This window comes from Pantherophis guttatus, chromosome 12 (genome assembly GCF_059756535.1).
Source record: "Pantherophis guttatus breed Tessera chromosome 12, ASM5975653v1, whole genome shotgun sequence".
Taxonomy (NCBI): Eukaryota; Metazoa; Chordata; class Lepidosauria; order Squamata; family Colubridae; genus Pantherophis; species Pantherophis guttatus.
Window position 1 is genome coordinate 3,379,861 of NC_142074.1, and position 136,640 is coordinate 3,516,500.

At 46.0% G+C, this 136,640-nt stretch overlaps 1 protein-coding gene across 1 annotated transcript; it reads right to left on the bottom strand.

Annotated features, from left to right (window-relative positions):
- Positions 1-30,845: 30,845 nt before the first annotated feature.
- Positions 30,846-116,481, bottom strand: EFNB1 (ephrin B1). Its single transcript, XM_034435128.3, has 5 exons — positions 116,141-116,481; positions 76,013-76,290; positions 53,447-53,539; positions 42,658-42,789; positions 30,846-34,231 (listed from the first exon to the last, which is right to left on the bottom strand). Exons 1-5 carry the CDS (start codon positions 116,272-116,274, stop codon positions 33,843-33,845), a joined length of 1,026 nt encoding a protein of 341 aa, XP_034291019.1. The 5' UTR covers positions 116,275-116,481; the 3' UTR covers positions 30,846-33,842.
- Positions 116,482-136,640: the final 20,159 nt, after the last annotated feature.

The window sequence follows — 136,640 nt, forward strand, 5'->3', positions numbered from 1 at the left end:
AAAAACCTCCAGTGAGAAGCACCCACAATTCCAGGGGGCAAGCTGTTCCATGGATTAATTGTTCTCATTATCAGAAAATTTCTCTTTACTTCTAGGTGGGGTCTCTTGTTAAACAAGGACAGTCCAATTGAAAAAAATAAGGTCTGAGCATCAGGGATTAAAAAAAAATCCTCACTGCCTTTCCATTCCTCTGGATAATTTGTACAGAAATGTGGGGTGCTGATTATTTCTTCTATCCGTATCCATGCCTGCTTGCATACACACAGACCAATGACAATGTATATACTCTGAAATAGTCACTCTTCATTTCCTAACACACCTCTTGAACTCAAAAATAGGCACCACAATATCTGTTGCAGTCAGGATTGATTGACGCGCCTTTTTCAAACAAAGCCTATTTCAGTGATATTAAAGCTAAGATCTGTTGCAAAGCGTGCCAAAATTTGAAAAATGTACTGTGGATCAGTATATTTTGTAAGGCATCTCCTGAGACCCTTTCCTATATTGACCTCCCATATTTCCCCGTCTCACCAACAGATTTGCACATGGGGGGAAAAAACAACCTTCTGAAAAAAAAGAATGTATTCCCTGCTTGAAAGTTTATTTTGAATTGAAAACGCTGGCATTTAAGTTTAATGCACGAATGTCATTTTTTAAATTATGCCTTTTGATTTGGTGGAGACGAATAGAATTCCCTCACCCATATAACAATGGGCTCCGGTTCACGAGAGAAAGGTCAAGAGGAGGAAATAGGCACGGTGTTACTGAATCTGATGAAAACTCTTGCTTTAAAGGCCCAGCTGGATACTAAAGAGGGGTGTAATTGCGAAGGTCAGGGCACACCAGAAGCCCTTTGTGCCTTGTGCAGGAGGAGGGAATGTGGGGAGGTTGACTTCAAGAAGCCTGAGAGAGCCTGCAGTACAGTGGACTAAAGCACTGTTATTAACATCTGTTGCTTGCAATTACTGCACGTTCAAATCTCACCAGGCTCAAGGTTGACTCAGCCTTCCATCCTTTCAAAGGTAGGTGAAATGAGGACCCGGATTGTGGGGGCAATAAGCTGACTTTGTATAAATATACAAAAGTATGAAGGCTATTGCTTAACGCATTGTAAGCCACCCTGAGTCTCCGGAGAAGGGCAGCATATAAATTAAAGCAAAAGAAAAAAGAAAAGAAAAGAAAAAAGAAGCCAGAAAGGCCTTTGTGTGGCTCTTCTGTGTGTGTGTGTGTGTGTGTGTGTGTGTGTGTGTGTGTGTGTTGTGTGTCTATACACGTAGAGATGAGTTGGGAGGAGAGGGAACCCTGAAGAAAAGGCCTCTGAGGGGCCACAGAAAGGCTTGGCTGTGAATCATGGTTGGCTGTCAACAATTGTTTCTAGAGCACGAATCAATTCCTTTAAAGGAGAACCTCTGTAGCCCAAGGTTGACATGAGGGGCCCTTGGTGCTCTCTGAGCTTGCTTGTTTTCTTGCAGAGGTTTCATTACCCAAACTAATTAACATAACACTCAGGTTTCATATAAGCTGAAGCATTACCTGTAAAGACATATCCAGCCTTTTACAACTTAGAACAGGGATCTCCAACCTTGGCAACTGGTTGGGGAATTCTGAGAGTTGAAGTCCGCCAGGCTTAAAATTGCCAAGGTTGGAGACCCCTGGCTTAGAACATGTGGCCAAGGCAGCATCTTCCCATTTGTGTACCTGCCCAGTTATTAACATCTAGTGGGACAGTCTTTTGAAGATGCTACCTTTGCTACATGAGCAACCTGGGACACATTTTCTCAATACACGGGCCGGGCAATGGAAATCTTCAGCAGGAACGCTGGCCCTGGATTGTTGCTTGTTGAGGTCTCTGGTTAATTTTAGATGCTGCCTGTCAGTTATTACTGTTCTGCTTGTGTTTATGGTTTTTAAGATGCAGGAATCCTTTTAGAGGAGTTGTATCATAAAGTTACCATTATTTTTACTATCATTAATTGTTTCCAGCTGCTGCTGCATTTCTGCTTTGGAATTGCTTCTTCAATGGAAACACAGAAGTTTTAGAAATAAATAAAAGAAGTGGTTGTCAGTTTGGGAACCCATATTTTTATATCTCAGGACGTGCATAGTTCTGAGCTGGACTTAAACGTAGGCTTATGCCATGTGGCCACATCCAGATCATGCAGAGGTGAGCAAAACCTGGTCCTGCTTAGCATCCCCAGAGAGTCAGTGGTCATTTCCGTGGAGCAGAGACCCTGCCTTGGAGGGCTGGTGGAGTTAGCTGGTAAGGACACCCAGCCCTCATAACAGTTAAATCCTGAGGTGCTAAAAATATCTCCCATTTCTCTCCTATTGGCTTAACTGACCAGACCTGAACATCACAGCCAGAGTGAACAAATGTTTCCACATCCTACTTCAAACAGGAAGATTCATTAGTTGTGAAAATATATTCTCCACCAGAACAGGACCACTCACCATGGCTAACTAGGCACAGCCGATTCATGGCCAATTCATGGTGGGACAACTCGCCATCGCCAGCTCACCATGGGACAACTCGCTGCAGGACAATTCAACAATTCAAGTATTTAAAATAATTTTAAAATTATTTTATTTTTTATTTTTTTAAAATTTGATTTATATGCCGCCCTTCTCCGGAGACTCAGGGCGGCTTACAATGCATTAAGCAATAGCCTTCATACTTTTGTATATTTGTACAAAGTCAGCTTATTGCCCCCACAAACTGGGTCCTCATTTAACCTACCTTAGAAAGGATGGAAGGCTGAGTCAACCTTGAGCCTGGTGAGATTCGAACCAGCAGAAATTGCAGGCAGCTGTGTTAATAACAGGATGCACTAAACCACTGTACTATCAAGGCTCTGTCATTCACATTTCATTTTACCCCTCATTTTGCATCCTTTCTTTAATGATTGTATCCCACCATTTCTTTGACATTAGTGTCACTCTTTGTCCTGTGACAAGTTGTCGCACAGCAAGTTGGCCACGGTGAGTTCTCCTAGACCCCTCCCCACTCCTTTTATTTTACTGAAGGCAGCCAAATTTCAGGTATTTTGCAATAAATCAACTGAGTGGCCTTGGGTCACTCTAATCCACCTTGCAAAGTGGTGATGGGAAAAATAGGAGGAGGAAGGGGTATTGGGTATATTTAGCACCTTAAATTATTTATAAAAATAAAAAAAGATAGAAAAAATGGATGGATGGATGGATGGATGGATGGATGGATGGATGGATGGATGCTTCTTCAGGAAGCAGAGAGGAAAATGGCAAGGACTCTGAGTATCCAAAATGTCTTCCCAAAGATGCCAGCCACGGAACAGGAGAGCAGTCAAGAAAGCTCCTTGGCATGAGATCACATTGCTAAGGTGGCTCAGGGCACCAGCATCCAGCACCCTCAGCCAGCCACCAATGCGCAGCTTCTCTCTTTCTACAGACCGCAGGCTGATTATTGTTGTAAGGGACTTCTCTAGTCAAAACTCCAGAACTCTCCACAGGCTTTCTGATTAACAGCACCTGATAGTGAAGTTGGGTCCCTGTGGCAGAGCTCAGAAGAGTTTGAGTTGCTTGCAGGAAGAATAACAAACCCAGCATCTCCAGGCCTCATTCCCTCGTTGCTCCTCATCCCACCCTTGCTCCAACTGTGGTATGGACATCTTTCAACATTTGGCCTTTCATTTAAATTTCACTGCACATGTGAAAAGGATCTGGATGTCTGATGGAAACCAACGGAACATGAGCCAAGAGTCGGATGAACCCAAAAGTCAGATGAGCCTTGGTTATGGTTCCGATCCTGCCACGTCCTTTTAGGAAGGACACTGACAAACTGGAAGAGGCCAACCAAGATGATGAAGTGACTGGAAGGAAAAAGATGGAAGAAATGAATGGAGGTGGGAGGTGTTGTGTGGGAATAAGGAAGGTTCTGTGGAGGTATGCTAGTCCAACCCCCTGTTCAATCAGGAGACCCTATACCAGGGGTGTCAAACTGGCAGCCCGTGGGCCAGATGCATCATCTGCAGGCCATGCCTACCCTAGCTCCATGAAGGGGGAAAGGATCATGAAACATCATGTGACGGCAATGTGACATAGCGAGTCTGAGACCCGTGCCCTATACCATTCCAGACAAGTGGCTGTACAATCTCTTCTTGAAAACTCCAGTGATGAAGCACCTACAACTTCTGAAGACAAGCTGTTCCACTGGTTAACTGAGCAACTAAGGGAAACATGATCACATACCGGGCACCTATTACCACATGGTGGACATGTAGAAAAGCAAAAGAATATTGGCAAAGGATCCAAATGTGACTAGAAGAAATGACAGGACAGAAAGTGGAATTCAAACCAGAACTATTTCTATTATGAATTATAAAAGAAGGTTTAAGTAAAGGGTTAATATATTTAACACTGCATATCATAACAGCAGCCAGAATAGTTTATGCCCGACAATGGAAGAGTGAAAACATACTGAAAGAATGGGAAATAATAAAGTAAGTATTTGAATGTGCAGAATGTGATAGACCAGTGTTTCTCAACCTTGGAAGCTTGAAGGTGGGTGGACTTCAACTCCCAGAATCCCCCAGCCAGCAGTGCTGGCTGGGGGATTCTGGGAGTTGAAGTCCACCCATCTTCAAGCTACCAAGGTTGAGAAATACTGTGATAGACTGACGTTAGAACCAGGGTGGATAAAAATCAATGATTTTTTTTAAAAAATCAAAAAAATCAGATTTTTTTTATTTAAATCGGATTTTTTTAATTTAAATCGGATTTATTTTAATAAAAAACTTTTGGGGTAAAAATCTATCGTAAGATAGTTTTCTATTTAAGATACATAAATAATTTAGTTTATTCAGCATGAAATGGAGCTTAGTTATGTAGCATGAGGCTGTATATTCTGCAACACTGGGACTATCGGTGAGTCAACAGTGGGTCAAAGGAGTAGCAGAGATGACAGTTGCTCTTTAAAAATTATGATTTAAATCGAGTTGATTTAAATCAAGCCTTTTTACTAGTGATTTAAATCATGATTTAAATTGTGATTTAAATCAACTCGATTTAAATCAAATCCACCCTGGTTAGAAGTGAAAAATAAAAGAGAGGCAGAATACTATGAGATTTGGAATAAGTTTTACCAATGGTTAGATTTAAGGAATGGAAGTCGGAACAGACAAGAACAAGGAGGTATAGATCGAAACAAGATGCAATATATGTAATATAGTATGTATCTGTAAATATGTAAAAGAAGTTAAGTATGTGTATAGAATTAGTAAGTAGTAATGCATATTGAAGAGATAAGAAACGTAAGCGATATTTTGTATATGTTTATATTTTGTATGGCGGAGATGCCGCCAAGATGTTTATACCATCTCCAACTTGGTAGGACAAGAGCCTTGGTAGTACAGTGGTCTAAAGCACCCTGTTATTAACACCAGCTGTCTGCAATTACTGCAGGTTCGAATCTCACTAGGCTCAATGTTGACTCAGTCTTCCATCCTTTCTAAGGTAGGTAAAATGAGAACCGGATTGTGGGGGCAATAAGATGACTTTGTATAAATATACAAAAGTATGAAGGCTATTGCTTAACGCATTGTAAACCGCCCTGAGTCTCTGGAGAAGGGCGGCATATAAATCAAATTTAAAAAAAAAACTTTTGTTTTAACAATAAAAGTTTAAAAAATTATTTTTTAAAAAAAGAGCAACTCAGGGCCTGGAAACTAAAACATATGAAGAATAATTGCACAAATTGCATATGCCTAGTCTAGACAAAAGAAGGACTAGGGTCACATGATAACAATTTTCCAATATTTGAGGGGGTCAAAGCTATTTTCCAAAGCACCAGAGGACAAAACAAGAAGCAACGGATGGAAACTAATCAAGGAGAGAAGCAACCCAGAACTAAGAAAAACTTCCTGACAGTGAGGATAATTAACCAGTGGAACAGCTTGACTCCAGAAGTTGTGGGTGCTTCATCACTGGAGGTTTTTAAGAAGAGACTGGACAGCCACCTGACTGAAATAGAATAAGGTCTTCTGCTTAAGCAGGGAGTTGGACTAGGAGACCTCCAAGGTCCCTTCCATTACTGTAGGATCAGCAATCGGGAGAGAAGGAAGGAGGCCCTTTGTAACTCAGAATCAGCTGTTGGTCAGAACTGTATCAAACGGGATCTAGATAGGGCAGACATATGCATGGCCACCCTGGTTTCCTCTTGCCAGCAAATGCAAAAAGAGAAATACAGATTTAAACCCTTCTTCCCAGCACTTTGCTTCAAAAATCTCTTGGGACGTGTTTCCATCCAGAGAGGTGGGGGTGTAGCTGTTGGGCCTTCCCTGCCCACTCTGACCAGGCAGCCCATTTCATAAGGAGCCAGTCTGAACAGATGGCTGGACCACAGGCAAAGGCTGATAGCAGAGCTCAGGAGCTGCTTTTCATCTGCTCCTTCTGGCACTTGGGACTGGGACATAGTTAGGAGAACCGTCCCTGGTGAAAAGACAAGGCTCAAGAACCTTCCAAACTCTGGGATGATCTGGAACACCTGAGACACGATTTCATTTGGCTTCTGTTTTTCTCAAGGACAGTTTAACTGCCTCTTAGATTTGTGGGCTTTAAAAAAAGTATTAAAGAGCAGCAATAAAAATATACCCCCTTGTAATTATAGCTTGGCATCTGTTCCACATCTGCAGTTTTTATGATATGGCCAGGATGCAGCAAGAAAACAGCTTTATTTTCCCTCTCTCTTCTTCCTTCCTTCCCTCAATGTTCACCCTCCCTTTGAAATCAGGGTGATAAATCTTTCAGGGACACAAGGATGGGCATCTTGCACTACCTTGATTTATATGACCATCCTCCTCCTTTTAGAATCACAGGGATGAAAGATCCCGGAGATCTTCTAGTCCACCCCTCTGCTCAACCAGGGACCCTCCCTATCCCATCTGGGAGAAATGGCTGTCCAATCTTCTCTTAAAAACCTCCAACAATGGAGCACCCACAACTCCAGAAGGCAAACCATTCTGTTGCTTATTGCTCTCACTGTCAGGAAATTCCTCCTTATTTCCAGACTGAATTTCCCTCTGATGAGCGTCCACCCATTGCTTCTTGCCCTGCCTACAACGCCTTTGGAGAATAAATTGATACCCTCTTCCCTGTGACAGCCTTCAAGTATTGGAAGACAGGTATCTGTTGTGGTCCGCCAGCAGCGGAGTCGGTCAGTGAGGAGTCTGGGGAGGACCATGGGCCAGTCCTGGAGTCTGGGGAAGGCCGAGATGAGGGCTCTGCATCAGAGGCAGAGATGGGGCCAGGGCCATCTGGGAGTGATGCGCGGAGCCTCCAGACACGGACAGCAGAGAGGCAGAGGAACAGGAGGAGCCTGTTCCTAGTGCATGCATGCGAAGAGCTGCCAGAAGGCAAGAGCAGCTGAAGCAAAAAAGGACGACTCAGGAGTAAGGCCAGAAGATTATTGGCCATTCCCATAAGGCTTAAAAGAGCAGCAACGAGCCGTTGGGTTCTTTGTAGAAAAGCAACGTCGATTCCAGTGCTTCCTGTCAGCGTCTCTTGAACTTTGTGGGGATTTTGCCAAGAAAAGCCTTTGGCAGGTTTCCAAAGACATCAAAGGTTGGTGATAAGGCCGTAGGACTGATTAGGAAGAATTTGTTTTGGACTAAGCTGAGAATGAATTAATTCTCAGCTGTTTTAATAAAATAAGTTTGTTCAGGACTGAGTTGTGTTTGGTAATCACTACGTGGGCCTCGGTCACAACAGTATCGCCCCTTAATACTTCTTTTTGTTAAGCTACACATACCTAGTTCCTTAGCTGTCCATTGTATAATTTAGCCATATACAGTTTGAGAGAGAAGAGGGAGGGGGTGGATCTATTGACTGGGGGGTTCGGATCTCCTAAGTCCCCAATATGGGCCGGTTCCAGCTCCTGAGCTAGCAAACTAGAAATGTCCAGTTAAAAAATAAAAGCAGCCTAAAGTAATGCCAACAGTTGACAACCAGAAATTGTTTTAGGCCCAAGTAATAACAGGGACAAGTTTTTTCCTTAGGCAGATTCAAGTCATCATGAAGACAAAAACCTCCAAATATGTGCTGGGTGGCATGTACGTATTTGTTTAGAAATGCTGGATTTTCCCTGTAGCATCCATTGAAAAGATAAAATGGGGAGCAAGTTTAAGAAGAGCGCCTGCAATCAGAGAAATATCTAACAACTATTAAACGTGCACGAGCATGCTTTTGGCCTGAGTGCAAAATGGCAATTACGTTTTTGTAGGTTTACAATGTGGTAGAGGCCGAATGAAAATGGCAAGCTGAAACATCCTGCTCATTTTTTCTTGAGGAGATAGAATTATCTTTTTCTAATTTATATAAAAAATGAAGCGGCAGAGAAAGTTCTTGGGCATATGAATGTTTAGGAAATTTCCTATAAAAAGAAGGGGGGAAAGGGAGAGGGAAGGGAGGGGGAGAGGGAAAGGGAGACAGAGATGAGAGAGAGAGGGAGGAAATAGAAGAAATAGAAGAGAGAGGGAGGGGGAGAGAGGGAAAGAAAGAAAGAAAGAAAGAAAGAAAGAAAGAAAGAAAGAAAGAAAGAAAGAAAGAAAGAAAGAAAGAAAGAAAGAGGAGGGAGGGAGGGAGGGAGGGAGGAAAGGCTTTTTCTGTAGAAGTAAGGGATACCTAGCTCTGCTCACACCTGTATTATTCTTTATTCTGAGACCTGGAGGAGAAACCATCCAAGGACAGAGTCTGCACCACATCTGGTAAATCAAAGATGGCCCACCCAAGAGACAGAATGCTGAGCTGGATGAGGATCCTTGTAGGGCGGATGGATGCACTGAGGTGGGACTGGCCATGGCTCCTCTATGACCTCATGATGTTTAAGGCAGCTGTTGGGACTCAATAACTGCTTCAGAAGAAAGGAGATAGATCTGCGGTGGCTCCTTCCCAGTGGGACACCTGTCTCTTGGGATGAAACTCAGGTGGCCATATCTGAGTCAGGCATATCTCCCTTTCCTTGCACACCGGTTTCATTAATACCTGCCAGATCCACCTTTTCATCCACAATTAAATGGTAGATCAATGGGTTTGTTACAGGTAGAACCTGGCATTTAAAAACACCGGCTCCAAATTCTCCAACAATCTGTAATCCAGCCTGCAGATTGGGGAACAGGAGCTGGCAGGAAGGAATTCCATACCATTTTAATAGTGCTGATGTCATAGAAATGTTATTTCTGTTTAATTTGGACTGTTATTTTATGTTATTTATTGAATTTTAGGTAATGTAAAGCAAATGCAGGATTTAGGTGTGATTTTTACTGTTGTTGTTTTTTTTTGTTTTGTTTTATGGATAATTGCAGTTTTTCTTATTTTATTACTGGGTTATCTATTTTACTGTTGCAAGCCAGCATGAGGCATATGCTTGGTGGTAAGAATAAATAAAGCATTTTTGTTAAATGAAATACCTTGTATTTTGCTCTGGGAAGTCTGGGGGGGGAGGGGGATGAGGGGAGGGAAAGGGTGGGGGGAACATGGGGGGAAGAAAATTCTTGTTGTTGTTGTTTTTTGTAAAACTTTTCAATAAAAAAAAAGAATAAATAAAGCATTTTGAACAGGTTCTATATATCCCAATTCCCAATAGAATAACAGAGTTGGAAGGGACCTTGATCACCTGGAGATTCCATATCATAAAAGGCACATACAAAAAGAGGAGAAGGTCGAAGAACAGAGGCAGACCCAGAAGATGCAGAGACAACATCAAAGATATACTACAACAACATCAATTAACAATGGTCAATGCCACCAGAAGAGCAAAAACACAAAACTTTGCATCTCCCTTGACACCCAAAGCAGCAGTGGGGGAGGGGAGGAGGAGGAGGAGGAGGAAAGAAGAGGAGACTAGAAAATATAAGAATAATATAACAACCATAGTAACATATTTGTTTTACAGATCCATCACAAAAATATTTTCTTCTGGTTGTGTTTTTATTGATGATTTCAACCATGTCTTCTGTTGACGAGGCCTGGACCTAAGGACGGGGCTCTCTGCCTTTCGGTCCTTCTGCAGGAGATGGGACAGCAGGCCAGAACTCCTCAAGTGCTCTGCTCAAATGCACAAAACAAATCAACAAATCTGGAACTGAACAATCCCCAATTAAAGGAAAGAGAAAAGCCACCCAACTTTCTGCAAAATCTGCCTTCCAGCTGCTTCTGCCAGGATTTGTATATTCATGTTTTGGATGATACATAAATGTACAGGATTCAATATAGGTCAGTCACTGGGGCCTGAGGTTTAGTCTTCTGGGCCAGGGGCTCCAGCACAAGTCCAAAAGCTCAAAGGACTTCATCTCTGGTCCCAGTGACCGACCCAGATTAGAATCTGCAGCATTATCCTAGGACATGTATATTCGCCTTCATTCGTGCCATAAATGTGCTCTTAGTGCAAACACATGTATAATTAGTGAACATCATTCAATGAACTGAGGTTAGGATAAAATCCAGCCAAGAATGTAGGTCTGCAGGGCTGGGTTTGGCCTCAGCGGTGGTGAGCTCCCTTGAATCTTAGCGCTGGCCGGGAGCTGAAGGTAAAGGAGCCGGAAGAGAGCTGACTGGCTCCCCATACCTGGAAGAGAAGGCTCCCCAAATAGAAAAAGGCTATCCATGGGAAAGTCTCCTTTGCATAAGACTCTTAAAATAAAAAGTAATTAACTCCCAACTGGGGGCTTGAAGCTGCAGTGAGAAAACCACGGAGGAGGGCCCCTCCTGAATGTGGTGGACAAAGGCCGGGAAGCTTCGGGGAGTTCATTAGGATAATTGTCCGCCATCTGCTGTCAACTGCAAGGCTGGCCTCTTCCAAAGAAAGACCCCCAATTAAAGGCCAAAAGAAAGCCTCCGCGGTGGAGGATCCAGACAACAGACCACCGGGCTGAGAGCTCGTTGAGAAAGCAGCCGCCAGAATGAACAGATTGAGCGCTTCCGTTCCTCCTCCAAGCAGGCGGTGCAGAGTGGCCAGGGCGAAAGTGGCTGGATGCTTTCTGCCTCGCATTGCCTTCTCTACATGTTCCCATCTCGTTTTTTTTACACCGTAGTAGATCTTTTTCATCTGCTCCATCCTGTTTTTCTCTATATGCATCTTGGATTTATGTGAATGTGGTTTCCTGGTGTTGCTTATTCATCATAGTTCAATGAAAACAGTATAATAAACTATCAAGCAATTCCAACAAGAGTAAACTTACTCATGTTGATTACTAATAAGTTTACTCGTAAACGTTTTCTATTGCTTAATCTTCCGGCTGGTGGCAGAATCTGGTCCAAAATTTGCCTGCATTTCAGTGAGGAGAGGATCTGGCCAGGAATGCTCAGGAAGAGAAGCTTGGAGTCCAGGAAGAGAGCAGATGGCTTCAAGAACACACAAACTCGGATTCCATAGTTGGAAGGATTAAGAACTGAAAATCAAAAACTACCAGATTTTCAGCATTCTGAAAAATAATATTGTAAAAGCTGCAAAAAGATGAGCATCCAAAATGACGCCAGGCTGGACGGCTACATACATCCCAGGCAGTTTAGCAGAGAGCAGCGAGTGATAAGGGAAGACCCAGGAGAAGTACAGGAAATCTTGCAAGAGGCAGGAAATGCGATCACAGAAAAGCTTCTTCAGTGTTAGAATTTGGGATTCCTCATTAAAGTTAAACTCTGGCCGATTTGGGCTTGATAAAAGGAAGGATCTCCTTGATAAAGTGCACAGTTAAACTGTGGAATTTACTGCTTTCAGATGTGGCAAAATGCATTAAAATGGCAAGTGAGAAAGAGCTGAATTAGAAGAAGGGAAGCCCAAATTGCTTCCTTCTGGGTCTGGCAGCTTACAGTCACCAGAGTTAAAACTCTATCCCGGAGAGAAGAAGCCATAAAATCTCCTCTCCCTTTTGAAGAAATGGCTTTCTTTCTATCTCCATTGTGTGTTTCAGCCGTCAGAGGCCTGGAGTCTCTCAAAGAGCTGCAGGATGGATCGTTCCTCCCTTGGTATCCTGCAAGAGCCTGATGTCAATCACAATTTTAGTTATGAAAAGGATGGCGTTTTTTTCAAAACCTGCCCAATCTTACTCCTAACAGTAACAGAGTTGGAAGGGACCTTGGAGGTCATCTAGTCCAACCCCCTGCTCACGCAGGAGGCCTGTACTAGGGATTCGAACCGCTGAACTGCAGACCTTTCTGATCAATGAGCTCATTGTCCTAGCCACTGAGCCACCTAGTCAGCCACTTCCCTGAGAGAGTGGGAGTCCCCAAGTGCAGCTAAGTTTTAAATAAAGAACATTATTCTTAATCAGGGCAGGGGGGTTTTGTGTGTGTGTGTGTGTATATGTGTGGTTGCGTTTGGCTTTGTGATGCAATCGTCAGCTGTCCTAGGCTCTCAGCACTAAACAGACTTTGGAGAGGATGTTGCAAATCTCACAAGAATGTCCAAACCTCATTTCAGGATTCATTAAACTTTTAAAACCATATGGTTTCCTTTCAAAGTTATGTTTGCTACACAAATGCTGCAGTTAAGAAGAGCTCTGAAGATGTTCAATTATCTGCCAAAAAGCAAAAACATGTAACTGCATATTTATGTCTCCTGTGAATACTTCATAGTGGTTTTCTCAAGAGAAATCAGACTTTCGTGTATTCCTCACAGATTGTCCCCTTGCACAGTGGTAAAGGAAGACAAGAGGGAGGGCAATCTCCATGCAAAATCAGCAAATATTCTCTGAGAACCATTGCTCACAAGAAAACTGCCATTCCTCTTCTGTTGATACAATGTCATTCCTCTCTTTCAGCCTTCATCTTCTTCAACTCTCCTCTGGGTGGCTGCAAACTCCTCTTCCTCATCCTCATCCTCATTATCATCATCATCATCATCATCATCATTCCCCCTCCCAGACTTTTGTTTCCACCAGCTCCTTCTCAGATCTTAGCAAACTTGAACACTGCCCTATCTAACGAAATTGCATGGTAAGTAATATTTTACACTTAGACAAGAATAAGCATATAAACAGGTACTGATTAGTGATTGAAAGATGGCTCAATAGCAGTAACTGTGAGAGGGATCTTGAAGTCCTAGTAGGCAAACCCTTAAATATGAGCCAGCAGTGTGTGCCAGCAGCCAAAAAAGCCAACACAATCCTAGGTTACATTAACAAAGGGATAGAATCAAGATCACATGAACTATTAGTACTGCTATATAAAGCCTTAGTAAGACCGCACTTAGAATATTACATCCAGTTTTGGTCACTATATTATAAAAAAGATGTTGAGACTCTAGAAAGAGTGCAAGAAAAGAGCAACATAGATGATTAGTTGGCTGGAGGCTAAAACATGAAGAAAGGTTGCAGGAATTGGGTCTGTCTAGTGAAAAGAAGGACTAGGGGAGACATGATGGCAGTGTTCCAATATTTGAAGGACTGCCACAAAGGAGAAGGGGTCAACCTATTTTCCAAAATATATGAGGGCAGAAAAAGAAGCAATGGATGGAAACTAATCAAGGAGAACAGCAGCCTAGAACTAATGAGAAATTTCCAATCAGTGAGAGCCAGTGAAATGGCTTGCCTCCAAAAGTTGCCTCCATCACAGGAGATTTTTAAGAAGAGACTGGACAGTCATTTGTCTAAAATGGTATAGGATCTTTATTGGAGCAGGGAATTGGATTAGAACACCTCCAAGGTCCCTCCCAGGTTTATTTTCTATTCTAAAGTTGGGAAGATCTGGATTTTCTCCAGAGCCAGCAAGTTAGTGAAGCCCAGGATGTCTGTTCCTCTGGTAAGTTAATTATGTAGTGTCTTAGTGGTTGTATTGCAACTGCTTTTAATTATATTTTTTTAATTTCTTTGTCCGAGTTTTATAATATTGTTTTTCTCTTTGGGGTATTGGCTGCTATGCTTTTAAGATGGGTAGCCATGTAAATGTTTTAAATAAAAAAAAAAATTCTAAATAAATGTATGTCCAGAATCCATGGCTTGCAAATGCATCTCTTCAATACCACAAACTCGTCTCTATTATATCTGAAACATGTTAAATGATTTGTAATTAAATTTGGCAGGTGAATCCCTTGGGAGAGATCAGATTGATTTCCTAAGTGAAATGAATTTGAAGCAGGGATTTCCTCTTTCTTGTGCATATTAATTACTCTACAAGATAATGAAATGCTTGCTGGTGAGGAGAAAAGAGGCTGTGAGAGGGGAACACAAGCCAAATGCATGGGGTAGAGCATTGCTGGAGGACCAAAGCCAGGTTTTCTCTTCCTGTAACCTGGTTAGGTCAAGACAAAGACAATGAGCCCTTGTCCTTGTTTTTTTACAGCATAGAAATTGCTAGAGCGGCAAATGTCAGGTTACATGGAAATGATCTTCTGGTTGATTGGCCATGTACTTTGGAATTTTCAGGTTAATAATTCAGAAATCCCAAGCTTTGGACACCCAAGGGGCTAATATGAAAGCCACCCTTATCAGATTAAGGGCCTGGTCCTGTCAACCTCTTTTGTTCTCACCTTAATTCGAAACACCGAAAAGCCAACTGTGAGTCAGTCATTCATTCAAAGGCTTCACCGCTTCCATGCAGAAGTTATCCTTTCACTTTTCCCACTCACAGTATTGATAGTAATAGTTAGGAAACTTATCAGGTTCTCTACAGTATGTCTTCCGTAGGATGCAGGGCCCAGAACTGGATGCAATATTCTTGGAGTATAGCCATAGATGTCTATACTGCTTCATAGTGCTTTATAGCACTCTTTCTAAGCATTTAGAGAGTCAGCATATTGCCCTCAACAATCTGGGTCTTCTAACAGAATAATAGAGTTGGAAGGGACCATGGAAGTCTTCTAGTCCACTGATCAGTTGTTCTCACTATCAGGATTTTTCTCCTTAATCCTAGGTTGGATCTCTTCTTGATAAATTTCCAACTGTTACTTCTAGTCCTGTCCTCAGATTGGTCTGACCAATCACACCAAGACATCTTATTTTACACTATGCTTCTGTTGGACAGCCTAGGACTGGATTTCCTTATTTTGAAGCTGTACCAGAGAATTGGTTGATGTTCAGCTTGTGATCCACCAAGACCCCAGATCCTTACAGTACCTATTATAGTTGTCCATATCCTACAATTAATTGTCCATATCCTACAAAGGTATACCCTTGGTTTTTTCCTACCAAAGTGTAGAACTTTGGATATCTCTGGTATGTTAAGCTCAGCTATGTTAAAAGAGAGACTTTCAGGCAGGAAAGATACCATGCAAACCCATCAGAACTCCAGCTGTCCATTTTTGACTGCTTCATCAAGCCACAAAAGACAGTGCAAATGAGCCAGGCCCCACTTTTGGTATTCCATATTTAGCACATAAGAAATACACCTAAGAGATCACGTGATCCACAAAATATTTCAGGAACAACCTTCTCTTCAAACAGAATACTCTTGTGATTAAATCTGGCTGATTATTTGGCTGCTGATTCCCAAAAAAAAATAGGTGCTGTCATATTTCTAGCCAAGTTGGATTGTGTGTCATTGTAATGAAAAATGAATTCTCTTTTTGAAACCCTCCACTGATGGGGCACCCACAACTCCGAGAGGGAAGCTATTCTATTGATTAATTGTTCTCACTGAAATTTCTCCTTAATTCTAGGTTCTCCTTCTTAGTTTCCATTTGTTACTTGTCCTATCCTCAGGTACTGTGGAAAATAGGTCAACTTCCTCTTCTCTATGACAGCTGCTCAAATATTGGAAGACTGCTATCATGTCACCCCTAGATTTTCTCTTCATTAGACATTCCCAGCTCGCACATCGTATGTTTTAGCCTCCAGCCCCTTAATCATCTTTGTTGCTCTTCTCTGCACTCTTTCTAGAGTCCCAACATCTTTTTTGTATTGTGTTGACCAGAACTGGATGGACTATTCTAAGTGTGGTCTCACCAATGCAATATAAAATGATATTTATAGGAGATGACCAGGCAGAGCCTGAAGGTAGGGTCAAATGCGTTATCAATTTGGAATAGTATGAAATAGTAAACATATTTCTCTGCTCTCTTTCTCCTTCGTGTAATAAACATATTTCTCCCCTCCTTTCCTTTTATTTTCTGGAAAACTAGGGAGAAGGCTCCCTTCTGAAGCCTTTGCTACAAGCCAGTTCTCTAGTCTGCTGCCGTCTTCCAAGGCCATTCTCACATAGCACCACACAACCCAGAGACAGCAGGGATTCCTTCCCAAAGAGCAGGAACTCTGTTGTCTTTGCCAGCAGCAGCTCATCCTGCCAAGGTTCCTAAATGAGATGGCCGGACAAAGAAGTTTGTCTCTTTTGGGAAAATGGAGCTGCTCAGCAGAACGATCTCCAGAAAGTCCCCTGAAGCTTGCCTCTCCATACCTCCTCCATGTGTTTGTGGGCACAGCAGTCTTTGGCCCTCCCTCCAAGTGCCAGCAACAGGGGAAGTTTCTCGCCTCTGAAGCCCACCCGCCGCCCCAGGCCCAAGTCTCTCAAAGGCACATATGTTGGCTCTGACTCAACAGCTGGGTCCCATCTGTTTGGGTGAAGAGGACGGGGGGGGAGGGCCAGGAAGAGACACCATGGCAACCAGCACCTTACCTAGTCCTTTTCCGAAAACAGGTTTCACTTGAACCAGGAAACTTACGGAGGGGGGTGGGGAATGTCTGTAAATGCGCACAAGGTTTCAGAAAGCTGACTGCCCCTCCCCCCCATTGTTGCAGCTGTTGTTAGTTTCCATCTGATCCCGAGGCTGCTGGCCCACCCCTCTGATGAATGCCCTCCCCGCTTTCTGCCCCACGTGCTCAGAAGATGCCAAAGTGGGCTTCACCAGGGAGTTCCTCTTGATCTGGGGGAAGGGGCGTCTGCGAGTGCCTCCGTTTCTTTGTCCTTCTCTGCAGCCCCCTGACATCCCCCACCTCCCTTCCTTTCGCAGAAGTGATGACAACCACAGTGATTTTTTCCCCACATGCACAGTTGTCTCTTGTTTTCGCCCAGGCTCATGACAGCCCCCGGGTCTTCAGTTACATCCTCTTTCATCCTGGTCCGATTCAGGTTAGTCAGCAGATGGACTTCCAAAATAAATTTCATTCATTCAATCAGCAAAAGCAAAAGCAAAAGGACGCTTGTGCACAGAGAAGTTAATATTGTAACTTCAAACTTATTAACCATAATAATAATTAAAAGAGGGGGAGAGGGTGGCAAATCCAGCAACAAATATCCTGATCCTTTCACTTTATTTTCAGAGAGCACCTTTAGATAAATTTAAATACATGCTCTTGAAAACCTTGACTAATTGGCATCATCCAAACTATCTATGGATTTCGAGTGTATGGAGAATAATTGTACTGATAGAGTGAACAGGAAAATTCAATATAATAAATACATAATAACGTATTCTTTAAAAAAAAAGAGTTCTTCAAATACGTCGATGGCAAGACTAAAGAAGGGAGATGACAGGTCCAGTTCAGACAGAGAAATCTTGAAGGGTGATTTCAAAGAGCAGAGGAACTCAGCTGCTACAGGCAGCCGTCGACTTTCGACCATCTATTTAACGACTGAAGTTACAACGGTGTTGAAAAAAAGTGACTTATGACCAGTTCTCACACTTATGATTGTCACACCATCCCCATGGTCATGTGATCAAAATTTGGATGCTTGGCACCAGCATGCATTGATAGTGGTTTCAGCCCCCCGTGAATCACATGATTGCCATTCGGGACCTTCCAGGCGACAAGCAAAATCAATGAGGGAAGCTGGATTTCCTTAACGACAACGAGATTCATTTAACAACCATAGTCATTTGTTTAACACCGCACAAAATAAGACATAAAATCAAGCATGACTCACTTAACAGCTGCCTTGCTCAGCAAGGGAAGTTTTGGTGTCAATTGTGGTCATGAATCAAGGATAATCTGACTTCCACCTGTGTCCTTTCATCCAATGGAGGGAATCAAGTCATCAGCACAGGCGAGAAATGAGCACAACAGAGGGGGGGAGGGGGGGCAGGCCAGCAAGGATATGGTAAAAGAAAGGGGATCCCCATGAATTATATCGACCAGGAAGCCCAACATTGGTAATCTCAGAAAGATGTCAGAGCAGTTAAGAAAGCAAGTTATTTATTAGCATTGTGAAGGCAGCATTGGGATTGTTGAGAGCCAACACAGATTTCTCAAGAAAGTGAAAAGAAGAGCAACAAAGAGGATAAGGAGTCTGGAGGCTAAACCACAGGATGAATGGTTGCTGGAACTAGATATGTCTAATCCAAGGGTGTCAAACTCAAGGCCCGTGGCCGGATCCAGCCCACAGGATGCTTAGATCTGGCTCACAGGGCCACCCTGGAAACAGCGAAGGATCGGCCCACGGCGCCACTGCTGGTGAAAATGGAGCTCGGAGGGCTCCGTTTTTGCTGGCAGAGGGCTAGCAAAACAAACTAAAAGCAAAACAAAACAAAAGGAGAAATGTTTCCCCTTTTGCATTTGAGCATCTAAGAAGGAACAGGAAAGGAGAAAGGGAAAGACAAAGAAAAGGAATGAAAGATGGGAGGAAAAATAAGGAAAAGGGGGAAGGAAGAAGAAAGGAAAATGGAGAGGGAAGGAAAAAGAAGAAAAGGAAGGAAGGAAGGAAGGAAGGAAGGAAGGAAGGAAGGAAGGAAGGAAGGAAGGAAGGAAGGAAGGAAGGAAGGAAGGAAAGTCCTGCCTTAGCACTTGGCCACCAACAGACAGCAAGGCACTTCTGGAAGACAAGGGTTTGGCCCTCTCCCTGGTCTTGCCTTCAATGGATCCCCCCAGCTCCACCCGGGCCACCACAGGTGCCCCCAACACGAGTGATGTCAATCTGGCCACGCCCACCCTGGCCATGCCCCACCCCCACCCCCGAGGTCGAACACAACCCTGATGCGGCCCTCAGTGAAATTGAGTTTGACACCCCTGGTCTAATCTAAGAAAGAGAAGGCGTAGCGGTGACAGGATAGCAGTCTTCTCTAGTATTTGAGCGACTGTCACAGAAAAGAGGGGGTCAATTTATTCTCCGAAGCACCTGAGGTTTTACTTTTCCTTTGTTGAAGAAAAAGACCCTAATTCAAACATATTTTCAACAGAATAGCATCTTGATTGCCAACTTGCCCTGAAATAATCTGGAATGCATCCTTCAATTAGACATAAACTTGATAGTTTTATTTATTAGAAATAACTTGCTCCTTTTTATTTTCAAAATTTTGCAAGTATGTTAGGAAGGGACTCAACAGGTTTCATTAAACCAGAAAATGGGAAACCTTTAAACTTGGGGTTCTTGACCCAAAAAGGCCCATGAATAGATTTTTAGGGGGATCATGCACTTGATTGGGGGGAAATGTAACTATATTTTCACTAATCTGTAAGTGAAATTTCACTTTTCATTCTCTGGTGTATGTCGGCAACAAAATATTGTATGTCTCTAGACTCCAAAAATGTTTGTTGACTTGAATAACTATCGCTATCTAAAACTATTAGATGAAAAACAGGCATGGCCCATGAATTAATAAAAAGCATATGTATCCTATATTATAGAACGCCTGTAAAATTGCCACATGTTAATATTGTGGCAAAAAGCAGGGATTAGTAAGCAAACATGAAATAATTGTATTTACTGCATTTACTTTAATAACATTTAAAGCAAAGCAAATTTAATTTTTGCCTTGATCTTGTCGGTATCTTTTTTCTGGTCCTCATCATTTTAGGGATTGCTAACTCAGTTGTTCTCCTGTCCAGCTGCTCACCTCCTCCTATTCCACCAAAATCTTCCTGCCTCTAACATAAACTCATGATTCCCCGTGGTGTGTTTTGAAAGGAGAGAGAAAAGAGCTTGACTTTCTTCTGTGTTGTGTCCTTTGAGGTATTTGAAGAATGCTCTTTTCCCCAGATGCATCACTCCAGACTAACCAAACCCAGCCCTGATCCTTGCTGACCTCCCTAGACCTGCTCCGAGTTCTCCGAATTCTTCTTAATATGGAATACCCGGAATGGGAGATAGCTAAATGTCTACAGAGACTCTCAGTCATCCAGGTCCTGGTTGTCCCAGAGGTGCCGTTTTTCAAGAGGCAACTGGACTGCCTGGTTTTTCTTGGAAGATGTTTTGCTTCTCATCCCAGAAGCTTCTTCCGCTCCCTTCTGTTCCCCACCATCCAGTCAAAGCTGAAGAAGCTTCTGGGGTGAGAAGCGAAACGACTTCCAAGAAAAACCAGGCAGTCCAGTTGCCTCTTGGAAAAAAAGCACCTCTGGGACTGGAATGGGACAGTTTTCAAACAGGAGCTGACCAAAACAGAGTCAGCTAGAATATCATCAGTGGTGGAATTCAGCCGGTTCGGACCAGTTCAGGCAAACCGGTACGGCAAACCAGTGGTAAAATTATGTGAAATCCACCTCTCAAATATCATGATCTGTTGATACCACGTCAAATTGCATTTGCCTTTTTTGCAGTCATGTCACGCTGTTGATTCTTCTTCAGTTTGTAAGCAAGTAGCATTCTAAGACCGTTTTCACTAAAAAGCATAACAGGTAGTCCTCGACTTGTGACCACAATCGAGCCCCAAATTTATGTTGCTAAGTGAGACACCTGTTAAAGGAGCCTTGGTAGTACAGTGGTTTAATGCACCCTGTTATTAACACAGCTGCCTGCAATTTCTGCAGGTTCGAATCTCGCCAGGCTCAAGGTCGACTCAGCCTTCCATCCTTTCTAAGGTAGGTAAAATGAGGACCCAGTTTGTGGGGGCAATAAGCTGACTTTGTATAAATATACAAAAGAATGAAGGCTATTGCTTAACGCATTGTAAGCCGCCCTGAGTCTCCGGAGAAGGGCGGCATATAAATCAATTTTTTTTTTAAAAAAAGTGAATTTTGCCCCATTTTACGACCTTTCTGGCCACTGTTGCTGAGTGAATCATTGCAGTTAAGTTAGTTACACGCTTGTTAAATGAATCTGGCCGCCTCATTGACTTGGCTTCTCAGACGGTCGCAAAAGGTGACCGCGTGCCCTGGGACACTGTGACCGTCATAAATATGAGCCAGTTGCCAAACATCTGAATGTTGATCACATGACCATGGGGATACTGGAACAGTCGTAAGTATGAAAAATGGTCACTTTTTTCAGGGATGTTGTAAATTTGAATCATCACTAAATGAACTGTTGTAAGCCGAAGACTACCTGTACTAAGCTGGGTATCTCGTTCATTTGATTTTTGTTTGTTTTCAAAATGAAGAAGTTTGCATTTGTCGCTATTACATTTTAAAGAAGCTCATCTTGACTATAATTCAAGAATCTTGAGTACACCCACACAACAAGCTTGCCCTATTTAATGGCTGTTAAACTCCCTAATTTGGGGACGGCTACTACGGAGCAGGCACAGAGCAATCCCCACTACAGCTAAAGCCCAGAGGATGACAGAAATGCTTGGTATGTCTGTGTGCAGCAAACGATCATTGATCCATACCAAGAATGCTCTCTCCTAGTAGTGAGGGGCTTCTCTATCTCGGGATAATGCTTACGAGCAAACACTTACCCGGTGCCTAAATGAAGCAATCCCCCTCCTCAAAAAGAATGGAGTCTCTCCCGCTGTCCCACCCACTCTGAGGGCAGCTTGTGAGGAGCCCCCTGTCTTGGGCACCGCACTCTAGCAATAGCAATAGCACTTAGACTTATATACCGCTTCACAGTGCTTTACAGATCTCTCTAAGCGGTTTACAGAGTCAGAGTATTGCCTCCAACAATCTGGGTCCTCATTTTATCCACCTCGGAAGGATGGGAGGCTGAGTCAACCTTGAGCCTGGTGAGATTTGAACTGCCAAATTGCAGGCAGCCAGCAATCAGCAGAAGTAGTCTGCAGTACTGCACTCTAACCACTGTGCCACCGTAGCTCATAGCGGCTCTCATCCGGACCTTTGGCCACCAGTTGCTTTGGAGGACGTTGAGTGCTGTTCACAGGAGTCCTTGGAGAGGCTGCGTGGCTCAGCCTTTAGCCTCCCCCATTCCCCAGATGGCAATATCCTCCCATGAACAGAGCTGCTCTGGGCCAGTGAGGCCGGGGTCTCGACCTGCCTTATGCCTCCCAAAATTAGCCTAGAGGATTGGAGAGAACGGGGTGTCACTTCATCTCTCACCAGGCCAGGAATGAGGCAGTCATAAGCTATCTGTAGGTGGAAGCAACCACATCTCCCTCCCTCCCATCAAACCCCCAATCCCCCCCCCCCGCCCCACAGCCATGATATGCAGGGGCAGCTCCAGGCCACCTGAAGCCACTTGGCCTTAGATAAGGCCATTGGGAGCAGAGGCAGAGAGGCAGGAGAGGCCCCACATCTGGGCTGGTGGAGAGGACTTCTGTGGGGGCCTGGAGCACCAAGAAGAGGGAAAAGGAAGGGGGCAGGAAGGCAGGGCCCTCCTTGGCTCTAAGAGAAAACCCAGAAAAATGGGTGTGGGCCCCAAAGAGTTGTGGAAGTTTCAATGATTGCAAATGCAGGTGGAATACAAATATTTGCTACGATTAAGTACACATGCATAATCTGTAAAATAGAACTTGAGTCCACAAAGTAGATAAATTGCACAATAAATCAACATGTACAGAAAAAAAGTAGATGGGAGGGAACGGCCTTCCTTGGGTGGTGCTTTTCCTTCCTGTGTGAACCTGAGTGAAATGCCGGCTTCACTCCATAGCAGGACCCAGAAAGCTCTTCCAGCAGCCTTTTACCTGGAGGAGGCTGGTCCCTGCCCCACCCCCACCCCTGGCCCAGGTGGGGCTCCGGAAGACGGAGAGGAGCTTGCAGAGAAGCTGCTGCTCAAGGAAAGGCCACGGCTGCTTAGCAGCTGAGAAGCTGTGAAATCTTCCTGGGAAGAAAATGCTCCTGAGCTTATCTGGGGCAAAATCTTGCCCTGTGGGATGTCAGGACCAAAATCAATTTGTATCAGAACAAAACTGGGACTCGGATAGCTAAATTTGGGGAGCTGGCAATGAATCCCCTCTCCAAGGCAGCATCCCCATGGTCTTGTAATCTCTGAGGGCAGAGCCTGAGGCAGCCTGGGGGTTCATCGCCATCACGTCAGCTGTGGGACCGTCCCAGTCAGGATAGCTCAATGTGCCTGGTCTGGTTTTCCTGTCAGCACTAGCCCTTAGGCTTATATACTGCTTCACAGCCCTTTAGAAGGCCGTGAAGACTTGACTGTGTCACCAGGCACGGGTGGGAGATGAATGGCAGAGCCTTGGGATGGCTGGGCTGAAAGTTGTGATGGATTATTATCTCGGTTGTGTTGATGTTAACAGATTAACAGAGTTGGAAGGGACCTTGTAGGTCATCTAGTCCAACCCACCGCCCAAGCAGGAGACCGTACACCATTTCTGACAGGGTCTTATTTTAAGAACACTGACATCTGGATTGTGTCCAGAAAAAAGGAACCCAGACAATTAAGGAAGAAAAAACATATAAGGAATAAGTTGTTATATGTGTTCTATCTGGAGAAGATTGTGGGGAACACATGAAAAATTGTCTTCAAGCATCTGATGAGCCGACATGTAGAAGTATAGACAGAATTGTTCAAAATTGAATCAGAAGGCAAAAAAAAAAGCCCAATGAATTTATATTTCAAAAGCATGTTTTCACTTGGACCCCAGGAAAAGAAATCCTAATGGTAAGAACTGCCTCAGAAAATCTGTTCTGCCTTTGCTGGGGATGTTGAAACTGAGGCTGGACGGAGATCTTTGTTGAATGTTGTTGTGATGTTGTGTGGTTTTGGTTCCAACTTCTGCTGTAGAGTCCATTAGTTTTCCCATGTTCTCATACCGAGTGCTGAATGCAGAATATTTCCCACCATCTTGGCCAACAGCCAAACCAATCTGTGCTTAGCCAGGTCCTCTCCCCCCCCACCTCCTTCTTGAATACAGAAACGTTCCCCCTTCTACAGTCCACGGGGGAGGGGGGATATAGAACCATAAAGCTGGAAGAGACCACAGAGGTCCTCTAGTCGAATCCCCTGCTCAAAGCAGAAGACCCTCTATCATCCCAGTCAAATGGTTGTCCAGTTTATTTTTGAAAACCTCCAGCAATGGAGCACAACTTCTGAAGGCAAGCCCTTCCACTGGTTGATTGTTCTCACAATTAGGAAGTTTCTGCTTAGTTCTAGGTTGGATCTCTCTTTGATGATCTTCCACCCATAACTTTTTATCCTGCCCTCTGGTGCTTTGGAAAATAGGTTGATCTCCCTCTGTGACTAAAGTCACAGTGCTAAAGGACAGTTATCAAGGACACCCCCACAATCCTTTTCTTTGATAGGCTAGACACACAGTCCCTAGCTCCCTCAACCGTTCAGACCCTTTATCATCTTTGTTACTCTTCTCTGTGCACTATTCAGGGTCTCAACATTTTTATATCTTGTCTGTCTGTCTGTCTGCCTGTCTGACTTTCTGTCTGTCTATCTCATAGTTTCTCAAAGGCAGCAGAAATGGGATCTGAGGTGATGCCCATCTTGGATGTCCCTAATCTGGCCCTGCTTCCTCTTTCATGAGTAACAATGAACATACAAGAGTAGAGTTGGAAGAGATCTTGGAAGTCTTCTAGTCAACCGCTTGCTCATGCAGAAGACTCTATATCATTCTGGACATATGGCTATCCAATCTCTTCTTACAAACCTCCAGGGATGAAGCACCCACAACTTCTGAAGGCAAGCTGTTCCACTGACTAATTGATTCCACTGATTGTTCTCTCTCTTAGGAAATTCCTCCTTAGTTCTAGGTTGAATCTCCCTTTAATGATTAATCCATCCATTACTTCTGGTCTCCACATCTTTTTTGTATCATGGTGGCCAGAATTGGATGCCGTTTTCCAAATGTGGTCTTACCAGTGCAGTATAAAATGGTACTATCACTTCACGTGATCTTGAAACTGTTCCTCTGTTGGTGCAACCTAGGGCTGCATTGGCTTTTTTGGCAGCTGCGGCACACTGCTAGTTCGTATTTAAGTGGTTGTCCACTAGGACTCCTAGATCCCTCTCAGTGTTACTGTTTTTGAGCCAAGTACCACACACTCCATATCTGTGCATTTGGTTTTACTTGTTATATGTAAGACCTAAGTTTTCTCACCGCTAAATGGCCCATTATTGGATAAGGCCCAGAGTTCAAGTCTGTCAAGATCCTTCTGATCTTGAGCCCATCTTCTGGGGTGTTGGCTGTTCCTGCCAATTTAGTGTTGTCCGCAAATTTGTGAGTTCTCCTTCTATTCCTTCTTCTAAATCATTTATGAAGATATTGAAGAGTACTGCACCTAAGATAGAACCTCGGGGTACCCCATAGCTTACTTCTCTCCATGTAGATGTAGTTCCATTAAGGACTACATGTTTTAGTGCAATTTGTCAACAAGTTACAAATCCATCTGGTGGTAGTGCTGTCAATGTCCAAAAATGTCCCACATTTTTCTAGCTTACCAAGTAGGCTGTGGTCTACTTCATCAAATGTCTTTACTGAAGTCTAAGTATACTATGTCTACAGCATTTCCCTTATCCACTAATTTAGTCACTTTATAAAAGAAGGCAGTAAGGTTTGCTTGGCGTGATCTGTTTTTGACAAACGCCTGCTGGCTTCTGTTAACTGTCTTGTTCTTTTCTAGGTGCTCACAAATGGGCTCCTAAGGCCTCCTCTATGGTCCCTGCCATCTTTTGCCAGCCTTTCTGCAGCGTCTGATAGGAACAAGTCCCTTGTTATTCAGTTGCAGAGACAGAAATAAGCAATTCTGACATCAGCCACAGCTTAACAAAGCAGTGAAACACTTTCGTTTTTGCAACTTCAGCAACGCCAACTGCTCTTTGCAATCTTCACAATTGCTTTGCAATCTTCAGCGTGGCCGTATTGTTCCCTTATCTAATCAAGCATGGGGTACAAAGCAGGTTGTGTTTACTCACATTTTTCTGTACAGACCAGCTTTTGTTTTTAGAAGCACTCTAGCAGAGCATGTTCTGAGCTTGCACAATCACGTTCCTAGCATTTAAGACACCCCTCTGCGCTAGTAATTGCTAGGACTATACCCATTCACCTATTTCACCAAACCCGTCATTCCTCAAGTAACAGGAGAAATGATGATATGGTGTACTGCTGCACTTATTATTATTATTTTTAATAATAAATAATGAGGGGAACATAATGAGGGGGGAAAAACTAGGCAGTTTAAGGAAAGAAAAATAGTAATGTTTCTACCAACTTTTGAACCAGCAACATTCTGCCTGCAAAGCCAATAGTACAATGTCTCAGTTGCTGAAATAGCCCGAAGACCTCCTGGATAAAATGCTTCAAGTGAGCTGAGGGGGAAATGGCACTTATAAACTTCAGCAGGACAACACACCCGGAGATTGGATTTGCAAGAAGAGGAAGATGCTTGGTGGTGACAGGGAACAGACTAAGGAGAGCAGTTCTGAGCACGTGGCTCTCCTGATCGGCTAAAGCCAAAGGGAGAGGAAGCAGCTCGATCTGGGTTCAAGAGACCTTCAAGGAGTCTCTAGGACAGGGGTCTCCAACCTTGACAACTTTAAGACTTGTGGACTTCAACTCTCAGAGTTCTTCAGCCAGCTTTGCTGGCTGAGGAACTGTGGGAGTTGAAGTCCACAAGTCTTAAAGTTGCCAAGGTTGGAGACCCATGCTCTAGGAGCTCTGGAATGGCTCAGACTATGACTTCCTCCTCATCAGATCAGGGCAGACATGAAAAACCCTGCTGTCCTGCCACGTGATAAGAGGGCTCCCACAAGGGCAATGTTTCTGGAAGCATCAATCCTGAACCCTCTGAGTGGCTTTTACCCCAAGGAGCCCCTGCAATTGGTCGACCTCAGGAAGACAGGAAGCAGGCAAGGGGGGACGACAGAGTCAATCTCTGAGGGGAGGGGACACTGCACCTCTGCAGTCCTGCCTGTGGACATAACAACTGTCTTGCTTAGCAAACGGGAAATTTTGGGATCAACTGTGGTCGTAAGTTGAGGACTGTGTTCTTGGCAAGACGTGAATCAAAATGGCATTTTAAAGTTTTCTCTTTGTAAAGAAGGAAAGACCATGCTCCTGTTCCAAACAATCCGGCTGAATTTTTCTATAAGGTTTTGCCAGGACTGAAGGGAATTCAATGGTTCCAGTGCAAGAATAGTTAATTGTATATCCCAAATCCCAACAGCAGTCACTGTTTCTTGTTTTTCTTACTTAGGAGTAATGTTGTGGAAAGATCATACTTCACCAGTATGTTAAATAAAGAGAGAACTATTTTAGTACATGGTGTTGCGTAATGCAATATTTGACCAAAATAAATGGGGACAAATGCAAAGCACTGCATGCTCCATGTGATCTAAACGAAAAAAAATCCGTTTTCCATGCTCAGATGAGTTTGTTCGTCTGCTGATGTGCTCAGACTAAACATCTTGACCCTTATTCGACTATTTATTTGACAGCATTTTTACATTACCCCAATCTTAAAGATTACTTCCAACCTTTGCATTTTGTGAAACTATGACCCTTAATATTTTTCCCATGAAATCCAGGTTGCACCAAGTGAAGCAGAACAATCAAGTGTCTTTACTGAAGTCTTACTAGGTATACTATGCCTACAGCATTTAATCACTTTATCAAAGGAGGACATAAGGTTTGCCTGGCATGATCTGTTTTAAACAAACCCATGTTGATAGTAATCACCTTGTTCATTTCTAGGCGCTCAAAAATCCACGGCTTTTGATTATTTTTTGCAGGATTTTCCCAGGTACTTATGTCAAGGTGATTGGGCTATAATTTCCTGGATCCAATTTTTTCCCCTTTTTGAAGACTGGAAACGCATCAGATCTTCTCCAGTCCTCTGGGAGTCCCCGTGTCCCAGGAGCCTTAAAAAAATGTCATTCAGTGGCTCTGAAATCACATCTGCCAGCTCCTCCGGAATCCTGGCCCAGGTTATTTGTACTCAGCCAAGGTGGATAAGTGTTCTCTTATTATTATTATGGCATAGGACCCGGGTACCTTCGAGACCGACATCTGCCACCAGTAGCCTCCCACTGGCCAGTTCGCTCCCACAGAGAGGGTCTCCTCAGGGTGCCATCGGCCAAGTTATGCCGGCTGGCGACACCCAGGGGGAGCCCCAGCCCTGTGGAATGAACTGCCCCTGGAAATGCGTAAGATCTCCGACCTCCCGGTGTTTCGCTGTGCACTCAAGACCCTGTTGTTCCGCCAGGCCGGGCTATCAACATAATAATTTTAAATTGGGTGTTTTAAATTTCTGGGGTTTTAAATTGAGCCGAATTATTTAATAATTTTAAATAATTTTAACTGATGTTTGTCTTGTGCTTTTAATAGGCTGTACACCGCTCTGAGTCCTTCGGGAGAAGGGCGGTATAGAAATAAAATTATTCTTATTCTTATTCTTCTTATTACTTCCTTGCCTTTTACTGAACAGTTGTTTTTTTTAACTGATAGTTCGGTTAAAAGGAGGAATCCCGACTCCCACCAGATGGTACCTCTTCACCATCTCTTATTGACAACACACAACAGAATCCCGTTGCAGGGAAGCAGCCACTGTGGGGTTTCCAAAGCTTTTCTTGGGGCTCAGGACTGCTTCTGCCCTTTGAGCAGCAACTGGGAACTCCTGGTGAGCAGAGACAAGGAATATCCTCCCCACGCAGGTCTACGACAACTCGCCACAGTCCCAACACACCACAGCCCATTCTCCAGGGGTGGGACACCTTCGCCATGGTCAGCTCACCCCGAGGCAAGAGTTACACTAATATCAAAGAAATGGTGGAATAGAATCATTCAAGAAAGGATGCCAAAGAAGGGACAAAATGAAACGTGAATGACAGAAATTAAAATATATTTTTAAATTAATTTAAATGATTAAATTGAATTGTCCCACAGCAATTTGCCTCGACGCGAGTTGGCTGTGGTGAGTTAACTGTGGTGAGTTGGCTGTGACGAGATGGCTATGGCAAGTTGTCTCATTCCATCTGGTGCTGCTCTATGGGTGGGAATAAACCCACAGCAGCTTCTGAAAGGTTGCTGGGGGGAGGCCCAAGCAGCCCCCCCCTTCACCATTTCAACTGTCCAGATCAGGGGACTCCAACCTTGGCAACTTTAAGACTTGTGGACTTCAACTCTCAGAGTTCAAGGTTGGAGACCCCTGGTCCAGATGGCAGTAAGCAAAGCAGCAGGAGCTCCCCCCACTTTTGAGATTTGAGAAGGAGATTTTTCTGGAGGCAGTTTTAATCCTGCACGCTTCTTTCGTTTTTCTAGGAAGAACATTCAGGGCCAGGTACCTTCTCCACAAAAGAACCCCAAAATGCAAGACAACTCAATTCCATAGGAAAAAAATACTTTATTTAACAATATACCACGTTCCATCATGGCTCCAGGGAATTCATTTCCCATTATTACTGAAGACAATGATGTGGCAACTGGGTGAAAGCAGTGAATAAAGGGTAAAGGAATTTCTAAAATGTGACAGAATCAATAGTTCTTTTAAAAAAAAAAAAAAAAAACACCTCCACACCATTGTTCTGGTAAATTCGGAGTTGTCCACTGGCGACCTCAACCCCTGGAGCACCAGGCAGGATGGGGAACAGCCTCACCTTGAACAGGAAAGGCCCAGCATTGCCCACCTGCTGCCAGATGGCCCCTTTTCTGAGCTTCTGGGGGGGGGAGGTAGTATCTGAATCCTCTGAGGCCAAGCCAGATGCCCACCAGAGTCAGAAACACTGGCAAGTGGGAGACCAGATGTGAAAATGCCTCTGGTCTGATAGGGGCCACAGGCCACTCTTGGGGAAGGGAAACATGCCTTCTCCCGGGTGCCCCCCCCAATTGCTCCCAGGGACTGCTTGCTCTCAGCCCCCCCCCGCCCCCTGAGTAAGCCAGAGCTCCTCAAACCTGCCAGGCACCCAGAAAACATGAACCCAATTGCCTCAGCCTGCAGGATGGATGGCTTAGGACCGTGATGGCGAACCTATGGCACGCGTGCCACAGGTGGCACACGGAGCCATATCAGTGGGCACGCGAGCTCAGCTCCGGCATGCATCCAGTTGATTTTCGGGCCTTTTGGGCCTACCGGAAGTCAGGAAAAAGGCTGTTTCTGGCCTCCGGAGGGCCTCTGGAGGAATGGGAAAGGCCATTTTTGCCCTCCCCAGGCTCCTAGGAAGGCTCTGGAGCCTGGGGAGAGCGAAAAACAGACCTACCTTGCCATCGCATGCCAAAAGTGGGGGGAGCCCAGGGGTTGCACACACATGCGCGCTGGGGGGGTGGGGCGCATAGAATTATCGGTGTGGGCACGTGTGCGAGCGACCCCTCCCGCACTCCCCCCACTTTTGGCATGCGATGGCAAAAAGGTTAGCCATCGCTGGCTTAGGACCAGCATCAATTCAGAGGCAACTCCAAGGGCTACAGAAAGGGGGGGGGGTATTTGGCCCCTCAAGCACCAGCAGAGTCTTCTAGGGTATGAAAAGGCAGGGATCCCAGCCCGAGGGGATTCAGGACTGCAAGCCCCCTGAACTGATGGGACTCTCCGCCTCGGTTCTCTGCCTGGGGATGGGTATCAGGAGCCCCTCTGGTGGCCCCCAGAAGTTTTAGGAGGAGGGGGCATGGGGCGGCCTTTCAGGAGGTGAGTGTGCTGGTTACACACCCCAGGTGTGTCGTCCTGTGATGGATGAACTGCATGTAGAGAGACACTAAAGTATGACAAATGTTTTAACACCCGTTCTTGTGGTTGGTTTTTTTCCCATATTTTTAATTCATTTTGTTTTCTTTTTCTAAGAAAAGCAACCAGAAAATAATCCAAAGTTTATACAAAACTTCTTTACATTATACCCTCCAAAAAAGACTGGTTATTTACACAAAATAAAACCTCATTTTTTTTTAAAAAAAAAAAAAAACCCTTTTGATGGGAGAAAGATGAAGCAAAAGGACATTTCAGGATTCAGCAGAGAGAGGTGCTTAAAAAAAAACCCCAAGACCCCAAAGGCAGATTGACACCCCATACACTCATTTTACAAATTTATTTGGCTGCCCACACCCCAATTACTTGTTTATTTTAAGGGGGAGGGTGCAAGTCAAGCACCCTCTAGAGCAGTGTTTCTCAACCTTGGAAGCTTGAAGATGGGTGGACTTCAACTCCCAGAATCCCCCAGCCAGCAGTGCTGGCTGGGGGATTCTGGGAGTTGAAGTCCACCCATCTTCAAGCTTCCAAAGTTGAGAAACACTGCTCGAGCCCAACTTGAGCTTTTGAAGGTTCTTGCCATCCCAGTTGCTTCTGCTCCCCCCTCGCCCCCAAAAATTGTGTGTGTGTGTGTGTGTGTGTGTGTGTAGGAAAAGAGAAGTCACACTGGAGAGGACTTCACACAAGGCAAAATTCCCGACACAAAATGAATTGCCTGCATCGAACTCCTCATGTGTCTCTTATTTTGTTGTTCCGCACGGAGCACGAAGGGAACCTCAGCCAGGTTTCCATTTCTGCACACAAAGGAAAATAAGCCGTGATTGTAAATTAGTTTTCTTGAGTGCCTACATGAAGGACCGCAATTGGCATCTTCTCTCTCTCCCTATTTTTTGCTGCACCCTGTGTAAAACCTACGTGTTTATGGTTGGAACCACACAATCCCTCCTCTCCTCTCCTCCCTCAATCTCTCTCAGCTGGATTGTGTGGGGTCCCTCTTCCCTTCCCCAGGGGGCTCCGGAGCCTGTGAGGGTCAGTGGTTCTAAGAGAGGCCTCTGACCTGCCACTTCCACCATTCGGCAGACGGCTGCCAAGTCTGGGAATCAGAACAAAATGCTAAAAGCCTCCCACTGCAGGGGCAGCCCCCTCCTCCGGGCCAGAGAGGGGCTTCCCTACCACTGGGTGTAAGATAGTAAGGGGCCATGGGAAGAGTCTTTACATTTTAAAAAGAACACTACTGCCACTACTACTACTACTACTACTACTACCACTACTAAAAATTACCTGTCGGTTATCTGTGGAGCCCTGAGAAACTTGAATTCTTGGCTGATCTCCACTGAACACGCCTCAAAGTGCACAATTAACCTAAGCCCTTACACAGACGGACGGACAAACGGACGGATGGACACACCCACTTCATATCCTGCATAGAAATGCTGATGGGGAGGAGCCGGAGGGGCCCTGGGTGGGCCTGTCTCTGAGGATGGGCAACTGGTCAGCCGGGCCTCTACCCCCCACCCACCCTGACCGGACCAGTTTATTGCAAAAGTCGGTCTCCAAAAGGCAGGCAGGCCGATGAGGGCTGCACAGTGCCAACCCCACAATCTTCTCGGGAGCGGCCGAGGCAGACTCCAACCGCCAGCCGCCAGCTGCCAGGCAGAAGGCCGGCCTTGGGGCCTTGCTGTGGGGCCGGACGGCCTGGGGGACAGACAGTGAGCTGCAACCGGGTTTGATGGAGGCGTGGAGGGCGAGACACGGAAGCGCAGAGCAAGAAGCGCAGCAGCGTCTCCGAGCAAAGTAAGGCTTCTGGCATGACAGGTGCAAGGTGGCCGTGAAAGGGCCCGGAGCCCAGGATGCTGCAGCCAAGCAGGCGTGAGGAGGAATGGGGGGCCGGCTTCCTTCTGCCCACCCAGGGAGGGGGAGACTCGCCCCCTACAGGGCAGGAGATGGGTGGGGAGGGGAGGGGCAGAGGCTTTGATTGACACTTGCACCCACTGGGAAAGCTGAGCCCAGAGGGCTTCTTTCTCTCCCGTGAAGAGGCCCGGGGCCAATCAAGGGCCCTTGCAGGCCACAGAAGTCACAATTAGAATTAATATGACTGGCAGGAGCAAACCAATGAAGAGCTCTGGGATGGGTGGCTGGATCAAAGAAATTGGGGGGGGCGATGATTGCCACATTCTGCAATTGGGCATAAAAGAGACCGAATCCAAGCAAGGGGAGAAGGGTCTGTGTTGCTCCTCCTCCTGGACCCCCGAAGAGCCAAAAGCTGAGCTCCCTTCCACGGGCTTTCTGGAAGGGTCCTGGGACCATGGATGCTTTCCCTTCATTCCCCTCTTCTGGGTCACGGAATCGGGAATTCAGGGAGACTCCTATCCTGGCCATCACAACACCCTCGCGCATCTGCACCCTGGCCCAGGAGGGGGGCTGCTCCGGTGGGCACGAACAGCAGCCCACCTCTGGACAGCCATTCCGGTTGGTTTTCAGAACTAGATTCTCTCCTGGACTGACCATTGCAAACTTTTTTTTGTTTGTTTGTTTCATAAATTAGCAAAAAGAACCAAAAGAACGAAAGATCCACTTTTCTCGCAGCAGACATAGAGCATGAGGAGAGGACTGTCCAGTGGGATGAGTGGATGAGGCCCGAGATAGGGCGGGGGGCAGGGGGGAGGGGAAGGACTGCAGATGAGCTTGTGCTGAGAAACCGCAGGAGGCAGCTCACAAGTCCAATCTTTCACAATTTTTTAAAAAGTTACAAAAAATACTTTAGAATTATTTTATATATAGGCAGACTCCTTTCTCAGCATGGTCCAAAGCTCTGCCCCGCAGGGACTGGCATGCCCCCCCACCCTTGGAGAGCCAGGCTTGGTGTGGCTTCCCTCCCAACAATGCCCCTCCCCCTGAAAAAAACGACACTGAGGAGCCGGAAAATCTACCCCCAAAGCGAGGCGGCGGCCATCTTGGGGTTTCCCGGGTGGGTTCAAGAGCGAGAAAGGCACAGAGCCCAAGTGAGGGCCACAAAGCGGGCTGGGAGCAGAGGGGGGCAAGAGGACACCCCCCCACCCTCAAATCCTGGGTCTGAAAAGCTCCAAACTACAAGGCTAAATGCTAATCAAGGGCGGGGAGTGCTCGAGGGGGCAAGCAGACCCTCCTCCTCCTCCTCTCCCCTGGCACCCGGAGGGCTTTTGCGGTGGGCAGCAAGGTTTGTCCTCAAACCTTGTAATAAATGTTAGCCGGGCTCTGGGGGGGCATCTCCTGGACAATGTAGACCGGGTGCCCATAGTCTCCGCTGACTTTCTCGTAATGAGGGCAGTAGTTGTTCTCTGTAGTCCGCAAGGGGATGATGATGTCGCTGGGTTCGGAGCCGGCGTTGCCGCTGCTCTTGGGGCTGGCCAGGGTGCTGAGCGACAGGGCCGCCGCCCGCTGCTGCGTGTGCTTCCGGTGTCGTTTTCGGATCTTGATGAGAAGGACGATGAGGAAGATGAGGATGAGGATGAAAATGACGCAGCCAGCCCCGATCGCAGCAAACACGGCCACCTTGGAGCTGAAGAATCCATCGGTCGGTCTTTGGGTATCCTGGCCATCTTGGTTAACAGGGTCTGGCATGTGTGGAAGGAAAAGAGAAGTTAAGGAAGGTCGAGGATGGGGGGCCAGGCAAGCGGTCGGCTCTCTGTACGTCAGAAAGGGCCCTTCGTGAGGACGGGAATCATGGTGCCCAAACCCAACTACCTGCACTTTATGAAATAAAGTAGCTTAGAACAAGTAGACCACGATCTTTTCAAGATCCAAAGAAGCATCTCTGTGGAAAAGGGGTCCCACCGCAAAATGATCTCTCTCCCCAAGGATGACCAATGCTCCTCCCTTAAGGAGGCTAAGCAAAAAAGGGATTCCTTGGGATTTTAAGGCCCAGCCGTCAGAGTTGAGGATCCGAAAGGAAAACGCCAGAGTATGAACTGGGCTTGGAGGTAAATCGGCAGCCAGGGAAAGGCTGTCCTGGAATCGCATCTGACTCAAATAGGAAGGAAGGAAACGGCATTTTTAAAAGCTTTGGAGTCATTTCTGTGGAGAGTGCAGGTACTGCCTATTACAGTAATCCATGCAGGGCATTACCTGTCGTGGGTCTCCCCTGCAAGACACCCCTATCCAGAAAGGAGCAAATAAGGGAAGTGCCCACTGGTTTTGAAGGACACAGTTGGATTATGGACGTCAAGGACAAGAGCCCAGATATACTGGGCCGCATATAAATGGAATAACAGCCACTGTCACCACACTGTTCTTTATGAACTGTCCATTTCCCAAAAAAGAAAAGCAACACCCTTGGTCTTGTGAAGATTCAGTTCAATTTACTGGACTCCACACACGCCATGACCATAAGCCAAGCAGAGGTTCAAACCTGCACAACCTCATCTCACCCAAAGACAGAGAGAGAGAGAGGGAGAGAGCAGATGCCCTTCGGAGCTCCCGCTGCAGCTTCAAATGCACATTAAAGAACACAGCAGATAAGATGAAACGTCCCACCAGACCTGCTCTATGAACTGGAGCATAATACCATTCCCACTGCATGGAACACATTTTTCTGATAGGAGTGAAACGGCTACGCTGGGCTACCTCCACCCAATCAAGCTGCGGAGAGAAGAGCTTGAGAAGAATCAGGAATGCGCCCAACTTCTTTCTCTTGCAACAACAGAGCTGACTTTGGTGCCAGAATGCAGATCGAAATACAGCCTTTCCAAGAGTCCCAAGACCGACATCACGATTATTCTTCTCCTAACTCCAAGACTCTTCACCAGAGCTGGTGGCGTTTTAGCCGAGCATCAGTATCGCTTCCAAAATCCCCCAGACAAGGTCAGTCAATCTCCGTGTTGCTAGGAAGTTATTCTGTAGCCCATCTAGGAGGCACCACTTTGGATTACAAAATGATATGAAAGCAAATCACCAAGGAGTCCTGGTGGTGCAGTGGTCAGAATGCAGTATTGCAGGCCAATTCTGCCCACAGCCAGGAGTTCGATCCTCACTGGCTCAAGGTTGACTCAGTCTGAGGTCGGTAAAATGAAGACCCAGATTGTTGGGGGCAATCGGCTGACTCTGTAAACTATTTAAGAGAGGGCTGTAAAGCGGTATATAAGTCTAAGTGTTATTGCTATCCTTCCAGAAGAGTGCCACTTACTTTTCATCAATAGATTAGGATTAGTTAACAGAACCATTCATCAGTGGAACAGCTTGCCACCGGAAGCTGTGAGTGCTCCATCACTAGAGGTTTTCAAGAAGAGATTTGACAACCTTTTCTCTGAAATAGTATAAGTCTCCTGCTTGAGCAAGAGGTTGGACTAGAAGACCTCCAAGGTCCCTTCCTACTCTGTTGTTCTATGACTTCTACCAATGGCTTCCCAGGGCTGCTCTTACAGTTATCTCCTTTTGCTCGTATTTTGTCTGATTTTTCTGCCAGAAGGATCAGGAAACCGCATCCACCAGAGGTTTGTCAAAGCCTGTGGCTGAGCAGCCTTCCCAGCAAGAGGGGAGGGCAGGAGACTCACTGAGGGCAAAGGAGCCTCCAGAGCCAGCAGGAGAACAAGCACAGCTGGTAAAGGTGTGGAAAAGCAGCACATCGATTTAAGGAGAAAATTTATGAACATCAGCGTGCACAAAACTGAAGCTTAATACGTATCTGGCCAGCACTGGTGCACCTTAAATAGATTTGCATTAAACTATAATGGGTAAAAGGAATCTAACGATAACAGGTCAACTTCAAGTGGTTTTTTTAAAAAATTCCTTTGTTCTTTCAGATTAATCTGCAGCTGTAAGGGGCATTTGGGCTACTTCCCACCCTCAATCCACCCAGGAACCCACAGGAAAGCATCGGCCAACGTCCTATTGGAATCAGCCCTTCTGTCAAGTGAAACCTTCCTTCCCTTTTGGAAGAGGGCTCTTAAAAGGTCTCCACCCCAAAGACCGTAGAAAGGTCCAGCTTCACAGAATTCAGCTTCAGTGTCTTGGATAATCCTCTTCCTTCTTCCTGTCTAGCAGGGAGGGGCAAGCGGTCAGCAGGAGAAGCCAGGCATCTCCTAGGAGGAGGGGGCTACTGAGCTGCCTCCCACAGAGACGCTGGGGGCTCCCTCCTCCCTCCCCTTTAAAAGGGAATGGATTTGGGAATATCTTAGGACAGCTGGCTGGGGAATTCTGGGAGTTGAAGTCCTCCAGGCTTAAAGCGGCCAAGGTTGGAGACCAGTGGTGAAATCCATTTTTTCTACAATGTCTTTGGCCGAAGAGGTTGTAAAAAAATGTTTTTAAAAGCCTCTGACGATCCCAGCTGAGTTGCCTGATCAGCAGAGGCTTTTTTTTCTTTTAAAAACATTTTTTTCTACAACCTCTTTGGCTGAAGAAGTTGTAAAAAGAAATGCTTTTAAAAGCCTCCGACGATCCCAGCTGAGCCACGCAATCATCAGAGGCTTTTTTTTTTTTTACTTTTAAGAGGATTTTTTCGGCCAAAGAGGTTGTAGAAAAAATGCTTTTAAAAGCCTCTGATGATCCTAGCTGAGCCGCGCAATGCCGCCCTTCTCCGGAGACTCAGGGCAGCTTACAATGCGTTAAGCAATAGCCTTCCTACTTTTGTATATTTTATACAAAGTCAGCTTATTGCCCCCACAAACTGGGTCCTCATTTCACCTACCTTAGAAAGGATGGAAGGCTGAGTCAACCTTGAGCCTTGGAGAGATTCGAACCAGCAGAAATTGCAGGCTGCTGTGTTAATGACAGGGTGCACTAAACCACTGTACTATCAATGCTTTTAAAAAGAAAAACAAAAGCCTCTGATGATCGCGCAGCTCAGCTGGGCATGGGGGGGGGGGCAGGGATTTTTGCTACCGGTTCTCCGAACCACCCGCCGCCATCGCTACTGGATCAGGCGATCCGGTCCGAACTGGGAGCATTTCACCCGTTGGAGACCCCTGTCCTAGGAGGAGGGGGCTACTGAGCTGCCTCCTGCAGAGACGCTGGGGGCTCCCTCCTTCCCCCCCTTTAAAAGGGAATGAAAGGCTTTGGGGATGGATTTTTGAACAGCCATTTGAAGGCAGCAAAGGGAAAGTTCTCGCTCTCTGTGGCTTCGGCTGCTTTTGAAGGGATGCTCCTTCCCGGCAGGCTGTCCTGGGGTTCATCCCACCCGGTCTCCAAACTCTGAAATCAAGGAAACCTTCCTGTCCTAAGAGATCAGGTTATTTCTTGTTTATTCCCATTTTAAACACTGTTGAATACATAAAAGCCACGTGAACGTGACGCGGTGATGTCCTTTCTGATTTTTCATTGACTGCTTTAATATTTTTCCACCTGTTTACACATTACTTTGTGCAGGGTGTGTGTGTGTGTGTGTGTGTGTGTGTGTGTGTGTGTGTGTGTGTGTCTTTCAGTCAATGTCAACTCACTGCCTAGAGAAATCCCTGCAGTTTTTTTCGGCTGCATTTTTGAAAGTGGTTTAGCTCTATCAAACTTGCTGTACAGGTAGTCCTCGACTTAGAACAATTCATTTAGTTCAAAGTGACAATGGCAATGAAAAAAGTGACTTATGACCGTTTTTCACACTTACGACCATTGCAATATCCCCATGGTCACGTGATCAAAATTCAGACACTTGGCAACTGATTCGTATTTATGACGGTTGTAGGGTCCCCAGCAGTGGTGAAATGTAAAATTTGTTACTACCGGTTCTGTGGGCGTGGCTTGGTGTGGGGGTTGGGTAATATGACTGAGTGGGCATGGACAACTTTCTTTTTTCTTTTTCTTACTTTTAAAACCATTTTTTCTACAACCTCATCGGCTGAAAAGCTTGTAAAAAAATGCTTTTAAAAGCCTCTGACAATCCCAGCTGACTTGCCTGATCGGCAGAGGCTTTGTTTTTACTTTTAAAAGCATTTTTTTTGACCGAAGTGGTTGTATTTTAAAAATAAAATAAAAAGCTTCTGATGATCGTGCGGCTCAGCTTGGCATGGGGGTGGGGAGGGATTTTCGCTACTGATTCTCCGAACTACCCGCCACCATCGCTACCGGATCAGGCGATCCAGTCCGAACCGGGAGCATTTCACCCCTGGTCCCCAAGTCATGTGACACCCCCCCTTTTTGCGGCCTTCTGACGAGCGAAGTCCATGGGGAAGCCAGATTCACTTAACAACCATGTCACTAACTTAAATAACTGCAGTGATTCACTTAGCAACTGTGGCAAGAAAGGTAATAAAATGGGGCAAAATTCACTTAACAAGTGTCTCGCTTAGCAGCATAAATTTTGGGCTTGATTGTGGTCGTACGTCGAGGACTACCTGTACTTGAACATACCAGATTTTCATCAGACCAGGTGAGTGTAACCCACCACGATGTCGGCATTCCGTGGTCCAAATAATTCTAGCCTTGGTTGCAGAACCCTCCCTCTCCCATTGGCCCAGGGTTGACAGTCATGCATTCTCCTTCAACTCTGGTTTCTTCCATATATTCTGTAAGAAACAAGGGGAGCCACCCCAAAATTCCCAAGAATTTACATTTCTTTCCAAGTTCTTCCACCTCTGTGATAAGACAGTTGCAGCTTTTTTTTAACTGCAGGATAATTTGCCCCCACATGTACTAGCAGGTAGGGATAATTGTTGTTGGACACGGAAAATGCTGGAAGCTGCACGTCCCCATCCCTAATCTTTGCTCCTAGTGCACTGGGGTGTGGCAAGTACCTACTTATTTTGCCTCCTCGTAGCAGTGAGTCACCAGCCATCACAACGCTTCTCCTGTCTCCTTTGCAAGATTCAGTTGCACCCCGCCTTCCCTTTAGGGACCCACCATCTTGCTGGCTGCAACGCAGAGTCTCCTAGTCTTCTTCTAAAACAGAGGTCTTCAAACTTGGCAGCTCTAAGACTTGTGGACTTCAACTCCCAGAATTCTCCAGCCAGCTGGCTAGAGAATTCTGGGAGTTGAAGTCCACAAGTCTTAAAGCTGCCAAGTTTGAAGACCTCTGTTCTAAAAGCTTAAGAGTCGGTTTATTCTTGTGCGTCCGAAAACCCAATAAACCTTCATCCTCCTTCATCACCTGTCTTTTGCAATGACCCATTTCCCTAAATCTTTCAGGGAGGTAACAAAGATGGAGCTCTTCGAGGCAACACGGGAAGACGGACTTTGTCAGTATTGTTATTTTGCTATTAGACCTGTCGGTTTATGTTAATGTTCAGTCATTTCCTGTAGCAATCCATGGGCGTTTGGTTTGGTTATCTATAACAACTGACTGTTGCCAAGCCCAAAAGCAAGCATGGCACGTGGAGATTCTTCCAAGCTGAATTCTTTATTGTTTCACACCTACAGACGAAATATTGCCAGATTTGAGGGCTCTGCTAGCTCCACCTGTCACACGCTCTGGGAACTCTTAGGGAGGGGCTGTCCTCGCCCACTTTCTCCCACACGTAACATCAGGGCTAAGTTGCCTCTTTCTCCTCTGGATCGGCCCCCTTGCCTCCTAGGGATCCGGCTCCCTTAGTGCATTCTATCACATCGGCTGGTGTTTTCGCTACTGGTATTAGATCAGTATCTTTGCCAAATTTTCAGTGGCATAAAAATGAAAGAAATAGTGCGCAGAGATGGACAAACTAACAAAAGAACTCAAGGGGAAAGAGGATACAGAATGTTATAAAGTGTGGTGTAGATGGCATGAATGGTTGGAGAATAGGAAAAAATGAGAAAGAGGAATAAAGGAGGGAGAGAAAAAAATGTTAAAGATCAAGGTAAAATGTAGACGAAATAAGGGAAGATAGATATCAATGTAGAGTAAGATAAAGTTAAAATATGTGTAAATAGTAAGAAAGGACCACTTTGAAAGAGCTGCTTAAAAAAAAAAGTGTATGTATATAAATGTTGTATGTTTGTTCTGGGAGTTGAAGTCCATTCTGCCTGCCAACATAATGTGACAATGGACTCTCCAAGCGGGTCGTCTCCTTCCCTGTCGTTGCTTTCAGTCGTTCAGAGTTTTGCCAAATTATTCTCTATGCCAGTGTTTCTCAACCTTGGCAACTTGAAGATGAATGGACTTCAACTCCCAGAATTCTCCAGCTGGCTGGGGAATTCTGGGAGTTGAAGTCCATTCATCTTCAAGTTGCCAAGGTTGAGAAACACTGCTCTACGCTTAAAAACCATCAAAGTTAGCTCCTGCTAACTTTGTGTAGGGGAACACTGTTCCAAAGGGGTGGGGGGCAGAGGCCACCCCAACAAGATTGAACAATTCACACAGCTGCCCCATAAACGTTTTGGACCCTGCTTTATTTGCAGCCTTGCACCTTTCCATACTTCCACGAAATTTATTACTTTCTTCCTTAGGCACCTTTCCAGAATTTATTTCAGATTCACTATTCGATTAATCTTGTTAATTCCCATGCAAACCTCTGAAATGCTCCATGCAACAGTTCCTCACTTGTGTTTCTTTCCAAATCATTTCATCCCTTTCATTTATTCTGTGGATGGATTCCCGTGTCACCCTCTTCACTCACTCCCAAAACTTTTTAAAATACAAAAAATACCACTCCTTTATACACCTACACACTTTCTCACACTGGTGTCTTTCCATCAGAATGCCATTGCATCATCCCATTCACACGGGAGCTGTCTGGAATTTGGGAAACTATCAGTTGCTGTTCGTTCCTTAAAGTTGCTATTATGGATCCCCTTCCAGATGCTACCAAAGCTGAAATCAGCCCGAGGAAAACTTTCTCACTTTGTGATCTGGTTTAAGTGAGACTGATGTAGCCCATCTTTCCTATAAATTCATTCTCACAAACCTTGGAAACCGACCTACTATTGCCACAGCTCATCAACTAGAAGCTGCTTTTGTAAGGTTGTTTAGACACTTGAGTACATGTACAAAAGCATGAAGAGTATTATTAAAACATATTTTCCTTCAATATTCCTTTTTTTTTAAAAAAAAACATACACATTCCTAATTAAAAATCACAAAAATTACAGAAACAGGAAGGGGCAATTGAGGTTATCTACTGCTGTGCTTTTAAGACCCTGCTCTTCCGACAGGCAGGGCTAGCTTCATAATTGAGTTTTAAATTCGGAGTTCTTAAATTTTTTGGGTTTTTTAGCTAATTTTGGCCTTAAAGGTAATACTTTTAAGAATTTTTAAATTTAAATTGTGATATTTGTATTGTGTTTTACCTGACTGTACACCGCCCCGAGTCCCTCGGGAGAGGGGTGGTATAGAAATAAAATTATCCTTATCCTTATCTACTCCAACTTTGGTCAGATAACATTCCTCAAAACCCCATTGCCTACCAACACTGATGATGTTACCAAGTCTGGGTAATGAGACATCTGCAAGAAAACAACCAGGCACCAGGGACCCCTTGCTCCAAACATATTTGACAGATGACCATTCAGCCTCCTTTTGTAGATTTCCACTATTGGAGAACTGACCACTTCTACTGGCAAACTGTTCCACTGGGTGACAGCTCACACAGAGCCAGGAACCTCCACCTGAGATACAGCCTGAACCTCCCACGGGGCAGTGTTCACCCCTTGATTCTGGTCCTAGCCCCTAGGAAAACTGAGAAGAAGTCTGTTTCCCCCACCCCACCCCCTTTGGGTATTTGAAGACTGCTGTCCTATCTCCTTTCAGTCTTCTCTTCTACAGGCTAAGCAAACCCAGATCTTCTGACTGTTCCTCACAGTGTTTGGTTCTTGGCAGCCGCAGCAGTCATAAAATACCAACAGTGAATTATTACAGTTAAAATTAAATTAAAACCACACCTCCCACCCTGACGACATCACAATTCACCCTAAAGCCCTGGGATTACTCAGCCTGAGCTACTCTTGAGCCCATCTCAGAGTAGGGAGCTTGCAGAGAATGCCAGTGGAAGCGAACTGATGCAAACTGCCAGCAGCCAGAGCCCAAGCGGAACACCAAAAGTCCCCATTCACCAGAAGCAACCCAATGGGTAAAAAATGCAGAGCCGTGTTATAAACCATCCTTGCGTGAGCTGTTTCTCCAGTGCCAGGTGGTGGGTGGTCTTACCTGGCTTCCCTGGGACCTCCACCACAGAAGGGAACCTGTGATGGGGGCTTTGCGTGGCGATGTCCCCCGCACTGCCTGAATCCTTGCTGGGACGGCTTGTGGTCAGCTGCTCTGGCATCACCGCATTGGGATCTAAGAACAGAGAGGGAAAAGTCAGGGTGAAAAACAGAGGCCCGCCTCAGGGGAAGGGGGCCCGGGGGCTCAGGTGGGGCACTGGACTGTATTAGGCCATAATCAATTCGGCAGCAGCCAAGAAAAGTGTTGGCTTTTTGCCAGGAGCAGGGAGCTGATGCAAGAGACCATTTGCAGGAAATATGTCAGACGGACAGGGGTGCTGAAGGAAATAATGGAAATGCCATTAACAACCCCTTCAGTTCAGACTTTCCCCCCAACTGCTACAAAGTCCCATAAAAGCTGTCCTCTTAAGATTCCTCCCTCCCACCCTTCCTCATCTATCTCCTTCCTTTCTTCTTTTTCCCTTCCTTTCCTTTCCTTCCTCCCCCACTCCCTCCCTCCCAGATCACCCTTCCCTACTCAACACCAGCCTCTGTCCCATAGGACCAATCACAGCACGCTCTTCAGTGGCTAAACCCTGCCTTTGGACAAAAGAAACAGCTTCAAATGAGGACCAAGAAAAAGTTGAAAGTCTGCTTTCTGTTCAGCTAGGAAGCTGCTCACAAATATTTCCAGTTCTGCAATCAAATTGCGGAAAAAAATGCAACGCTGTAGGTCACACGCTGCTCCATTTCAGTGGTTCTTCTCTGGGAAGGATGGAGATATTGGCAGATTTTGGAAGCTCCCGAGATCATGGAGAACTTGCCTGTGGCCACCAGAGTCAGCTGTTTTGCCCTCTTTCCTATCAGGAACTGACAGACTGCTGCATCCAAAGCTAGAATTAAGCTTTCAGGATGGTTGTTTACTCCCATTCATTCAGTGGAGGCTCAGCTCACAATTATGACTGGTCCCTTCAGTGCAATGGGGAGACATAGATTTTTAAGAAAAACCCTCTTTCTATTGGCCTGCACTGTCCAAGTGTTCGCCTTAATGTGTTGTTAGAATGAAGGTGTTTTGTCCTCCTGCAAGTCATTAGGAACTGGCCAGGAAGAGAGAATTCCTAGGTGGCATCTCTCTTTTCCTGGGATCACACAGTTACATTCTCAAGTATTCTCTGGAAATCGAGTCACAATTCCATAGCTCCACAATGGGAGTCGTCACTTTACAGACTGTTGGCCAAGATGAAAGTTTTCCAAACTGCCAAGTTTTGGTACTGAAACTTACAGTTGATTATCCACCTGTATTTTCTAATGCATATAAACAGCTGATGGGATGCACATAATGATATGTTTCCTAGAGAGCCATGCTTGCATAGAAAATGACTGCAATAAAGCTGGGCTGTGGTTGCACTAATCCCCAAAGCATGTCACACCCAACTCCTGTGCCCTTACTTAACAAGGAATGTGGCATGCAGCTCAAGGCAACCCTGTTTCCCTATTAAAGAGCATCAAGTGACATCCTTGACTGACCAAGGCCATGGCAGGTGGCAGAGGTTTGTATGCAGAGGTCTACCTACTCATCATAACTCCCGCAAGTAGAAGATTGCAACTTGGAATACAAGAGGAGTACATGAATTAACAAGTGAAATGAAAGGAGAAAATATATTCTCGTGATCAATCTCGATGCTGTCCCTCTGTTGATGCAGCCTAGGACTACATTGGCTGTTTTGGCAGCTGCAGGACACTTCTGGCTCATACTTAAGTAGTGGTCAACTAGTTGAGGTGTCTCCAACTTTGGCAACTTTAAGACTTGTGGACTTCAACTCTCAGAGTTCCTCAGCCAGCAAAGCCAGCAAAGCTGGCTGAGGAATTCTGGGAGTTGAAGTCCACAAGTCTTAAAGTTGCCAAAGTTGGAGACCCCTCAACTAGAACATCTAGAGATGTCTTTCACAGTTACTGCTTTGAGCCAGGTACCCCCCCCCCATATGTATAGATTTGGTTTTTCTTGTCTAAGTGTAGGACCTTACTTACCACTGATTAATGGCGATTAGAATTACTATTAAATGAATAATCTGAGTTTCTGTTTAGAAGTCTGTTTCAAGGAAAGGGTTGAACTGAAAAGTCTGTTCTTAAGTCCAGGCAGTGAAGGAATGAATAGAAACCCAAATGCAGGGCTCGCAATGAAAGCCTGCGTGGGCAAGGGAAGCCGACCAATGAAAGGTTCTGAATCTGGGACAAAACACCGTTTGGTGATGTCATGGGCAGAAAAGGCTTAGGAAGGAAAAGGAAAGAAGTGAAAGGAACTGCAGTAAACAGGGTGAACTAATAATATTCACTACTTGACGATGAAAAGTGGCCGTGATGAAAAGGGACGTCTAAGTTGCCCAGAGCAGACAGAAAAGAATCCGGTGATAGCAAAGAAATGGGAAAAAGAAGCTCAATGAAGCGATGAAATGAAAAATGCTGTGGAGGAGAGAAAGTTATAAGAAGTGAAGACAGTTGAAAAGAATATAGTCAAGGAGAGGAAAGAATTAGGATTAAAGGTGTAACAGAAAATGCAGAGCAATTTTGAAGGAAATTGTAAATTGTCTGTAGAGTAAATAAAGGTATGGTAGTAAAAAAAGAGACTATCTCTGGCAACACAGGGAGATCCTTCAAAGCCTGTTGTGGCCAAAATCTGCCTCATTAAAAGCAACCAAATCATTTTGAAGGCACAACATAATGCAGCCAATAAGCCATATAGGTGGTCCTTGATTTACCATCGTTATTGAGCCTGGAATTACAACCATAAATCATGCCAGTCATTAACTGGATCCTCACGTGACTGACCCAATTTTAGGACATTTCTTTGCATCGGTCTTTAAGCAAATCACCATAGTATTAAGCAAATCCACAGTCCTTAAGCAAACCCATTGTCCGCAATGTGCCTTTTTGCTGGAAAACTGAAGTACATGCTGATTTCCAGCAAAAAATGTCATAAGCTGTGGCCATGCAGACCCTAGATGCGGCAAACGGTCTTAAATGCAGACTCCAAGCACCAAAATACGATCACATGACCCGAGAAGGATGTCAGAACCAAAACTGACGTGCCTTTGACCTACAACACTGAAAAGGCAAGAAAAAAGGGCAGCAGATGCAGTCAAACGTAATAGAAAATGAGCAAACTTCCATGGCCAGATTTCAAATCCAAGTAGTAAAATCCATCCATGGCTGCTTTGCCAAGGGAACAGCCGGCTCGTGGGTCCAAAGCTGGCATGACAAGACAAGTCCCCACGTTTGTTCTGATAGAAGAAATGCAGGGCTGAGCGCACTGGCTGCCTGGCACAAAACCCGAAGGATCCTGGAGCAAAAGAGGGAAGAACATCGCAGGAGGACAAGGGAGGGGCTGAGAGGCCAACACTTGCTTCTGGGCCTGGAGTGAGACTGCTTTCTAGTGCAATTACAAGGTTAGGGACAAAAGAAACACCTCTTGCTACTCCTTGAAAGATGCCAAGAGACAGGATAAATCCCAGTTTAACCGGATGCCCATTTGGAGGCTGTCTGAAGAGATGCAACCATTCAAGGAATCCAAATATTATCCTAGCTTAACATGCAACTTGTGCAGGTAATGGTGCTTAAAGACAATCCTGACGTGTTCGTAACAGGGTAAATCAGGATCCTGTGTAGCCAAACAACTAGGAAAGCGGTCAACCATGCCACAAAATCTCCTTCAGAAAAGCTCATAATGATTGAAGCGGTGCTGTTAGACAAACCGGAAGACATCCCTACATTTAAGAGCAATTCAGAGTTTGTGTTCCTCCTTCACACCAGTGAGACTTTTAGTCCATTTTAGTAAAAGATCCATTTTAATAAAAAATGCTAGGTTCCTGATATCATTCCAGATGATCACCAAACAGCGGGAGAAGGTAAGTGATCACTAACTCTTTAAAAATCGGAAAGCACAAACTGCTCTTGGATAAACCATTTTATTCGCAAAAGCGTTGGGGCTGCAGTTGAATGCCTATAAACTTTCAGTGAATTGTCACCAGTTCCTTTAAACCAAAGATGGGGAACTATGGCCACTTTATGACTTGGTGGACTTCAACTCCCAGAATTCCTGAGCCAGCATGGGAAATTAAGTCCACAAGTCACAAAAGGGCCATAGTTCGTTACTCCCACTTGAAACAAACTAAGTCATATAAATCAAGGTGCTTCCCGCATTTATCAGTGATTCCAGCGCCTGCAGTCAAAGTTAGCATGATGAGAAGGACAAAGACATGTTTCGTCCTCTCCAAATCCATCAGCCACATCAGAATACTCGGCAGGTGAAGCAGGTGAAGCTTTCTGTTGATCGGTGGCTAGAGGAACAAAGAGTCCTTAAACTCTGCAGACAATGTTTTGGGCAAATACGGGCATTACTAGCAATGGTTCTATTACGTAGGCAATTTGCGAATTAAAAATTGGAAGCCAATCCGCCCCCAGCGCAATGGGAACAGGCAGAGAAGAAGTCAAGTAGAATCGTAAAATTTGCTAATGGGTGATTGTGGGGATCAGGCAATAAAATAATCAGACGCTAAAGCTCAAAAATGCATGTCTGAAGTAGACAAAGAATAACAAGCGCAGCCAAATGCCAGGGCTCTAAGAGCCACTTAATCGTCTCGGAAGGGAGGCCTTTTACTGAGAAAGCAAGTTTCTTGCTTGAAAAAGGACCAATACTGGTAGTCCTCTACTTATGACCACAACTGAGCCTAACATTTACGTTGTTAAGTGAGACATTGGTTAAGTCAGTTTTTTTCCTCATTTTACGACCTTTCTTGCCTCAGTTGTTAAGTGAATCAATCCCTGCAGTTGATAAGTTAGTTACCCGGTTGTTAAGTGAACCTGGCTTCCTCCATTGACTCTGCTTGTCAGAAGGTCACAAAAGGGAATGACCCCGGGGCACTGCAACCATCATAAATATGAACCAGTTGCCCAGCACCTGAATTTTGATCACATGATCATGGGAACGCTGCAAAGGTCGTAACTGTGAAAAACGGTCATAAGTTACATTTCTCAATGCTGTTGTAACTTTGAACAGTCACTAAATGAACTGTTCTAAGACAAGGACTACCTGTACTTCCACCAGAGTGACACTTCAGCTCAGGGGTGAAATCCATCAGGTTCTGACAGGTTCTGGAGAACCGGTAGCAGAAATTTTGAACAGTTCGAAGAACTGGCAAATATCACCTCTGGCTTGCCCCAGAGTGGTGTAGGAATGGAGGTTTTGCAATATCCTTCCCCTGCCATGCCTGCCATGCCCACCAACCCACACCCACAGAACCAGTAGTGAAAAAAAATTGGATTTCACCACTGGATCAGCTCCTCTGAAATGTCTACTGTGCCCGTCAAACTAGCTAATCTTGCAATTCCTCAGATAAACCTCCTTTAAATAGGTCAATTAAAGCCAATTAATTCCAGCCTGCACCTCTAGAACTAAAATTTAAATTTAGCTAACTATACACCTGCACTCTGTTTTTAATCTTAGCACAATCAGCAAATTTAACAACTAGCATTTCCCTGCTGGCAAGGCCATCAAAAACAGATTGTGGCTTAAGCACAAAATTGACCTAATAATCCAGAAGGAGGTCACTATTATCTATAATTGAAATTGTGCATTTGGCATTTCGAAAAATTCTTCCCCGTGTATAAATTCCATCTAAGAATAACCTCTCTGGGAAACTTACTTGGTCTCGTATATCTCACACTGGATGATAAAAGCTTTAAACCTCTCTGATATCCTATCAAATTTATAAGGCGAGCATCCAGGAGACCGAGTAGCACAGCTATAAACAATGGGAGAACCGGAAGCACGGAGGCAAGTGGGAGGATGGCTGACCTGGCTTTAACCTGAGTTAAAGGTTATCTGGAAATCCCACTGGTTCTGGGGCGGCCCTCCTGAGTCTTACGCTGGAGTAAAGAGGTGGCAACTGTTCCTAGTCAGTTACCAGGTCACAGAATCACGAGCCTTGAAGGTCTTCTTGTCTCCAATGTATACCTGGAGATTGTTTTAACAAATGGTTAGAAGCAGTCCTCGCTTAACGACCATGTGAAGCTATAAGAGGGCTGAATGAATGGCACCTATGCCTGATTCTTGAACTTCCAAGTATTGCACAGCCCCAGTGGCCATGGGATCAGAATAGCAATAGCACTTAGGCCAGTGTTTCTCAACCTTGGAAGCTTGAAGATGGGTGGACTTCAACTCCCAGAATCCCCCAGCCAGCGCTGCTGGCTGGGGGATTCTGGGAGTTGAAGTCCACCCATCTTCAAGCTTCCAAGGTTGAGAAACACTGACTTAGGTTGAACTACCGCTTCACAGAGCTTCACAGCCCTCTCTGAGCGGTTTACAGAGTCAGCCTCTTGCCCCCAACAATCCGGGTCCTCGTTTTACCGACCTCGAAAAAGATGAAAGGCTGAATCAACCTTGAGCTGGTCAGGATCGAACTCCTGGCTGTAGGCAGACTTAGCCTACAATACTGCATTCTAACCACTGTGCCACCAGGGCTCTTGGAATTCTGTCCCTTGACAGCCAGCCTCATTTATGACTGCAGGGGGCACTTCAGCTGCCCCCAGCCCAACCTTTGGGCTGCCCTGCACTCTGGCCACCCCAGACTCGGCTTCCTACACACACACACACACACACACACACACACACACATACACTGCTGGGCACCACTGTGGCCTTGACCTTCCACATCCTTTCTATTCCTCCTTCAGGCTCTGCTATTTCTCCAGTTTCTCATACTCCTTTTCTCCCTGATGTTGCTGTCACTTGGCACTACTCCGCCCATCACCTCCACTGTCTTCTGGTCCTTGTCTACTACCACAATGTCTGGTTGATTGGCCAGTGCCTGCCTGACTGCCTGGATCTGGAAGTCCCACAGGATCTTAGCTTTCGTATTCTCCATGATCTCCTGTGGGTTCTCCCATTTAAACTCAGGAGGGTCTAGCCCAGTGTTTCTCAACCTTGGAAGGTTGAAGTCCACCCATCTTCAAGCTTCCAAGGTTGAGAAACACTGGGCTAGCCAATATTCTATACAGATGTTCCTGTACCCAATGCCAGCTACTTGGTTGGGTAAGTAGAGTGTATGCACCTTGGACTGTCTCTGAGGCCTCTGCACGGTCTGCACCCGGGATCCAGTCTAGTGTGGTAGATCCCTGATTCCATGAATCAGGTGCTTAGTGTCTGCTCTTGTGCTGCTATGATCAGGGCCTCAGTTCTCTTTTAATCCAGCCCTTTGCAGCTGCCGGTAGCATTTCCCAACGTCTGCCATCTCACCCATCTGTCGATGGTACATTCCAGGCAGGTTCTCGTCTTGCCATGGCATGCCTTCTGCCTGATCTTCCTCCCACATCTGCTGCGGCCTCAGGCGTTCTCTCAGCAGCTCATCTTTGGGTGCCATCTTGCTGATGTCCTCTGGATGCCCCGATTTTATCCAGGACCATGGCTTTGAAACTCACCAGACTCTGACCATCGTCTTTCCAGCTGGTGTATGTTGGACTTGGGGTGGACACCTCCAAGTGGTATTGTTCACAATACCGACATGGTATCTGATGACTCTTCTCTCATTTGTGTTCCCATGTATCATTAGATTGCTCTGGTTCCTCAACATCTAATGAAGGCCTTGTTAATCCAGCATGGCTCTCCTATTTTGGGTCCCTCTCACATTTTAAGGTGAGTAGGTGAAGCCTCAGGGGGTCTCTGCTGGTAAGGCAGATAGCAGCCAGGATTTGAACCCCAGACTCCCGCACCAAAGGCAGCACTTTAATTACTACACTATCCAGCCCTGGGAAAGAGGTCAACTTTCAGAGACTCCCTTCTCCAATTTCCCCCCTTACAATTTTGGCAAAAATGCCAACACTGGGCTGAAAACAATCCCAAAAACTGATTTCAAGCAATGACAGAGAGGGAATTAAGCAAGTTTAACATCAAAACACATATACACCACACGGCCAAAACAAGCACAGACAAGACCCAACCATTTTGGAAATCACACATAAATTATTTTTCTGCTCAAAAGCAGGCAGGAGACCAAAAAGACCTGCCAAACAGAACCCATAGAAAATCAGAATTTGCCCATCGCCTCTATTCTCCAGTTGAGAAAGGCAGAACTTTTTCATATCACAGGTCCAACTACTCCCTATTCTAAGAGCCTTTGGCTTTTACAAATCTGTCCCAGCTGCCTTCAACTTAGACCTATTAAAGCTTCTGCGTTTCGTTCAGATTTTACCACAGAATTACAGCTGCACAGACTTGACTCTTCCTTTCCAGCATCAAGAACATGAACCAATTAAAATTGCACAGAGGTTGGTATTTCTTCAACGTCCTCAGGCACAGGCGTTCCTCTTTACATCTCTGGGCCTCTCGGATGGAAATCCAAAGAGCAGAGATAGCAACAGCACTAGCACTTAGACTTATATACTGATTCATGGTCCTTTTTACAGCCCTCCCTAAGCGGTTTACAGAATCAGCCTATTTCCCACAACAATCTGCGTCCTTATTTTACCCACCTCAGAAGGGTGGAAGGTTGAGTCAACCTTGAACTGGTCAGGATCGAACTGCTGGCAGTGAGTAGTGAGTTAGCCTGTCATCCTGCATTCTACACTGCACCATCATGGCTCCTATGCACATGTCCTCAATCAACAAGCATTGTAGTTTATTTGCCAAGTAACTAACACTGGTCCTTGGAATCATGGAATGCTTGGCCTCTCAACAGCCAACAGCATTCTGTCAAAGAGACACAAGGATCTCCTGTGATCCAAGAAGGCTGGCACTGCATGCGCCAAGCAAACATGCCCTTTGATCCCAGCCTCCAAAGGTTGAGGTGTTTTGCTTCAGACCAGGAAAAAAGCTTTCTACCCTTCCATCTGTCTTTGTTTGGGCCAGGAGAGATGAAACTGAAAAGAACAAAACCTGTCAATCAGCTAATGCTAGCAAGCACACCAAGTCCTCATCCAAGGTGTGTCTGCTGCTATTCAACCCTGGAAGAAATCAAGCATGGGCCTCACCTGCTACCCTCTTATCTTCAAAAGGACTGTGGGATAATGCTGGGCAGCTCCCCTGCTTGTCTACTTGGCTCGTTTTCCAGGGTGTCCTTCTTCCCCTCCAATCACCCATTTCACTTCCACAGCATTTTGTCTTTCCCAGAAACCCTGTGAGTTTCCTTGAGTGAGCAGTCAAAGGCTCCTATGCTCCCATTTCCTCTCTACACTCCCCAACCCTGGAAATAGCACTTTATCCTGGTGGCATCATGGCATCCATACCATTGAGCATTTCCTAGGTCTCCTTTGCAGCCCAGAAGTGGCTGCATCAACTTTTCTGAACAAAACCAAGTCCCACCCATCCCAGTGGGCCAGAACTCAACTTTTTAACCAACAGTTAAAAGTCCACAAAGATGTGACTTTTTCAAAAACCTCAACAAAATGTGCCAGTTTTCACGGAATAGGACAACTTGCCGCAGCCAACTCGCCATAGCCTTTTTGCCACAGTCAACTCACTGTAGACAAATCGCCACGACCAGCTCACTGACCATGGTGAGTTGTCCTGGAGCCCAGTTTTCAGTAGCTTTGCTTAGCTGGATCTACCACAATTGCTATCAGATTGAAATATGTCATCACTGCAGATCTCCTATGAAAAGTTAAGATGGTTGTATTTCGTATTATTTGTCCAGGATGTATATGGCCAGTGCTACTGGAGTCAGTTTTGGCAAATCTCATTAAGCAAATTTACATTCTTATGCTACTTTGACTGCACTGACTTTCTTGCTGAAATCTCAGCCTGGAATTCTGCCTCCTGGTTCCCTTCTTTGCAAGGCTGCCATTTTCTGCCCACATCACTTCTGTAGGCCATGCAAAAGAGCTTCCCGGACATTAGCACCAGCACGGAAAAAGTCTTCAGAGGATTTTCTCTGGCATCAACTTTCACATGGAATGAAGCAGGTGCAAAAAAAGATCTTTATTCTGAGGCTTTAAATGGGTTTAACGCCTTTCCCCCTCCTTCTCTCGTAATCATCTAATGATGCAGGGTATTTTGTTAAGCTTCCTCTACTACACGGGTAAAAAATTTTTTGCCATAAACTGGCTATATAAATCTTGAAAGTGAAATCAAAGCTACTTTGGAGACTCCAATGTTGGAACCAGTTTCTGAACACCAGCTTCTCCTATACCGGCTCTGCGCCCCAACTTTCTTCTGCTCTTTCAAAGGCTTCCTAGCTAGAACATCTCTCTTGCCTGAAATGATAGCACTGAAGACATTTCCAAAATTCCCTCCTCCTACCCCTTTATGTCTTTTCAGCGCTTTGTATTTTACAATTGCTGCCTTCTGAGTTTTTATTTAGCTTCCTGAATCAAGGCAATTTAAACCCGCGAGGGGGGGGGAGATTCTTAATTTTACACCATGCAGAGAGAGGGGCAGCCAATCCCTCTTATCAGTCAGGTGCTCCTCTATTTGGGGACAAGGGCTGCAGCCACTCTGCTGAAACAACGAGGAGCCTCTGCTCATTTGGAAGGAGCAGTTTGGGGAAAGGACAGCTACGGATGGTACTTTAGGCCAAAAACATCTGGAACGCGAAGGAGTTCCACAAAGAGCTTCAACTGAACCTCTCCAGGTCCCTGGTCATTCTGGGAAGGACCCAAGTCACTCAAGGCCCCTAAAGGTCATCTCCTACCATGACACCAAGCTCAAGTCCAGATCATTCTATAGGTCTCCCCATCTTCGCCCCAAGGATCTCAGAGAACCCGCACTTGTCCTGGAAGGCACCCAGAGCGCCCGCACAACTCACCCTGTCCCACTTTCATGATGATCTTCATGGAGCGCGTTTGGCACACCCCACCTTCTCTGTTCTCCAAGCCCTCGAGGGACCCGTTGGACGTGGCTGCAAAGAGAGAGAAAAAAAGGCATCAGGGCTGTGGAAAGCGAGGAGGACGACAGTGCAATGCCGAGGGACCCTCCTCCACCCACAGTGCACGAGAGGCAAGGTGAACGGTGGGCCTGAGGGCCTCTCCCCACACACCCCGCCCAGAGCTGCCATGACTCCGTCTGGGGAAGGTTGTCCCACGTAGGTAGGCTTGCTCTCATCCAGAGTGGCCCATCACAGTGGCCATTCCCTCTTTAAAATGCTAAAGGGGTCAAAAAGAGGGAAAGTGACTAACATCTATAGTTGATCCTGCCCCTCCCCACTCCCACTTTCCCAAGGGGCTGCCAGTTCTGCAGGGGGAGGTTGGACCAGTCCTGCCCAAAGCGGCTGCTGGTTCCTAGAGCCTCAGCATCCCTCCAGCTCAGAGGCCCCAGATTTAGTTTTTCATTTGTATTCCATTTCTGTGAGGCCCACCTTGTCCAGAGATGACTCTGAGCAGCTTACAAACAATAAAACTACTAAACATTAAAATAATAAAGCAAAAAAGTAAAAACAGAAATAAATGCTGTTCAAAAAGCACAAAGAGGAAGACAAAGTACCCAGGGAAGAGGTGGGTCTTTCCTAATCCAGAAGGGGGCAGACCCTTTGGACCCCTAGGCCCCCTGGCCAAGCTGGGTCTTTAGCTCTTTTGGAAGGCCAAACAGGGAGGGGGGGAGGCGGTCAGATCTCCCAAGATTGGGAGAAAGGTGACACTTCCCATTATGGAGACCCTGCTTGTCCTGCTGCTGTCAGGGCACTCATGGTGCGGGAAGAAAAGCCTCCACACACACACATACACAGAGCCTTCAGCCCCCGCTGCCCCCCCCCCAAGGGATTAGGACAGTCCCTGGGAGGGCATGCCAAAAAGAGCAGGTCCTTTTGTGTCTCTCCCTCCACTTAACAAGCTCTCTCTTAAAATAGGCAAGAAGGGGAGGGAGGGGGAGGCAGGCTCTGGCTGCCTTCCTGCCCCCTTTCTATCCATTGTGCAGAACTTGGGGGGGGGGAGGTGGAGGGGCTGGCCTCCTCTGCTCCCCTCAGAACCCAACCTAATTAGCAGTGCAGCACAGGCAGACCCCCCCCCCTCAAAGTCTGGGGGAGAATAAAAGGGCCCCGGGTGGGGCACAGACAAGGCAGAGAGGGAGGAACTTCTCCCACCCCACCCCATTACCACCAGGATCCTGAAAAGAAAAACCCCTCCCCCATCATGCCCCCCAAAGGCATGTCTCTTGTGTGTGGAGTTGGGTGACCCTAGGAGTTGTACTTAACAGAGCAACAGAGCTGGAATGGGTCTTGGAGGTCATCCAGTCCAGCCCCCTGCTTAAGTAGGAGACTCTAAACTTTTGCTTCAGCGCCCTTAATTTAAAGTAAGATGCAACCAATCAAAATCAAAACAGGACGGAGACAGGATGCCAAAACGTTTCAATAAGAGGCTGGCAAACAGGGCTACGAAGCCATTGGAGATGAAAGGGGAAGTTTTATGGCTGTTACACGTGACGGCCCAGACAATGAATCTGCCTTCAGGAGGTCCTGCCAGGTGCAACATGGGCGCTTCCGATGAATCCAGATCACCACAGAGCCTGTATTTCACAACAGGTTCTCCGTGGGCACCTACGTACGTACAGTATCTCTGGAAGAGAAGCACTGAACCGCACAAAAAAAGAGCTTTTTAAAAGAGAACGAGAGTTTAGCCTCCCTCCCCTACGGAGCTCCATCCAAGGACCATGCAATTTCGCAGGATCTGGATCTTGAAAGCAGCAGCCGTAGCCCACCAGAGGAGATCACACCTGGGCACGAAAAGATTGCTGACCCTTCCTCCACAGGGCAGTTTAAGAAAGGCCTCCCCAGGAGGCCTTGACTGCTGCTTCAGCAACCGTGGAGCACAAATATTTGGCGCATGAGGAAGGCGTAAAGACGGGCCTTTGAAGGCACCAGAAAGGGGAGGCCAGGCCTGCTTTTTCCTTGCTCCAGGCGCAGCTCAGTGCGGCCCTTGCGTAACGGCCTAATTTTAACTAGTGCAAATCCACATGTGCCAGACACACAAAGGCTGCTTCGTGCAGCTTCCTCTTGCCCGTCTTCTGGGCAACTGTGGGCTGCAGAGCAATGAGGACCCTGAGGGCAGAAGCAGGGTCCAGGCAAGACCTCCTGACTTCAAAGTCGGGTTTTGGATGGGGAAAAGGGAGATCAAAACAGAGGAGGGAGAGGGAGGGGAGATGAAAAGGAGAACAGCTAGCAGACCCCCCCTAAAATGATAAGTGAAACCGTGCAACTCTCTTTCCTCCCCATGAATACAACTAATGAATTCATAGTTGAGTGCGGCCGCGCAGGTGGTTATGGGAGCAACATGGCGCTCCCATGTGACACCTCTCCTGCGCGAGCTGCACTGGCTCCCGGTGGTCTTCCGGGTGCGCTTCAAGGTTTTGGTTACCACCTTTAGAGCGCTCCATGGCTTAGGACCTGGCTACTTACGGGACCACCTACTACCACAAGCAGCCTCCCACCGGCCGGTACGCTCTCATAGAGAGGGGCTCCTCCGGGTGCCGTCAGCTATATCAACTAGCGGCCCCCAGGGGGAGGGCCTTCTCTGTGGGGGCACCCACTATCTGGAATGAGCTCCCCCCAGAGATACGGAGGATCCCGGATCTGAGCACTTTCCGCCGTGCTCTTAAGATTCTCCTATTTCAGCAAGACGGCCTGGCCTAATTTTCTCCCCTGTTTTAAAAAATTTTTAAATCGAAATTTTAATCTGTTTTAAATTATTGGGATTTTTTAATTGTCTCGGGCTAAATTATTTAATCTGGTTTTAATTATGTCTTTTAACTTTTGTATCTATGTATTTTATTCTGTGCCTGTTCACCGCCCTGAGTCCTTCGGGAGTAGGGCGGTATATAAATCTAATAAAACATAAAACAAACATAAAACATAGGTGGTCATGGGTGGCAAAAGGCCCCAAACACCCCCTCCCCCAATATCTCACTCTCGGCTTATTTTTCTCAGCCCTCCCGGTCAGCTGGTCACTTCTCTCTTCTCTTGTTGCTTCTCCCCAACGAAAGCTTCTCCATTTTCAGAGGCTCCCAATTTCATCTATTATCCTCGCTATCATTTCCAAGTCTGTAGACACCCCAAAGATGCAGACCTATGGCCCCATACCACAGTAGGTCAGCCCAACTCATGTCCGTTCTGCTGTCTCTGGGGAGGGGATAGGAGTGGCAGCTGGTCAGAACAAACCAGAATTCAGTCATTTCTCAGCCTCCTTCTAGACCAGTGTTTCTCAACCTTGGAAGCTTGAAGATGGGTGGACTTCAACTCCCAGAATCCCCCATCCAGCAGCCAGAAGTCCACCCATCTTCAAGCTTCCAAGGTTGAGAAACACTGGTCTAGACCTTCCCTGCTCTGCCTCGGAAGCCTTCTTGGCTTGCCCAGGCGAAAGGGGGGGGTCGGGGTGCCAAAACTCCTCTGCTCCCCACTTTGCCAGCAACAGGGCCTCAATGGGGCTTAAAAACACCAAGCCACACCACCTCTTCATATATGGGGGACACATACAAATCCATGCAATTTCCAGGACTTTTTATTGATTTCTATGTAAATGACCACGCTGCCCATCTTGCTCTCCAAAATGACTCTGGGCGGTTTAGAATGTAATAAAATAGAAATATAGAAAAACAAAACCACACAGGATTAAGTGCAGTATTTACAAAAACCAGGGGCTCAAGCGGAGCATGGGGGGTGCCTTCCCTGTCATTGCACCAACCCCCTCCCCAACCCAGAGTGCCTCCAGCCCCAGAGGCAAACGTAAAGGCCCTTCTGGAAGGCCAGAGTGGCAGGTGGGATGGATCAAGATGCTCCATAGAGGGGCAGCGGCGGCAGAAAAGCTGAAATTCCAGGACCAGCGAGCTCCACAGCAGGCCCTTTCTGCCCGAATAAGAGGGGCAGAGCAGTGCCATTGGGGCAGGAGAGTTGCTCAGGTGTTTCAGACCCATAAAGGACTTTAAAGGTGATGATAATCAACACCTCTGAATTGTACCTGGAAGCAGATCAGCAACCAGTGCAGCTCACTTAACAATGGTGTTACACAGGGGTGGGTTCTAAATTTTTTTACTACCGGTTCTGTGGGCGTGGCTTATTTTGGGGGCGTGGCTTGATGGTCATGTGACAATTCTTTAGGATTTAGCAGAGGTCCTGGTCTACCAGGCTTTTAACTGCTTGCAGAGCTGTACCGGTCTACCCATTTATTTTTGCAGGCACCTGTCTACTCATTTGTTTTCTTTTAACACTGATCAGTTGTAGGACGGCCCTTTGAAGCCCCACGGCAAGAGTTTAAACAGTTTTTTTCCCTCTAGCCGATCAGCTGGGACTCAGAAGGCAGCAATAGATTGGGGGTGGGGCCAAATAAAAGATAAGAATAACACAGGGGGGCGGGGGGGCAGAACCGGTTCGGTGACGTCATATCATCATCGCTACCGGCTTGGCGGAACCGGGCCGAACCGGGAGGAACCCACCACTGGTGTTACATGTGCCACAGGTGGGGCCTCCAGAACGGTCCGTGCCACTGTGTGTCCTGAACCAACAAGTCTCTGAATACTCATCAAGGGTTGCCCCATGCAGAGCACATGGCAATAATCCAGACATGAGATGATCAAGGAATGAGTGACTGAGCACAAAATCCAGAAAAGGGCACAATAGGAAGCCGCACAAAGGCTTCCTAACCACAACCACCATTCCTGTTCTTTGACCAGGAATGGCAAATCTAGGATAACCCCCAAGTTGTGCACTGAGTCTGTCTTGGCCAGTGCAACCCTATCCAGAAGTAAGATGATAAAGGGCCCCACACCCACAGCTCCTCCAACTTATCAAGATTCAGCTGAAACTGTTGCCCCGTTTAGACCGCCACAGGCACCATGAAAGGGCAGCCACAGCATTACTTGGGCCACCCAGCATGGAGACATAAAGCGGAGTCCATTGGCATACTGATGATATCCCACCCTGTTTAACAGGAGCAGAGGGAGACTCCCAAGCCCTACGGTGCCCCACAGAGGGGAGGCCATGGGCTGGACCTCTCGGCCCTTATCAACACTGATAAGCACCAGGCTTGGAGGAAGAAACCAAACCAGAAGAGCACAGCCCCAAATCCCATGGTTGGTCCAAGAGGATACATGGTTAATGACAGCTTGGCTGTCTCAGGAATTCTGGGAGTTGAAGTCCACAGGTTGTAAAAGAACCACAATTGCCCACCCCTGGACTATCCCATTCCTCTCTCGCCAGAGACTGTCAACATGAGCAACCAAGGGCGTTTCTGTCCCATAACCAAGCCTGAACAAGATTGTCTCTCAGAGCTTGCACCATTTTTGCTTCATGTCTCTGGACTCGCTCAATTTTAGCAATCTCTTTATTAAATGAGATCTCCAGAACTGGACACAGGATTCCAAATGGGGTTTGACTAAATGTTGCTCCTGTCCCACAACCGGGCCTGAATTCTGACCAGAAGGGGTCCAGATAATCAGTTTCATCCAGGACCGTCTGAAGCTGCCAAGCAACCACCTTTTCGAACCACCTTCCCTAAAAAGGGAAGATGGGAAACAAAATGAAAGTTGTCCAGGCAGGTGGGATCAAGTGATGGTTTCTTAAGGAGGCCAGGCCTCCTTAAAAGCCCCCGAAAATGTCCCCTCCTGCTGAGATTAATCAATCACTGCCTGAACCCACCTGCTTTCACCATTCAGGAGGGACAAGGATTGAACTGACAGGTGGTAGAACTGACAGCATCAAGGACTCTGTCCACTTCCTCAGATCCAACATTGTCAAACTGTTCCCAGATAACTGGGAAGACGTCTCCTCAGGCATCTCACATGGACTTGCTCCACACACGGGACCTAAGTGGGCATCAATCCAAGTTACTTTGGTCTCCAGTCACAATTCAAGGTGTTGGTTATTACCTTTAAAGCTTTACATGGCTCATGGCCAGGCTATCTTCGAGACCGCCTTCTACCGCATAGCTCCCAACGACCGGTAAGATCCCACAGAGTTGGTCTCCTTTGGATCCCGTCAGCTAAACAATGCCGGCTGGCGGGCCCGCGGGGGAGGGCCTTCTCTGTGGCTGCCTCGGCTCTCTGGAACCAGTTACCTCCTGAGGTCCGGACCATCCCCACCCTATTGGCCTTCTGAAAAGCGGTGAAGACCTGGCTCTTCCGGCAGGCCTGGGGCCGTTGATCTCGCTCTTGTGATCTAGCGAGATCCGGCCATGAATGGTGTGAATGGGTTTTAATTGTTTTTAATGGTTTAACTTTTAATGTTTTATATATGGTTTTTAAATGCATTGTAAGCCGCCTTGAGTCTTCGGAGAAAGGCGGCATACAAGTTGAATGAATGAATGAATGAATGAATGAATGAATGAATGAATGAATAAATAAATAAATAAATAAATAAATAAATAAATACTTTCTCCCTCAGGAGCTGAAAAAATTCCTTTGCTTGGCCCTGTAGATCAGGGGTCTCCAACCTTGGCAACTTTACGACTTGTGGACTTCAACTCCCAGAATTCCTCAGTTGGCTGAGGAATTCTGGGAGTTGAAGTCCACAAGTCGTAAAGTTGCCAAGGTTGGAGACCCCTGCTGTAGATGATTACCCAGGAGGGGCCGAGTGATCTGGAACATAGCACTGGGCGGCACTCTGTGGGCACAATAAGGACAAAGAAATAATGCTCTTTTCACAGCTTTTATTGCCACAGACTAGGCCTTAATAGCAGCTCTAGGTCGTGTCCAGTCAGAGTTATTCTTCATTTTCCTCAGTGGAGGAAATTTATCATCTATCCTCCCTCTTTAAGGTTGCCTCATAATTGCCTTCTTCCCACACTTTATCCTTTCGGATTATAGAATAAAGTCACCAGTTCAGTTTTTCTCTTTTCATCCAAAAGTCCATAAAGGGTTTCCAATCACGAATAAGCGTACTTCTTGTTTTGTCCCTGATCAAGCAAGTTAACTTTGCCATTTTCTGCCAATTTTGTCATCTTCCCAAGCATTCCCCTCCAGAGTGGGTATTTTGGAATCCTTCCATCTTTGCGCAGACTACATCTTGTTGCAGTTAGCATGTACAAAAACATTTTCCATGATTCTTTTCTAGTTAACTATCCATAAATCCCGACCAACCATCCAACACATACATGCATACATACATGCATGTACTGCACATTTAAGTGCACATTTTCCTCAACGGTTTGATGTTAAAATGGGCTTGGAAAAAATGACTTACAACTCATCCCCAACATTATGATTAACCACCAACCCCCTCGGTCACATAATCCCAGTTTGGGTGCCTGGGAACTGGCTTGCATTTATAACAATTGCAACATCTTGTGGTCATGTAAGCAGCAGTACAACAAGGAGCAGTTCGGAGTGGAGGAGAAGAAAAAGGAGGAAGAATAGAGATAAAATAATTTGGAACTGGGGGTGGGGGAGAATTTAGACATCAGTTTTGAAGAACTGCCAAAGAAAGAAAAAGAGGCGGAGAGGGAGGAGTGGCGGCATCAGAAAAGACAGTGGGACGTGCAGGGCGACAGCTGAGAATGGAGGCGGCCTGGAAGAAGCAAAGGAATTTCAACACTAGCCACAAGAAGAGCTGAGACAAGTATTATTTCGCCAACTTGCCACCACCAACTCGCAACGATTGGTTAAGGAATTAAATTCCTTAATTTAAAAGAAGAAAACGGAACAGGATTTAAAAAAATAATAATAATAGCACTTTTAAAAACACATGGAAAAATATTCAGCCATGGAAAAAAGCCTGCAAAATAGGTGCCATGTATGTATTCATACTCACAGAAGACCCAAGGTATATCTGTACTAAATGTAAATGTAAACTAATTGAAAAAAATTAAGGGGGGGGGATAAGTCTAGAGACAAGTCTAACCACTCTGATGTTGTTTGTGTCTCAGACTAAACCGAACTAAACTAAATTGAACTGAATACCGTAAGGAAAAATTAACTAACAGAAAATGAACCTTGAATGAAGACAAAGAGACATGTCACTCATAGAAGGGGAAAAAAACCCAACCCAGTCCAATCGATTTCATAAGAAAACCTGCAGGCATGTGTTGGTGATAGCAGACTCACTGTGGCTCAAGGGATCTGAATCAGCAATTTGTAGACGGGACAATCAATCTGTCTCCCAGGAACAAAGATCAAAGTTGTGACGGAGAGATTTACTAAAATAATTAAATCCACAGATTATCATTCCTTTTTCCTCTTTCACGGAGGGATGATTGATATGACAAAGAGTCGGGAAAAAGTATCAAGAGGCTGTGAGCAGCTAGGCATGAAAGCCAAAGAGATGGGGACACAGGTGGTGGTTACCTCTGTACTCCCAATGAAAGGTAGGCACCCAATGAAGGAACACAGAACTTTTGAAGTAAACCACTGGCTTAGAGAACGGTCTCGATGAGAGAACTTTCGATTCCTAGACCATGGTTTAAAATACCTGCATGGGGCGGGGTGGGGTGGGGCTTTCTGGCAAGGGATGGGTTACTTCACAATAACTGGGAAGAATGTTTCTGGAAATCAACTGGATCACTGCTCAGGGAAACTGAACCAGGAATCTGTAGACCAGACCATCAAAAGAAACACACCTAATAAAAGAGGAGGTGGAGTTGCACTAAATATAAGAAGTAACTAAAGCTCTATAGAAATGCAAAACAAAGAACCCAAGGATGAAAACGGAATGGCATTTCTATAGGCGTATGCAATATTACAGAACACCCCACCCAAACAGAGGAAAACGATGAACTTTTTACTCATCAGTTAGCTACAGTATGCAGGAAGCTCACCACAATAATAATGGGGGACTTTAACTCACTGAAGCCGTCGGCATGAGCTTAAATGGACTCCAGGGGATGGTAGAGGACAGGAAGGCCTGGAGGAATGTTGTCCATGGAGTCGCGATGGGTCAGATACGACTTCGTGACTAACAACAAAAAACTACCCTGACATCAAATGGGAGCAACCTCTACATCTAGTGGAAGATCAAAGATATTCTTGACAAACCTAGCAAAGAACTTTGGCTCCCAAAAGGTAGAGAAGGGAGCTGGAGGGTCAGCAATACTGGACTAAACAACCTCTCTTCAACAGCTGTGATCTTCGGGAAATTTCACCTACTGTTTGCTAGAATTTCTTTTTCCATAATTTCAAACCACTCTCGTCTGCTTTCAACAGAGCCATGGCAGCCTTTTGGGTATTTGTAGATCCTATGCTTATAATTCATCGAATTATATTGGTGTCTGGCTGCCTTGTTTTGCTTAGAACCTCTCCTTTCTACTCGCTCAGGAACCGACATATTCCCTTTACAGGCGCCCAATACTGAACAACGCAAACTCCAAGGGAACAATTACCCGTCTCTGAATGCTATTTTTTGCTGTTGTTGTTGTTGGTCAAACCCTTTGATTACACTTTTTAGCCGTTACTCTACACTGCCTGCTCTGCTTCACTTTGGGATCCACTCGGACCTCTTCATCCTACTGCCCCGCATTGCTACCAATTCAGCCCTCCCACTCTTGAAGAAATGTAGCTAACAGACTCATTGAGACTTAGAATTTCTTTCTCCTTTCTCTATGCAGACTGCATCCATTCACCCTTCGAGAGACACATCCCTGAAAACAATGGTATTTATTCTTGGTGCACACAAGCCTCACAAGGCACTCAGAGAGGCTGCTGAACAGCATTTGGCACCCATTCGCTGTTGCTTCCAATAGATGTTGGGAGATTTTCAGGCACTCCTGGAAAAAGAGGAGGTACAGCTCAGTCTCTTCATCTCTAATCCACAGAAGAAGCAAAACTCCCCTCTCTGAAAGCAGGGAGTCACAGGATGAGAAATGACAAGTCGAAGGCTGGGCTAGTGAGAACATTAAACAAAGGCTGGGAATCTGGCGGTTTGTCTGAACTAAAATCCTGGAGTTCTGAGCTGTGCCTTTTTTAAGGGGCAAAGCCACCCATGGCGATGGGGGGAAAAGAGGAATCCCTACTATGCATTCTTCCCTTTATACCAGCGGTCCCCAACCTTTGCGTGGTGGGGAGAGAGGAAATGGTTTTGTGTGAGTGGCAGGCAAGCGTGTGTGCAGCTCCATTTGCGCAAGAAGCAGGCACTCCTGCGGGCACGTGAAACTCCATTTGTGCAAGTGGCAGGCGCAAATGCCCACCGCTCGCACAAATGGAGCGTCATGCACGCACGTGAGTGCCCACTACTCGTGCAAATGGAGCTGCGTGCATGCACTTGCCTGCCGCTTGCCCAGCCCAGTTCCAAAAAGGCTGCAGCCCAGGGGGTTGGGGACCCCTGCTTTAGACAAAAATGAGAGGGAAATGAGAAAAGAGGAAGGAACGAGCCTTGGTCTTTCAACCTGATACAAACATAGACGGGGAAAAGCCTATAGAAGTCAACCACACTTATTTTACCCTTTATTCTGAGTCTTTCCGCTATTCTCCCTTTTGCAATTAGGAGAAGTCAAGTTTCAAGTCTTGCATTTGGGTAGCAAAGGGAGACATTTTTTTTTTTTTTGGTTCTATAATAAATCTCCTCCCTTTGCTTATACATCGTAATGGTGCGAATCGCAGGGAGGAATTGTTACTGAAAAATGAAGGAAAAGGTTCAAGGGTACCTTTCTGCTCACCGCTAAACTGCATTTAGCTTTTGCCTGCATTCATCTGCATTCAAACATCTCAATCATTCTGAGTGAAAGCACAGCCTTCTGGAAGCCAGCAAGAAGGCGTCAATGCAGTTCTACTCATCAGAAATAAAATTCAAGGTATTTTTCAACCCAATGTAACTGCCACCTGATGACTTTTCAAACCACTCCGATTCTGCCAAATCACATCTGATCTGCATCAAGCTTAGCTAGTTAGTGATAGTTATTGCTTACTTCAACTATTTCAAAATTGGAATGGATAGTCTACAGGCAATTTAAAAATAATTTCAGAACATTAAGATGATCCCTCTCATCTTAACGAAGCCCTGGGACCTCCTAATGCCAAGAGGGTGACTCATGGCTCTAGTTGCAACCCACAGAAACCATCAAGATGGGCTCCTACTGCTGAATCAGCTCTCCGTTCATGTGGTGGGTTGATGCAGGAGAAAAGACAGACGGGACTTAGGTTCTGTAACCAACTTTCCTTGAAGCTGACATCTCAGAGGAACACCCAAAAAAATGCGGAGGAAACCAGACACTGATGAGGCTACTGATATTTCTCAGCTTGGCCACATTATTTGTACTGTGTGATCAGATGCGAGGCACAGACAGAAGCCGCCAAGCTTAATGCCTTTCTGAGCCATGGTGCAGCTCCTAAACCTACAATTTCACTGCTTTGTGTAGAAAGATGCTCAGCCCCCTCATCCAAGATGGAGATTTTGAGCTAAGGCCACTCTTTTCTTGAACTCACCTCTTTACATTTGGCATCATTTCCGTGTTCAATAAGCACAAGGTGAATACCAACACGCTGGAAGGCCCCACAAGTCTTATCTTATGGCTATGTGGAAGCCAGAACGACTGGAATTGTTCAGCCAGTCTTTAAAAGGGTGAATCCAGAGGGGCGACTGAGTCTGTTTCTTCACAGGGTTATCTAACTCATGCCATATGTAATGGATTCCTCATGACTTCACTACAAAACTTCTGCATTGTTTGCTCTTTGTTCTAAACGAACATTACCAGGAGGGAGTTCAGGAAGTCTTGGAATGCAAGGTTTGCCTGCTTAGATTGGAGAGTCTCGGATGTTCTCCTCAGAGTTCCATTTTATTAGCAACTAAGACCTTTTAATGACCAGCTTTGTCCTTCCTCTTCTCAATTGCTGAAGAATTCAGCTTTCTGAGCTGCCTTAGCTTCAATACTGAACACGGAATTTGGCCGTGTTCATTCCAGCTCTGTGTTTTGAGGCAGGATCAAAGGACCACTTGCTTCCTAGCAAAACAAGACCCAATTATCCCTAAGGCAAGGAAACTTCCAAAACCATCCAAGACCAATTTGGGCAAAGCAGACTTTTTAAAGAGCAGCACACAACCGATTAAATTCCGAAGCACAGAAACAACGCTCCAGGAGAGCTTTAAATCAATATCTTGCACCAGCCTGTTGCTGAAGATCAGCTAAACATCAGCAGGACACAAGGAGAAGGACAGCTTACATTTTTGTTCACGTCTATGGTTATGGAATGGGGGCTGCTAACAATGATGATTGGGAACTTAGACCCCTGAGGGGCCACATTTCAGAACATAACAGACAAGGAAGACTTTGGCAATGCCCAGAGTATTCCTCTTCAGTTGCATTTGTCTCTTATAAACACCACAATCAACCCAATCAAACTCTCTTCTTTCTTTCTCCAAAGCCAGGTGACACCAAAACACAAAATCGCCCCACACAGAGACCTCCTTCCATATAAAACAGCAGCCTGCTGTTATAAAATAATAAACTGCTTACTGAATGGACTGAACCAGTGGCCTCCGGTGAGCACTGATAACATTACGTAGTTTGGGTAATGAAACAACCGCAGGAAAACAAGCGAGCTCAGAGACCACCAAGGACCCCTCGTTTCAATCCTGAGCTACAAATATTCTCATTAGCAGTGGCCTCTGCTTGGGGGGGGGAATCAAAATGGTGGTTGCAGTTGGGCAATGGGGGCCCCAACAGCTTGATATATCCATGTGTCAATTAGACCTTACAAAAGGCTTAGATCAGAGCTTAGCTTTTCTAACACCCATCACCTCAGATGTCACTACTTTGAACTACCAAGCAAGGAACTGGGGGATATCCTGGGGTCTTCACTACACGGCCCTGCTGAAGCTTTGGTAACATCCTAGAGTCAAAGGGTGGCCCAGACTCTGGACAGGATCAGGCCCATGGGGTTTGTCCCACCCCTACCAGCAGAAGGGGCATGCTACGGACTCTGTCAGCAAAGGAATTCTGGGGGTGGGTGCAGAAGAAGAGCCTTCTGTGCTATGACCCCCACACTCTTTCACCTGGCTTCCGAGGCAGAGCAGGGAAGGTCTAGACCAGTGTTTCTCAACCTTGGAAGCTTGAAGATGGGTGGACTTCTGGCTCCACCCATCTTCAAGCTTCCAAGGTTGAGAAACACTGGTCTAACCTAAAACAACGTTACTAGAATGCAGAAAATGCAGGTGGGAAGCCTGTGGTTCTCCAGCTTGCTCCATCAAAAAAACTCTTAGCACTGGCCAAAGTTGGTTGAAGCTCCTGGGATTTGCCCCTCCAGATAACAAGACGAATGCAGCTCTTCCCAGAAAGGGAATCGGGGGGGCCTCGGAGGATCACAAGCAAAGATGAACCAGCAGTCTGGAATGGGACAACTTGCCACGGCCAACATGCCGCAGGATAATTCAACGAATACAAAAGTCAAATTAATTTCAACGGAAATATGGCCAATAATAATAACATAAAGTCAATCCAGAAATACAAGAATTACAATAATTACGACGAAAACATGGTCACCAATATAATGAAAGTAACTCAATGAAACGATTAGTCTAGTAGTAGGGGCTGTCAAATTGAATGATTTTAAATTGGGTTTTAATTTTGGGTTTTAAAATTCAGCCAAAACTATTTAATGATTTTAATTAATTTTAACTAGGATATTGTATATTTGTGTATTTGTATTTTAATTCTGGCTGTACACCGCCCTGAGTCCTTCGGGAGAATGGGCGGTATATAAATAAAATTATTGTTGTTGTTGTTGTTGTTGTTGTTGTTGTTGTTGTTGTTATTATTATTATTATTATTATTATTATTATTTAATCTTTAGTGAGATTCACAGCCTTTGAGGCTGGTTAATAGCTCAGCAGCTCGAGTCCTAACCAAGGACCTAGGAACTGTTAAGGTATCGTCGGAGGATGTAAGCTGTTCCGAGTAAGGTGGTTTTTTTGTAGAGTCAAAATGTTCAAGTCCGGCAATTTTAGAATTTCTAAATAGCGGGGTAGCCCTTTGGGTATTGCTCCGAGGGCTCCAATTACAATCGGGACAACACACGATTTCTTTTTCCACAGTCGCTCAACTTCAATTTGTAAGTCCCGGTACTTTGTGATTTTTTCTTGCTGCTTATCTTCAATTCGTGCATCACCAGGTATTGCAATGTCAATGAACCATACTTTTTTCTTTTCAACTATTGTTATGTCAGGTGTGTTGTGGACCAAGTGCCTGTCAGTCTGAATCCTAAAGTCCCACAAGATCTTGAGTTTCTCTTTCTCTAAAACTTTCTCAACCTGATGTTCCCAGTGGTTTTTGCTGTACTCAAATCCAAACTTCTGGCACAATTTCCAGTGAATGATCTTAGCAACACGGTCATGGCGTTGTAGGTAGTCAGTTTGTGAAATTTTGCTGCACCCACTGATCAGGTGGTTGACTGTCTCATCTTTCTCATTGCAGAGGCGGCATTTGCTGTTGGTGGTAACATCCTGAATTTTTGCCTTCATGCAGTTTGTGGCTAGGGCTTGTTCTTGAGCTGCCAAAATAAAGCTTTCTGTTTCTTTTTTCAGTACTACTGATCTTAACCAGTTCCAAGTTAGTTTCTGGTCAGCTTTGCCTTCAATACTTTTCAAGTATTGGCCATGCAGAGCTTTGTGTTTCCAATTTTCAGCTCGCTGCTCAATTACTTCTTTCTTATATTCTGCTTTTGTTTTAGTTGTCTTTAAAAGGCCTCCTTTATTTACTTCCTTAATCATTGGTTCTTCACTTTTCTGGATGTAATCATTCAAGCTGCATTTTTCTTCTTCCACAGTCTGCTTTACTTGTAGGAGTCCTCGACCACCCTCTGCTCTTGGTAAATATAATCGGTCAACATCACTTTTAGGGTGCAAGGCATGATTCATTGTCATAAGCTTCCTTGTTTTTCTGTCCAAATTGTCTAACTCCATCTGGGTCCAGTCAATTATTCCTGCAGAGTATCTAATCACAGGTATAGCCCAGGTATTTATGGCTTTTATGATGTTTCCTCCACTCAATTTGGACATTAATATCTTACGAATTCGCCGAATGTACTTGGCTGAAGTTAATTCCTTGACTTTATTATGCATTAAGTCAGAGGCTTCTAAAATCCCCAAGTACTTGTAGCCTTCTTCTGATTTTACTGCCTTTATCATTTCTTCATTCTCTAGTTCTATTCCATCCTCTTCTATGATCTTGCCTGCTTTGGTTGCTATTGTTGCACATTTGTCAATTCCAAACTGCATACCAATGTCTTGGCTGAATTCTTTTGTGTTTTCAATTAATAAATTCAGTTCAGCTTTTGTTTTACCAAACAGCTTCAAATCATCCATGTACATCAAGTGCGAGATTTTCAGTCCTTTCTTTGCAAGTTCGTATCCACAGTTCTTCAAAATGATTGTCAGTGGTAGCATTGAGAGTATAAAAAGTAGGGGTGAAAGGGAATCGCCCTGGAAAATGCCTCGTTTAATTTCAACTTCACCCAGTTCTTCTTCATTAGCCATAAGTTTTGTTTTCCAGAGGTTCATTGAAGATTCCATGAATTTTTGTATGTTGCTGCTGATGCCTAATATTTCCAGGCATTTCTTGATCCAGCTATGGGGAACTGAATATTATCATCATCATCATCATCATCATCATCATCATCATCTAGTATACTGTCCAGCTGCGAGTTGGCTGTGGCGACTTATCCCAGACACCCCAACAGTGTAATGCGGTTGCAAAAAAATGAAACACAAATAACTAAAATGTAGTACAGGCAGTCCTTGACCTAGGAGCCTGCCCATTACGGTCGCGAGGGGTGACGGCCTTTAAGTGAGACAGCCTCGCTTAATGACCCTCCATCCTCTGTTCTTCCTGATGTGGCCGTTAAATGAACATGCAGGTCATTAAGCGGAACATGGAGTACCACCTGGATGGGGGAGGCCCCACCTAGCTGGGTCTGTGAAGGAGGCAAACAAGCAGCAAAAAGCTGCCTGGCAGAGGAAAAGAGCCCAGCCAGATCCAGGCCCGGGGCCAGCCACGTTCAAAGCCACGTTCAAAGCTTCCCTGTGCTTGGAAATGCCAGGGAGGAAGCTCAGCCATCCGTCCATGGGGGACCTTTTGCAGAAGGAAGCCACACTTGTGGGCTGGGCCTCTGCCCCAACCCGCTGCAGGCTTTGGGGGAAAGTGGGCGGTGCAGCCGCCACGATGGAGGAGATGATCATGCTGAGGAAGGAGCAGTGGTGAAACATAAAATTTTGTTACTACCGGTTCTGTGGGCATGGCTTGGTGGGGGAGGGGTTAATGTGACTGGGTGGGCATGGCCAACTTTTTTTTTTTTTACTTTTAAAAGCATTTTTTCTACAACCCCAAGAGGTTGCAGAAAAAAATGCTTTTAAAAGCCTCTGACAATCAAGGCAACTCAGCTGAGATTGTCAGAGCCTTTTAAAAGCATTTTTTCTACAAAAGAAAAAAAAAGCCTCTGCTGATCAGGCAACTCAGCTGGAATTGTCAGAGCCTTTTAAAAGCATTTTTTCCACAACCTTTTCTTGTAGAAAAAATACTTTTAAAAGCCTCTGATGATCCCAGCTGAGCCGCGCAATCATCAGAGGCTTGTTGTTTTTACTTTTAAAAGCATTTTTTGGCCGAAGAGGTTGTAGAAAAAATGCTTTTAAAAGCTAAAAAAAAAGCCTCTGATGATCACGCGGCTCAGCTGGGCATCGGAGGGCCACAGGGATTTTTGCTACCAGTACTCCAAATCACCCGCCGTCATCACTACCGGATTGGGCGATATGGTCCGAACCGGGAGCATTTCACCCCTGGGAAGGGGTCAAGTGCATCCCACCCCCCTTGGAAATCTCTGAGTCCAGCCCACCTTGAATTCCACAGTTTCTTATCTACCTCTAATTTGATTTGAGCGTAAATAATTTAGATTCTTGTGACAGTGTGGAATAATCTTGTACTCATTTGAACAACTGTGGTTCATGGTTTCTTGTGTTTGACATGTAACTTTGAAATATGGTTGTATATAGGGGTGGGGTTTTTTTGGGGGGTGGGGAGTCTGTTATAACTTTGAGTGGCCATTAAGTGAATAGTCATATCTCAAAGACTACCTGTATTGAGATTAAGAGAAATCCTTGGTTCTCCCTAGTCTACTTTGGCCAGAGCACACCTCATATATTGCATTCCATTATGGATATCTAACAGATATAACAGATTAACAGAGTTGGAAGGGACCTTGTAGGTCATCTAGTCCAACCCACCGCCCAAGCAGGAGACCGTACACCATTTCTGACAGGGTCTTATTTTAAGAACACTGACATCTGGATTGTGTCCAGAAAAAAGGAACCCAGACAATTAAGGAAGAAAAAACATATAAGGAATAAGTTGTTATATGTGTTCTATCTGGAGAAGATTGTGGGGAACACATGACAATTGTCTTCAAGCATCTGATGAGCCGACATGTAGAAGTATAGACAGAATTGTTCAAAATTGAATCAGAAGGCAAAAAAAAAAGCCCAATGAATTTATATTTCAAAAGCATGTTTTCACTTGGACCCCAGGAAAAGAAATCCTAATGGTAAGAACTGCCTCAGAAAATCTGTTCTGCCTTTGCTGGGGATGTTGAAACAGAGGCTGGACGGAGATCTTTGTTGAGGTTCTATTAAGGGGTCCTTCAGTAGAGCTGGGAGTCAGGCTAGATTATCTGCAAGGACTCTTCCAACCTTTATGCTTCATAACATTATGATGATCTGAAATAGAATCTGAAGACCAGTGCTGCTTCCCCCCACCAAAAGCCTTCCGTCTTACTTGACCTGAGAAGAAGGCCGTCAAAGCCCAGTTCAGGAAAGACTTGGAAAGTGCTTCCTATCAAAAGAGAAATACAACACGGAACAACGAACCTGAGCATTAATATTAAATATGTTGAAAAACCTATTCCCTTCCCTACGAATTGATGGTCAGCTCCATCCAGACTAGAGCAGTTCTCATCATACTTGTTCACCTCTTTTCCCACTTTTTGGTTCTGCCAACCTGTTGCCCTGCTCTCTGCTCACGTGCCTCAGTGACTCCTCTGTTATTCCAGAAGCTCTTTTAACTGGACCAAGATGGCAGCAAAGGAACGGCTCCTTTTAGAGAGCGAGAAAATCATAGGCTCTCTGAATTAGAGGAGTTGGTGGAAGCCTCTGCTGAATGGGCACGGCCAAACAGGCATCTGCTTTCAATTTCCTTCCACCCTTTAAGTTCACAGTGGGACCAAGGGACAGCCTGGGAGGAAATTCTGGTCCAAGTCTGTAATTATCTAAAAACTGTACGTGGTCATTCTTCGCCGTCTTGCCATTTTCAACTCTTCAAGCAGAAATGAAAGCCAAACAAGCATATCAACATATGTCCATTTAGTGAAGTGGAGGGTGGAAACGAAGGAAAGAAGCCCAAAGCCACACTGGTATTCTGGAACAATCTAGGCAGGGCAGGCCCAGAAGACAATAGGAAAGAAACCCTGTTGGCATCCAGAGCCCCAGCTAGAAGCATTCCATGCGTCCTCCGTGGCTATATAGAAAGCAGATGTAGCAGAAACCAAACAATTCCTTCTCCCCAATCAGTGAAATGAGAGAAGTTCATTGGGAGGGAGGATAAGTAGGACCGGATGTTGTTTGGTCCTGCGAACAGGCCCTCGATGCCAAGGGCTGCACGAACACCGGGCCTAAAAGGATCCGTCTTGCCACATCATTAGAGGCCCTCCTAACGTCAGCCACAGGAGAGCCCATCAATCAGTGCCTCCTTTTCAGGCTGCATCCCCCACCAAATGGGGCCAAATTTATATATATATTTTTAATTGTATTTTAATATTTGTACTTGATGTTTTTACTTGGCTGTTCACCACCCTGAGTCCTCAGGGAGAAGGGCGGTATACAAATTCAAAAAATAAATAAATAAATAAACAACAAGGCCCTGCAGCACTTGACAAATAACACAAATAGGACGTTAGAAAGAGAAGTCGGGAGCCAGCAGGAGGCAAAAGTGGCCGTCCTGCTCCAAGGATCTATTTAGCTACCTACACTATAGATCAGGGGTCTCCAACAGGGGTGAAATGCTCCCGGTTCGGACCGGATCACCCGATCCGGTAGCGATGGCGGCGGGTGGTTCGGAGAACCGGTAGCAAAAATCCCTGCGCCCCCCCCTCCACCATGCCCAACTGAGCCGCATGATCATTAGAGGCCTTTTTTTTTACTTTTAAAAGCATTTTTTCTACAACCTCTTCCGACGAAAAAATGCTTTTATTTATTCATTTATTTATTAAATTTTTATACTGCCCTTCTCCCAAAGGACTCAGAGCGGTGTACAGCCATATTAAAACAAACATATACCCATAAAATTTAAAAACAATTAAAATATATTAAACTTTGGCCCTTATATTAAAAAACCTTATATTAAAAAACTACAGACACCCAATTAAAATTCATTTTCTAAGCCAACCCGGCCTCTAAGCCAAAAAAGCCTCTGATGATCACACAGCTCAGCTGGCATCGTCAGAGGCTTTTCAAAGCATTTTTCAAAAAGCCTCTCTGACGATCCCAGCTGAGTTGCCTGATCGGCAGAAGCTTTTCAAAGCATTAGAAAAAATGCTTTCAAAAGTTTATTAAAAAAAAGTTGGCCACGCCCACCCAATCACATTACACTCCCCCACCAAGCCACGCCGACAGAACCAGTAGTAACAAATTTTACATTTCACCCCTGGTCTCCAACCTTGGCAACTTTAAGGTTGGAGGACTTCAAGTCCCAGAATTCCCCAGCCAGCTTTGGGAATTCTGGGAGCTGAAGTCTTCCAAGCTTAAAGTTGGAGACCCCTGCTATAGATTGAACTAGTACCTGTTACTGTTACCCGTTACATTATTCTAAATGATAATAGTGTACCTAACCAAAATAGGTCCCACAAATAGTTACGTTAGCCCTTTGAGGTAGTCCAGACATGAAGCATAACTACAGTCTGAGAACTCACTCTTATCTTTATTTACTGAATCTTGCGAGACTGGAAGAGTTTCTCCCCTTACTCTCTGGAAAACCAGGGAGGGTCCTTCTGAAAGACTCCTCTTGCCCCTCCCCCTCTGTGGATGGAGATACAGGCAGTCCTTGACTTACAACAGTTCATTTAGTGACCGTTCAAAGTTACAATGGCACTGAAAAAAGGAACTTATGACAATTATTTCACAATTACGACCACTGCAGCATCTCCGTGGTCACAGGAACAAAATTCAGACACTTGACAACTGAATCATATTTATGACGTTTGCAGTGTCTCGGGATCATGTGATTCCCTTTTGCGACCTTCTGACGAGCAAAGTCAATGGGGAAGCCAGATTCACTTAACAACGGGGTTACTAGCTTAACAACGGCAGTGATTCACCTAACAACTGAGGCAAGAAAGGTCATAAAATGGGGCAAAGCCCACTTAATAAATGTCTCACTTACCAACAGAAATTTTGGGCTCAATTGGGGTCATAAGTCAAAGGCTACCCATACTGATTGTCCTGGCTGCAGTCCTTCCTCTTGATGTGGAAAGATAGGGAAGAAGGACAATCTCTGGGGGAATGGGGGGCAGAGACTGCTATGGAGCTTAAAAGACATACTAGAGCAGTGTTTCTCAACCTTGGAAGCTTGAAGATAGGTGGACTTCAACTCCCAGAATCCCCCAGCCAGCGCTGCTGGCTGGGGGATTCTGGGAGTTGAAGTCCACCCATCTTCAAGCTACCAAGGTTGAGAAACACTGTACTAGAGGATCCCAAACAGGGTGGTCCTCCTCAGCCATGGAGATGCATTTAACAGGTGCCCAAAAGGAGGAACAAGCAGCAACATATTCCATACCAGTGATTCTGTGCAGCTCTGAAATCTCTGGGCTGGTTTTCCACCAAAACATCTTGGTAATCTAACCCCTCCCAGACTAAAAAAAAATGCCCTTCCAAGAGATGTGCAAATCAACAAGCCAAGGAAACCACTGGATTCTCCTGAAGAACTCCAAATGCTGTGTTAAATGCTACAGTTAAAGCGGCACAGAGCTTGGGAGAAACACTATGGGGGCCATCGAAGCAATCACCAATGGTGCGTGGAGAGGACTTCTAACTGGAAGCTTACTTTGCTCTCAATCTCTGGATCAAAATCATGAGAAACGCTCCCAATGCACTCTTGACTTTGTTTCCTGTCTCCCTTCAGACTCTTTCCCGAGACTTTTAACATAGCAAATCCAGAACTTTTCCGGACTTCCACTGGCTCCTGCTCTTGGATGTGACATCTGCCCAGGCAAACGTTACCCTTGTGCTCGGCCAGCAGCACGCTTGGGAGTGCATGGAGAACCAGGCAGCTGAGGAATCTTTTCCCTTCCCCTTGTGCATCCAGCACAGCAGCTATTTCCAACTCAGAATTGAACAGCTCACATACAGGACTTATTGATGTTCAACTTAACCATACGATGAGGCTAATTACTGGGTGCATAAAATCTACACCTAGTTACTGGTTACCAGTTCTTAGTCACATACTCCCCCCGCACTTACGATGACAAGAAGCTCTCATTCGGGAGTATAGTAAGATCCTGTTAAATTCCTCTCTACCCATACATGGATACACTCCTGATCTCTTAAGATGCCGATTAAAGTCAAGAAAACCACCAATTTTGACAGCGCGTAAGTTGATGGCCGATCATCAGAACACCACACAAAGTGGATGGAGGCGTGGAATAGCTGTTCCCCCCAAGATGTCTCCGAGCATATCAGTCCTAGTAGTAGACCTCCAGGATTTAGCCTACCCCGACACATATGGGTGACATATAATAGAATTAGAACAACTCATGGGGTGTGTGCTGACTCCCTGTATAAATGGGGAAAGACACCTTCAGCACAATGTGATTGCGGGGCCCCTCGACAGACTATCCAGCATATAGTGAGGGAATGCCCTAACAGAAGGTATCCAGGAGATTCTAGGGACTTCCTCTGCATAACAACGGCAGCTACTGACTGGATCTCCAAACTCGACATTAAACTTTGAAATGTTATTTCTGTTTTCCTTTTAGGTTTTCTTACTGCTTTTTTATTGTTTTTATTGTTTTTAACCTGTAAAAATGAAGTGTTTTAATACTGTGTGTGACCAGCCATACGCTAAATAAATAAATCCAATTCAGAATTTTTCAAAAGAACCACAGGTAACAAGATGGCTCCACAGAGCATTTAACAAATTGCAATTGAACAATGCGGTGTCTTTCCTAAGGAAAGAGGTTCCTGGGTGGAAATGGGGGTGCAGGGGGAGGAGAGAAAGGGAGGTGGGAGGGAGAGAGAGGAGGGGAAGAGAAAGACCGTGAGAGGAGGATGAAGGTTCGTTCTCCGAGCTTGCGGGTTCGTTTCCAATGTTTCGTTACCAGCATAGGTACCGTCTTCAGTGGAGTTTAGAGGATTGTGATTGTGAGACTCTCCACAGGAGTCTGGGAGAGAAAGTTAACACTGGGAGAGAGGGAGACTTTGGGGGAAGGGGGCACTCACATGTGATAAAGTAATCCTGGTATCTTTTGAATTCCAAGCCCATATAGTTGGGGCTGAACTCCTGAAATTTGATGGTAAAGCGGATTTCCAGCTCAGGCCTGTTGCAGGTCACCAGCACATTTGGGTCCATGATGGTGCTGCAGAACTCTGCTTGGTCCCGTTTCACTAAGTACAGTTTGTAATATTCATACGGTTTGGATGGCTCTGCCTTCGGACAGATTATGTCCAGCTTGTCCCCAATTTCTGGGTAAATCACCAGCCCTGTGCCAGACATGAACCTGCAAAAAATGGAAAGAAAAAGGAAATCAGAACGGAATGAGCTGTGCTTCACATGACATACACTGTACTTGTTACGTTCAGCAAATACTTGCAGAAGGAGAGGATCAAAGCAAGGGCTGCTTCAAAGTACTATACTGGCAGTCCCAAGTGCTGCATTTTTATTCATTTATTTGTATCCCGCCTTTATTAATTTTGCAAATAACTCAAGGTAGTTAACATGTCCAACACGACTTCCTCCTCCTATTCCCCCTCCCTAAACAGCAAACCTGTGAGGTAGGCCAGGCTGAGAAACAGCGACTGGCACTCACCATCGCCTGGTGCCTTAACCGCTAAACCAAAATGGCTTCCATCGCCTTAATTCAGTATGCTTGGAAAAAGTAAGAGCTCGACTAAGAGTCCAGTCCCATTAAAGACTGGTTGAAGACGGATGCTCGTCCCTCAGTTCGGTCCATCAACAAATCTTTAATGAAGACTCCATATTTGCATCACCACCTGGTTCTTTTCCACCCAGGGATGACAATTTAGGATGAAAGTGGAAGCCATCATTCCCCTGCAGCAGCTTGACCCTTCCTTCTCTGACCATCTTCACTAGCCTGGGTCTCCCTTTCTTTCTTAGCACAGGGCTCTGTGGACTTCAACTCCCAGAGTTCCTCAGCCAACGGTGAAATGTAAAATTTGTTACTACCGGTTCTGTGGGCGTGGCTTGGGGGAGGAATGTGACTGGGTGGGCGTGGCCAACTTTTTTTTTTTTTTTTAACTTTTCAAAGCATTTTTTCTGCAAATGCAAAAAAATGCTTTGAAAAGCCTCTGACATCCCAGTTGAGCCGCGTGATCATCAAAGGTTTTTTTTTTTACTTTTAAAAGCATTTTTTTGGCGGAAGAGGTTGTAGAAAAAATGCTTTTAAAAGTTTTTTTTTTTTTAAGCCTCTGATGATCGTGTGGCTCAGCTGGGCACTGGGGGGGGCAGGGATTTTTGCTACCAGTTCTCCGAACAACCCGCCACCATCGCTACCGGATCAGGCGATCCGGTCCGAACCAGGAGCATTTCACCCCTGGTTGGAGACCCCTGTATTAGCAGGCTGGTCAGGTCCGGCCTAGAGCCTTCTTAAGGCCAAGGTTCAGTCCGATCTTCTGACCTGAGCCAGACCCTTTGGACCTGGGTGAAGGATGAAGAAAATGGCTGCGTGAGTGAAATAGATTTCACTCCCCTCAGCAGTGAAAGGGGCTGAGGAAATGTTTATTTCCCCTGCATCAGCTGGGAGCTGGCAGGAGCGATCCTTGGCTCTTCATTCTCCACGTTGAATGGCAGGGAGAGGAAGAAAAATCCAGGTGCTTCAGAGGGGATGAAAGCACCTGTCCTGATGCCTAACCTCCTTTCTAAGGGAGATGCTGTTGAGTGAAAAGGGACATTTTTGACTCCTTTAATTTTCAAGGACTCCAACTCTGATACGTTATCGTTAACTTTTATTTTGGAGAGTTAAGGAAGGGGCATTATTTGAAGTTGCTAACTTTGTCCAGCTAAGGGCCAGAGAAGAGCCAAATAGGTTGAAAGGAGAAAGCATTTTAAGAAGAGAGCAGAGAAGGCTCTTAGCCCCATGGTAGGGCTTAAATGGGGGGGGGACACAGCTCCCCCTTACAATGCGCACTGTTTCACAAGGTGATGGAACCATCCTGAAAAGAGGTGAGAGCTGGGAACCTGACAAAAGGCAGCACAGAAGTCAGAGGGAGTCGGGGGTGCCTTGCATTCACACAAGGCAACCAGAGGATTGCAGGTCTGACCAGCATAAGCCAATGCAACTGGAGTGGGCAAGGAAGGGGGGACGCATGTGTGGAAGTGAAGGGCGCATAATCGGCCACTGACCAGGTGAAGGCTGCACAGTCACTGCTGACCAGGACCGACACCAAAGGGATGCTCTGGGAAACGTCCTTCTCTCGTGGTGGCGCATGGGCATCTTGGTGCCCGCTCTGGACAAACCTCTCCCTCTTCCCCTTGATAGAAAGCACAAGGGGTCAGTTCAGGGCTGCTTTCCCCAAGACAAAGAAGGGAGTCAGCCACTTCTCTTCCCTCAGGAGTTATTCCAAACCAGCTGCCTTCCTTCTTCTGCACGAGTGCTGAACTGTTTGTCCTTTCACAAAACTCTGGGAACTGAGCCTCATTCTGGCCCCACATCTTGGATGTCCACGTGGACACCACCCCAGTCTCCTGACGTATCTGGCAGGGCCTTTTGAAGACTGCTGGTGGCCTGTTGAGCCCAAAGCTGGAGGCCAAAAGCAACCCCTGCCTTCCAGCCGACTGCAGCTGGCTCCAAGGTTTGCAAGCTGAGCTTCCGACCCAGCCAGAGTGAGCAAGTCGGTGCTCCCCCCCCACCCCCCCAGGGCTTCTCCGCTGCATCTCCCAGCTAAATTGCACCGTGGAGCCTGCCAAGAGCAGCCCATTTCCCTGCCAAAGTGCCCTGCCTCTTTCCCATATTTTTTTTTCATTTCAAGTGCATTTCTTTCTTTCTTTCTTTGTCTGTTTATGTTTCTCAACCTAGAATATTTACAAGAATAGAACTGGTGAATGAAGCATTTATTCTGCACCAGAACACTAACACTTAATTTGAAAAATCCATTTCATTCTAATTTTCCCCCGAGAAGGTTTTTGTTTTCTTTCTAAAGTTATAGATGAACAAACGTAGACTAAGAAACGTGATCTTGAAATACTAGTGAGGTCTCTTAATGGCCTCTGAAGAGAGAAACAGCCTGACGGATCAACACAAACGCACCCGATACCCCACCAACCTGCCTCCTTTGCCCCCACAACTCTCCTTTGATTGTCTTGTCATGAAAACCGGGGGCTGCCCAAATCCTAAGAAGAACCAGGAATGAAGAAACCTTCCGGTGGTGTCCAAGAGCTTCAGCTGATACAACACGAGGCCACGTGGCTGCTAACTAATAACACATTTGGGTGGCCCAACATCTGTGGTGCCAAATCTGCACTGGGTACCAACTGCTCCTGGCCCCTCCCAGGCCCAAAGCATCCATGGCTGCTAACTGGGAAGGCCGTTCTTTGCCTTTCGGAAGGGCTGGACATCTCCTCTTGGCCCCAACTCTCTAGAGCAGGGGTGTCAAACTCGATTTCATTGAGGATCGCATCAGGATTGTGTCTGACCTTGGGGGGCCGGGGTCGGCATGGCCAGGGTGGGTGTGGCCAGCTCAAGTTCCCTCGTGTCAGGGCACCTGTGGTGGCCCAAGCGCTCTGCCAGCGAAAACGGGCTCCCAAGCTCCGTTTCGGCTGCGATGGCCTCCTGCAATCCTCTGCCAGAGACGACGGAGCTCAAGAGGACCGCTCACACAGGCTTCCCAAGCTCCGTTTTCACTGACAAGAGGCACTGCGGGCCAGTCCTTTGCTGTTTCCAGGGCGGCAGTGCAGGCCAGATCTAAGCACCCCGCAGGATGGATCCAGCCCCCGGGGCCTTGAGCGTGACACCCCTGCTCTAGAGCAAGGTTGGAGAACTACGGCCCTTTTGCAATCCATGAACTTCAACTCCCAGAATTCCTGAGCCAGTCATGCTCTAGAGCAGGGGACCCCAACCTGTGGGCCAAGGTCCACTACTGGGCCCTGGGCTAATAACCACCGGGCCTTGTGAGTAGCCAGCTGGTACGCTCACATGAGCGTCATCACATGTCCTCGCGGTCCCACTCACACGAGCATCATCATGGGTGCTTACGGTTCCACTCACATGAGTGTCATCATGGGCGCTCGCGACCCCACCTGCACGAACCTCTTTGCGGATGCTCGCAGCCCCAGTTGTGCGAGTGTCATCGCGGACGCTTGCGGACCCACTCGCAGAAACATCACGGGCACTTGTGCGCATGCATCCACGTGCACATGCACTTGCCCCTCCCACAAAATCATTCCCTCTTTCCCGCCTCTGCCCACTCCGGCCACCAACTGGGAAAGTTTGGGGAACTCTGCTCTAGAGAGTTTAAGGAAAGAGTCAGGAGGAGGGGGTCTGTTTAGAAGGCCCAGTTTTAAACAGGGCTATGTGTGTCTGTGTGCGCGCGCATGCATGTGCCCACGCACCTTTGTGTCAGTCTTGATTCCTGACAACTGCCTGGACCAGTGCGCCATTTTTCAGAAGGGGCTTCTCCTGCCTCCTCCTTTTCAGGGCCCAGAGGATTCACTGGCCCCAGGACGTCTTGCTGGCTTCGTGCCTAAGGAGGGATTTGATCGATTGATGGTTGATTGCAGGGGGTACCACCAATCAGGCCCCAACGCTTTATTAATTTTAATATTTTGAGAGAAAATATGACTGTACTTAGGAGTAAGGAAGTGTTTGGAAGAAAACGGCAACCAATTTCAGCATTTAATATAATTCGTATCCTATGTTCTCTAGGGGGCCTGACTTTTGGTGCACCCTGAATGTATGGAACATGGAAGCGGGGGAAGATGGAAAGTAAGGGGAGAACACTGAAATGCATAAGCAGGTAAATGAGACAGGTGTGCATTCGTGTGTGGGAGAGAAAGAGAGAGAGAGAGTTAATGACATCTTCCGAGGCCTGGGTGTGGAGCTCCAGTATTCTGCATTGTTACTTGCCACTCCCCAAAGACTAGTGGAGCTGGCATAAATCATGCACAAGAGTAAAAAGAGCAGCAGCAGAATAAACTCCACAGATCCAGGTAAATTCTGAAAGCTCCCAATTAGTCAGAATTAACCTTTCTTAGTAGAGCAGACCCTAGAATTTGAGGGCATCACGCCATAATAGCGCTGCCCAGAATCGCTTCTACTTTCTCTTGCTCTGCCACAGAAATGGGCACTTTGGTGAATCTCAGCTGGCACTTCATCAAACGTGGACAATAGGAATGCTGGCTGGTCGGGGTCAGGTTAGGCCGTCTGCCCCGGCTCTCTTCTAGAACTAAGGACACGGCAGGGGCAGGGCGGGCTTGCAAGGCAGAAGGGCACCAAGGCCTCACGTGAGTTTCCTGATTTCGCTGCCACCTCCATCCAAACGAGGGAGGCCCTTGACAGAGCCAGATGCTCAACTAAAACAAGAGCTTATGGCTGCTCCAGAGAAGGCCAACCCCCCCACCACCACCACCAATGCACTAACTGGGAAAGGTAATCCACTGTAATCCACTGAGAACCAGCCCTGATCCATAACCAGGCCCTGCAGTGTTCAAAACAGAAGCAAGCAGAGCAACCCCCATCCACCTCCTCCCTGCTCCTCTCAGGACCCACCCGCTGCCAGCCCACCCTTCGGGGGGGGCAGCACAACTCGGCTGGCAGAGACGCTGGCCCACCTGCACCCCGAGCCTCCTCTCTTCTTTGGGCAGGGCCTGAGCCTGTGGCTCCCCTCCTCTCCAGGCTCAACTCTCAAGGACGGCCACTGGGGAGGAGACCCCTGCAGTATCCCCACCACCACCAGCAGCCGCCCAGTCGCTTCAACAGTGAGATCGCGGCATGTGATAAGCAAGCCACAAGCGAGCCCTGGTGGCACAGAGGTTAGAATGCAGCATTGCAGGCAAACTCTGCCCACAGCCAGGAGTTCGATCACAACAAGGCTCAAGTTTGACTCAAACTTCCGTCCTCCCGAGGTCAGAAAATGAGGACCCAGATTGTTGAGGACAACACTGTAAACCATCCAGGACGTGCCATAAAGTTCTATGGGGCAGTATAAAAGCATAAATGCTATTTTCTCGCTAAATGAAATAAATACTGCCTCCCTGCTCTGGGACCGACAACAGCCCAGGAAACGTCTCAGTAAGTGGGATGCCCTTTTCTCTACCCAGCCAGGTTGCAGTAATGGACGCAGGTCGCCTGTCTTCTCAGGTCCAACCAGATCATGGATATTACAGATAGTCCTCACGTACCAACTGCAATAGGGGTTGGCAACTGTTGCTAAGCAGCAGTCATTAAGTGAGGTGCCACAAGACTGGGACTAGCCACTTCCTGCCAGGTTCTGGCTGCTGGTCGGAAGCCAGCTGTGGCAATCACATGACCATGGCGTGTCGTGATCACTGGAAATGTGAGCTGGCAAGTGCCCAAATTGTGATCACCTAACTGGAGCTGTTATGGCCACGAGTTCGAGAACAGACCATCATAACTTTGAACAGTGGCTGAATGAGGGGTCAGTAAGCAAGGACTACTTATACTACATAGGTATAGTATTTGTGTTCACTCAAGCTTTTGATTTTTTTTAACCCCTTTATGACTCTGTAAGTAACTCAAGGCGGCAAACATACCTAATCCTCCTTTCTCCTCCAGTTTTCCCCACAACAGCCCTGTGAGGTGGGTTGGCCTGAGAGAGACAGACTGGCCCAAAGTCACCCAGCCAGCTTTCGTGCTTAAGGCAGGACTAGAACTCACTATTGTTATTATTATTCATTTGGTTTACTATTTTTCACTTCTTTTCTAATCTCTATACAACGTTGCTTACGTTGAAAAGGAATAGGATGACGCGTATGTACACAGAGGGGTGTGTTATTTGTGTGTGTGTGTGTGTGTGTGTGTGTGTGTGTGTGTGTGTGTGTGTGTGTCCCCCTTTGTCCCTCTCTCTAGGACGCTGGCTTGGTCTAGCCTGAGAGCCGCAAAGCAGCTGCCCTGGAAGAGCCGTGCCAGAAGAGCCCCGGTGCCTGGTGCCAGCCTCCCTCCCCTTGGGCTCTCTGGAGAAGGGGGGGTCATGCGCTGCCTTTTGAAAGGGTCCTCATAAGAATTCCCAAACACAAAAGAGGAAAGGCGAACTCTGGGCGGCATCCGTAGACAAAGAAGTTGTTAGAGGATGCCGTAATTCCATTTTGTTGCACAAGACTTTAGGATGCTTTCCACTGCTTTACTAAAATGGACAGGCAGGAAAAATTAGAGGATGAACCGCAAACCAGCCAGAGTTTCTTCAGCCGAGCCTCATCTCCAATTCACAGCCACATCTGGCAGTTTCTTGGCAGTGGGAGGAAGCGCTCCCCCCCCCAAGCCTGGCCCTGAAGGGCTCTTCAACGCTCTTTTCTCGACCCACCCCCCTCCCCGGCCTTGGATCTGCCCACCGGTGCCTGGCCAAGCCCAGCCGGACAAGATTGGCCGGGTGAGGCAATTGACGGAAGCCAACTTCCGTCGATTGGCCCCGTCAACAGGGCCTGGTGGCTCAGCAGTCTGATAGCATTGTGATTAACACCAGCTGTCTGCAATTACTGTAAGTTCGAATCTCTCCAAGGCTCAAGGTTGACTCAGCCTTCCATCCTTTCTAAGGTAGGTAAAATGAGGACCCAGATTGTGGGGGAAATAAGCTGACTTTGCATAAATATACAAAAGTATGAAGGCTACTGCTTAACGCATTGTAAGCCGCTCGGAGTCTCCGGAGAAGGGCGGCATATAAATCAAATTAAAAACAAAAAACAAAAAAAACCTTATGAATTAACTCTGACGTCACCGTGTCAATGGCTGATCTTAGAACAGCAGTCCAGCTCTCCAACCCACTCGGGGCTCGCAGGAGTGGGAAATCTCTGCCCACTCCAATTCCTGTGCCGGAAGGGGATCTCTCCCACCCTCTGCTTCCCGGAAAGCCTGGAAAGATGCAGCTCTGCCACTCCCCAGGCTGCTGTATCACAACTTCTCTTTCCCAATCAGCACAGCCCCTGCTGCTCCCCATCTCCCCCCTCTCCTCCCCCCCAGTGCAACTAGGAAGGGTCGGGTCATCTACATCAGGGGTCTCCAACCTTGGCAACTTTAAGCCTGGAGGACTTCAACTCCCAGAATTTCCCAGCCAGCTTTTGGAATTCTGGGAGTTGAAGTCTGCCAGGCTTAAAGTTGCCAAGGTTGGAGACCTCTGATCTATATCAACATCACTGTCTTTGGAACGGCTACAAAGGAGCCCAACGGCTGGAACGGCCATGCGTTAAACACAGGAAGCAAGCTTGGCTCTTCCAGAGGTCCCCACTTCCAGGGCCTCAACCTGAACAAGCCACGGGAGATTTATGTCATTCCTGACCTCTGACTTCCTTTTACAAGAACCCTTCCAAACAGAGCCCAGGATTCCCCCTTTTAAAAAGAGTGAGACACTCCACTATCACCATCTCTACGGGACGGTGAGATCCAAAACGGACCGTCCAGCGGCGAAGATATCGACAGCGATCTTGGAGCTTCAAGATTGCCCGCCGTACCGTCGCAACGCCAGCTCCGCCAGTGTGCTATCCTCAAGAATGAGGAGGGGGTGCTGCTCAGCCACTTTAATCCGAATTCGTTCTCTCACTATCTAAAATTTTAAGTCAAGGGAAAATAAACAGGCAGCCTATCTCTAGCATGACCGTGTTGTCTGGTTAGGAGAAAGCCCCCCAATGAAAGAAAAGGGTCCCACTGCACCCTCCAGGGAGCAATGAAGCCATCGGTCAGCTCTCCGAGGAAGCCTGGAGGAGAAGCACCGGCCAGGAGAAGCCATGCTCCCTTCTGGCGAGGTTGCAGCCCCAGCATCCGGCCGGCAGCTCTGAAATCCCTTTTCCCCAGGGTCTCTTCTGAGGGGCTTCCCTTTGGTCTCTGTGAGTGGAGGTACCTTTGTCATGCTGGTTCTCTAGGCCAGGGGTCTCCAACTTTGGCAACTTTAAGCCTGGTGGACTTCAACTCCCAGAATTCCCCAACCAGCTGGCTGGGGAATTCTGGGAGTTGAAGTCCACTAGGCTTAAAGTTGCCAAAGTTGGAGACCCCTGCTTTAGGATAGGATTTCCCTCCTGTCCTTGTTCTGACCAAGTCCTATACAGGCAGTCTTTGACTTACGACAGTTTGCTTAGTGACCGTTCGAAGTTACAACGGCACTGAAAAAGGGATTTATGACCACTTTTCACACTTATGACTGTTGCAGCATCTCCATGCTCCCATGATCAAAATTCAGATGCTTGACCACTGGCTCCTAATTATGACGGTTGCAGTATCCCGGGGTCACGTGATCCCCTTTTGACAAGCAAAGTCGATGAGGGAAACCAGATTCACTTAACAACCGTGTGACTAACTTAACTTCAGTGATTCACTTAACAACTAGGACAAGAAAAGTCATAAAATTGGGGGGGGGGAATTCACTTAACAACAGAAATGTTGGGCTCAATTGTGGTCATAAATCAAGGACTACCTGTACAAGAATAAAGTTTAAATCCTTCTCAGCTGCATTTTCCTTCGTTCCTTCTACTAGAATGAAAATATCACTCCCCCTCTTTTGAGTGGGTTTGTCAATCTCCACCTGTCTTTTGTTTCGGTAATTGCCGTATTTGCTCTCCTCTTGTTTTTTTACTGATTATGTGAGGCATAATTCGCACAAAGCCCAGTTGCTGAGACAAAGAGCGGAATTTTGCTATTCCATCACTCCCTAAGCCTCCTCACTGCCATGCGTTGTACAAATTCACCGAACAAAGCATAGAAACACGACAACAGTGCCTTGGTGTCCTCTGCTATTTCACTTGGAGCAGGACTGAGGCTAGCCCAAACGTATCACAGGATCAGTCAAAAGCGTGAGTGGCTGGGGGACTGTTTGGTTGTAACCCAGTGGGGAAATCTAAACTGGGTGGGCGTGGCTAATTTTTTTTTTTTTTTACTTTTAAAACCATTTTTTCTACAACCTCTCAGCCAAAAAATGCTTTTAAAAGTAAAAAAAAAAAAGCCTCTGATGATCGCGCTGCTCAGCTAGGATCGTCAAAGGCTTTTACAAGAAAAAAACTCTTTTTTTCTTTTAAATGCCTCTGACGATCCCACCTGAGTTGCCTGATCGGCAGAGGCTCTTTTTCTTTTAAAAGCCTTTGATGATCCCAGCTGAGCAGCGCAGTCATCAGAGGCTTTTTTTTTTACTTTTAAAAGCATTTTTGGGCCGAGAGGTTGTAGAAAAAATGATTTTAAAAGTAAAAAAAAAAGCCTCTGATGATTGTGCGGCTCAGCTGGGCATGGGGGGGGGGCAGGGATTTTTGCTACCGGTTCTCCGAACCACCCGCCTCCATTGCTACTGGATCAGGCGATCCGGTCTGAACCGGGAACATTTCACCCCTGTTGTAACCCCCATCTGGTGAAGCACAGATGTAGGCAGGAAGAATAAGTCAGCTATTTCACCATACAGATTTTATAATATTTAACCAAAAAATACACCTGCAACAATCGCCTCCTGCATGAAATGAACCCACAAGTTGGTTGAGGCTGTTTTCATGGGAGATGGTCCCACAAAACGTGCAAACAGGCTACCCTCAATTTTTGTTGAAGAACTGGCCATTAACACGGAGATGCAATTCTTCCCAATGAACCATTTGTGAATTCACTCACACATGCATGCACAAAGACCATTCTAAGCTTTCTAAGAGATTATACATAGGTTTAGCAGGAGCCACCTATGTACCGATTGAGTGATTATGTGCTATGAAGTCATTTTGACTCCTAGCAACCGTATAGATTATCTCTGTGATTGTTTGTTTGTTTTTTTGTTTCTTCAAGTCATCATTTACTCCCGGCAACTGCCTCGACAATTGCCTGCAGTTTCTTGCCAGGATTTCAAAACATGTTTTCCATCCTCTGTTTCCTAGGACTGAGAGTGACTGCCTGGCTGAATCACATGTGAATAAAAAAGGAAAATAAGGTCATGTATGAATGGAAGGATCTGACCTACGCAATGAAATATCTTTGCACAGAAAGGCACAACTAGAAGTCCGACAACCAGGTAGGGAATACGTTATATGTGGACGAATGCAACAACAGGTATGTCTAGTTGAATAAAAAGAAGGACTAGGGATGATATGATATATGTCTTCCAATATCTCAGGGGCTGCCCCAAAGAAGAGGGAGTCAAGCTATTCTCCAAAGCACCTGAGGGTAGAACAAGAAGCAATGGGTGGAAACTAATCAAGGAGAGAAGCAACCTAGAACTAAAGAGAAATTTCCTGACAGTGAGAACAATTAATCAGTGGAATGGCTTGCTTTCAGAAGTTGTGTGCTCCAACATTGGAGATTTTTAAGAAGAGATTAGGCAGCCATTTGTCTGAAATGGTGTAGGGTTTCCTACTTGAGCAGAGTTGGACTAGAACAGGGGTGTCAAATTCAAGGCGCATGGGCTGGATCCAGTCCACGATGTCCCAGCCTGTGGGGCCGTCCTGCAAAATATAAGGGGCTGGCCCACATTGCTTCGGCCCAGTCTACCCAGTGCGAAGCAGAAACATGCCAGTAGTTTGGGGAGTGGCATCAAGATGGCCACACCCACCCAGTCAGCCACACCCACTCAGTTGGCCGCACATACACACACACACACACACACACACACACACACACACAAGGTCAACCACAGCCCTGATGCAGCCCTCAATGAAATTGAGTTTATTGATTGATTGATTGATTGATTGATTGATTGATTGATTGATTGGTCTGATTTATATGCCGCCCTTTTCCGGAGACTCAGGGCAGCTTACAATGCGTTAAGCAATAGCCTTCATACTTTTGTATATTTTATACAAAGTCAGCTTATTGCCCCCACAATCCGGGTCCTCATTTTACCTACCTCGAAAGGATGGAAGGCTGAGTCAACCTTGAGCCTGGTGAGATTTGAACTTGCAGTAATTGCAGGCAGCTAGTGCTAGTTAACAGCACTTTAGTCTGCTGCGCCACCAAGGCTCAGGAGTTTGACACCCCTGGACTAGAAGATGTCCAATGTCCCTTCGACTCTTACTATTCTGTTAACAGATCCTTCTTTGGGGGGAATGTCCCACACAATAAACCCACCAAAACTAGTAAAAAGATTAATCTACAACGAAGCAAAGGAAGAGTCAACTCTTGGGTGCCACAGATTTACAACACCTCTTGTAAATCTACCCGTGTATGTCCCGTCTCTCTCTACAGCCAAGGAAGAATGGTGTAATTCAGATCATCCAGAACGGGGAGCATTTCAATAAATAACGAAGAAGCTGAAGCTGCAAATATCCTGCCAAGCCTGCCACCTAAGAGGGCATTCTAAGCACACTCTGGGTGGCAGCATCGGGTCAAAGTGGAAGTTTCAACTGCCAGGAAAAGCAACAATATGGGGCTGCTGCAACACCCCCCCCCCCCCACACACACACACGCTTTGTGTCTTTGTGATAATGTGGAAAAATCAAATCAATATATATACTAGTTTGGAGCAGCGGTGAAATGCACTTATCTTTGCTACCGGTTCGCATGCGCAGAGGGTCAAAAACGGGATGTAATGACATCCTGGTGGGTGGGCGGAGCCTCCTTCCCGCCGGCGCTACCAGTTTGTGCAAGCCGGATAGATCCGGCTGGATTTCACCGCTGATTTGGAGGAAACCTTGGCCATAAGGCTCCTTCAGGCCTGAAGAGGAGTAAATGAATTTGGACCAGTTCTCTCCCCTCAGCCCAAAATGAAAGCCAAAAAACATTTAAGCTCTACCGCAGACTGGGCCAGCGTGGTTAATAACAGCCCATAACTTAAATGAAGAGCCCCTCATCTTACATTGGGCTGTTTCTGAATAACGATAATGACGATCATGGAAAAGCATCTGTACATAACCATCCACCTACCAGCAGGTAATTGTTAAGGGCCAGAGACATGTCTGAACTACAACTGCCAAGAACCGTCCATGTTTTCTCCGTCGGGACATTTAGAAAAATTAGAAGGAGGAAAGTTTCATCCAGAATATGCTACTCATCTGTATTAGCCAAGGTCGATTATTCCCAAGTCCTCTGAAAGATTACAGCGATCCCACCAATGTTGCCCTTAAAACCATCCAAGCCTCCCTTGCCCTGGGGCCAGGTGCTAAAAGCTCCAGCCAGCAAAGTCATCTGAACCTTGGTGGCGCAGCAGACGAAAGCACTGTTAAGTAGCACCAGCTGTCTGCAATTACTGCAAGTTCGAATCTCACCAGGCTCAAGGTTGACTCAGCCTTCCATCCTTCCGAGGTAGGTAAAATGAGGACCCGGATTGTGGGGGCAATAAGCTGACTTTGTATAAAAAAGACCACTGCTTAGGGGGGGCCGAAAGCCCTACTAAGCAGGTATCTGGAACCAACTTCCGTTGGAGCTCCAAATGGCCCTGGACCTTCGCTCGTTCCACCGCAAATTGAAGACCTGGTTGTTCTGTAACCTGGACTGATGGGGGGGGGGGGTTAATGAATTTTAAACTGTTTTAAACTGGGTTTTAACTTTATATCGTTTTAATAGGAATTATGCATTTTACTGTTGTGAGCCGCCCTGAGTCCTCGGAGATAGGGCGGCATTTAAATTGCATAAAATAAATAAATAAATAAATATACAAAAGTATGAAGGCTATTGTTTAATGCATTGTAAGCCGCCCTGAGTCTCCGGAAAAGGGCGGCACATAAATCGAACCAATAAATAATGAATAAATAAATAAATAAACCCAAAGGGAGACCCCAGCTGGGCTCCTCTCAAGGAGCAGAAACAGAAGCTGCTCACGCCACGGAAGTCTTTGCTCTGGAGCAGGGATGTCAAACTCAAGGCCTGCGGCCACATCTGGCCTACAGGGTACTTAGATCTGGCCCGTGGAGCCACCCTGGAAACGCTAAAGGTGTAGCCCATGGTGCCTCTGCCAGCGAAAATGGGCTCCCAAGCTCCGTTTTCAGGGAGGCAATCTCTGGCATCCAGATATGGCCAAACTCTAAGCTTCAGCCACTTTGCCATGGCCAGGCTTCTAAGGATGCTGAGAATTGTAGTTCTGGAGTGGCACCGACTGTTCTAGCCATGAAGCTGAGCCACCAATAGCAATGGCACTTAGACTTATATACCGCTTTGCGGTGCTCTAAGCGGTTTCAGCATATGGCCCTCAACAATCTGAGTCCTTGTTTTACCGACCTTGGAAGGACGAAGGGCTGAGTGAACTTTGAGCCTGGTGAGATTTGAACTGCCAAATTGCAGGCAGCTGGCAGTCAGTAGAAGTAGCCTGCAGTACTGCACTCTAACCACTGCGCCACCGCGGCTCCTACCAAGTTGTGAGTTACTTTGCTTTCACTCAGTTACCACTCGAACTGCAGCTGCAGATGGGCCCTGTTGGCAGCAGCATCAAGTGGCACCAAGGCAGGAGCGAGGGGGCAACGCCTGCCAAACTATACCTCCTAAGCACCGTGCGGACTTCTAGGGAACTGAGGAAAGGGCAGAATCTCCCTTCGCTTTCTTGCACTAAAAGAAACCATAGCACAAGGTGCTCTTGGGTGTTCCTGATGTAAGGTTGACATTAGAGAGCTCTTCTTTCTGAGCCCTCCCTACTCCCCAAAAGCCGGGTCACTCCCAGAGCATGCCTTCCCCACAACAGAGAACCATCTCCCAGGGAAATATGAAATAGAAATAAATAAACAAAGAACAAGCCACTTTTGCTCTGAGGAGGGAAAAGGAAAAAGCGTTCAGACAGCCCTTAGGGGCAGATCGAGCAGGACATTCTCTACAGTAGGGGTCTCCAACCCTGGCCACTTTAAGACTTGTGGACTTCAACTCCCAGAATTCCTCAGCAAAGCTGGCTGAGGAATTCTGGGAGTTGAAGTCCACAAGTCTTAAAGTGGCCAAGGTTGGAGACCCCTAATCTACAGCACACAGAGCAGAGCTGAGTGGGCAAGAGAGGACAACCGATATGCCCACCCTATGGGCAGACCGACTGGAACCGCCTCTAGAATCACCCAGAATCCTTGAACTCAAAAAAGGCAGGGAGACCCGGAGAGGCAGCAGCCGGAGGCACATCCTTCTCCACGGAGTGGCTTCCCTGGCCTGGAAAGCTTCTGTGGAGCTTCTGCTGCTGCTAAGGATGAGGCTGAGTTCTGGAGAGTCCATACTGGAACCTCGCCCAGCCCCATGGCCGCCCCTCTCTTCTGACCCACTCTCTGCTCTTCCCAATGGCTACCACTATTGCCACCCCCTCACCCTCTCAAGAGATAAAACCCCTTCGGACAAGTGGGGGGAGGACCCTAGGCTCTCCCTGGGAGTGGGCAAGGCCCCCCCTCTACGCTCAAACTCAAGGCCCCATTGAGAACTTCAGCCTAGACAAGGACGCTTCAGTTGCCGCCTCCTCCTCCTCTCGTCCACTCCTGTGCCCCTTGGGCTCTTTCTCAGAAAGCATTTCTGAATTGCAAGAGGTCTGCTCAGGCCCCCAGAGACAAAGGACCGGCACAGATTTACACAAGGCGCTAATGCAGCATCCAAGGTTGCCTTGGTAACCACAGACATTGGGAATCTGGGCTTAACTCAGCAGCCCTGCCTCTCCTGATTTCACCCCCCCCTGCCCCCCAGAAATGGCTGACCCTTTCCTCCTCCCTTCAAGCAACAGGGCTGCTGCCTTCGCCACTGCACCCCGCCTTGTACCCCCAAATCAGCTGGGCAAAAAAGTGGGTAAAGAAAGGGGGCCTCTTTCACCGAACACCGTTCGTGGCTTTCCACATTTCTCCGGAACAGAAAGTTGCCGCAGTCAGGCCCCACTCCCGCCCCACCCCAAAGCCAGACCGCACAGATTGCTGCTGCTATGGACGGGGACCCCACGGACATATGGCCCATGTCTGCGTGCATAATTTTTGCTGCAGAAGACCTTTTGCACGCTGATGTTCTGGGTTACGTGGAAATGCTGCCAAAGCAACAGGCCCAGGATTGGCCAGGCCTCGCCGAGAGCAGCTGTCCCCTTGCTCCTCCGATGACACAAGAGGAGCTCAGCAGATGCCACCCTCACCTGAGCACGGCAGCTGTACTCCTGCAGATGGCTGGGAAGGCTTCGCCCAAGGAAGCCTCAAGAGTGCAGGGTGGTCGGGCAATCCGTAGCTGGGGAGCTGCCTCCTCATAGGCAGCCGTGCTTAGCACAGCAGGACTTCACACCCTCATCCAGCCCGACAGGCGGCATTCATCTCCTTTCCACTGAAACGGGTTATGAAGTCAAATCCCAAGAGTTAGAAGCTCTGTGTGCGTGTGTGTGTGTATGAACAGATGGCGTCCTGCTTTCTCCTGTACAATGCACGCAAAAAAGGAGCCGAATTCTTAAGAAGCCAACCCACCCTTCACAGCTGAACAAAAGGCAGAGCCTCACTGGAGGTCTCCCCCTGCCACTGCCCCCCCCCCTTAAGGCGCTGCTCTCACCAGCACAACTGGAAGGGAGAGGATGAGATTCCCTTCCCCCAGCTCAGCCTTGGCTTTTCAGGTAGGCAACACCAACTATGCACAAAGAAATGAACAAGAATGACAACGCAGAACCCGGAGGCTCTCCTGGCCCATGGGAAGAAAGGAAAGAGGGGAAACCCAGCCACTACGGAATGACAACTCAGAAATCCCTCAATATCTACTACTATAATACAATAATCTACAATATCTACTACTACTACTATTACTACTACTACTACTACATCATCATCTTCTTCTTCTACTACTACTACTACTACTTTTGTGTCGGAAGCACCCTTACCAAGGCGCTTCTGGGTTGGAAGGATTAACCAGGAAATGCCAGATGGGGCTCCTTTTATGTCCCCAGTATTTTCCCACCCAAGTGGTACCTATTTATCTACTTGCATTTGCATGCTTTTGCTCTGGGACAACTGACTGGAGCTCTCGGGTTCTGAACTGCTGAGTCATCGGCCTCTCCATGATCTTCTGACTCAGTGTCCTAGCCACATGAATCACCGCAGCCCCCGTCCCTGTCTGCGAGAGCAAAGCAAAAGCTAAGTTGAAACCAAGTGCTATTTCTGAGGACATCATCAGCTGTCTGGTGCTCGTGATCCTGAGGAATGGGTGGGCCAGAGGGACTTGCTGGCAAAAAAAAGTCAAGGCAACGTTTGAAAAAAATCAAGGGAATGATCAGACCACTAATGGGAGAAGATGGCAAGAAGATGAAGGACAGCAGGGAAAAAGTTGAACTATGCAATTCCTTTTTTTGCATCTCTCTTTACACTAAAGGGGAAAAAACCAATCCTATCAAAAGTAGTACTGTATAAAACAGATTAGGAATACAAGTCAAAGTGGACAAGAAAATAGTAAGACAACACCTGTCAATTGTAGACAAGTTCAAATCACCAGGCACCAGAGGGATTACATCCTAGAGTTCTGCAGGAGCTGGCAGCTGTGATCTCAGAACCACTGAATCATGTCTTTCAAAGCTCCTTGAGCACCAGGGAAATACCAGAGGGCTGGAAAAAGTTGATGTGATACCAATCTTCAAACAAGGGGGGGGGGAGGATCCAGGAATTTACAGACCAATCAGCCTGACATCTATACCTGGAAAGATCCTGGAAAAGATAATCAAGCAATGGATTTTCAAACAACTAAAAGCAAACAAAGCTATTACCAGAAGCCAACATGGGTTTGTCAAAAACAGTTCGTGCCAGACAACCTTATTGCATTCTTTGTCAAAGTGACTAAATTAGTGGACCAGCAAAATGCTGTGGACATCATATACGTGGGATTTCAATAAGGGATTTGACAAAGTAGATCACAACCTATTTCTTGGTAAGAAAGAAAAACATGGAATAGACAGGATCACCACCAGATGGATTCGTAACCGGCTGGATCTTCCCTGGGTCTCTTCCCTGCTCTGCTTGGCACCAGAAATATTATGGGCAGCAGTGTTTGCTTGATATCCAGGACTTTGGTTACCCCTGCCATCAGCAAGCCTGCCAACCAGGCAACCCGACAGTCTCCCAGCAAACTTTCAGAGCTCTGCCTCAAAATTGCCCAGAGAAAGAGAAGACCTGGCACAGCAGGTTGACCTCTTGGTCAACCTTTTAATGCCAAGAAATATGGCCATGGGGCATCTGCTTAACTAGGTCCTTATTAAGATCAGAGTACAACATCTATAGATGAATATTCTAGAAGTTTGCCATTGTGGCAGCAGCCCAAGTGTTGTTTAAGAAAATGAATGAAGACACGCAAAGAAATACAAAGTAGGGTTTCACGGTTGCATACTAACACAGAGAGAAGCAGATGGGAGTTCCTGAAACCACGATCCATTGCCAGGAAGGAGAAAAGAGGGGGATACATGAAGAGGGGACTCCCAAAGGCCTCAGGAAAAGCATACACCAGAAAGAAGAAGCTAATCAGACATGTAGAGCTGCAACCAGATTTGTCAGGAAATCATCAGGAACGTGGGGTCAAGCACGGAGCCGGGGCAAGGGGCAGCTGCACGCTCCCTACATCAAAACAGGGCTTGGGGGCAGCTGCTTGTGAGCTGAAATTAAGAGGGAGAAAAGGAAGACGGCAGCTTCTCTATTCATATTATAAAGGACGAAAAAAGGAAAAGCAGAACGGTGGCTAGACTGAAAATCACATGTTATTCTCCCACAGCACTTTTGGGGAAACCGGAAAGTGGGTAGAGCTGGCAAATGAAGGGCAAGTATTGAATCACAGAGTGGTTCTAGGTGGTGATCAAATCCAATTTCTTCTATGCTGCAGGATTCACTAGAGACAAATGGCGATCCTTTGAAAACCTCCAGGGAAGTGGGGGGGGGAAAACCCCATCTACCCAGGAACCATTTCTGGATCTGTCACACTGTAGGATTCTCCGGGAGTCTCTTCTGTTTTTGGTGTCACATTCCACTTGACAAATGAAAAATCTGGATAAAGAAAAATACTTTTGAGAATATAAAAAATATATATTTTTGCTTCACCAATAAATAAAAGTGCAGATGATTGTCACATATTCTTTAAAGTGGGATTAAGAAGGCCCCATAATAGAAATAGGGGAAAAGATTGGGACAAGAATCCTTCCGGTGGGGGAGTCCATGTTCTCCAACGTTCAGGCATTCTGGGTCCTGGGCTGATGGGGGCTGGCCCCCCTTTCTTCCAAGCCTCCATGCCCCAGATAAAGAGGGGGAGGAAGCCCAGAGCAACTGGGAGGGATAACCAAGCCTCAGACTTGCCAGATGAAGAGAGGGGGGTGGTCAAATCCCACCCAGAAATCCTTGCACATTGTGCCCCAATCCTGAGACCAAGCGGGGATCCTGAGCCCGCATCTCTTGAAGGATGTAGACTTATTTGGGACTTGAAAGTCCCAACTGAAAGGGGGTCCCAAGAAACAGCTGTGTAACTGGAATGCTCAGAGCTGACTTTATTTCATTCTTTGTGAACTCGGGAGTTTCCTGGTGCCGGTTGGTGCGAATAAAACGTTGACTCTCCAAGCTAGTATTTTGTTTTTGGTGCTTCAACACTCAACGCCCAGACGCGGACCAGCGGAGCCGAGAGTGGTTTTGGAACTAAGGTTCTTTGGGAAAGTGAGTGGAGCAAAGAAGAAAGGATAAAAGCTTGTTGAGGAGAAATGGCATAAAAGAAGCAGGAGCACCTTCCTTGCTGCTACAGACGACAGAACTAGATCTAACGCACTTCAAGGTAAAGAAGCTTTTGAACAATAAGACGACCTTCATCCTGAGATGAACCAGAGAGGACAAACAGGAAAGAATCAAGAAGAGTCAAGAATCAGGAAAGAGTCAAGAAGAAGGCAGGCAGCCATCTGTGGGGCTAAGTCCTCTGGAGCACTGCAAAATCAGGCCAGTAGGTAGAAGGAACATACCAGCCACGCAGTTGAAGACCAAAAAAAGAAAAAGGCTAACAAGGAAAAAGCAAACCTATCGTCTCAATTTTGTCTCAAGGAAGGGGAAAGTGTGCCACGATAAAGAGCAGGACGATGGGGTGAGTCTTCAAAGTTGACAGGAGCCTGGTCAACCAACTCTTCTCTACTCTGAATGAGTTCACATCTTCAGGGACAAGAGCACACGGAGGCACACCTGGCTGACCACCTGGGGAAAAGGTAGGCATGAACCAAAAAAAAAGCCCTGGAAATAGGTGAAGATCCAGGAAATGACAGAGTAGTCAGTCTGACATCAAATCATTTTCACAGGTATCTATGTCAGCCTGAAAATAATTATACCCAAGAACTAATCTCCCAGAGCTCTGATTAATAAGACTTATTAAAAAGTTCACAATTCTGCTGAGTGCTCTATTTTGAAATTATAAACCTATATATAGGCAAAGCATAGGCAAATTAGAGCAGGACAGTTCCAGTTCTTTTTCTCAGGCTGTTTCAGTGCAAAGATGGTGGTGGGAATTTCTCTCTCTTATGAAGAAGGAGCAACTGTTGATCACTTTGGAAACAGATCTGAGATCTATCTTTTAAAAGACTTCCCTGGATCTTAGATCGAACCATACTGATAAGTCCTCACAACCTTACAACCACAATGGAGCTCAGAATTTTAGTTGTAAGTTGTTACGGTTGTAAGTCACCACATAGGTGAACTCAATTTTACAACAATTTTAACATGGTCATAAAAGCGTGTCACTGTGGTCATTAACCAAATCCAGCAAATTCAATGGATACTTTTTGCTGATCTTTGCCAGAAAATGCCAAAAAACCCCTACCAAATTGTGGTTATGTGATCCCAACTGCAACTGATCAAAAGTGCAAGCCTTGTGCCCAAAGTGCAATCGTGTTAATGGCAGGGGTGGGGTTGGGGTGTGGGGTTAGTTGTAACTTTAAAGACGGGATATAAGTAACTTCTTAAAAGCCCATCAAAAGTTTGAACAGTTATTAAGCAACTGGTCATAAACTGAGCCCTCCCTGTAGTCCCAATCCTTCCACAGGGTAGGACCCACAACAGCAGCTCCAACAGAGGACCATCCAGCCTCTGTCTGAAGGCCTTCAATGAAGGAGAACATCATCACCCATGATGTTCCACCATCCTCTAGCCTCCACTGGAAGAATCCCACTTCCGGAAGGAGCCTGTCTGGCTGACTGTGGACAGCGTCTACAGTTCTACAGGAGCTTCCTCGCCAGTTCCAGCCCAAACCTCTTCCCTTACACTTCTAGCCCCATTGGCTTTTGTGCTGCCCTTTGGGGCAAGAGAAGATAAATCCACTTCTTCTTCTGCTGGATGCTCCTGTCTCCCCTTAGCTGTATTTCCTTTAGGCTAAACAAGCCCAGGTTTTTTAACTTGGTTTCAAGATCCTTCACTATCTTGGTAGAAACTGTTGGACTTTGATCCAATGCGTCACCATCCTTTTTGAAACCGATACCCAAAACAAGGCACAATATTGCAAGTGAAGCCTGATCAGAAGAGAGCGGAGCCATTCTGTAAGCCTACCTCATTCTTTGATGTGGCAAGTTCTTGGGTAGCTTATGGTAATGCTGTCAGTGTAATATGCCTTCATTTCAGGAAAGTGCTTGATGAAGTACCTTTCTTCCTCCTTTCCATTCAATTGTGTCAATCCTTAGAGGTTGCCTAGACAAGTCCCTGCAGTTTTCCCAGCTAGGTTTTCCAGAAGTGCTTTGCCACTGCCTCCTTCCTAGGGCTGAGAGAGAGCGGCTGGCCTGGCTTTGTGCCTAAGGCAGAAGCAGAACTCACATTCTCATTAACAACTTGTTAAGTACTGGCTTATGTCTCTCAGGTGGCTCCACAGTTGATTGAAAGCCCAAACTCAAAGAATGCTTATCCATTATTTTAATCAAGGAAATGAGTTACTAAACAAGGTTTACTGGGCCCTACGTTCTTCAATGTTTTCATTAATGGCTGCAATTAAGAGATAGAAGAAATGTTTAAGCAATATGCTGATAAAACAAAATTGGACAGGTAGATGCCTTAAAACAGTGTTTCTCAATCTTGGCAAGGTTAAGATAGGTGGACTCCAACTCCCAGAATTCCCCAATCAGCCAGCCGCCCTAGAAGACAGAAATCAAATGCAAAACACTTGTAGTAGGATAACAGTAACAGGACTGAGAATAGCAGTATGAGGTACTCTCGGCTGAGGTAAATAGAAGGTTCTTCATTGGGGGGGAGGGGGGCATGAATGTCCCATATAGGATGAGGGATGCCTAGCTTGTATTTAAAAAATGGAAATAGTAACCGAGTGGCTGCAAAGGGGAAAGTGCCATTTGTGGCTACTACAACAGAAGCAGGATTCCCAATTCCAAATTACAGAATGGAGAGCTTTGAAATTGGCTAGAACTCGCCTTGCCTACCTTGGCACTAAGACAGGGTCAAAGAAAAGCAAGGAGGAGTCACGCAATTCCTACCCTCCGATATTGCTAGAGGGAAGCCTGACTCATCCACTTAACTTCCAAGTTGCAGGAATGTGTTGATTGGAATCACTGTTCTGTCCGAGAAGCAGAAAGAGGCACTGCCATCCTGAAGCAAAGGCGGGGCTGGAAAAAAAAAAACCACCCAGGCATCTTCTAAGACCGAAGGCGGACCTGAACTCAGGTCTGCCTGCCCCACACCTTCATCCCAGCACCAGCTGGCTCCCAGTTCAGAAAATGAGCAGGCCTCCTGGTCCCGGGGCTAGCTCTGACTCACAGGTAGGCAAAGTTCCACAGCACCAACCACTTCTAAAAGGTGGAGGCATTTGGGAGACCTTCACCTGGCTGAGAAATGTGTGAACACGCCCTTCTCGGCAAATCCGGACAGATCTCAGGTTCATTAATGAATTCTTGCTGAAAAACAGCCAGGGGCCTTTGCGGAGGAGGAGAAGGAGAAGGAGGAGGAGGCCTCATGCCTGCAGCACACACGATACTTTCCCAGAGCAGATGCAGCCGCCCCTCCCACGAACCTTCACCTGTGATTAAAGACCCAGCAAAAAGTGCATCAAGCGAGGAAGGGGGCATCTTTTGCTCAATGGGGCCCATCAGCCACCACTCCGACACACAATGGGGGTCTTAGGGCAAGCCCTCCCGGAGCTAGGCCAGTGGGGGGCTGGACTAGAAGTCCTCCAAGGTCCCTTCCAGCTCTATTCTATTCTACCTAACTAGATTCTCTGCCAGCTGAAGATGAAAAGACTGTGGATATTTCAGCAAGACGACACTCCAAAACATGCCTCCAAACGATCCAGGAAATGCAGGAAGGAAAGAGAAAAAAGATTTGAGCAAATTTCATCATCTGAAGTTGACGTGGTGGAGCAGGGGTTAGAATGCAGTATTACAAGCTAATTCAGTTCAATGCCAGGAGTTCGATTCTGACCGGGTCAAGGTTGACTCAGCCTTCCATCCTTCCGAGGTCGGTAAAATGGGGACCCAAATTGTTGGGAGCCATACGCGGACTCTGTAAACCACTTAGAGAGTGCTGTAAAGCACTGTAAGCGGTATATAAGTCTAAGTGCTGTTGCTAATGCTATTAAATAATACTGGAAATCTAATCTCAAATATGCAGTGTAGGCGAGGAGATCTAAGAAGCAGGATAGGGAGATGCTTTTGAACTTTGGTGTGGGGGAGGAGTCCAGAGAAGACGGTGGACAGCCAAAATAGTAAACCTAGGGAACATCAAATCAGCCCAGAGTTCTCACGCCAGACACAAATCACCCAGGCTCAAACTATCCTACTATCGGACACTGGGCTTCTCTCCCAGTAGCAGCTGCCTCCTTCCATCCTCTCCAGGGTCTTGGGTGAAGACACCCCCTGCAGCCAGCCAGCCATGGCCCTCCTTTCTGTTCTTGGACCCTGCAGAGAGCTCCCCTCCCCTCTCCTTTTTCCAGGGAAGACCTAACTTCTCTCCAGCTACTCAGTCCATTCAACTGCAGTCTTTTACTCCCTCCCTCTCATTTTTGGTTAGGCTGACCACATGTCTCACATCAACCTAAGAGGTCCCTTAGAGCTCCAGTTCCCATGCACCAACTGGACGACTGGCTCCAAAGCTACCCATAGCAGCCTGGGCTAGCAGACATACCAGCGTGTCAGCCTCGTAATGGAGCAGCTGCACTTGAAGGCCAAAAGTGACAAGTGTTTTTTTCCCCTCTTTTTCTTCACTCGAGTGGCTGGTTCCTGCCAGGAGAAATGCAGCCAGGCCAGGCCACATATGGCATAAATATGACCAATGATCCCTAAACATTGCTACAACTGCATCTTTTTTAATAAACTAGCATACATTGATTAAACTCTTTGGATAAATGGCCCAAGATGTAATACTACTACCATTAAAAGCAACTAAAAGAAACAGTTCAGACTTTCTTGCCAAAGGTGGAGAAATATGAATTCCTGGGATATAAGATCTTTGGGGCAACCTCTCAGACTCATTTAATGGACCAGCAAAATGCAGTGGACATAGTATACTTGAGTTTCAATAAGGCATTTGACAAAGTAGACTACAACCTACTTCTTGGTAAGCTAGAAAAATGTGGGATAGACACCACCAGATGGATTCATAACTGGCTGTCAAGCTGCATTGGGCACTGTAGTCCTCAATGGAACTGCATCTACATGGAGGGAAGTAAGCAGTGGGGTACCCCAAAGTTTGATCTTAAATCCAGTACTCTTCATCAATAATTAAGATGAGGGCATAGAAGAGGAACTCATCCAATTTGCAGATGACAATAAGCTGGCAGGTAGAGCCAACACCCCAGAAGATAGGCTCAAGATCTAGATGGATATCGACAGATTCAAGCACTGGGCCCTATCTAACGAAATGAAATTCAGTGATGAGAAAAGTAAGGTTTTATACTTAGGGGGAAAAACCCAAATGTACAGGTATAGAATAGTGGAACTTGGCAAATGCGAGCAGGATCTAAGAGTCCTAGTAGACAACCACTTATATACAGTATGAGCTTGCAGTGTGCTGCAGCTGCTAAGAAAGCCAATGCAATCCTAGGCTGCATTAACAGAGGGATAGAATCAAGATCACATGAAGTATTAGTACCGCTTTATAAAGCCCTAATAAAACCACACAGCAGCATCAATTTCTGTGAGGAGAAATGTAAAACCCGATTTTTGGGTAGAAGGAAACCAATGTACCACCTGGAGCAGACACACACTGAACAACAGTCAGCTGCAAAAAAATGCAAAATCAATCCTAGCATGCATCAACAGAAACACAGGATCACCCTCAAGAAAAATGACCGTCTCTCTCTATTCTGCGTTGGTCATATTGTACCTAAAATATTCTGTAGATCTAGATCTGTATAGAACAGTAGATCAGGAAACATTCCCTAAAATAAGAGCCCCAGGACCAACTTCTCTGGGAGGCAGTAGATTCTGCTGTCCTCAAGATGTTGAAAGAGAAGCTGGGTGGCCATCTCTCAGGTATGCTGCAGTACTGGGCAGATCTCCAATGTTATGACCGCAGGAGAGGTTTCTTCAAAGCAAGCAGTTTTTGTGATAGCAGCCAGCAGAAGATGACACACAAATGGGGATCAAGCTTGGTGAATTGTCAAAGCAGCCCCGGACCAAGCAAGAAAAAGGGGACCCACCAGCCAAGTGTCTCGAATCTTCCCCCAAAGCCCTTCCATCAAGAGCAGAAGTCTTCAAACTTGGCAGCTTTAAGACTTGTGGACTTCAACTCCCAGAATTCTAGGAGTTGAAGTCCACAAGTCTTAAAGCTGCCAAGTTTGAAGACCTCTGATCAAGAGGCTCGTAAAGCCACTGGAAAGTTAGGAGAAAGCCATATGCTCACCAGGACCTCCATTCCAGGATGGAGAAGCTCCTGGGCTCCGTGTTCCTTGAAGGAGCTCTTTGGCCAGCCCCAACCACTATGGGGCAACGCTAGGCCCAGAAGGAAACTGATGTCCCACCATCTGGTAGGGTGAGACTGAGCTGCCTAAGGCTCAGCCTCGCAACCCAACAGTTTCCCAGGGCTTTTCTGCCCTTCCTTGGAAAAAGGAAAGTCAGCTCATGCCGAGAACTTCCTTATCTCCTCGGCCCCTTGAGAAACCGGAAACCATTTTGCCGTTCCAAGACAAAGAATTACCTTGGCATAGGGCTGACTGCACTTTGGTGTAAGGAGATATGGCAGTGCAGGCAGGCAAGGGGGGAGCCCACCCAGCCCTACAACGTGGGAAAGGAGAAGAGACACATTTCAGCACATATCCGCGCATGAGAGGCCCTGAAGACTGTCGGGGGGGGGGGCTGGCTTCTGGCCTGCATGCAATGGGGCTCCCTCTCTAGAATATTGTGGGGTTTTGCCTCCCTCCCACAGGAAAAAGTCAGCTTCTTGGAAGGATTGTCTCTGTCTAGCTTTCAGGAAGGCCTCTTTCTGCTTCTACATCAATGCCGTTGTGACGGAAGCAGGCCGATCCCATTCAAGCAACTCTGGACCAATGACTCGTCCTTCTTCAACGACTAGCTCACAAGTCACAGGGAATGCAAGCATTACACCAGCATGATCCTACTCCAGAGAGGACCTTCTCAACCATTTTTCCATCATCCTGGACAGGATGAAGAGAAATGTCTTGGCTGCGTACGGAGTAGATATCCATGAAGGGGGAGAGGATGAAAGCAAGCATGTGCTGCCATCAGCCAACAATCAAAAGATGTTAAGTGCCAAGAAATCTTTTGAGTAACTCAACAGAGGACGTGACAAATTGGCTCTTCTCCAGTATGGCTGACCCTCCAATCTACTTTACTTGGGGCCCCAAATTGGATAGCATCCAGAGGGAGGCCCGGGGAATTTCCGCAAGACGCATCTGCAGCATTCTGGAATTGGCTCAGTTCTGCCCATCCTCACAGAACTGGATGGATCTAGGAGCTCCCAACTTATTGCTACCTCCACCGCAACCGACACAGAAGTGCATGGGAGCGCATGTTTTCTGGGAGTTGAAGTCCTCCAGGCTTAAAGCTGCCAAGGTTGGAGACCCCTGCTTTAAACTATATACGTCAACACACGCAGAAGGTGGCACTCTGTATAATACCACGTATTTTTCAAACTAGAAAAATTCTAGAATAGAAAATACCACTCACAAAATCCTTAGCTATCAATAGAAGGAAATGCTTCCAATCCTTTGTATATAAATTCTGAAGGTAAGCCATCACAGCAACCTTTCCCTTATTCCCCTCTCCACACACGATTGTGATTTGTCGCTCCATCTGAACATTAATCGCAATGCAAGATCACTCATCTGAAGAAGCCATCATCAACACCAAACTTTCTCCTAGTTTGGACCCAGTCGGGTATGAAGAGACTCTGGTGCTTAAAAATGCCTCCACACCCCAGCTCCAAGGCTCCCGAGGCCAGGCGGGCAGCTGCTGTGGGCCAGGTGCCCCGCACAGCTGGCGGATGCCCCAGGCGCTTGTGAGGGAGGCGGTTGGTAAGCACAGCGCCAGCCTTATTGGGGGGTGGGCAGCAGAGAGAGAAGGAGAAGTGGTCACTTGGGGAGCCTTCTCTTCTGCCCAGACTGGGGGGCTTCTGCTCAGAGCTGCTGGTGAGGAAGAGTCGACCCGGGTCGGGAGGCAGAGGAGGAGAAGGGCCACCCAACCCATTCTTGGCAGAGCAAAAGACGGAGCTCATGAATCACCACTGCCCAAACAAAGTACCGCAACCTTTACACAATGCTGCCTCAGTTTGGGGCCTCTCTGTTCCACAAAACAACAAGGCACAAGGATGCATTCAGCGGGATCTGTCTGTACCTGTTTGACAGCAGTTTTAATTTTATTGCTAAACTAATTAATTGGCCTGGGCCAGAAATATGTTCAAGTAAAGTCATGGCTTGTTTTTGCATGAAACGTTTATTAAATAAGCCACCAAGTTTAGACTGGAATAGCCTATACTGTGATATTTCTCTCTCTCTCTCACTCACACACACACACAAACACACACATGGGACCCAAATGGCCAGCATCCATGGACACCTGAGCAAATTTGAACCAGAATGCCCCACTCCGTTGTCTGTAACCTCAGATGCTCTCGCTTAGCCTTTTTAATAATAATGTGGATGTTTGAAATTCTGGAATGTTTTCTAATATTGTTCATGCTAAGGTATGTGTTTTATTCTACACCATCCAAAGTTACGTTTTGTGTGATGGACAGCTCTGTAAGTATAGGTAGCCCTCAATTTACAACCATCCATTTAGTGACTGTCCAAAGTTAGAAGGGCATGGAAAAAAGTGACTTATGACCATTTTTCAGTTACAATCTTTGTAGCATCCCCATGATCCAAATTCAAGATGTTTGGCAATATGATTCATATTTAGGATGGCCGCGGTGTTTCATGTGATCAAATTTTGCGACCTTCTGACAAGCAAAGTCAATGGGGAAGCCAGATTCACTGAACAACGGGGTTACTAAGTTAACAACTGCAGTGATTCATTTAACGACTTTGGCAAGAAAGGTCGTAAAATGGGGCAAAATTCACTTAACAACTGTGTTGCTTAGCAACAGGAATTCTGGGCTCCATTGTAGCCGTAAGTCGAGAACTACCTGTGTGATGTAATTGACAAAGCCAAATAAAGTGAGGCGTGAATACATACAGAAGCCTGTTTGTTCCATGTGTAACAGGTGCCAGCTCATATGCTCCATGCATGGATCCCCTCCCGTCACATGAAAACACAACTGGGCAAAAATGGCTTTTGGGTCCCTGGAGGCCGAGGGACCCAGCTGCCCATCCAGCTGTCTTTTGAGCACTGCCCCTGGCAACCCCTTGTAGTTAACCTCTCCTGGATTTTCTCATCCAGGCACGCATGCCACTCCTCAAGCACCTGCCCGCCAGTGCAATGCCACAACGCTCTGGCAGGTCCTGCCAACATCTGCAAGTCCCAAGGCTTGGCAGGAACAGAAGGAGCCTCGTGGAAGCTTGTTCTGCCCGGAAGAGTGGTCATCTCCACACTGGGCTCCCCACACGCAGCAATCCCCAAATAAGGGGAGACTGCTGGTAAGCCAGCCCCATTTGCCCACAGCATAACCTTTCCCCCACTTTATCAGGGATACCAGCTCTCCTCCCACACACACACACTGCCTCAACAAATGGACAACTACAGAAAAGGGCCGTCAAGTGTGACCACCCCCGCCCCCCTGCACATACCCTGAGGGACAACCACACCATGCGTGCGAGATTGCAACGGAGATGAAGGCACATCTCACGAAGGGTGGCGTGAGGGCAAGGTTCCTTGTGAGCCTCTGGAAATTCACGGAGCAGCAACTGAAGAGTGGAGACCACCTGCCTGGCTGCCTCGCAGGCCACCCACTGGATCCCCTGGTCCTCACCTTTGAACTGGGAGCACCTTGGCTGCTGCTACCCTCAGGGCATTTCAACCCCCATGCTTTAGGAGGAACTGGGGAAAGGTTAGGAATTCACACACACACACACCTAACCATGGCTTGCCTCAGTTAATCTCTAATCTGACTCACTTAAGGGCCTAAGAATTAACTGAGGCAGGAGGAGCATCGAGGGCAAGGCTTACAGGAACCCCTGTTAACCAAAATGCCACGTTCACTATTACCGGCTCTGCCTGTGCTAAATCGAATCTATGAAATGGTAGTTTCAGGTCCAGGCATCTCCAGGATAACTTCTTCTTCCACAGAGCATCAGCCTGGCTGGGGATGCTCCAGGGTTAAGCACACCAGGTGGGCCCAAAGACATTGTCCTCCTTCACGGAACCATTTCCCCAGGATGCCTCTTGAGATGGCTGTGAGCATAGAACACGGCCACAGAGATGGTCCCGGCTGCTTTCAGATTTGATGGCAGTATGTTTTTAATTTTCATTTTTACTGCATGCCCCTAAGAATTGGTTCTTGATTTCAGCAGGTTGAAAAATTATTAAATAAACTATCTCCCTTGAAAGACAGGTGTGATAAGCCACAAAGAATGCACTCCAGACAAAAAGCAGAACTGTTGAGTATGAGTATTAACTCTGTTGCAAGACTTAAAGTACTTTCCCCCCTCCCCTCCTTTTAGTCTCCACAAAACCAGGAAGGATTCCTTCTGTGAAGGAGGGGGTCAAGCTATTCTCCAAAACACTTGAGGGCAGGACAAGAAGATGGAAGCTGAACAAAGAGAGCTCCAACCTAGAACTTAGAGGAGAAATTTTCCGACAGTGAGAACAAGTGATCCATGGAACAGCTTACTCCTGGAGCTGTGAGTGGTCCAAACACTGGAGGTTTTTAAGAAGAGTTTGGATGGTCATTTGTCCAGAATGCTATAGGGTCTCCAGCTGAATCTCCAAAGCTCCTCCCAACTCTGTTATACTGGACTGAGAGCTCTTTGACTTGACAGTTGTCCAGCCGGTGCCTTTTCCGCCTCTCCCCAAGGTCGCTGGCCACAAGAGAAACTGGTCTTTTAAACTTGGCGAGCCAGGCTGATCCTACAGAGAAACCTCAAAGCCTGTTTGCTGGTCCCAAAATCTGTCTCACAGGATACACTGCAGACAGTTGTGCAGTTCTAAAAGGCGGCAGGCCTCATCACCTTGATCTTCCTCTACGCATCAGCACTTATTTTGGGTGATGCCACCCTTCCTTCCTTCCTTCCTTCCTTCCTTCCTCCCAAGAAGCCCAGGAGGGATTAAAATTGCTCTCCTAAATGTCTCCTTCTCAGCTAGTTAGGAAACGTGTCATGGTTTTCATTATGGATTCTGTATCCAGGAACTTTTCCCTCACGCTTACATCAAGTCTGTTGTGCGTTTTGAAGTCCCTGGCAACACCTCTCTGGCGATACCAGTTTTATTGTGTTTCTATAGGAATCACTGTGATTATGGTATATACTGTATTTTATAACACAAGCAATTGCCTATTTATTATTTTGGGGCTTTCTATTTTTATGAGGGAATCTCCTTTTAAGCTCCTTTTTTCAGTATTGAGTTTCTTTCTCCCAAATTTATTGGCAGACGGTAAGATGAAGCTCAGACACAAGTCAGCAAGGAAAATCAGATGTTTTCTTTTCCTTCAGGCTAAGTAATTCCATCACACACACACCCTAGTTGCAGCCCCTTCCCAAGCAGCAACACCTGCCTCAGAGTTTGGGATTGGGAAGCTGCACCACCAGATCGTAAGTAGAACATTTCAAATATCCACATCACACAAACTATCAGCCTGTCCTGAACATTTCTCTACAGGAGAAAGCAAAGAGATCTGATAACCAGCAACCTAACTCTTATCTGCTGTAAGATATACTATAAAATTTGCGCCAAAGTCAAGCAATTCAGCCATCGCTGTCTGCAGAAGCACAACCAGACTTTGGATGGTCCTCTACCACAATTGGTTTCCTGTTCAACTCCTCTCACTACCACAGAGGCCAGCTCCTCGTTCAGATTCAGAGTTTTGCGCATTTGCCTTGAGTAGAGTCCCAGGCCAGCCCCATTTACACCCATGAATGTTTCCTTGCTGACATATATGCTGCTTCTATCATTTTCAGAACCAAATTTCAAATCCATTATTCACCAAACCATTCCACCATCCATCATTATTATAGGGATAATTTGCATTTAGTTTTACTCATTAGTCTAAGAATGGTGAAAAGTAATTCAAGTCCTAACAAAGGACCGACGAATTTTAGGGTAATGTCCAACCATATATACAGCTCCAAGTGGTTGTTGTTTTGTTTTGTTTTTTGTCAAATTAGCATGTTCAGATTCAATAAATTCAATATTTCCAAATATTGCCCTTCATTCCTTCTAATGGCTGGTTGCAGTCAGCCAGATGGATTTGGCATTTTTATTGAGTCATTCCCAAGAACCTGGGGTAGATGATGTTGTTTGATGCTGTTAAAGATATGATCACAGAATCTAAGCTGTTCCGAGTATAGACGTCTTTTGCAATTGACTGGTGGTGATTTGGTCAATGCCGATGGTGTTCAAGTGATGCTCCAGATGTTTTTGGATAGCAGCCAAGGCATCTATTTCGTGACTTTCTCCATTTTTTCCTGTCTTCTGCTGTCTCCCTGTATTGTAATGTCCAGTATGCAGACTTCAATCAACATTTGTTAAGTCTGGAGTATTATGTGACAGATGCCTATCCATTTAAATTCTGAAGTCCCAGAGCACTTTAGCTTTTTCATTTTCTATTGTTTTGTCTATTTTGTCGTCCCACCAGTTCCTTCTTGCAGGCAAATGGTATTCCAACACACCATTGTTGCTACTTTGTCATAACCTTGTTTGCAGTCAATCTGTGTGATCTTCTTGCAACAGCTAACTAGATGTTATCCACTATTTCTTCGGTTTCTTATAGAAGTAGCATTTGGTGTATGTTGCCATCTTCCCAACTCCTGCTTTGTATGCATTTATTCTCACGGTTTGATCTTGTGCCTCCAGAATTATCCCCTTTGACTCTTTCTTCAAATTTTGTCTCCTTAGCCATTGCCAGATCTTGTTGGAGCCCTGGTGGCGCAGCAGTTAAAGGGCAGTATTGCAGGCAAACTCTGCCCACAGTCGGAGGGAGAGCCGGGCAGTCCACCTGGCAGGTGGGTGGGCAGAGTGCAGAGTGGTGGAGGTACGGCGTGTCCCGTTTTCATATACCCCACTACCATAGGCTGTTCAGTGGAAGTGGTGCTCAGGCCATTTAGGGGCAGTGGGCAAGGTGGTGGCAGAGGCCGGGCACATCCCATTTTCACAACCCTGCCGCCACGGGCCATTCGGCAGTGGCCCAAAGCTGTCCCTCCAGCTGCCAGTGGCAAGTTGTCCTTGCAGCGAATTGGCCTTGTTGAGTTGACCTGCAATGAGTTGGCGGCGGTGAGTTGGCAGAGGTGACTTGGCAGTGCCAAGCTGGCATCAGTGAGCTGGCTGGGCTGAGTTGGCCCATTCCGCTTGATAAAAATGCCAAATCCAGTTTAAACATCTGGCTGACTGTGTGACAAACTATAAAGAAGTAATACTAGAAATAACCTTGGTTAGAACTGTTGGATTTTTAAATAGTTTTAATTTAAATGGTAAACCATATATTTAAGGTAAAGGAATTCAGTTTTGTTTTGGACTCCACAATGGACGATCATGAAGTTTCTAAGAAAAGTTATTGCAGAGCTGGAGTGCCCTCTGCACTTACAGAAAGAAATTTAATGCATTTGACATCTGCACAGCATTAATTTAGGACCTAATGAGAATGTAACTCTTTTTTTTCAATTCCTATTTTTTTCAGCATTCATTTGTTTATTTGGATTAGCTTTTAATATTCCGAGCTTTAGTACAGGGGCTAGACAGTTATTTTACAGGTTCTCTTATAATATCCTGTTTGGATGGTTTTTAGAAAGATGATTTCTAGAAAGCTTAAAACTGTTTCTTTAATGCATCACAATCAGATGTTTCCCAAATTTTCTGATCACCAATAAAATACTTCAACTTTTTTTTCCCCAAATAACAAATACAAAGACTGTTGGGGATTTTAAAGCTTTTTACACAATGGGGGATTTAGCCTCATGGAAGAAGAAAGAAAAAAAAAATCTGCTACTGAAATCTGGAAAGGAAGATTAAGGAAAATTTGTTCATCTATGTGAGAAATCAAATTTGGAATTCTATAGTGGCTTCCAACAGATTACACTGGAATTTGATCAACTGGCTGCATCTGAAGCGGAGGAGTTAATGAGGTGTATTAAATGCTTGTGTCGGGAACTGACAGAAGAACCAGGAAAAATGTTGGTTTCTCAATTGAAATCACATAATAGATACAATTAAAGACTCTGCAGATAAAATATATAATGAGTCAGTGGAAATTCTCACCTTTGGGATTTTATGCTCCCTCTCCCACATACTTTATAATTTGAATTAAACATACCTGACAAGAAGCTTCAAACTTTTTAAAACAAAATACATTTTCTAAAGTCCAACTGAAGGATTCTGACGCATCTTTGATGCTGCAGAAGTATTAAACAATTAAACAAGGAGGGCTCCTGGGACAGGTTTCTGACAGTGTGAGAACAACTATTTTCAGATTGGACAAACTGATTTGTCACCCAATTCTGCCTCTGCCAAATAAGACCTCTGACAAGTAATTCATTCAACTGAAATGCTGTCACGTTTATTGTTATTTGCGACACCCTCAATCACGAGACATTTTATGACACTTTTGTTGAAAGTTATTTCCTGTTTTCGACAACACCGCTCATAACAAACAATGGGTTTGCTTAACGACTTAGCCACAGAAATGGTCGTAAAATAGGTTAAGGTACATGACAGACCCAATTTATAATCATAATGGACAGGTTCCATTATGATCACGTGTTGGGGACTACAATAAAGGTAGGATAAAAGCCAAATTAAATAATAAATTATGTTTTCAGATGCACAATAAATATAAATAAATCTAATATCCTTTTGAGGGGGTGCTTTGAAATCTATTATTATTATTATTATTATTATTATTATTATTATTATTATTATTATTATTATTATTATTATTATTATTATTATTTCTGGCAACTTCTTGGACTATCCCTCACAGTTTTCTTGTAATCAGGATCCCTATGTCAGTTCTACTTTGATATTTTAAACAAACTAGTAAGCTAATAATTCATTTTTTTAATGGCATGATCGGATCACCAAATTTTCTTTTCAAACTGAGGTTCCCATATGTCAGGGCTTCCATTTGAATCATTATGCTTATATATCAATGTGCTATTTTTTTGGAATGTAAATGAGACTGTAACGTATGCAACTGTTATGTTTCTATTAGAAGCCTCTAAATTCTTGGCACATATTATGTCCTAGTTATCCTGGGAATTGTTTGTGTTCCTAACATTAAAGGCAACCTAACATATGTGAATGTTACTGGGTAATAAATCTGATTTATTCTCTCATGAAAATGTGACTCTAAAACATTTTTAAAGGCTGAAAATTAGTTTAGCACACAGTCAACTTACTGCTAAGTATACCTTCAAAGCTATATACAAGGTAACTTGTAAAACTGTGGAACGGCAATAAATTCCATTAAAACATTTAATGTATTTTCACTTTGGAGTGATGCACTGTCAGCTAGAGAAAACTCCAATGATTTTGGATGTAAAACATTTACAGTTTTAAAAAAATAGATGTTTATGAACTAAAAACATATAGCGGGAATATTTACAAATTAAACAAAATCTTCAGTAAAGAATCAGAGTATTTGTTTTTAACAAATCAATGGTCTTAGTTTGTAAGAAAAAACATTAAACATATATTTTATGATCATAAGATTGATTTATTTCATGTATAGATCATTGCAATCTCTAAGGACTTGCAAGAAAAGGAAGCACAATAAACAATGTACGACAAAAATTAAAAAGCCCAGAAACCCATCAAAAACAGAATGAAACAAGCTATAGATAACCCACCCAAGATGCAGTCGTGGTCCTAACATCCTCCATGACAGCTCAACGCAACTGGCTGTCCAAAGGAGGGGAGCCCCCACCAAGAAGACAGTGCCACTGAGCTTCAAACACACACACACACACACACACACACACACACACACACACACACACACACAAAGTGCAGCAGGACTAGCAGCTTCTCCCAGGTAAATCAAATTGGCTGGGCCAATTCCAAGGGTATAGAATTCATGGAAGCAAATCTTGTAGATACTTTGGCACCAAACCACGGAAAGCTTTATAGGCTTTACACCACTTTGGGTTTCATTCAGAAAACTACTGGCAAGCAGAGTGTGGTCCACAGCACCAGTGTAATATTCGCCTATCAACAAATGCCAATTCCATTAGAATACAGGCCCATTTGCACTCTGAACAAACTGCAGTTTCCGAGTCATCTTTAAAGGTGCAGTTCTATCCAGAGCACACTAAAGTAGAATAGAGTAGAATAACAGAGTTGGAAGGGACCTTTGGAGGTCTTCTAGTCCAACCCCCTGCTTAGGCAGGAAACCCTACACCACTTCCGACAAATGGTTATCCAATCTCTTCTTAAATTTTTTCGGTGTTGGAGCATTCACAACTTCTGGAGGCAAGTTGTCCCACTGATTAATGGTTCTAACTTGTCAGGAAATTTCTCCTTAGTTCTAGGTTGCTTCTCTTCTTGGTCAGTTTCCATCCATTGCTTCTTGTCCTGCCCTCAAGTGCTTTGGAGAATAGCTTGACTCCCTCTTCTTTGTGGCAAAGCCTAAACAGGAGGCCCAAGAGTGTGAGTCAGTGCAGCAAAGTCCTCCCACTGGCTATAGTTTCCCATCTGCTGCCCTAAAAGGAGCCAGGAGTTCAGAATGAAGTCACACATGAGCTCCTTCAGGAGTGCCGTCATCCCAGCAAGGAACAGCACTGGAGCAGAGAACCACACAGGCAGACAAAGCAGCACCTACTGCAATTCGCCACTGAGCAAGGACTAAAATTACTGCCATACAGAGCCCTAATCACCAAAGGGGGCCCATAAGAATGCCATGTTCAAACATTGCTGTGTGTTCTTAAAAGGACCTTGATGGATCCACTCTCCTGATCTAGGTCCCAGCCAATGTCCTTCACTAGTGCCACCAGGGCCATCTCTCCTACATATCCAGGCTTCAGAAGGTTGGAGACCAGAAGATAGTTATCTAAACACTTGCCCCTCCACCAGAAGCTAGGAGAAATAGAGATACAGCCTGCAGGGAAAATCTTAAGAGAGCCTCCAGATCGCTTTCCCAAATCATAGCTCAAAAGAAATCCAGGTAACCAAGTAAGTCCATCATCCTGGATCCTACCCTGAAGACGTGAACAAATCTGGGCAACCCTGGCAGCAAAATGATCATAGCAACCTGATCATTGATCATAACAGCATGCAAGGAGGTTTGGGAAGATGCTGGTTCTTCCTTAGCAGAGAACGGGCTCTCCACACACAGAACAGCAATGATGCATCAACCCTCTTATCGGCACAGGGTATGCCCACCAAAGGTAGGCACATACTAAAGCATGGTCAGGTTCATGGTCTTTTCTTCTCCTTGGCACTGGAGCCATCTCTGCTCAGCTACACCACTCAGGAGCCTGAGTGGCGTAGGAGGCTAATGCCTCCTACTAAGGCAGCATTTAACATCCAGCTGCCTGCAATTACTGCGAGTTCAAATCTCACCAGGCTCAAGGTCGACTCAGCCTTCCATCCTTTCTAAGGTGGGTAAAATGAGGACCCGATTTGTGGGGGCAATAAGCTGACTTTGTATAAAAATATCCAAAAAGTATGAAGGCTATTGCTTAACGCATTGTAAGCCGCCCTGAGTCTCCGGAGAAGGGTGGCGCATATATATATATATATATATATATATATATATAAATATATATATATATATAAATAAATATATATATATATATATATAAATAAAAATACCCCAAAGCCCCCACCAGCTACCCGGATCTTCCCCACTGCTATAAGAGAAGCTGGTTCTGTGGCCAGAGGCTGACAAGCAGCAGACCCAGGCCCCTTTACATTATTTGCCCCTGAGACAGGATGAACAGAATAGCAAAGGAAAATTGAAGAAAGGAGCCGGGAAATTAAGGTATACAAGAAAAAGCTGCCCCTTGTTGCTCAAAGGTCTTCTTCCTTGACTTTCCTCAAAAGGAAAAAAGCTGCCCTCATTCAAACGTTAGCAAGTCAACAATGTACTTGCTGCAAATCAGACAGTTGCTGCTTCCAGCGCAATAGCTGTAACTCTTTCGTAGCTCCCACCGGCTGAAAAATCCACAGTATTTAATTTCAGCCCAGAAGAACATCAGTCTGTATTTAAGATGCACAGAACCAGGGAAGAGGCGCTGACATCCAATACCATCTTTTAGCGAGATCGATGGTGCTGATTACATGACTGTCTTTTGTTTTCCTACAACTAACTCAAGGCCCTCATCAGGGGATTTCCCATTAAGATCTTCCCCAAGAGCGTTTACAGAGCCGTCTCCGACATTTCAGGAATGGTGCAAGATTTGTTCAGTTCTGCCCGCTGGGCTTTGCCTACGAAGAGCGGAAGCACCCTTCTTTCTAGACTTTTCACGGAACTGAGCTAGAGAGGGAGGTCTTGAACAGAAGAGCCCCAGCTGGACCTCCAACCCAACAGGTGAACAGGGGAGCCTTGGAAGACAGGCCTGCCCAGGAGAGTTTAGATAATAAATTCAAATTCAAGGTTGACTCAGCCTTCCATCCTTCCGAGGTAGGTAAAATGAGGACCCGGATTGTGGGGGCAATAAGCTGATTTTGTATAAAAAAGAACACTGCTCAGGGGGGGCCGAAAGCCCTACTAAGCAGGTATATACAAAAGTATGAAGGCTATTGCTTAACGCATTGTAAGCCGCCCTGAGTCTCTGGAGAAGGGCGGCATATAAATTGAACCAATCAATCAATCAATCAATCAATCAATCAATCAATCAATCAATAAATAATCAATCCCCTTCCCATTCTGCAAGAGGGAGGGAGGGAGGGAGAGAGAGAGACCCTGCCCTCCTTTTAACAAGGCCTTTGCTACAGGCAAAGGGGAGCTACTCAAGAAAGAAGCTGCCAGCGGAAGCCCTGGCAGGAGGGCAGTCCATAAGCAGGAGCCAGCCAAGTCTGGACCCCGCTCCGCCCAACTCAAATCTGGCCGTCCAACAAGAGCCTCCCCCTCCCGCCAGCCTTCGGGACCTGAAACCCAACCGCAGCGGGCTCTCCCCGTCTCCCCCCCCACCCACCCCCTTTGTGATCTCGCCTAAGTCAGGCTAGGAACACAAAGCCCTCCCGCTCCGCCCGGGCTCTGCGCGAGACCCCCCGAAGGCGGGCGAGCGGGCGGGCGGGCAACTCCGGGCTCTTGGGTTACTGACCAGCCCTCCCCGGGGATTAGAGCCGGGTTTTTTTGGGGGGGGGGGCAATGGCTGGAATGCGCCCGCAGCCAATCAGCCGGCAGGAGAGGCCCGCAGGCGAAGCCGACCGAGGGGAAAACAAGGCGCAGGTTTCGGAATGTTTGGCAACATTGTCTCCCTTTCTCGGCTCGCGGCCAGCAGCCCTTTCCCGACGGCAAGGGGTTAAACGCGGCACCCTCAGTGGGAGCGAAGCCTTCCGTGGAATCAGCAGTTTGAGCTCTCGCGGAGGGAGCGCAGAAGCGCCGAAGGGGACGGAGCCCGAGAGCCGCTCGCTTGCAGGCCAGGCAAAGGGGCAACAGCTGAGTGGTGGCTCAGCAGACTCATTGACACCCACTTACATCAGCCGTCTGCAATTACTGCAGGTTCGAATCTCGCCAGGCTCAAGGTTGACTCAGCCTTCCATCCTTTCTAAGGTAGGTAAAATGAGGACCCAGTTTGTGGGGGCAATAAGCTGACTTCGTATAAATATACAAAAGTATGAAGGCTATTGCTTAATGCATTGTAAGCCGCCCTGAGTCTCCGGAGAAGGGCGGCATATAAATCAAATTAAAACAAACCAAACAGTTCGCAACAGCCCAAAGGGCAAAGGGGCAACAATGGGCGCTTCTCCGAGCAGAGGCTCCGGGCCCCTCTCGAGTCCGAGGGGCAGCCGCAGCTCATGGCCTCAAGTGGGAGAGACCAAACTTTTCCTCCAAGTTCTTCCCCCGTTAACAAAATCACCTTCCTAACAAGGGACCTGGCCACGTTCAGCTTAAGAGGGAAGAAGGAGGAGAACGGAGGAGCCCTTCCCCGCCAACGCCAGCGCCGATTTCGCCCATCCCGGCCAACAAAGTATCGCCTATCTCGCGTCAAAGCGCTGCAAAAGCCCCCGAACCGTAATATACAAAGCCGAGCCAAGCCCTTCGAAAGCGAGGGCTGCGGGGCATTTCCCACCCGGCCCCGACCATTCCTCCCCCCAAGCCCCAGGAGGGGGAACCGCACCTCGGAACTGCCGGTGCTCAGAAACGGGCAAACTTAATCCGAAGCCAGGACGGTCACGTAGAGCCTTCGCTTTCCCCCCAAGGGCCGGCTGGAAAAGGGGACAAACCGCAGCTTCCCCGAAGGGGCCCCGGGAGCACCATTCGCACTGCGGGCACGAGCGCCGCTCTCCTCCCGGGAAGGCAGCTCCGGGGAAGCCGGAGGCGCTTCACCCTCCCAAGGGCTTTGCCGGCCCTTCTGCCCAGGAGGAGGCCGAGGGACACGGACACACACCCGGCGAGGGGGCCGCTTTCAGGCACCAAGGCCGCCGCCGCCCCCGACCCTCCCCGCCCGGGAACCTCAGCCGGCCGTCTCCGGGGCGCTCCCTCGCAGCCGCCTTTCCCCCCGAGGGTCGGCGGGGAAAGGCGGCCTGGGCACGGGGGCTATTTCGGGCGGCGCTCTCTTCCCCCGGGCAGCTGCGGGGCGGCGGCTGGACTGGCCCCGAAGGCGCCTCGGCTCCCCCCGCCCGCCCGCCCGCCCGCCGCCCCTTTGTCCGCGCCGTCGGGGCACCTACTTGGCGTTGGCGGCGCTCCAGGAGACCGGCTCCAGGCTCTTGGCCAGCAGCGGCGGCGCCAGGCGTCCCAGCGCCAGCAGCAGCGCCAGCAGCCCCCGGCACAGGCGCTCGGGGCGTCCCGCGGTCCGGCCCATCCTCGGCCGCCACCGCCACCGCCACCGCCGCGGCTGCTCCGGCGGCGGCGGCGCCTACTCGGGCGAAGCGACCCTCCTCCGGGAGGCGCCTCACGGGCCTGCCATGGTGGCGGCGGGGCGGCGGCGCAGCACCCCCGCGCTCTCCCGCCTCGTCCCCGCGCGCCTCCCGCCGTCGAGCGCCCGCGCCGGCTCCTCCGCTCGCACTGGGCGCGCCGGGCGACGCCGCGCGCTCTACTCTCCGGCGCAGGCGATCGCCGAGGACAGCCCGCCCGGCGCCCAATCGCAGAGCGGCGCGCGGGGTCCTCGCCCGCCGCCGGACGGGGCGTGGCCATCCCCGCCCGGACCCGCCCCGACTGGGAGGGGCGCGCCGGGCTCGGCGGGGCGGGGCCGCAAGCCGCCGGAGGCCGCGCAAGGGAGGGGGGCGGTCCTTCCTTCCTTCCTCCCTTCGCGGGCGCGAGCGGCGGGCTCCCCCTGCAGGCGCCGCGCGGGAACGCAGGCTGGTGGGCGGGGCCGCAGAGCGGCGGTTCCCGAGAGGCCCCGCCCTGCTCCTCCACCGCCGCCGCCGCCTCTTTTGGGGGTCCGCGGGGTCCCCGGAGCGGCAACCCGCCATCAGACGAGCACGAGAGGCTTCCCTGCCCGAATTCCAGCCGCCGGAGAGCTCGGCTGCCCGGGCAACTCGTGGGCTTGGGGAGGGATCGGAGCCGAACCGATGACCTCGGGGGGACCCCAGCAAAAGAGCGCTGGCGAAGTCGGAGGCCGGGTTGGCCTAGTGGGAAGGCGCCGGGCTGTGGAAAGCAGGAGGTGGCGAGTTCGAGTCCTGCCCAAGGCGGGGCCAGACTGGCTGACCTCGCAGGGTGGCGGTTCTTCTGGGGAAAAGCAGCAGAGAAAGGAGTCAGTTTTGGGTTGTTTCTAAGAATAAATTTTGAAAAAATAAATCTGAATCTTGAGCCCATTTTGTATTCAAGCAGAGGGAAGGCCACATAAGTTAACGGCGAAGCCTGTGAAATAGAAGTTCTGTCCCTGGGAAAATAAGACAACATGAAAGTTTGCAAAAGATCCCGATAAAAGTTGCCTGATATTGTGGAATGCAAGGAATGAATGCGCGTAGGGAAGGGAGAATATCATTTAATAATAGGTGAAAAGTTGGAAATATATTTTGTTATAAACTATGTGCGTGTAGTAATCCTTAGGCTGGTATTAGATGCATGTTACTTTCCAGCAAATGGTGAAAGGCGGAAGAATACCAGAATGGTGACTGATGAATATGTATAAAAAAAATAACATTTCAACTATGTGGTTCAAACATAAATGTAGTCATAGTGAGGTGAAATCATAGTAGTGAAGGAGCAAGTCTACATCTAAAAGAGAAGTCAGCGATGGGACTGATTGTGATGAAGGGCCGGGAGAATTAGTGAAGGATTATTACCACCGTCATTCCACAAGTTGGAACACATTTGGAGAAAGTCCGTGACAGACAGCGAGGGATCCTAAGGCTTCCCAGAATTCCCCCTTGGCTTATTTCCCAACAATTTACCAAGACACTTCAGCTGATTACAGGTGTCAACAGCAGTGGTGAAATCCAATTTTTTTTACTACAGGTTCTGTGGGCGTAGCTTGGTGGGCGTGGTGTGGCTTGGTGGGCGTGGCAGGGAAAGGATACTGCAAAATCTCCATTCCCATCCCATTCTGAGGCCAGCCAGAGGTGGTATTAGCCAGTTCTCTGAACTACTCAAAATTTCTGCTACCGGTTCTCCAGAATCTGTCAGAACCTGCTGGATTTCACCCCTGGTCGACAAGCAGCTAAACAAGATTACCATAGACCAGGGGTCTCCAAACTTGGCAACTTTAAGATTTGTGGACTTCAACTCCCAGAGTTCCTCAGGCTGGGAGTTGAAGTCCACAAGTCTTAAAGTTGCCAAGTTTGGAGACCCCTGCCATAGACTCACAGAGGTGGCTCTTGGTCTTCGGAGAAGCTCTTGGAGATGAAGTGCTGGAAGAGAAATTGTAGAGCTCACAAGTGGACATTAGCACCAGTTCGACTAGGAAGTGATCCAGGTCCATAGTCATTTCACAAAGTAATTACTCAAGACTTTAACTATCTGAACAGCTGCATGTGCTGCACAAGAAATTACTTGTGGATACTTGAGCAACCTATGGTTGCCATGGAAGTCACACCAAACCCAATGGATCGTGGTTGAATTCCTTCAACACAAAAACCATCTCAAAGACCAAGCCAAGCAGCCTGAAGAAGGGACAACCTGAATAATAGTATAGTATCTTTTTCCTCAGCTAATCACACGTGGAAAGGATGTGTTTGGTCACATGTTTTCTTAAGTCCTCTCCAGCCTTGAGCTCACGGCCATTGGAGAACACAACTCAACTGGAGAACTGTCTTAAGATCTTAGTCAGGTTTAGAAATGAGCTTGGATGAAACTGTAGATGCCGAAAGGAATATTTTACTCTGGGAGTTGAAGTCCACAAGTCTTAAAGCTGCCAAGTTTGAAGACCTCTGGTATAGATAGTAGTAATCCAAGAAAAAGTATGAAAATAATCTGTCATAAGAACCTTGAAAAAACATTAAGGCTGCCGGTATACATGGTGCAACTGGAGAAATGTTAAAATATGAGTGGTTTGCTTATCAAGCGGCTGTGAGATTTGTTTAACATTTGTGTTAAGACTCATAGCTGTCTGAGGATCAGGAAGAATGACATTTTTGCCCTCTACAAAGGGAAACGTTGCAGCCATGAATTCAAAATCTACAGGAAGCTCTTTATTAAGGTTGTGTGCCTGCTTAATAATGATAAAAAATATACAATACAAGACAGTGGAATGGGAAAAAAAAACAAGGCAGCAATACTATTAGACAGGTGTGTAGACCAAATTTCCACTGTTAAGCAATCTGAATGTGGAAAAAAAAATTATTGGGGATTTATTGATGTAGTGTCCTAGGGGCAAAGACACCCGCCTCCCACTAAGAAGGTTGAGAATTTGATCCTAGGCTGTGACAGATGTTTCTCTATCAAGGCGCAAAGAGAAGATATCTGCTGGGAACTCTGTGTAGGCATCAGGAAGGGCATCCGGCCAGTAAATGCTCGGCTCCATTCAGTCACCCCAACTCTACATGGATAAAAAGGATTAGAAGGTCTTAAAAAGAAAAAAATGATGTAGAGAAAGCATAAAGTGAATAGCTGATGGAATGCTTGAGTGATTGTGGAATAAAAAGTTGGTTGCCAAATTCAATAACAGCATTTTACAATAGAAGTAAAGTTTGTGTGGAATGAAGTACAGGTGGTCCTCATTTATTGACTGCCTCGTGCAGCCATTGTTCAAAGTTAAAATGGTAGCAAAAAGTAACTTTGCAACCAATCCTCACGTTTACAACTTTGCAGCATCCTGCAGTCACATGAGCATTATTGTGCTTCGCAACTGATGTGCATTTACCACCAATGCAGCATCCTTCAGTCACCTGATCTCCACTTGCATGCTTTTTGCTTGCAAGAAGACAAGTTAATTCTGTATAATTCTGTATTAAAGGCAGCAGAAAAATTTAGTAACTGCATTTCTTTGCTTAACATTTGAGAGGCCGCCACAAAGAAGAAGAGGTCAAATTATTTTCCAAAGCACCAAAAGGCAAGACAAAAAACAATAGATGAAAACTAATCTAGGAGAAAAGTTACCTGGAATTAAGGAGAAACTTCTAAACATAACAATTAACCAATGGAACAGCTGGCCTTCAGAAATCGTGGGCACTTGATCACTGGAGTTTTTTAAGAAGAGACTGGACAATCATTTATCTGAAATGATATAGGGTTTCCTGCTTGAGCAGGGGGTTGGACTAGAAGACCTCCAGGGTCCCTTCCAGCTCTATTCTAATTGATTGAACAACTGAAAGGAAAATAGGGCTGTAAATCCAGTTTTCCAATCATGTGATTTTCTGCTTATCGACTGAGTTGCTGGTCCCAATTGTGATTGCTAAGCAGGAACTACCTGTAGAATGATAGATTCTGTGCCATCGTTATTTTTGACTCCTAGTGACCATGTAGATAGGTTTTCTCCATGACAATCTGTTCCTACCTGATCGGTGTCAGGTGCCCCCATCCCCACTAACTGAGTTCCTCCACCTTGCTGCTGGTTTCCTTCTTCTTCTGTTTCCTTCCAGCTTTTCCAGAAGTACATCCTTCTCCAGAGAGCTGGATCTTTACATCATGTATCCAAAATAGGAGAGAAAGTATTCAATAGCCCAGAAGTAAATTCTGGACTCCAACAAAGAATTTACTGAATAACAGAGTTGGAAGGGACCTTGGTCCAGTCCAAGCTCCCTTTTCAAGCAGGAGATCCTGTGCCATTTCAGACAAGGGGCTGTCCAGTCTCTTCTTAAAAACCCCCAGCGATGAAGCACCCACAACTTCTGGTGGCAAGCTGTTCCACTGGTTAATTGTCCTCACTGTTAAGAAGTTTCTCCTTAATTCCAGGTTGCTTCTCTCCTTGATGAGTTCTCATCCATTGCTTCTTGCTCTGCCTTCAGGTGCTTTGGGGAAGAGGTTGACTCCCTCTTCTTTGCAGCAGTCCCTCAAATATTGGAAGACTGCTATCATATCACCCCTAGTCCTCTTTTCACTCATCAAGAGGTGAAGTTGGGATGGCTATAACTGGAAGAGCAGATCTCATGTGAGTTGCTATCTTCATTTTCTTAATTAGCTCATAGCAACTTTCATGAGAAAAAAGTTGCTTTATGTGAGATTTCATTAACTGCAACCAGCTTATAGACTTGCAATTAAAGTTGCTTATTAGATTTTCCATGATGCTGTCCCTAGGCTCTTCCAACAGTGTCTCCACCTTGCTCTGATCGACTTCTTCCTTCCATCTTTCCCAGCATCAGAGCCTTTTCCCAGACAGCTGGGTTTTCACGTGTCCAAAGTAGAATAATTTGAGCTTGGTCATTTGTGCCTCGAGTGAGAATCTGGGTTGATTTTTTTCAATGACCCATCAGTTTTTTTCCTTGGCTGTCCATCGTATTCTTGGAGTCTTCTCCAACATTCAAAGACCTCAATACGCTTCCTATCCTGCTTTTTAAAATTCAACTTCTACTTCTGTAGAGCGTCACAGGCTTACCCAATCCTGAACTTAAGTATAGACACATCACAGCATTTGAATATCTTTTCCAAGGTCTTTGTGGCTGCTCTACCAAGTGCTAGTCTGCTGTGCATTTCATAGAATAATATTTCTTGACTGCTTATTCATTTACTGTTCACAGTTCTAGGAGGCAGGTGCTCTACACCACTTCAAAATGTCAGTTCCAACATAGGTTGATGTACTTGTCATTAGTTTGGTTTTCTTTATATTTAATGTTAGTCCCATTTTCAAAGAACCATGGGGCTGAAAGGAACTTTGGAGGTCTTCTAGCTCAAACAATTGCCCAAGAAAGGAGTCCTCATACCATCTCAAACAAATGGTGGCGCAGTGGTTAGAGTGCAGTACTGCAGGCTACTTCTGTTGACTGCCGGCTGCCTGCAATTTGGCAGTTTGAATCTCACCAGGCTCAAGGTTGACTCAGCCTTCCATCCTTCCAAGGTGGGTAAAATGAGGACCCAGATTGTTGGGGGCAAGAGGCTGATTCTGTAAATCGCTTAGAGAGAGGGCTCTAAAGCACTGTGAAGTGATATATAAGCCTCAGTGCTATTACTATTGCTATTTTCTTGAAACCTCCTGCAATGCAGCACCCACAACTCCAGGAGGCAATCAGTTCCACTGATTAATTTTCTTATTGTTAGGAAATTGCTTCTTATTTCCAGGCTCTCTCTGATGAACTTCCACCCATTGATTCTTGTCCTGCCCTCTGGTGCTATGGAGAATAAATTGACCCCCTCTTCCCTGTGAGAGCTATCTCTGGTCTCCCCAGTCCTTCTCTTTGTTAAGCTAAACATACCTACCGGTAGTTCCCTTAACTTTTCATTGTACAATTTAGTTCCAGATTCCATATTGTCTTTATTGCTCTTCTCTGCACTCTTTTTTAGGATCTCAACATATTTTTGTATCGCGGTGACCAGTACCAGATGCAGTATTCCAAGTTTGGTCTCAGCAGTGCAGCATAAAGTCATACTAACACTTCACCTGATTTCAATACTATTCTTCTGTTGATGCAACCTAGAAGGGTATTGGCTCTTTTGGCACAGTGTTGGCTCATACTTAAGTGGCTGTTCACTAGATCCCTCTCACAGTTGCTGCTATGGTGCAACCCTGTTTCTCCCAAAATAAGACACGCCCTGATAATATGCCCAATCGGGCTTTTGAGCGCATGGCAATAAGGCCAAGCGCTTATTTCTGGGTTCAAAAAAATATAAGGCAGGGGGTCTTATTTTCAGGGAAACACGGTAGATACCACCTATTATATACCTGTCTAGGTGTGAGACCTTACTTTTCTCATCACTGAATAGCATTTTCTTGGGATAGGGCCCAATGCTCAACCCTATCAAAATCCTTCTGGATCTTGAGCCTACCTTCTAAAGTTTGACTGTTCTCTCTAGCTTGGTGTCATCTGCAAATTTGATGAGCTGCAGGTGTCGATGCCAACAGCAGTGAACAGAACAACTCTATTCAAAGAGGATCCTTGCCGAGCAAAAGGTGAGATGTCTGAAATAGCAGCCAGCTGCCTGCAGAGAGATTTATGTAGCTCTTTTGCCTTCAAACTTTGTTGTCAACAATGTTCGGAATTCCAGCTTGTGACTCTTGCTCCCATATTTTCTTGCTTTTGAACCCTTTACTATTGGACCTGCTGACTACCTGACTCGGCTCTTGATTCCTGCAATGAGTTGGACCATTCTATTGCTGCTTGAACTTTAAGTGGACTTATACGGGCAAGCACTCTGCACAGAACAAGATTTACAATCTTGTCTACTGTCACTTGCTTATCTAGTAAATAACTCCTTAGCAACTTTGCGTGTGTGTCTGCAACCTGAGACGGAGCACACAGTTTTGGGGAAATTGTAGTCTTCCAGGTCTGTGTGTCCATAATGAGCACCCCATCAATTTCAGTGATTCCTCTTACCTTAACATTTGCCTTCCTGCATGATTATCCCTGAGTGTCCCTATTTCCCCTACATGTAGGTGAAGGGCAGGCAGAGCTGGGGGGGGAGAGTTAAATGTGTCATCAGCTTAGAGTCATTACGTACCCACAAACAATCCAAGTTCAACTCGAAGAGGCTTGAGCAATAAACCTTCCGAATTGCAAGTGAATGTACCGTCCTGATCCTTTGAGGCTGGCAAGACTGTGCATTTGTGTAGAAACATTTGTGGTTTTGCACAATTTTGCAGGTCATGTCCTGCAAAATTCTAAGCATCGCCTGCCCTCCTGGTTTTCCCATTGTGGTCTGTTTTTCTAGTCATTGCCTGTCTTCCGTTTGGGACCTTTCTTGCTCTAGTTAAACCCCGTCTGACGAGATTGGTGAGGCGTTGCCAAACATCAAAATTGGATTCTGCCTCTGCCCAGACGTTCTTGGTGAAGGAAGTGTTTGCCGTTGGCAGGACTGATTTTTAAAATTATTACTTATACTCCCAGTTCCTTCATCTTTCTGCCCAAAGCCTTAGGGCCTCCAGAGAGACTTTTTTCCCCCACAATCTCTCTTGCCATTTCATTCATCCTGACATGAGTGAAAAGGAAAGGATGGTGAAAGATGGATTTCAATATCTCAGTGAACAGAACAGAATAGAATTGAGTTGGATGGGACCTTGGAGGTCTTCTAGTCTAACTTCCTGCTCAAGCAGGAGAGCCTATACAATGTCAGACAAATGGCTGTCCAGTCTCTTCTTAAAAGCCTCCAGTGAGGAAGCACCCACAATTTCCGAAGGCAACATCTGTTCGACTGATTAATTGTCCTCGCTGTCAGGAAATTTCTCCTTAATTCCAGGTTGCTTCTCTCCTTGATTAGTTTCCATCCACCGTTTCTTGTCTTGCCTTCCGGTGCTTTGAAAAATAAGTTGACCTCCCTCTTCTTTGTGGCAGCCCCTGAAATATTGGAATACTCTTATTATCTCTAAGCTGTTGTTATCTCTTTTATTAATATTGCTGTTATCGCTTAGGACAGAGTTTCCCAACCTTGGCAAGTTTAAGATGGCTGGACTTCGACTCCCAGAATTCCCAGCCAGCACAACTTGTCTTAGGATACAAATACTTGAAAGACAGCAACTTTCCCGAGGGGTCTCAGAGGGTTGTTCCTCTTTCCCAGAAATCACCCTCCTCCCCACATAAGGTGCTCTTCTGCGACTGGCTGCTCTGGGGGTGCTGAGGTCTCTGGGGGGGGCAGCCAGCAGTGCCCCATCTTGTTCTGAGGCCAGCTTTGCTCCTGGGGCTCTTGACCATTTTCTTGAAGAAAGCCCGAGTAGCTCTGAGATTGAGTACTTCCTTGCGTTGATTCTTTGGATCACCTGCTTCCCGGACATTCCTCTTCACTGGGGCTCCCTTTTCTGCCCCTCCAGCTGCCTTCCAGGAACCTCTCGGCTTCTCTGATGCATCCAGGTGTAGAAACTCAGTCAATCAAATCTTCTTTATAGTCAGCCACCAGTGAAGTGGTGTCAGAATAATGGAAGCAGATGAATTAAAATATTGTAAGGGAAAAGAAGTAAACTTTTAAAAGCTCAAGGGCAGAAAATGAGTTGGTATAATATAAAGATTATGAAACAAAGTCTAAAATTACTAGATTATCTAAAATATGCAGATGATGAAATATCTTAAAACTTTGGCTTAGTAATTGTAACTACTTTAAAAACTTGTAAAACTACTTAAAAGATAATCCAAAGAGTAAATAAATACAACCTATTATGAAAATGATGTCCAGAAAATTAACTCATATCAAACAGCAAGGGCTATTGGACAAAATTTAGTTACTTTACTGAAAATTATTTCTAAGGTATCTGCTAGGAGGAAGACAAAGAACTAGTATTCTACTTTTCACAACTGGGGGGGTAAGAGTTGTATAATTAATATTTTGCACTGATGTGTATACAAAACACAGTTGAGGAGAAATTGGGCGTTTAAACCAAGTTCTCGCAGTGAATATGGGCAAAAGCATTTTATGGAGATACAGAATACAGAATAACCAGAGTTGGAAGGAAGTTCGGAAGTCTTCTAGTCCAACCTCCTGCTCAGGCAAGAATCCTTATATCATTCCTGACAAATGGCTATCCAAACTTTTCTTAAAAATCTCCAGTGATGGAGCACCCACAACTTCTGATTAGTTGTTCTCACTCTCGGGAAATTTCTCCTTAGTTCTACACTGAATTTCTCCTTGTTAAGTTTTCATCTGTTAGTTTTTATTCTGCCCTTCCCAAACCTCTGAGCCAAGCCAGATGTTACTTCTTGCTGGTCGTCTTGAGGTGCAGCCCATTTCTTTCTAGAAGCCTTCCTGTAGATCAGTGTTTCTCAACCTTGGTAGCTTGAAGATGGGTGGACTTCAACTCCCAGAATCCCCCAGCCAGCGCTGCTGGCTGGGGGATTCTGGGAGTTGAAGTCCACCCATCTTCAAGCTTCCAAGGTTGAGAAACACTGCTGTAGATAATGTCATCCACAATCAGAATGGCACCATCCTTTGACTTCCTTCTATAATTCTCTGTTTCTTCAGTGGATGTTGACCTTCAGTTGAAAGTCTAGCTGAGATCAACACCTGTGCTCCTAACTCTTTGGCTATGCTGCCTAGTTGGTCATAGCCCACTGAAATGGCTTTTCAGGCTCTTAGTTGATCATTTCTACAGTTTTCTACAGTCACGACATAAGCCTAAGATTGAAAATCAGGCTTGTCCAATGTTACATCTTTTCTATCCTGCTCTACAGAGTGGAGAGTTGGTCTCTGACAGAAAGCCACTTGAAGAGACTAAAAGCATTTGAAATGTGGATTTATAGACGGCTGTTACATATAGGTTGGGTTGACAAAATTAGAAATGAGGAGGTGATAAGCTGCCTGGGAAAGCAAAGAGAAATCATCAAAACCATTAAAAAGTAAAAGTTAGGATATTTTCGACATGGGATGCAATACCCAGAAAAATATGCCATCCTTCACTTAATCCTCCAGGGAAAGATTGAAGGCAAATGAGGTCCACGCAGAAGAAGAACATCATGGCTTCAAAATCTAAGGGCCTGGTTTGGGCAAAACTCAGCAGCACTTTTTCATGCAGCTGTTCATAAAAATAGGATCGCTAACATGATCACCAATGTCCAATGAGGGATATGGCAGAAGGAGGAGGAGGAGGAGGAGGAAGAGAAGAAGAAGGAGAAGGAGAAGGAGAAGGAGAAGGAGAAGGAGAAGGAGAAGGAGAAGAAGTAGTTGTTGATCATTTATCCCAACATGAAAGAGGAGAATAATGTGTGGACTTGATCATTTTCTTGGTCACATCTTTAATCTAAGACAGTCCTTAAGAATTGTCTAATCTAAGGCTCTCTACGAAGCTGCCTCTCTGGGTGTCGCCACAGGAAGGTTTTTTTAGAAAAGAAATGGTGGCAAAGCCAGATTGGTTGACGTATGGTAAAATTTTATCTTTTAATTCTGGTGACCCCAATACTAAAGCAGAAGGAAGAACTTGAATCAGAAGGTTATCCTTGCCATTGGTTTACTTATCAGCAACCAAAAGAAAGGTTGAAATTGGATAAAAAGTGCTATGGATTTGATTTTATTAAAAATGAATTGTAACTTTCATTATGTGGCAACAATGAAATATTATTGCTAAGATTTATAAAATGTTATTGAAACTGAACTTAGAAAATGAACATGTAAAACATTATATGATTCAGTGGGCAAGGAATTTTGGATATAATGTGATGCTTGGGAACAATGGGAAAATATGTGGACGAAGGTTTTAAAATTTACACTAAATTATAATTTAAAAGAGAATTTTTTATAAGAGGATGTATCGCTGGTATTTAATATCCAGATAAGCTATCCAAGATGTATAAAGGGATGTCAAATGAATGTTGGAAGTGTAAAAATAAAGGAGGGATTTTTTATCATCTATGATGGACATGTGATAAAGAAAAAAAAAATTTGGAGTATGATTCACACTCCAATACAGAAAATCCTGAAAATGGAGATAGAAATGAAACCAGAATTTTTCCTTTTGGAACTAATGGAAAAAGAACTGGAGAAAAAATTAGGAACCTTGTTATTATACATGTTGACAGCAGCAAGATTATTGTATGCACAAAAAGGGAAAGACGCTTGGATACCTACCATGGACAAAGGGCTGCAGAAACTGATGGACTTGGGGCTGAAATGGCAAAACTGACTCCTCTGATTAAAGAAAAGAACATACCGTATTTTCCGGCGTATAAGACGACCCACGATCTTTCCTGTTAAAATATAGGATTTGGGCTATACTCGCCGTATAAGACTACCCCTCTTCCAACGCACACCAAATAAAAATTAAAAAACATCAACTGGCTCACCCACAATGTAAAAGCAGCTGTGCTAGACCCAAAATGGCCCCTGCAACAAGCAGGAACCTCACACAGCCACAAAAAGCCCAAAAAAACAACTTTCACACTTTACACACACAAAATTCCACATACAGCTTTGTGAGATTTTGTGTGTTTGTGTAGTTGGAGTGAAACACTACAGAAACACACTAAATCTCAGAAAGCTGCACAAATATTATTTTATTTTTATTTTTATACGAAAGCTAAATTTAAAACTTCCTAAACTTTAAATGGCTAGGTCTAAAAAAGAACAACTAAAAAAAACCCCAATTAACTATTTTTTTTAAAGCTCCCAAAGGGGGAAAAACTTACCCAATAGAACAGGGGTCTCCAACCTTGGCAACTTTAAGACTTGTAGACTTCAACTCCCAGAATTCCTCAGCCAGCTTTGGTTTGCTGGCTGAGGAATTCTGGGAGTTGAAGTCCACAACTCCCTGCCTGCTTGATTGCTGATGGACTGGATTCAGGCAAGCGAAGCAAGGCAAGCGTTGCGACTAGCAGCTAAGGTAAGCAAGCTGGAGGGGGAAAACTTTTTTTCTTTTACATGGCTCTGGCGATCCCAGCTGCGTTGCCTGATTAGCAGGCAAAGCTGGGATCGCCAGAGCCATTTAAGCCTCGTCAGAGCCTTTTGGGCTGGTCTGCCTGGTTACAGGAGAACAACACCCGGCGTATAAGATGACCCCCGACTTTTGAGAAGATTTTCCTGTGTTAAAAAGTCGTCTTATACGCTGGAAAATACGGTAAGTACTTTTGTTTCCACATGGAAACCGCTTCTGAATTTCGTGCTTGATATGGAAAAGAATGTAATTTTGACTTTGGGTTTTATAGATTAGATTGATAAATCATTATAGAAACGACTTGTTCATATTATTATGGAAAAACAAAAAAGCTGTGATTTGATGCTAATGCCTTATTTTACTGGAACAGAAAGAGTTGGACGTTAATGCTTCTTTTTCTATTCTTTTCCCTACATTTCGTCACTTCTCTTTCCCCTTTCCCTTCCTGCCTCACTGCTCATTTTATAATACTTAATAACTTAATTAAAAATGTTTTTTAAAAAAGAAGAAATTGTCTAATCTACAAAATGTTGAATCTGTTCCTTTAAGTAGTGAATCTCCAATCACCAAAATGTCTTTCCCCCCCCCCCCCCACTTTGGGAAAATCTGAGCTACGTCTTATCACTGGTACATTTGGCAAAGTCTTTTCTTCAGGTGTTTCCTTCCCGGGGGAGGATATGAGATCGATGGCTCCGTCCCAAATAGGGCCAGGGCTTCCTTCTCTCTGTCCTTTTGTTCTTAGCGTGACTCGTTGCTGTCAGCCTTGTCCTCCCTTTTATCTTCCTTGCTGTGCTCTGCTTCACCTTCCTTGGCACGCTCTGTTTGGAAAGATCCTTCTGAATTCAAAAGCATTTGTCACGTTCATCATGTTCACCGCTGGAACTCAGAGGGCCTCGTGTGGGAGACTCTGCAGTCCTGGTGGCTTGACTGGCCTCCAGAGACTTTTCCTCAAGTTATCTAGCCAGTTTGCACTTCTGGCAGGTGTAATTTGAGTCCTCCATAAGTAGGAATAGAAATACTGCACACTCTTTGCGTCTAACAATGTTGTCCCAAAAGTGCTTTCAAAACACAACTGGACTTTCTTGATTTTTTTTCCCTTGAAAACCTTTCGCTTCTCAGCCAAGAAGCTTCCTCAGTTCTGATTGAATGGTGGGGGGAATGGGAGGATTTGTATTCTTTACAGTTCTCTGGTCGTTAGCTCTCAGAGTCGTAGAGGCTCCTTGGGGGTTTGTCTGTTTTAATCTTGCTCCAAGTATCATCCACATATCTATACCAGTGAGTGGGTGGAATTCCTGAGAGAGAGTTTAGGACTTTGGTTTCTACCTCTTCCATGTGGAGAGTGGCCTCAACGGGGGACACAGGTGAGCCCATGGCACAGCCTTTGTCTGTAGAATCTCTTTGTATTTAAAACAGGGAGTGGCTAGGCAGAGGGCCAGCATGGCACAAATGTGGTCTGGGCTGAGGTTAGTTCTGTCACCTAATGTGCTACCAGCAGAGGTGGTATTCAGCCTGTGGGTGGGTTAGGGTCAGGGTCAGGGCCCGGCCACCCATCCAGACACAATCCTGTCCTATATGGCTGTGTTTTTGATGCCACACAAATGTGCAGATCAGTGGTGGGTTCCTCCCGGTTCCTCCCGGTTCTGCCGAGCTGGTAGCGGTGACGATATGACGTCACCGAACCGATTCTGCCCCCCGCCGCCCCCCGCGTTATTCTTACCTTTTATTTGGCCCTACCCCCAATCTATTGCTGCCTCCTGAGTCTCAGCTGATCGGCTAGAAGGAAAAAGTTGTTTAAACTCTTGCCGCGGGGCTACAAAGGGCCGCCCTACAGTTGATCAGTGTTAAAAGGCAGTGTGGTAGTAGACCGGTGCCTCCAAAAACGAATGAGTAGACTGGTGCCTCCAAAAAGAAATAGGTAGACCAGTGCCTCTAAAAACAAATGAGTAGACAGGTGCCTGCAAAAATAAATGGGTAGACCAGTGCCTGCAAAAACAAATGAGTAGACCGGTACAGCTCTGCAAGCAGTTAAAAGCAGTACCACTGCTAAATCCTAAAAAATTGTCACATGACCATCAAGCCACGCCCACAAAATAAGCCACGCCCACAGAACCAGTAGTAAAAAAATGTAGAACCCACCCCTGGTGCAGATGATGTGCACGAGCGAATTGCCATGTTTTGTGACGCCACATGCATGTGTGGACGGCACATGCTCACACTTCCGGTGCTGGGCAAACCAGTTGCTAGAGCATGTGAGGCCCACCTCTGGCTACCAGACTGCTACAAGAAGAAGAACTGGAGTCCAGCTGCCTTCTGAAAAGCATCTTTGGGCCAATCATGGCCTGGATGATTGAGAATCGCCATAGACATGTAACAGTGTGGTTAGGCTCTTTCCTCGTGGTTTTGTTTTTCCTGCTACAAACATTTATTTTTACTTTGTTTGTATCTCCACGGGAAGTAGAACAGAGTCATGTGTGTGCGTGCGTGCATGTGTGTTAAAGAATATGTAAAAACAAAGTCTATATAAAAAGTAGCAGGCATTTTATGTATTTCACTTATAGTTAAAGCAGGCTGATAACTAAAAATGAGTCTTTTGCTCCCTCTTGTGGTTAAAGCTAAATTAGCACATTAAGTAGGATCAATCAATGTTTTTTTTTATAAAAATTTATAAACTTTATTAATACAGATAAAGAAAAAACACAGTAAACACAAATGACAAAAACAAAATGAAAAACAAAAATATACATTATACAGTAAACAGTTATAAGTAATCAATCATTTGAAGAGTCTGTTTCGTAATGGTCTTTTCAGTAATACAGTTTTCTTATTCCCTTAAATCCTAAAATAATAGTTTCTTATTACTTCTTTATCCTCTCCTCTCTTTTACTCTCTAAGATTTCTGGTCTGTATGTTATACATTTAAATTATACCTTCACCTTCTAAGATTCTTTCTGAAGGTTTGTTCACCCATAAGGAAGTAACTATATGCACATTTGTACTTCTGTTCTATCTAATTTCTGATTATTTTTCTTCCGTAACAGCCCTACGCCATTGATACCATTTATTCCAGACTTTATAAAATTCAGTGTCTTCTTTTTCTTTTAACTCTTTAGTCAGTCTGTCCATTTCCGCACATTGTGTAATTTTATCTATTATTTCTTCTTCCGTTGGGATTTTTTCCGCCTTCTAATTTTTAGCATATATTATCCTTGCTGCCGTTAAAATGTGTGTTAACAAGTATTTTATTTCTTTGGGGTAAGATTTTGTGAAGATTTCTAACAGAAAGGTTTCGGGTTTCTTATCTATTTGTAGTTTAGTGATTTGGTCTAACCATTTCTTGATAATGGACCAAAATTTTTTTGCCGCTGGGCAAGTCCACCATAGATGGTAAAAAGTGCCTTGTGGATTTTTACATTTCCAGCATACCGGACTATTTTTGGGGTTTATTTTGGCTAATCTTGTAGGTGACAAATGCCACCTATAAAACATCTTTAGCTGGTTCTCCTTGTATGCCACCGCCAGTGTTGTTTAGGATCAATCAATGTTGTTGGAGGGTTGCAGGTGTTTGCAGGACAGTAATAAACAAAATAGAAAACAGAAAAAAAGAACCAAACAAAGGAGATCACAAAAAGGAGGTAATCATTCAACTCACAGATGGATTTACTGCCACCAAAAAGAGAGCAGTTCTCTTGCACTTTCTTTTTTATTATTCCCCTGCTCATATTTTAGCAGCTGCTGGTTGATGAAATTCCAGAGAGCCACCACGGCCTGTCGCCATTCTTCCATCCTGCTCCCTTGGGAAACTTAGGGGGCTCCTTGGGGAGAGAAAGTAACAGATGTGGGGCAGCTTCAAACATGGGCAGCGGGTGGAATGTCCCTCAGTGTCCACCAGAGCCAAGCAATGGGGAGAGGTGAATGGAAGATTCCCAGCCTCTCACTAGAGCCCAAGTGGGGGGATTTGTCTGTGGAGATTCTCAGTCATCCATGTCCTAGTTGTCTCAAAGGTGCTTTTTTTTTTTCAGAAGCAACCAGACTTTTTTTTCCTTGAGGAAGAAGACAATGTTTCACTTCTCATCCAAGAAGCTTCATCAGTTCTAATGACAGCGTAATGGAAGAAAGGTATCTGTCCTGTATCTATCCATAGGTATGTATACGTACCAGTACCTATCCTTCCATCCCTCCACCATCAGAACTGATGAAGCTTCTTGAATGAGGTTAAATATGTTTTTTTTTTCCCCTTCTTCCTCAAGGATTTTTCCAGCTGTCTTTTGAAGGGGGGGGAAAGTGCCTTTGAGACAAGTGGAGGATGAGTCTTCAGCCTCCCACCAGAGTTTAAGCGGGTGAGGGAAGATCCTCCAGCCTCCCATCAGTGGCCAACAGGCAAGCTCCTTGGGGTTGGGCAATCCCAAAGCCCTCAGGAGCGACACAGGGCCCAGCATCTGCTCCTGGTCGCCATCTTGTTGAAAGTCAGAAGAGAGAGAACAGTTTCTTAGGAAAGCAAGCAAAATCCTTTTCTATAGAAATTTGGGTGAGTTTCTACCAATGGCTTTCTGAGCTGCCCACTTTCCTTTTAGTGGTTAAGATGGCTGGTATGTCAGGCCTTCAGGCAATTTTTTAGTTTTCCTCAGCACTGGTGCATCTTCAGTCGAAACTGGAGTTGTACTTCATTCTCTTCAGGAGTTTGCGGAGAACTGAACCCAGATATCCTCTTGAGCTCTGGAAGTTAACGTTTGGAAGTCCCTGAAGACGTTTGAGGCGATAGAATGAAACCTGCTTAGGAGGTCTTGTTGGCCTCTCCTTTTCCAGAACATTATTTTTGAAAATGTCTAAAATTCCAATAATAAGGAAGATGATCAAGCACCAGCTGAGAACGTGATAACATTTGATGACAATTCTGCAGACGCTGACAGTGGTCTATTGCAGCTTTTCCCAACCTTGTCAACTTTGAGATGTGTGGGCTTCAAAAACTTGGCTGGCTGGGGAATTCTGGGAGTTGAAGTTCACACATCTTAAAGTTGCCATGGTTGAGAAACACCGGTTTGTGGTACTAAGTGCCCTATGAAGCGAGCTGATCCTGGTGATCTCTTTCAGAGGAGCTGTGTCACTCCTACCTCAACTTGATCCTTTAAGCAAGAACGATCCTCGACTCCATTTGTTGAGAAAGGAATAGTTTACTAAAGGCCAAGTGAAATACAGTAGAGCAAAGTCAGAACTGAGATTCCTCTGCCAGGTCCCTAGGTAGAAATGTTCTCCTCCCAGGCATTAACCATTGAGCCCCCAACGTTCAATCTGTTTCTGATGTTTTTGATACCCTCACTCTGAGTGTAGGCTGCCTTTCAGCTGCATTCTTCTCCCTGGGAAACGACCTTGAGGATCTGAGAAGCAGACTTATTTCCACCCGTTTCACTTTCCCCCAAGCATTTGCAACCCCCATTCCACCACCCCCCCCCACCACCCCAGGATGCATGGCAGGCTGGCTCTGAACGATAGCAGAGCGCAGGCGTGAGGTGGCAGTCCTGACATGCTCTTTAAAACCAGAGACTCAAATTTAGTTGACATTTAAAATAACAATAAAGATAACATTAAAAGCCTTTGCTGCTTTTAGAGAATGGGGGTTAAATGTTGAAGGGCAGCCACATCACACAATGGACCTTTCATTGTTGCTCCAAGCTGTGCATTAGCCTCGTGTGCCACCAGAGGGCAGCATCTGCCTGCTGCCCAGCTGGGTGGGGAAAATATTCCTCAACCCTCTTCTATAGTTTGGACAATAAAAGTTGAGGCTGGAGATGATCAGTAATAAAAAATGTAATTGGTAAACAGTGGATGAAACAGCAGTCTGGTTAGCAACAGGTAGTCCTTGTTTAGCAACCAGGATTGGGAGCAACAACTCAGTCATTAAGCCAAGAGTCACTGAGTAGAACTGGGACAGGGCTTATAACTTCAGTTTTCCTTTACTGCTTCTTTTTTTTTCCTGTTTTGGGATTCTATGGCATTTTAATACCAGTTCTTTGTAATTTTACCTTATTTTACCATGGTGGTGCAGTGGTTAGAGTGCAATCCTGCAGGCTACTTCTGCTGACTGCTGGCTGTCTGCAATTTGGCAGTTCGAGTCTTACCATTGCAGCTCAACATTGACTGAGCCTTCCATCCTTCCGAGGTCAGTAAAATGAGGACCCAGATTGTTGGGGGAAATATGCTGACTCTGTAAACCGCTTAGAGAGGGCTGTAAAGCACTGTGAAGCGGTATATAAGTCTAAGTGCTATTGCTATTTTAGTTTATCAGGTTGTTATTTTTTAAATTATTTCTATTTTAGTGCAATTGATATGTTATTAGTTAAATGTTGGTCTGCGGCCAAGATAAAAATGATTGATTGCTTTACAAGGTCGTCATAAATGTGAGGTTTGATTGCAAAATTGCTTTTCCATCACCACTGTAGCTGCAGATGGTTGCTAAACGAAGCCGTTGCTAAATGAGGACTGCCTGTTTCCCTTCTCAAAAATCAGCACCCCTCAGGCCCACCCTCTGTCATACTTGGAATTGTCTCCATTGAGAAAATAATGGAGCCATCAGGGTCAAAGACTCACGAACCCTCCGGATTTATTGGTGAAAGAAAGCAAACCCTGTTAATTCATTGAAAGGAGCTCTGAATGCTGGCATTGCAGTCGATGCTGATTTTTTTTTTTTTATTTGATTTATATGCCGCCCTTCTCCGGAGACTCAGGGCGGCTTACAATGCACTAAGCAATAGCCTTCATACTTTTGTATATTTATACAAAGTCAGCTTATTGCCCCCACAATCCGGGTCCTCATTTTACCTACCTTAGAAAGGATGGAAGGCTGAGTCAACCTTGAGCCTGGCAAGATTCGATCTTACTTTAATTGCAGACAGCTGGTGTTAAATTACAGAGCTCTGTCTGTTGAGCTATCCAGGCTCAACATGCTCAAAAACATGATGGTTTTATAACTTCCTTGCGGTTGTATCCGGCTGAGATTTCTTTGGGGTGTCAGGGTAAACGATCAGCGTACCTCCAAATTTTATCAGGTTTCAATCTCTGATTCCAACACTTATCTAGCAATCTGAGCCAGCTGCCGCTTTTAAGAAATGTTGCCTCTGTTTAGCTAGACTGCAATAGAAGAGTAGAGCAGAGCAGAGCCTTGGAGGTCTTCTAGTCCAGCCCCCAGCTCAAGCAGGAGACCCTACACCCGTGATGGCGAACACGTGCCGGAAGTGGCATGCAGAGCCATCTCTCCAGGCGCACCAGCCTGTTGCTCTTCAAGATGCCCACCAGCATCGCCTGTTGCTCTTCAAGGTTCCAGCGTGCACATGCGTGCTGGCAAGCTGGTCTTTGCACATACGGAAGCACTGGAAACTGGAAGAGCAGCTCCCCAGCATGCGTGCATGCGCTAGGAAGCTGAGCTTCTGGTTTCTGGTGCGTGCATGCGTGCTGGCTAGCTGGTCTTTGTGCGCACAAGCGTGCCAGAAACCGGAAGACCAGGTGGCCGCCGGGCATGCACGCGCCAAAAATCAGCAGCTCAGCTTCCGCTGCTCTTCCAGTTTCCGGCGCTCCCCCGTGCACACACACTCCCATTCGCCAACACTGCCTATACCATTCCAGAGAAATGACTGTCCAATCGCTTCTTACAAACCTCCAGAGCACTCACAATTTGAAATTGGTTGCTTAGGTCCACTGGGACAGCTGGCCTGGCCTGGCCTGGGTTGGATTTTTTTTTTTCCCCCATGATTTAGATCAGTGTTTCTCAACCTTGGAAGCTTGAAGATGGGTGGACCTCAACTCCCAGAATCCCCCAGCCAGCACAGCTGGCTGGGGAATTCTGGGAGTTGAGGTCCACCCATCTTCAAGCTTCCAAGGTTGAGAAACACTGATTTAGATGAAGAAATAAATGAGGGGAACTCATCAAATCCGCAGACCACGCCAAGCTGGCAGGAATAGCCAACACTTTAGAGGATGGGTTCAAGTTCCAAAAGGATCTTGACAGACTTGAAGAGTGGGCCCCATCCAAAAAAAAATGGAATTTAGCAGTGAGAAAAGGTTTTATGCAAGAAAAATCAAATGCATAGGTACAGAATGGGCGGTACCTAGTTCAACAGCAGTAAGTGTGAGAAGGATCTTTTTTTAAAAAAATTAAAAAGGTATTAGTAAGACTGAGTCCAGAGACGAGCACAAAACTGTGCAAAGTCTGAGAGACAAAACATTATCAGGAGAGATTGGAAGGACTGAATATCTGCAGCCTGGAGGACAGAAAGGGGAGAAGGACATGATTGAAACCTTTATTTATTTATTTATTTTATTTATTTATTTACTTGATTTATTTATTTTTTATTCATTCATTC

Excerpts from the sequence above, each read along its gene's own strand:
- EFNB1 (XM_034435128.3), bottom strand. The coding sequence starts at position 116,274 with ATGGGCCGGACCGCGGGACGCCCCGAGCGCCTGTGCCGGGGGCTGCTG. Across the intron at positions 76,291-116,140 it reads TGGAGCGCCGCCAACGCCAA|GTTCATGTCTGGCACAGGGC; the intron begins GTAGGTGCCCCG and ends CATTTTTTGCAG. Across the intron at positions 42,790-53,446 it reads CATCATGAAAGTGGGACAGG|ATCCCAATGCGGTGATGCCA; the intron begins GTGAGTTGTGCG and ends CTCTGTTCTTAG.